Consider the following 142,634-nt stretch of genomic DNA (forward strand, 5'->3'; position numbering starts at 1 on the left):
GTTAGGTATTTGGTTTTGTTTGTAGTTATGTACAGTGGTCGTTTTCCATTTTATCATGATGTAGTTTTGAGGTTTTTTTGTTCTCTTGGTGTACAGTACAGATACAGGATCCTCTTTGCTTTCACAGTCAGTTTATTCCGTATTTTATATGATTTTATCACATTTTTGTTTCTGTTTATTTGAACAGTTTCTTGATCTTTAGATTATTACCTTGTTATTTTACCTAGCTGGTAGTTTTTGTTTGGTCACAGAATAGACAGAATCTCACTGTCAGCAACCTGTCAGTGTAAAAATATAACAAACCTTTTTCTCCTTTTTAGCTGGTCTTTCAGTCTCCTTGCACAATCAAAGACGTTATTCATAACTATACGCAACAACACCGGTGACGCTGGCTTTCTAAACAGAACTCTGTAAATCTCTTAAGACGTTTATTTTGCAAGTGTTTTCATCTACGGCAGTTTTCTTCTAAACAGGTTTAATCCAATCACCACACTGGTCATGAAGCAGTTAAAAAAACCACACAAAAAACAAGGCTAAAATGCTCTCATTAACAGCTATAACACAGATACTATATGCTGAGCTTCTTCCTGCCCTTCTTTGGGAAGAACAGAGTCAAAAAATCTGAGTTTAATAACAAAGTGCCTCTTTGTATAGCTCCAAGCATGAAATCACACACAGAAAACCACTGTCTGTTCTCCATTAAAAAACGTATATAGCGTTGTCTATGCTCTAATAATAATAATAATAATTATATAATAATAATAATAACAATAATAATGAACAATACTTGTACAGTATTTAAACATTAGCCTCTTTATTGCAAACAATCACTGCCTAAAATTATTAATCACCTGCATAAATTTACCGCCATTTGTCTGTGAGCAAAATTTTGACGACTACCAGCAATAAATACAGTTCAGTCTGAAAAAAAAAATAAACAAAACATAAAAAATGACCCAGGCTTTGCCTTGTATCATTTAAGGACCATGAGTAAGGGTGGTCCCCTGAAATCACCAAAATAAAGCCTCTTTTGTATTAAAATAGTGTCCAAAGTGCCCCTGACCCTAAAATCATGCTAAAAAATTGTTTTTTGTAATTTCCCTGTGATATTTTTTAATCTAATCAGTGTATTTTATAAAATCACATGGCCTTCTATTTAAAAAAAATCTGCATTTAAACCAGTTTAGCTGTCCAATGATATAGTTCTATAGATATAAATTTATATATATTTTTTTCTTTTATTTATTTTTTATTTCAAGGCACTGATGGTTGTCTTCTGTGAGGAAATGTGACCGCTTTGACTTTTTTCAGATCTTTTGAATGAATGTTGAGTGAGCTTTTTTTTGAGCAGTGTGTACAGGAAGACACGTTATTAACAGAGCATTATGGGATGGATGTCACTAATGAACTGTCCTGGCATACTATATTCTACAGTACTATTTTCCATTTTACAACACAGAGTAAAAGGGTATTTTAGCAGTGAAAGTGCATGGAGTTAATATTAATGTATTTATTTTGGAGGTTTCAGTCTTAGCCGAGTCCTAAAAGACGTCAGATAATTCGTTTGCTCTCTTTTCTTTCACAGTGACAGTACCAGACTATACTCTCAGTTCATTAATATGCTATTCTACCACAAATCCAAAGACAAGAAGAAAAAAAAAAAACACACTCTATTTATGGCATTATTAAAAACACATATTCAACAGTTTATGCAGATTTTAGAAGGAGAGATTTGTTAAGATAACTACAGAAATTCTTTACACACAGAAATATTTATGAAACACGAATGCAGATACAGATTATTCTTCACTTTCATGCAAGGGGAGTGTGTTTATTCCAACCCAGAGCAGTGCAGTAGGACTTCATGAATGCGTACATACAATTGTGTGCAAAAGTTTGAGCGCCCCCAGGTAAATGGCATGCTTTGTTCATTGAAATCTTCTACAGAGCTGCATTTAGCATAAACAACGTGGGCAGTGCCACGGTTATTGCTCAATGTAGTATTTTAAGCTAGTTTTGTTGGTAAATGGATAAAAAAATATTGTTCTATTTTGACCTGGAGAGTCCAAACCTCTGCACACAACTGCAAGAAAACAGTCAAGCCTCAGAACCTTTGCAGTAGTGTTGGTGGAAGACGGCCCTATGTGTTGATTATTTAATACGAAACTGGCTCAATAGGAGGATTTGGATTTCGAGAATCGTCCTCGATCAGCAGCAGGGATAACTCGTGCCATTTGCTGAAGCACAGAGTGGAAAGATCTGTGTATTTTTGAGGCTTGTAAAGTAGTTTTGAGTGTGAGGATGACAGATGGCTGTCCTTGTGCTCGCTATTGCTGCGAGTGGAGGTGAAGCCATGCTTTCTCCCACCCTCTCCACCCTCTTGTGCGTTTCTCATCTCTCCCACAGTCGGTTTACCTTAGCGAAAAAGAAAGAAATTCATTGTTCTGTTCTGTGCTTTTCAGTGCTGTCTTTATTTTTTTTTTGTTGATGTTTATCCTGATGCTTCTCTTTATTAAGGCTAAAATATTGTGGTTTAACATCATGCCATCTGCTAAACGGAACGAAGAAAGGTCCCTTTCATTAGAACAATGACAGTTATGTTTATTGGCCTCTTATGTCGAATAATTTAATCAAGATCTTTTTATGAGTGTGTGTGTACGTGTAGTTTGTCCACAGTGCCTGACCCAAAGAAGTAGGCAATTTCCTTAGTTAACTACGATGCCACTCCACTGATGGAACAAAATCAAATCATTCAAATTCAGTGCAACAGACCAGCTCCGTTTCCTATTATTCACAGCACGAGCACACAAAAAAGTGTGAGGAAATCAAAGTGCTATGACAATTGATGTGACACACATGAGCCAGTGACAAATAGATGAATAAGTGTCGATGCCTGGAGTGTCAGAAAGAAAATCATGGACAAAATATAAATATTTTTTTACGAGATGCTACTAAAAGACAGAGACAATGGTGCTGGTATGGCTTTTCGTAAAGCATGCTACAGATTGGGTTAGAAAACACTGCTTCTCATTATGTTATGATGATGATGATAAAGGCAGTCTGGTCTTTGTTGTTCAGCAGATTAACTGTAGATGTCTGAGCAGTGCAGAATGCACATTGGCGTCAGGCAAATCATTTTGACTGAGTTTTTTTTTTAATCCCAGAAGGGCAGCTTCTAGATACCAGTGCCTCTTAGAACCCAACCTTTAGGCTCTAGCCCAACATGTACAAACACACACACCAGTCTCTTTTGCGATCGAAAAAATTGTGTCATTCTCTTGACCACACGCACAATAATTTGATCTGCCCATTACTTCCACCACATCTTGGGTTTTCTGTGTTAATAGAAGTGTAGAGGCCATTCGTTATGGTGTAACTTTACTCAAAAAGAGAATAAGACATGACCTGAAGTTTACTTCAATACCATGTCGCTTCCTTCCATTTATACTGTTGCTGTCAGAACAAAAACTTTAAAAAAAAAAAGATTCTTTAAAGGAGAAGAAGAAAAAAATATATATCCCTCCAGTGTAACGTAGTGTAAAAACCTTTGATTCGCTGTCATTTCTGGTCCTTTTGACCCAATGAAAATGTCACAGCCACTTCTAAAATGTTCAGATGTGAGTTGACAGAGAGGATTTACTCCTTCATAGTATTCTGCATAATTCACATTACACAGTTTATGTAAAATTAGACGTAACTGCTGTTTTGAATATCCCCCTATTTACAGTTCTTATAGCTAGCCATTGTTCTTCAATATTAAGATGATTTTTGATGTCACGCTGGTACCAAACATCTGTAATTACCCTGTACATGATGGAAGTATTACTATTATTACAGTCACTGCAAATTTTGAAATGTCCTTGTATCTCTTTAGAAGTGTTTAGATGGTTATTCGGGGCGTCAGTATTGTAAATCTATAGTTGGTGGTGGTGGTTTTAAAGCAGCCATGTTGGTTTGTATACAGGGTTAGTTGTATTAGCTTTAGTTTTGATATCCTAACTTTGCCTTGCAAAAATTATTAAGACGAGCACTGCGAAAGACACATGGTCCCCCTCCCCCCACATTCCCACATTATAAAGATTGGTGTTTCTCTTTTCCTGTATTTGCAGGAGTGTTCATTTTTGGTAATAATGAGGTTAAAGTCAAGCAAAATCAGCATTGACATATTAGTACGCATTCCACTCTGAAATAAAATGTTAGGTCTTTTTATATATGTATAAAAAAACACATCCTACTGCTGCATTTGTTAAACTGAATATATAAATATGTATTTTTCCAAATTATTTTTCAGTATTCTGACCTGCTCTCCCAAGAACCATGCTTGGGCTGTTAATGTCGTGCAAAATATATCAGATTCCAGGTAGAATATGATGCTGAAATCACCCATTTTGGCAAAAGGTAAATAACATCATTCATGTGGCAAGTGGTTATGAAACTGCAATCAAAGACACCATTTCAGAAATCATCTGGAAAGTCTTTCACTACCCTTTAATATTCTTCCATGGCTTCTAAAAAGCATCTCAACTTCACATCTACTTAGATTCAGACTTAGATTTCTTTGCCTTTCTTTTCCCACAACGATTTGCTTTGTGTTTGATCACGCTCTGTTAGTGTGCACAACTTTACACAATATGCAGTTACATGAGATTTGGTCCAGTGAGTGGTGCCATCACACAACGAGTGTCGTGAGTCGCCGATTGAATCCCAAAGGTGACCAAATGCCAGCCAAGCTTTTAATGTAGCAATGCTGAGAAACCCATGACAATAGATTGCCTTTAGGTCTTTTGAGAAGGCCGTTCCAAGCCTCTCACTTGTCCTCCAAATAACATCTATGTCTACAGTCAGACAGAATAATGTTCACTGTGCGATCCTTTTGGGAGACTTTTGTTTCGTGTGCTCGGTTTTTCAGGATCGGTTCTTTTGCTCGTACATGTGCGCTGTACCCGCTAACTCGGCTAATCTACGCTAGTCATGCTAGCGCTGGGTTAAGGCTTCCGAGCTCTTTGAGTGTGTTTGGACGTGCTGAGCTTCCATTTCGGGCACATCTCGTGCTTTTGTGTTTTTGCAGAGGCATTTGGAAACGTTCTTAGTTTTCGTATCAGCGGCTTGGAGGGACAGAGTTCTGAACGTCTTGGAAACATTATTGTACACCAAAGAACATTAATATCTCCATTTTCCAATTGCAAACAGATGTAGAGTCATCTTTTGTGAGGTGAAAACAAAAAGTAATGAATTGTGAAACGTATTTTGGCTGAAATTTGGTTTTGGAAATCAGTATCGAGTATCACACTACACGTACAACTTTAAACCATACGTTAGAAAATGTAGACCAAAATTGTGCTTTTATCTGACTCAACATTTATAAAAGTAGAGGTGCAGCTCATGTGTAATATGTGTAATTGTTGCAGTACGATAGTTTTTAAATGTGAAATGTTTCTTAAACTTGCCACCCCAAATCCCTTTTTAATGCACGTTTTGTCGTACCTGCTCAGTTTTATTCCTTATATATATCGGTATCTGTTAATTTCTCAAAGAATTAACTAAATAAAATGCACTGGACTGGTGGCAGATAGTAAATGAATTCATTTGCCATGTGCAATTTGATTATTTTCCCTGAATGTTATTGTTAAAAGTTTCAAAATAAGGCTCCTGTCTGTCACTAGTGGTGGAAAGGATTTGTAGTTTTTTTTTTCTCTGTGATAATCAAAATGGACCAAGTTGTTTATTTGTTGTGTTTTGCACATGGTAGTTTTTGAGATTTCCTGGCATGTGTTGATGCCATGAGTAAAATGAAGAGGTAGACTAGTGGCTCCCCATCGTACTGTGACGAGCAAAAGAGAAAGAACCAGTTTTTTAATTGAAAAAAAAAGAAAAATCAGCAAATGCCATGAAATAACACCTTCGTAACAAATTCTAGTGCCTGTTAGACATGTACTTCATTCTTCCAGCAGAGAATTCACTCAGTCTTATAGAGGGAACCGTGTAAAATCACACAGCAAACATTGAGCATTTACTTGTGAATGGATTTGTGTCATCATTTCAACCTAAAGGACCAAATTCCCTATTTTTGTGGCGTGGTACACGATCATTTAACAATAACTATTATTATATAGTGTAAATATTTGGATGGAAACCTTCATATCAGAGTAGAATGTAACCCCTTGGTAATTAGAAAGGCAATATTATGGTGAAGCATGAGCTCATTTAGGATTAATTTAGCTTACTTGGGTTAGGTATTTGTCAGCATATATACATAAACTATATATTTCTATACAGTTGCAGGACATCTAAACCTACTGTGGGTCAGTTAGGATCATCGTCATCATCACTTCCCTGTTCTATGATGTACATTTTAGTACTGTAAAACTGGAGACCTATGTATGTCCACTTTCAAGATTAGGCTAGTTCATGTAAAAACAAACAAAAAAACATATATAACTAAAAAAAAAACAAAAATCATAATAAAAAAATCATGCTTTTTTCTTTCATTATGCTGTTTATAGCCATATCTTACACATTCTTGTAGGCAAACACCTTCTTAAACACATATAAAGCACTTATACATAATTTATTTTCACGTTTTTCATAATCGCCCTGATCAAGTTGATAATAAAGGTTTATATTACGATATACAATAACTGTAGAAAACTGGGCAGAAGTGGAGCTGTTGTAGTAAAGGTATATTTGACATCTTTCAGTAACTAAGCAACCCTAAATTATATGCTGCAGTAAATTTTTCTTTTTGTACGGTATTTCTTTAGTGCTCTAAGTTGGTTTGTCTTTTTTATTACTGTTCAAGAAAAGAGTTTGTTTGCTTTGTGATGACTGCTGTTTTGAAGTAAGGTATATAAGGGTTTTTTTTTTTTTTAACGTGTGTGTACAAGGCCGTTTTATACTTTGACTTGTCAAACACTGGACTAAAGTGAGTCTTCGTATATATATATATATATATATATATATATATATATATATATATATTCCTTGGTGAGACACGAACAAGCAGCACAGTACACAGCATTTTGGGTAACACTGTTTTGATGTACACGTTTGGAAAACATCCCCTATGAAATTCCTTCGTCGTAAACAAATAATATGGTAATGTATATAAAAAGGGAAACCACTTTACTAATGATTAAGAAAACCACTACGTATAAAGCTGTCTCACACCACCAGCCAGATACCGTGGTTTTATACTTTTTCACGACCCTATTTGACGTTAAAATTAACATTAACTACCACTTTTCAAACTAGAAAAGAGATTTGCACTAAAACAATTTTCGGTCTTCTTTAGGCGTACTTTTCCTCCAGACAGTGTGGTACAGTTACAAATCCAAATGCAGAGATGTTCACGCTCGTGTGCATCATTTAAAGAGAAGAAACAGCAACAAGTGCATGTCTTTGTGCAGTAACAGCTTTCACCTGAGCTGCCCAGTATTATATTTCTCAATTAGCCTTATAGGAAAGATTTGAATTAACTCAGTGAGAAAATTAGGTTGTAGAATTTTATATCAAAGACCAATTTGAGAAACTGCAGTTCTCCCAGTGGGACGGGGCTTAGAGTTGTGATGACACACATTTGTAACTGTACTGCAGCGCCTAGCGGAAAAAACACCATTGGAAAAAACAGCAATAGAATATGATGCGGAACAACCTGACAAATAAATTCAAAAACAAAAGTGTAACGAACTGTAAAAGCTGTGTGTGCACAATAGCTATTGCACGATGCTGTGTTTATAAAGAGAGTGAGATATTCGAGGAGGGTTTCTTCATTATTTGTGTATAAAGGTACAGAATGGAAGATGCGCAACATCCTCGAGGATGGAGGCGTACAGGCATGCTGACGTAAGCGGAAAACGTCCGAGTTAGAGGCGCATGAAAAAAATTGTACTTCCTGTTTCCTCGCGTGATCGTTTTGGACGAATTGGACGAATTGCTCTCACAAGCCCCGCCTCCTGGAGAGGGGCTGGGGGAACAAAGGAGTGGAGTAAGGTCCCAGAAACACGGAGCCACAGTGCCATGATTTTTCGCAAATTGATAAACCATTCCGAAGTTTATGCAGGCTCACTATCTGTACGCTGAAATAGGTGGAGTTTTCCCTTCTTGCTTTGAGTTTTAAATCTGTCGTCGTTGCTGGTGTTGTTGCTGCTTCTGTCGTCACATTTTCCGAAATTTCAACAGGTGCGCAGTCGTGAAAGTGGCGACGTGTTTCTGGGACGTGGAGAACAAGATACAAAATTTTTGCCGTACGTCACACGGCAAGCGTGACTTTATTGGTGTGTGATGCCTACCAATAGGAAATGCGCTTTTCCTTGCAGTGTGTGACGCCAGTTAAACGTAAAGAATCACAGTCCACACGTATATACGCGTATTATCCGTAGTTATCCGTGGAGGAAAAGCGAGGGTGGGATCAGAAGTGATGTACGTGAAAAACTGGTTTCCTTCACGGCTAACTAACGAGATTGACAATAAGCAAATGATAGCAATCATAATTAGTGACGATTTTTGAGTTTTTGGAAATAGTGGCTTTCCTGTTATAACCGCTTCGTGGTGTTATTGAAAGGTGTTGCAGTATGTCTAAAATTGTTGCGTGTTAGAGGAAGCATAAGTATGTGCCTTCATGTTATCTTCTTGGTGAGCTTGTTATTATTGAGAAGCTGAAGCTGAAGCCAGCAAATTGTGTTTGCACTAAAAACCAAAATTGCTTTTGTGATGTAGGTTATTTAAGCGAGCTTGTTGCGTCACTTTAAACGTGTGCATGAGGGTGATACTTTGGTAAGTCCTAGGGCTAGAGCTCTCATATGCTGATCTGTAAAAAAAAAAATAAAAACAACTAGTGCAGCTTAGGAAATCCCAAGAGAAAAAAAAAGAAATATCTCCGCTTTGTTCTGTGTCGTATTTGGTTGGACCCATCCCATTCCTTCACCATGTCTTGCAGTGACATATTCCACACTGAATATATATCTATGTATACACACGATGCATATATATTCTAAAAAGATTTTAAAAAAGAACGAAAGATAAATATTTCACCATGCCACAATAGAGTATTTTTTACATTGTCTGTGGAAGAGTCACGCATTTCTCTGAATCAATGGGGTTGCATGAATTCATGAGGTCGCCTCGAGACTTTTGGTCATTATATTTGGGTTGTTTTTACTAAGTTTGTGTTTTCTTTTGTAAATTATTATTATTAATTATTATTATTATTGTTTCTTGAAATCTAAAAAAAAGGCCTACATGCTTTGAGTCTTACAAATGCACCTTATTATTGCCTGACTGAGACGAACAGACAGGCCTTGTAATATCTCTAATTTAGCACCTTACTACACAGCATGATTTCACTTTATGCCAGTTTTGCTATACTTCCATTGCATATGATTTGAAATGATAATAAAAACGACAAAATAAACCTTATATATTTTGTGAAAATGTTCAAAGGGATGTGCCAAAGTTTGGAGGCGATCTCCCTAGTTTTTATGCTTATTACTCTTTTATTTCTCTTCTCCTTCAGTTATTACGATGGTATGTCATGTAACCTTTCCTATAAATGTGTTTAAGAAAAAAAATAACAAAAAAAATTTATTTCAGCAACAGTATCATTACCTGCCATTTTACAGTAAGCCCTGTATTTCACGTATATTTACCAGTGATGTGTATTTGTTATTATACAGAAAATAGCCGTAAAAGCTTCATTATGTTACATAATATTGTGACTTTTTTCGAAAAACTGTGAAGACTTATCTTGCATATACTTTATACAGAAGTATTAAGCCTTAATACAAAAGACTAAAAAAAGGAGTGGAAGAATAACTGATTGTTGCAAAGTAAGGATGATTTTTTGTAAATGTTACCAGCACTTTTTTTGTAATTTTCACTCTCTGAGGTATTGTACAAGTTCACGCTGTTTGTGAAGTTTGAATATGAAGGAATAAAAACTAGTACTTTCCTGTACTTCACAGAAGAGGATGATGTGTGTTTTCATTCCTTCGGAGGACAGCGCACCCCTCTGGGCCTGTTGATGAAAACAGAAATTTTAAAAAGAAAGAATGAAAAATAGCACAGCTTCAAACATTTATCCAGCACATCCTTCATACATCCCCCAGACGCATTATACCTCACGAACCGCGCCTCCCTCAAACGAGACGTCCCGCACCATTTTTTATTATTTCATTCTCCTTCCAATTCACTCAGTTGTCATGGCCACTGTTTCCACCAATCGAAGGCAGTCCTCACCCTCTTTCGCGGCGGGATGCGAAAGTGTTCTTTATCTTTCTGATAAGAAATCCTAAAGCCTTTTTTCTTAAGACACTAATTAATTCAAGTTCAGCTCTGTGTTACATTACTAATTACGATTCCCCACTGAATCTGCTTTTGGTGAAGAACTACAGGCTTAAGCACTGAGACCAGCTGGACACTTACAGTGAGTGTGAACTAATTATATCCATTACATCCATCACGTGTCAAAACCCAGCCTTTGTGGATGAGTTTATCCCTCTCAAAAAACATCACAATGTTAAAATCACCTTAAAGAGCTCACATCTCACGTTTTTCATAAATCTGAAGACAGCTGAGAAATATGGCAAAATAAAAATATCATAATACTTGAACACAGTTTAAAAATACACAGTAGTAAATGTATTATTTGACTATTCTGACCTTAGTGATGTTTATATTCTACACAAAACCCCTATTAAAATAAGCTGAGGACATTTTTACCTTGATATAAGCCTTTTAAATGTCCCTGTTCTTTTAGTTACCCTTGAATTACCTTGATTTGAATGTGCACATAATTTTCCACGTTAATAAAATATATTACATCAACACAGATGTTAGTGCTGTATTGTATTGCAGTGGCAATGATATACACATCTGAATCCATTCAATTCAATGCATCCCTTTGTAGGTAATGACCTTCCCCCTGTGCATTAGACAACAAGGCCTGGTTTGTTACTGTAAAAAAAAAAAAGAGTGTATTAAACATTAACCATTAGCCATTAAACACTACACCTAAAGCCAAGAAGAGCGCATGAACAGGCTCAGTGTTATTGTGTGGAAATAATCTCTGTAATCTCAGCCGTCTCAGCCACACAGAAATCCATTGTTACATTGGCTTCACAGTAAATAACAGCAGTAGTCATTACATGTGTTGCAAATTCAGTTTGCACAGATGCTCAGCCTACATTGCTACTTACGGTGGATATAAGGTATTCACGCTGTTAAAACCGTCCAAAGTACAATGCAGCATTATTTTATTTCCTGCAAGTGCAAGAAGAAAAACATTACGTCGCAGAAAAAGCTAGAAGATTGAAAAGATATTACAGATTACTGTAGCACTCATAACCTCTGCTCTGTACGTGAGGGTATTTTAGGATACACTCTACTGCACATACATCAAGAAATTAAAGCACTTATCTCAGCAGTAAGTGTGTTTATGAATATAACATTATCTAACCTTGGGAGATCTGCGGGGTTTGCTCAATATCTTAAGTCAAACCCAAGTCAAACTGGTCCAAAACTGAACAGAATATTCATGGGCTTAAGTTATCTGGCTAACAAGGAAATCCTGCTTAGTGGATTACGCCCCCTGGTGTTGCCACCAGATAAAAACAGGGTACTCCACTCCACTTAAGATCTGAACACGTGCCCAAGAGCTTATGGCCACCTGTCCTCTGTGAGAAGACGACTCAGCACTGTGGGTCTGAAAGGATGCGGCGCTCTCAAGGAAGTCTGTAGTGAGAAGAGGAAAATCAAACCAAGAAACTGCTGGTGTTTCTCAGTTCAATGAACTGAATGTGATTGGGTGAGAAGGAGGAAATGTCAAAACAACTTCTATAACTACAATTTTGAAGGTGTGGAAGGATGTACAGGGTGTACACCATAAAAAAATGAAAATCTGATTTTATATTTCATTTCCTGCTTTTTTTCCATTCAAGATGCTGAAAAATCTGCTTAAAGGCCATTAACTAGAAGTTAGATAGGTGAAGTGGCGTCTCTGATTTTTACACAGTGCTTCTTTTACACAGACTTCTCTGGAAAGAGTTGAGCTAATAGCACATTGTACTTAGGCTTCTCATCACAACAGAAGGTTATACCGAGGTGTTTTTTTTTTTTCTCATCACTCATTAAAAGTTTATTCAAACACAATGCACAGTAGAGAACAATTTGAAACCCACAGAATTACACTTTTCCCAGTTGCTCTGAGCAGACACACACTCCTCTGATATCTCATTTCCATTGTTAGGCATCTGCGACCTGCTCTCCTGAACAGATGGCAGGAGAAGAGAGGAGGAGGAAAGAGGAGAGAAGCAGGTACGTTAAACCTGTGCACTCAGGTTGCACATGCATTTATTATCTTCTGTTATTCAGTCCTTCAGCTAGTTAGGAATCTAAATAAGTTGTGTCCAGCGAAACGAGAAACTTACAGTAGTTTGAAAGAACAAAGTGGGCCCTCGCTTATTAATAAGGCAACAGCGCGAATGAATAATATTTTAGGGATTGATTTAAGTCAAGTGAATGGGTTCATTACCAACAACCTGAGAATGAACTCACCTTAAAGGGGAAATGTGGGTTCTTTTTAAGGGAACGGATCCCTTGGGAGTCTTCCAGGCGCAGCTTACTGAAGAAAAGCAAGGCAGTGGTAAATCTCATTTGGAAACTTATTAAACATTCAGAATTGGTGTCCTTGAAAACGAGTAAAACATTAAAGGCTTTTGCGAAAACAAACTATATATTAAGACCCATGCTCTAGGGTCCAGACGTCTCACGCAATGGAGTCCTGAATAATAATATTTAGCTCTATACCTGTGGTGAGGAAATTTGAAAAGCAGGATTGAATGGACGTGGTGAATAAAAAGAGTAAAGGTCTAATGAAAGATGTTTACTGTCTTTTATGGAATATGTAGCGCCAAGAAACATAATGCAGTAGGGTGTGATGTAACACTGGCTGGTGTGATGAGTTCACAAACATTACACTGCATATGTAAGTCTTAAAGATAGAGGAATGTCATCTAAGGTATATAATTAGGTTTGCTGGTAAGGTCTAAGTAGTTCAGGGATTTACTCTGCAATTAAATTCACTTCAGATTTCTTCTAATTGCAATTTTTCATTTCTGAAAAATGTTTGCCTCCTTTCACAATTAGTCTGCATAATTCCCCCATTAACCTCTCGCAGCTCAACAGGGCTTTTTAACACCCACACACAACAACAAGCATAACGTTCACAAACTAGAGCACCTGTTGTCTGTGGCAATCCTGAGTCACGTGTATCTCAACATTATACACTCTATGTCCAAGTATTTATGGATAATTATTTTAATGAGTGAATTCAGCTCGTGCTCGCCTAAGAAACCAGGAGTTCACAGTGGCCAACACCCACCATGGGCTAGAGGGCAGTTATAAAGCTCCCCCCCCAACAGTGGAACTGTGTTCTCTGGAAGGGTGAAGCTCCATCCAATGCATTTGGGAGGATTTGGAGTGGTGTCTGTGATCAAGAACAAATCATCCAACCTCAGCTGCTGTGCCTGCATGCCGTTGGATCCTCTTTACAACAACGCTCCTGTAAATGTAGCAAAGGAGGACAAACTCCTGATTAATAACCTTAATATTACAAATAATATACAAGGAAGAGCTGACCAGAATCCTCAGGTCATTTACAGGAAAAAATATAACTTTATAATAAAGTCATATATGTGCACTTTTTATTACCACAATTACATACAAATGTCTATCTGCTGCTCCACTTACCTTCACCCTGTCCTTTCATGGTCAGGACCCCCAGATGACTACCAAAGTGTAAGTAGCAAATGGGTGGTGGACACTGCCCACAGGACACAGTTGGCTGGATATTTTTAGTTGGTGGGGTTTTCTTAGTCCAACAGTGACACAGAGTGGTTTAAAAGCTAAAGCAGCACTGCTGTGTCAGATCCTCTTGTTTCAGAGAAAAAGATAGCAACATGGAGGACATTTTGGGCATTTACACACACTCGTGTAAAATATGACCAAATGCACTCGCTCTGTGGAGCTTCTGTCGTCTGCTCTCTCTTTACAAACCAATAACTTAAATGTCATTCGAAACATAAATATGATGTCCTAGATATCATTCTTGTGTATTTATAAATTGTTAACAGTGCTCAGTTATTCTCACCTTGAAAACTACCTTTATCTCAATGGTCTTTCAGCAACGCCGTTAAATTTTAATTTCCGGCTGTTAACCGTTAAAAACAGCTGGTCTTATCATGGGTGTTATTGGGCTCAAAGCAAACAGGCAAATATGTGTTTATTCCAGATAAATAACGATAACACGCAGGAGCATGCAAGTTGTTGCTTTTATGAATAACCGATCAACATCAAATATGAAAACATACACGTTTAATTCAGCAAATAGAAATGTTTCTTAATATTTTTGAAAATAAAAAATATATATATATTCCTCCGCCAAGAAAAGCAGATCTCTAGCGTAGCCCCGTTTAGCACAGAAAAAAATCATTAATGAATTAAGTCATATGAGCAATTTAAACTTACAATAAATATTATTACTATAATGATTATTATAACAGTTCATGTAACTGCCGTAAAAAAATAAATAAATAAATATATATATATATATAATGACTAACTTGATAAATAAGATATAAGATTTATTAATTATTCTGTACTTAAAAAACATGTTAATAGGAATTATTATCATTAACATTCAAATAAATGTCCAATATATATTATTTATAATCGATTTATATTACTATCCGTGTACAGCACTTTGGGGTAAAATGTGCTTTATAAATAAACACTTAAAAGTAAATAAGTACGTTTTTAAAAGTACAGAAAGTAAATTATATTATTATTATTATCATTATTATTATTATTATTATTATTATTATTATTATTATTATTACTACTACTAATACTACTACTACTTTTAAAACTACTACAGAAAAGCGACTTCTTTTTCTCCTTGGAAATCCTCGAAGCTTATTGGCCGAGAGAGGAACTACGCAAGCGTGTGCGCCTCACGCAATGGCGCCGCCGGAGCTGTGAGGAATATACAGACTAAACATCTGTCGAGGAGCCGTTTTTAAGACAAATAAACTCTGTTTTTGTTTATTAACCGCGGGGCGTATGTTGAGACGGTGTTGACCCCAGAGCTAAACCCGTGTGCTGTGGTAGAAGAGCGGGGAAAGGAACTTATTTGCTGTTTTGTCGCAGGACACGTGGAGAACTGCACACAGCCAGTAAATTCAGCACAGACAAGGAGCCGACATGAAAAGGTGTTTTTGTGGGGGATGACCTCTTCTGTTTTATTTTAAATATGTTTTATTAACACTTTACACACAGAACTCGTCTGCCTTTGCGGTCGCTGCATATTAGATAAGATTTACGTCATAAAGTCGTAAACATGGTGTGTTTGTTTAGTTAGTCCATTTAAATGCATGTTTATGGAGTAACAGCCTCGCTTAAATACATTTAAAAATGTGGAAAACGTAAACCATACTGAACAGACCTTGGATCTGTCATTAATTATCTTAAAAAATGATTTCCACTTTGTTTTAAAATGATCTGCATTAACAGTTAAGATGTAAACACATTCCAAATTTCATAGTAATACAGTGACAATTAAAAAAGCATGTTTCATTTCCTGGCACAGAGGTGCATTTGTCCCCAAAATACATAAATTTTTTTATTTTGGGGATAAAAGGCACAAAACACAGCTGTGAATCATAACAGTGCTCATTTAAATTTTAAAAACTTAAAGGCACAGAAGCAAAAACAGCTTTGTTAATACTAAGATATATAGTAAAATAGGAAAATGTTCATTTGGGCAGTGCAAGGAAATAACATTTGGCTTCTGGATATGGCTGAATTATCTCATTTGAAAAGTGGGGCAGATCCTGTGTGTGATGAATCAGTGTGTGTGTGTGTGTGTGTAATCTGGTTAAATTTAAAGGCAGTAGAGTGTTGAATGACAGGGGGTGGATATCTTGTTTATATACAAATCTAAACAACAAAACACTCTCCTAACTCTTATATTCCGTTCCTCCCACAGAAAAGGTGTTAAAGCTGCTCCAGCAGTGATGGCTGGTGATGATAATGAAGAGGAGTTGTCTCTGGATGATGAAGAAATCCTCAGCGCCAGTGAGGAGGAGGAGGTAAGAAAAAAAACACAATCAGCAAAGACGCTGACCACACAGTAGCCACTTGTTTTTTCACTTAGGGCTGGGTGAGATCCTTAAATCTGTTATTTATTCTATTGTTTAAATTCTTTTTGGAAGTCTTTATGAAGACGGGAGTAGAAAAGACAAAAGATCTGTATGGATAAATAATGAGTCACCAAGCTAATGACACATGTAGAATGAGTGTGTGTGTGTGTGTGTGTGTAAGAGAGAGAGCTTTCACTAACACACCCCTACACTCTCACAACACTCTTGTATCACATTTAACCCAATAATTAGTCATCTCCAATTCCAGCGCATTAGCTGTCAGCTGAACTCCCGCTATCTCTCACAATGCCACCAGCACTGGGAGAGTGAGGACAGGCACATGCTTCCACCACTACCACCCCACATTTTGTAATGCGGCATTAATATCACATCAGTGAAAGTAGCCCATTGTTAATCTTTTGTATAAAGAATGTTTAACACGTACAACATTAGTCCTCTAAAAAACACAATACATTGAACAGATATTTTAGTAATAACTGAGTAGAACCCTTTCAGAATTAAGGGAAAGGTCTAAGATTGTGGGGAAACACAGCTGTAAGCCCAGCATCTTTTCAGGTGGAACGGTGTGTGAGGCGGATAATAACTGTTGTTTGGACGCGTCTGAAGTGTAAATTGTCTGTAAGTGTTTATTCACTGTTTGAATTCCCACAGAAACTCATGTGTAACTGGAGGTGTTTAGTTTTGTAGCACTGTCGCTAATGCAGTTAGCCGTCTCCTGAGTTCGGAGGCATTTCCACCTTAAGTAATGTAACTGTAACAGCAGAAATAAGTCAGTGTTACCCCCTGTGGAGCAGGAATAGAGCAACATCCTCATCTCGGTTGGTGCTTTTCAGCCTTTGGAGTTCTCTCGGTTGTATACAAAAACTCCAGATGCCTTTGTGAGAGGGAGAGTGAGTGAGGGGCACACCGGACGGAGCTGGTTTGTTATTTCATTCATATACAGACACTGGGGCTTCGTAAACGCATTAGACCCGTTTCAAGTACAGAAGCAGACTTGAGACGCAGCAAATGATGAGGGAAACCTCTTCTGAGTTTCATAAAAAGTGTTTCTGTTTACAGTCATGAACTACACCTTTAATAACTGAATAATAAGCATAGGATTACATCACTCTTTTTGTTGGTAATGTTCCATTAGTGTTATGTATTGCTGTAGTTTGTTCATGTTGTGTGTGTGTGTGTGTGTGTGTGTGTGTGTGTGTGCGCATGCAGGATGCCAGTGATGATGAGAGGAGACACACTAAACTCCTGGAGGCCATCAGCTCTCTGGGAGGGAGGAGAAGGTGAATTGAGTCATGCTTTACCCACCACACACACACACACACACACACACATCTATCTTCTGTTATCTACCGTCTGCCTTTAACACTTTGTGTAGAAATATAGTAGCTACTGAATTATTTGTTGTAATTTCTGAAAAATCCTTGGTGTAATCAACAGTACCCCAATAGAATCAGATCAAATCTTCTTACGTTAACTTACAATGAAAGTTATTTTTGTTGTTTATCCTTCTGCTCCAACAATCTCAGAGAAACATGCCGTAACAAGAAACAAGCCTCTGATTTTTCTGGACAGTCGAGGCTCAATCTATTTTGAAGGGCACCCTCTAAGTATGCGCTTTATATCCTCACGTTTCCAGGATGAAGCAGAAGGAGCGGTCTGAGGCCAGCTTGCAGGTTTCTGAGTTCTCAGTAAGCGCTGATGGAGCCGGGGAGAAAGTTGACCTCTCCGACCTGCTGGGAGACATGGAGAAAACACCCGGAGCTACAAAGAAAACTAAGAAACAGTTGAAGAACCTGCAGAACCGCAAAGAGACGCTGGAACTGCCACTCAGCAAACAGCAGACAGAGAAGGTCCGTGGCCATAGTATCTTCTGAAAAATTAATGGAAATTACTAAATTATTCCTCATTATTAGCACATATTAGATAATTTTAACAGGTACCTTCAGGTCTGAGAATGCATCCTCCACAGGGAACACTGTGGTGTTTGCCCGTTTTAATACACAGTAACTCGGTTTAAGTTTTTGGTAAATGGTTCAAACAAAATGTGATTTTTGACAAACTGAGGAGATGTTTAGGGGTGGTTTCCCAGACACAGAATTTTGAATGGTGATTTTTTTTTTCATTGAAAGCTGGATATAGTCCAGGCCTAGGCTTAATCCCTGTCTGGGAACCCACCCCTTAAAGTTTTACTTAAATATTTAAGTGCTTTTAAACACATTTTAGTAAAATTACCGCTAATATGATTTATTACATTTGAATATTATTTACTTGCTTTTACTTAAAAATTCAACAAAACTAGAGTTTATAATAAAGTTATATAGAATAGTTATAATTTACTATATTAGAATTAGTAAAATTAATCACAAGTCTGTATTGTGTGTGTGTGTGTGTGTGCAGATTCACAGAGGTGTGGCATTTGAGAAGAGCAGTAAGGAGGTGTCCCGGTGGGAGAGTGTTATCACTCAGAACCAAAAGGCTGAGCAGCTGGTCTTCCCACTCCGACAGGAGCCAACAGGACATAAACGTGTCGACCAAGTGGTGGCTGGCTGGAAGGTAGGGGTGTGTGTGTGTGTGTGTGATATGTACGTTTTCGGCCACTACAACATCAGAGTCATTTAAATAATAATAAATGTGATTTAAATAAAATCACTTTTTGAGTCGCCAATCCACCTACCAACGTGTGTTTTTGGAGTGTGGGAGGAAACCGGAGCACCCGGAGGAAACCCACGCAGACACGGGGAGAACACACCACACTCCTCACAGACAGTCACCCAGAGGAAACCCACGCGGACACGGGGAGAACACACCACACTCCTCACAGACAGTCACCCGGAGGAAACCCACACAGACACAGGGAGAACACACCACACTCCTCACAGACAGCCACCCGGAGGAAACCCACACAGACACAGGGAGAACACACCACACTCCTCACAGACAGCCACCCGGAGGAAACCCACACAGACACAGGGAGAACACACCACACTCCTCACAGACAGTCATCCGGAGGAAACCCACGCAGACACAGGGAGAACACACCACACTCCTCACAGACAGTCACCCGGAGGAAACCTACGCAGACACGGGGAGAACACACCACACTCCTCATAGGCAGTCACCCGGAGGAAACCTACGCAGACACGGGGAGAACACACCACACTCCTCACAGGCAGTCACCCGGAGGAAACCTACGCAGACACGGGGAGAACACACCACACTCCTCACAGGCAGTCACCCGGAGGAAACCCACGCAGACACTGGGAGAACACACCACACTCCTCACAGACAGTCACCCGGAGGAAACCCACGCAGACACTGGGAGAACACACCACACTCCTCACAGACAGTCACCCGGAGTAAACCCACGCAGACACTGGGAGAACACACCACACTCCTCACAGACAGTCACCCGGAGGAAACCCACGCAGACACTGGGAGAACACACCACGCTCCTCACAAACAGTCACCCGGAGGAAACCTACGCATACACAGAGAGAACACACCACACTCCTCACAGACAGTCACCCGGAGGAAACCTGCGCAGACACGGGGAGAACACACCACACTCCTCACAGATAGTCACCCGGAGCAGGAGTTGAACCCACAACCTCCAGGCCCCTGGAGCTGTGTGACTGCGACACCACCTGCTGCGACACCATGCCGCCCTTTAAATAATAAATAAACCAATAAATAATAAATAAGACCCAGTTGAGCGGTATTATCCCAGTATTAAACTTAGTAAATCGTCTCACACATGCCACTGTGTGGAGTGCTTCAATACTCTAATAAAACTCATTTTGTGGTTTCTGACACTGTATCACACACTGTAACCTCTAAACCAGTGGTCGCCAAATTGTTGATGGAGATAAATCACGGCTGCTTCAGGATCACGTTTAAGTTACGATAGATGTGTCATTCTGTGTCCGCCGTGGTTCACAAGCTAGTGCTAGTTAAGCAGGGACTTATAACGCCGCAGTCACACAGGGTTTGTGTGATTTACAAATACAAATATTTCATGCGGATTACAAATCACAATAACGAGAGAGTCACACTGCACCCACACTGTTCTTTCGACTTGTGCTGGACTTTTTTAGTGGACTTTTATACGTACAGCCGCCTTAAAACAGTAGGTAATGTATTTTAATAAGTTAAATGAAGCATGTCGAAAAATGCTCCCGACTATAAGCAGGAGATATGCACAGCCCAAATCCCTATATGAGGTCAAAGATAAGGTAATTACTTTAATAATAAATTCAGCATGTATTTCTGGAATGCTGAAACAAATAACAGTAAGAGACTGTAAAATGCACCAGAGGGAAAATGTTTGCCACGAAAAACAATAAAAACAGAATTGTGGGGATGAGCATGCACAGATTGTCAGAACACCTCTTTAGAACTGTAAAACACTTTAGACAGTGTTCAGCCTCAAGCAGTGAGTACCACCACAGCCAGCACTCAGCTGTGAATTAATGAAATACACAGTTTCATTTTGTTATTGGGGTCTATGGAAGACATACAGCAATTTTTTTATTTGTTTATTTATTTTTGTTTTAAAGCCTAAACCTGGTATTTATGGTAGATCTTTCTTTTGTTCAGATTTCAAAAGGTGATCTCAGACATAAAAAGGTTGATGACCACGGCTCTAAACTTTACACAGCAGGTCTTTTGGAGAGTTTAAGACACTTTCTGATTTCACTAATAATGTTAATGCTGCTTAAATAATGCTTTCTCCTCTCCTTTAGGCTAAAACTCCCTTGGAGCAGGAAATCTTCAGCCTCCTTCATAGCAACAACCAACCTGTCCTTGACCCTGTCCTCACAGAGGTGGAGGAAGCCTCCATCAAAGCCATGAGTCTGGAGGAGGTGAGGTTAACACAGCTTTATCTATATGCTCCCCACACATTGGGTTTTGGCTAGAGCAGCACATGTACTCCCCCAGTCTCTCACTCACACAGCTCTGGACAGTTTCACTCAGCCACGTCATCTACCAATGTGTGTTTGGACTGTGGGAGGAAAGCGGATCACCCGGAGGACACCCACACAGACACGGGGAGAACACACCACACCATCCCCTGTCGTCCTGGATGTGTAGCAGAGTGCTCTGTGTAAAGATGTGGTTTGTTGTGTCTCTTTCAGGCTAAGATGCGCCGCGCCGAGCTCCAAAAAGCCAGAGCTCTCCAGTCGTACTACGAGTCCAAAGCCCGGAGAGAGAGAAAAATCAAAAGCAAGAAGTGAGTTTGGTAAACACAGGCACAACTAGAGACAAAAACAAACATGCTGTGTCCGAAATGGCTCCCTATTCTTTGTTCCCTATGTTATTCACTACTTAGTGCACTGTTATAGGAACTATAGGAGTTCAGGAGAGTAGTGAATGATTTCAGACACTAGCTCGTGTGGGTTTTTACCAAACAACGCAGTGGATTGTGGGTAATTTGATATCTGCTAGTGTACATGGGTTGTACACTACTTTTTGCAGTGCATTGTGGGATTGTTTGAATGCACTGAAAATTGTCCGCTATGTTTTCAGACACGGCTACAAAATGGCGGAACCCCATTATAGTGCACTATGTAGTGAATAGGGCACAGTCTCGGACACAGTGAAAGTCTTTTTTAATTGTATTTCCTAAACATGGTCTCAGCATCTGGTTGTTCATTGTGGTTTCGGTTTAAGATGTAATGCTGTAAAACTTTAGGGAAACTTCTCAAACCTTAGATCGGTTTTGCTTCTTTTGAGGGATGTTTAAACTGTACTTTTTGATTAAGACAAATGATGTGAATCTTACTATCTCTCTCTCTCTCTCTCTCTCTCTCTCTCTCTCTCTCTACCACTGTGCTCTTACATTCTGTATTTCTCTCCTCTGTTCTCTCTCTCTATATATATCTTTCTACCACTGTGTTCTTACATTCTGTATTTCTCTGCTTTTTGTTTTCTCTCTCTCTCTCTCTCTCTCTCTCTCTCTCTCTCTCTCTCTCTCTCTCTCTCTCTCTCTCAGATACCATAAGGTCCAGAAGAAGTCAAAGAGGAAGGAGTTTCTGAAGCAGTTTGATGAGCTGATGAAGACGGATCCTGACGGAGCTCTGGAGGAGTTGAAGAAGATGGAGCTCTCCCGGATGGAGGTGTGTGGTGGAGGGCAGGAATAAAGAAATGTAAGGAACATTTGAGAAGTGAAGGGTCTGACCATTTTTCATTCTTTCCCGTGCAGGAGAGGATGTCCCTGAAGCATCAGAACAGCGGCAAATGGGCCAAGTCCAAAGCCATCATGGCCAAATACGACGACTCTGTAAGGACACGGAAACAAATTCATTATGCACTCTGTGTGTCGCGTGTGGAGCAGTGGAACTGCGTTCACCGGAGCGACAGAGTTTTAAAAACTAACATTATAAACACTTCATATAAAGAGCCTGTCTTGTGATGCTCTCCTCACTGCTTTGTTTTCAGGCTCGTAAAGCAATGCAGGAGCAGCTAGAGAAGAACAAAGAGCTCACTATGAAGCTTGTGTTACCTTCGTCTGATGAGGAGGAGGAGGAGAAAAACGATGAAGACGATGCTCTACCGGACTTTGTTAATGATCCTGAACCCATCGCAGGCTCCGTTAACCCCTGGATGAGGGGCAAACTCACCAAGGAGCCAGAGCCGAGTACCGCGGGCACGGAAACATCTCCCCTGGCCACAAAGGATGGACAGAGCGACCCCAGAGTGGAGGAAGAAGAAGAGGAGGAGGAGGAGATGGAGACGGAGGAAGAGAAGCTGCTGAGAGAGTTTGAGAGCAAACGGAAGCTGAGGCAGGATGAAGACGACGATTTGGTTCCAGTTCCACGGGAAGAGAAACAGAGTAAGGGTTTAGCAGCTTTATTTATGGAAGTCACAGCAATATTTAAGGGTTTTATGATATTTGTTTTTTTTTAGTTAATTATTTAATATTATTTACATCAAATATTTTATTTATAAAAATGCAACTATTTTTAATGCAAACTAAATTTAAAAAAAGTTTGAAATGAAGAAATTAAACATAATAAAATTTGAAAGAAAAAAAGCAAAAAACACAAATGTATCTGTCTTAATTATAATGAAAATAATAAAAGTAGCATTGAAAATAAATTATACAGTATTTAAATCATTACTTAAACAGCTATAAAATTTTAAATAAAAAAATAATGTATATAAATATATACAAAGTGAAAAGCTATATAATAATAATAATTGGGAGCAGCCAATCAGAGTGAGGGGGTGGGGTTTATACTATGGACGCACACACGCACACGCTCATTGAGGTTTGGATTAAGTTAGCCAGTTAACTGAGAAGTGTGTGTGCGTCTGAATTACTCCACGTTTTACACACCTAATCCAGCTCATTGAGATCACAGATGGCTCGATAATGAACTCATGAGACGTGACTCAGATGCTCTGGCATGTCTCGACTCCACTCACAAAGAGCTTGATAATTAATTGATAATGCAGTTTAATAAAGTATTAAATCAGTGACCGGTTCCGAGCTGCACTTCACACAAAACGTTCTCATTTTATTCTGTTTAGTCCAAGCTCTTTAACCGGGGCCTAAATATCCCTTGGAAAACAATGGAATTAATAAAAAAATGTGCTTGTGGGATTTATTCTATGTAACAAAAGGCAATGAATTCTACCTAAAGTTAAATAAATCTGCTTGGGTTGAGACTTAGCTTGAGGACAAGACATCATGGGTAAGGGATACTGTGCACTCTTTTTCTATTAAACATCTCTTCTGCTTACAGGCCTCCATCAACTATGGGGGCCTATAACTATGGGGGCCTATAACACAAACAACATTGGGGCCTATATTCACAACAATAGATGGCTATAAACACGATGGTTATAATAATAATAATATATATATATATATATATATATAACTTTGCAACAACCTGAAGCCTAAACTTACAAATGCTATCTTCGGGCTGATTAATATTTTTTTATTTTCTAAAGCAAATTAACTGTTGTCTGAGTGTGTCGCCCTGTGAAGGTCTGGCGCCCCCTCCAGGGTGTGTTCCCACCTTGCACCCAGTGATTCTGGTTAGGCTCCTGTCCCACAACCTCCCTGAACTGTATAAGGGTTACAAACAATGAATGAACGAAAATGAATTGTTCATTCACATTAAAATGGCTGCGCTTCACTGAAACTCTCGCTTTCTCCAATTAGATTCACCTGTGGAAGCAGGGGGACAGGTGTCCAAGGGTGAAGAAAAAGTGACAGATGAAGGTGTGACACCTTTCACAGTCATCGTAATTTCTGAAGAGGAGGAGGAGGAAGAGCAGGAGGAGGAGGAAGAAGAGGAAGAGGAGGTGGTCTCAGAGTTTAACAGCCTCTTTAACAGACTAATGAACCGTGATGGAACCAAGGGGGCGGAGCAGAGTGGGACAAAAGAGGCGGAGTCTGTTGCAGAGGAGGAGGAGGAGCTCCTGGAAGAGGGTCTGGTCCGTGTTCAAACAATGGACGACATTGAGGCTCTGGAGCAGGATGCTGTCAACGTCACGGGAAATAAGAGACCACCGGCTGCTTCAGCAGCAAAGCCTCCTACCTCCGAACCTCCGAACAAGAAAAAGAAGAAAGAAATAGACCTCAGTGAAGTTCTGACCAAAGACACAAAAGTTGTTAAAGTGGCTTTAGCGCCCACCATGTTGGAGGAGGAGGAGGAGGTTAGTGGAACCTTAAAATACACACACACACACACACACACAAAGCCCCTCATAGAGCTTTCATTCTTAAGCCCAATGTATACTCCACAGGCTACACAAGAGCCCTATGCCGTTGTGAGCGTTTTATACTTCTGCGTTGGTGTCTGCATCGCTCTGCAGCTACACCAACACACCACTAGGGGCTGAAACATCTTCCTTTACACTCTGTTGTACACAATGTAGTGGAGTAAATACAACATCGGCACGTTTTACCCACGTGTTCCCACTTTTCAATGAAGTTTTTTTTTCCCCGAGACGTCTTTTTATTTTTTCTTTGTTCAACATTTTTATTCATCCTTGACATCCACGCCATGTCTGAGGTAATCTCTCGCTATCTATTTGCTGCTTTCTGCAATGACCAATTACAGTGCAGACAGCAGCATAGGTGCGTGACAGGCCACGGTGTAGGGTCTGCATTGACGCGCCGCCTACGGCATTGGTTTGACGCAGAATTATAAATTGAGCTTAACTCATGTTGAGTAGGTTAAAAACTGCACAAGGGGGCACTGTCAGTACTAGAACAACTTCTCTGCCTCTCATCTAAGACACCGTGTCCTTATGTTTCACCATATATGTATTTTTAGGAAAGGTTTCGTAGAGAGTTTTCAGCTCTAGCCCAAATACAGCGACCCAGACACATTAGGGCTTTTTAGTTTACACTGGATCTACAAAGGCATTAAAGGTTTTTCTATTTTTTCCTCTGTTAAGGCCAGTATTCAGGCATCGCACACTGTTGAGTGGTTTTGGACTAAATTGCTTGCCATAGGTGCAAGCAAGTGTTTGTGCTCTTCAGTGTAGCTATGTTTTGTAGCTAAGTATTGTGTGATTAAATCTTAACCCCAGGGATGGCATGATGCCGACCAGTCTTTGAACACCAGCTGTTCCTTTTTTGTTAACGAGGAAAGATATTTCTTACAACATTTGTTTCATGTATCAAAAAACTACGGAACTGGGGGCCTAGGCTAACTTTGCGAACTGATTCAATTGAGAATGTGCTGTTGGGACGGAGCTTGTTCGTTTTGTAGATGATTAAATATCAGTAAAAATAGAATTCATACTGGTGGAGAATGTGAATGAATCACACCTAAACTCCACAGCTGTACTGTGTTTCTCTTTCAGGTGCACACAGAGCAGACGGCCATCATTAAGGAGGCGTTCGCAGGTGACGATGTTATTTCAGACTTCCTGAAGGAAAAGAGGAAGCAGGAGGAGGCGGGGCGAGAGAAGGTGGTGGACCTGACGCTGCCGGGCTGGGGGGAGTGGGGGGGTGTCGGCCTCAAACCCTCCAGATACAAACGCAGGAAGTGAGTGATGATAATAATAAATCTCTCTCAAACTCTGAGTAAACCTCTTGATTGGGGGCTGAGAGCTGTACGTATGGTTGGTCGTAATATTGATAGTACCATATCTCGCAATATTACATGGTATCTTAAAATGAAGGTGGTATTTATGACGTGTATGGTATGCCAAATTTCTGCTCTGTGTCTTTAAGTACCATAAAGTTATGTGCAATTATGAGAGCCACAGGGAGGGGGCACTGAAAGCAGGTTGGGGGGAAAACACAAGCCCAGTAGCCCACCACAGTGTGAGGTTATAGCTGTGAGCACAATGTTGAGCGAAGGCTCTTCTGAGTATTTTGTTCTCTTTTCAGCTTCATCCCTCTCACTTTTAACCCAAAATCGCTGAACTTTATTTCTAAATGTGTGCGATTTGAGCCTCAGTTCGCTGTGGTGTGCTAAACCACAAGTGTCTGTTAGCGCCATCTGTGCTTGTAAACAGTGTAGAACCCCGTCTTATTTCACTTATATTACAGCTTTTCTCTTCCTTCAGCACCAGTCGCTTAAATTTGCTCACTCAGAAACAAATTTTTATTGTCAACAAGTGTCTGTGAGCACTTTCGAGCTGTGATGAGCCGAACTGCACAGCGCCGAAAACCCTTCACTTGACACAGACCCTCAGATATGAGGCTCACCTTCCACGGTAATAGCGTATACTGTGTTAATATTTTAAACAGGTATGAGGGTTTTAACTATGTGAATACCACCAATTCTTACCTGCGTGTATTACCGCTACAATTCATCATTTGTCCACAGACACTCCTCTTGAGCTCAGATTAGTTAGAATGAGTGCAGCACACAGTGAAAAACACTCTGATTGAAAGGCTTGTTCTCATGCTGAAGCCATCTGACACTATTGGCAAAGTAAAATATCACCAGCAGCTTTCCTTCTCCTCTAGATTTCGTCTGAAAGCTCCTCCTGCTCCTCCAAGAAAAGACCAGAAACGTCCTGATGTGATTATCTCAGAAAAGAGGAACGTCTCCGTCGCCGCACATCAGGTCAGCAGACGGTTCCTCGCATCAGTCAACCTTCGTCTGTCTTCATTATTACCTCTGTGTATCAGTCTCTCTCTGTTTCTCCTTCCGTCTCTTATCTGTCCCTCCTCCTGAACAGTAACGTAATGCGATATGTTCTTGTCCTCTTGCCCGTGCAGGTGAGTGTGTTGCCGTTCCCGTTCCAGAACAGCTCTCAGTTCGAGAGCTGTATCCGGTCCCCCGTGGGTCAGACCTGGAACACACAGATCGCCTTCAAGAAGCTCACAGCCCCCAGAGTGGTCACTCAGCTTGGGGCCATCATCGACCCCATGAGCCGAGAGGATCTGCTCCAGGAGAACCACGACAAAACCCAGAGAACTGAGAGAACCGGCAACATTGCTCTTTCAGAGAAAAGGGGGAACAAGGGGAAAGGAGAAGGGAGGAAAACATCCCTGCTGAAGAAGAAGAAAAAGAAGAGCCAGCAGTAAAGGGAAAGAAAGAAAGGGAGGGGTGGCAGCTGGAGCAGGTGAATAAGAAGAGCAGAAAAGAGAGGGCTAGAGTGTGGATGGACGAAGCTGTTGGAATACAGCTGTTTTGGCATCAGATTTAATTTCTCTAACTCTATGAAATCCACTGAAAAAGAAGAATGAAAAGATATTGATAAAATCTCTCCTGTTCTTTAATAAAGGACAGATTTAAAGCAGTAGATGATGGTAGAATGAACTCTGCCAGGGTTCAGGTGTCTCCTGTAAAAATCTGAGTGTGTATATAATGGCTTTCCTTGCCCTCCATCATGTGTCCTCTATCATCTCTTCATCTTCTGGTTCGTAATTAAATTGTTATTGCTCATTCCCATCATTTTTTCCTCTCTCTGTTGCCAACTGTGCTGTATTTTTCTCTCTCTCTCTCTCTCTCTCTCTCTCTGCCAACAGTGCCATGGGAAAAAATTGATGCTAATATTTTTATCATCCTTTTCTTGGACTATTTCTGCCCATTAACGTTAACCAATTACTCTTATCACTTTTGAGAGGAGAGAGCAATTTAATGAGATAAGAAAGAAGTAATTCGCTCAGCTATAAGAACACACACTTAATAATTTTTATGTATTAAACAATATTGACAAATCTCCTGGAAAATTAGCTGCTGATTAATTTTGAAATATTGAGCAGTATTTCTTTGTCTCGTTTAAAGAGAAATGCCACAAAATGTATAAAAGTTCAGCGGAATTAAATGGGGATAATGTAAACAGGGTGATGGAGAGTGTGCTGGAGTTGATTTGATGTTAAATGCTACATTAAAGAGGGTCAGAATTGCAGACAGTGGTAGTGAATGGAGACAGACGGCCCCCTCAAAAAGTACTATTCACACAGCTGAAAAAAAAACAAGAACTCAGTAGGTCATGCAAATGTTGTCAACCATAAAGAATGCACTCATTCTGACGATGGAAATACCAGGTGTTAATAATGAGGAGGAGGGGTTTTCTGTGCAAAATTTATTATTATTGACATTCTCTCTGTAAACAAGCTGCTTACAAAATTATAATCGCAGTAAAAATTAAAGGTTGTTTTATGCTCTAAAACGTAGCGTCATGTTGTGAGCGAGTGAACAACAAAGTGTGTTTCCAGATGTTCTCCTGATCATATGGATTTGTTAATTATGTTAAATGAAGTGTGCTGTAGATTTAACTATTTATTAACCTCTTATTTATTAACTAGGGACTGGACAACAACCTCCTGGACTGTCACCAGGAGAGACGTGGAAACGGTTAAACACATTCACACAATATCTCACTAGAAATATTCATTCATTATCTGTAATTACTTATCCAGTTCAGGATTGCGCTGTGTCCAGAGCCTCCCTGGAATCATTGGGCGCAAGGTGGGAAGACATCCTGGAGGGGGCGCCAGTCCTTCACAGAGCGACAATCCACCTAAAAAACCTGTGGTTTTTTTTTTTTTTTTTTTTTTGACTGTGAGAGGAGCACCCGGAGGAAACCCACGCAGACACAGGGAGAACACTCCACATTCCTCACAGACAGTCACCCGGAGGAAACCCACGCAGACACAGGGAGAACACACCACACTCCTCACAGACAGTCATCCGGAGGAAACCCACGCAGACACAGGGAAAACACACCACACTCCTCACAGACAGTCATCCGGAGGAAACCCACTCAGACACAGGGAGAACTCACCACACTCCTTACAGACAGTCACCCGGAGGAAACCCACACAGACACAGGGAGAACACACCACACTCCTCACAGACAGTCACCTGCTGCGCCACCGTGCCGCCCAAACTCTCAGCTGTATCACATGACTTCTCTAGACGCACCCACAATTGGACTAGGCAGTCTAGGCCATAGAGCGACCTCTATTATGAGAGTTATTCATTTTTATTTTTAATAAATAAACCCTTACTGCTCAGATATATATCTTTTTAAATCTCATTTTCTCAGGGACCTAAAAGCTTTACACAGTGCTGTACGTTTGGACACGTAGCGTACAGTCAGAAGGTCAGCAGCTGTCCAGACTGGCCCACTCTCGCAGAGAGACGTACGATGCTCTGCTGATGGTTCCACTCCGTTTGATGCTGGCTTCACCCTGTGGGATGCTGGTGATGTTTGTTGTAACCGCTCTGGGATGCTGATGATGTCTGGTGTAACCAGATGAGGCAGAAGAGCAGACAGAGGGGCGGGGCTAAGGCCTAAAGTGATCTGATACTGCCTGTGATTAACAACTGTGATACGACCCGCTACATTTCCCACAAATGCAGTGACACATGATACACATTATACGTCCAGGAGTGTGTGGCCACTACTAAAGTGAGTGTGGGTGCACACACTGCTGACACACAGCTTGTATAACCTTCCCAGAAAAGTACTGACCTCAAGCTGCACCTGAGCCCAAGGTCACTGTACCCAATGCCAATAGCCTGCCAGAAGAGTGTGAATCCCTGCCAGGGATCAGTGTGGAAGTTTCCACAGAGGGGTGTGTGTGTTTATGTGTGTTGTGTTCCACAGAATGTGTGACTGGGTGTGTGTAAAATTGTCCACAGTTCTTGTGTGTGTGTGTGTGTGAGAGAGAGTGACTGGGTGAGTGTGAACTTGTCCACAGGTGTGTGTGTAAGTGATTGGGTGAGAGAGAGAGTGTGACTGGGTGAGTGTGAAGTTTTCCACAGGGGTGTGTGTGTGTGTGTGTGTGTGTGAGTGAGAGAGAGTGAATGGGTGAGTGTGAAGTTGTCCACAGGAGTGTGTGTGTGTGTGTGTGTGTAAGAGAGAAAGAGAGAGTGTGACTGGGTGGGTGTGAAGTTGTCCACAGGTGTGTGTGTGTGTGTGTGTGTGTTTGAGAGAGAGAGAGAGAGAGAGAGTGTGACTGGGTGAGTGTGAAGTTGTCCACAGGTGTGTGTGTGTGTGACAGAGAGAGAGAGAGAGAGACTGGGTGAGTGTGAAGTTGTCCACAGCGGTGTGTGTGTGTGTGTGTGTGTGTGTGTGTGTGTGTGTGTGAGAGAGAGAGTGAGAGAGCGTGAATGGGTGAGTGTGAAGTTGTCCACAGGAGTGTGTGTAAGTGATTGGGTGAGAGAGAGAGAGAGAGTGTGACTGGGTGAGTGTGAAGTTTTCCACAGGGGTTTGTGTGTGTGTGTGTGTGAGTGAGAGAGAGTGAATGGGTGAGTGTGAAGTTGTCCACAGGAGTGTGTGTGTGTGTGTGTGTGTGTGTAAGAGAGAAAGAGAGAGTGTGACTGGGTGAGTGTGAAGTTGTCCACAAGGGTGTGTGTGTGTGTGAGAGAGAGAGAGAGAGAGTGTGACTGGGTGAGTGTGAAGTTGTCCACAGGTGTGTGTGACAGAGAGAGAGAGAGAGAGAGAGAGAGAGACTGGGTGAGTGTGAAGTTGTCCACAGGTGTGTGTGTGTGTGTGTGTGTGAGAGAGAGAGAGAGAGAGAGAGAGAGAGAGAGAGAGAGAGAGAGAGAGAGAGTGTGTGTGACTGGGTGAGTGTGAATTATCCACAGGGGTAGGAGTGTGTGTGTGTGAGAGTGAGAGAGAGTGACTGGGTGAGTGTGAAGTTGTCCACAGGTGTGTGTGTGTGTGTGTGTGTGTGAGAGAGAGAGAGAGAGAGAGAGAGAGAGAGAGAGAGAAAGAAAATGACTGGGTGAGTGTGAAGTTGTCCACAGGGGTAGGAGTGTATGTGTGAGTGAGAGAGAGTGACTGGGTGAGTGTGAAGTTGTCCACACGGGTGTATGTATGTGTGTGTGTGTGTGTGTGTGAGAGAGAGGGAGAGAGTGTGACTGGTTGAGTGTGAAATCTCTACCTTGTACCCAGTGATTCTGGGGGGACTCTGGACCCCCGTGACCCTGATCCAGATGAAGTGTTTACAGAAGTTGAATGAATGAATGATGTGTTTATCCCAATAAAAATAAGAGGCTCCAGTTACAACCGAACTCGAGACGTGATGATACACTATACGCCTCTTTTCTAAGGTTCAGGGCGTGGCCCGGTTGGTCTCCTGTGTCCTGTGTAAGTGTACACACTGCACAAAGAGAAGTGTGAACCCCTTGAGGACTGTGATATGGAAAAGATTAAGGAACAAACAGGCCTCATGAAGAATAATAAAAATATTTTCAGTCGATTCTCACGGCATCAAATGGCCTTTGTGTGTTTTTTATTGAAGGTGCAGGGAGCAGGCTGTCAAATTTCTGGGAATCTGGAGGTTCACCTGAGACACTCATGAATACAGCATGAAGGGAGGGAGGGATGGAGGGGAGGCGGGCCCTAATGCAAGACTCCTAATGTGACTCAGCACAAATTCCCTAAAAACCCCGGTGCCAGTGGACCGCCCGCACTGACCCGCTGGAGGACGATGTCTGTTTGTATTTACTCCCTGATGAAGCCAGCACTTTTCTGTGTGCTTCTGCTCCAGGCCGCGGCCCCTGCGATGGGCTACGCCGAGGGAGCACCGTCCGAAGTGTGTGAGAGCATGAAGCCTGGACATCAGGGAGTTTCTCCTCAGGCCATCACTTCTCCGTACACCATCAAGACCAGCAACAGCACCTTCAAGACAGGACAGAATGTTACAGGTGAGGGTTATAAAGTGTTAACACTGCCTTAAAGGTGAAATATTAGACAAATCTCTGCATAATCCACAGGTAATGATTGGTTTAATAAAATTATTCAGAGTGTTTCAATGTGAAATGATTCACTGTAGAGAATGAAGTCGTGTTGATTAAGGGGGAAACTCTGTAAATAGTGTTTGTTCTCAGGTTCCACTGCAAATCCTCACACATTTTAAGGTAAAACCTTCTTAAATCTATCAGCTCTGGTATTAGGCGGTGCACACGGAGTGATCTCATTTCACACAACACCTTTGTTTTCAGACATTTTCAGAGGTGGACGTCTGGTTCCATTCACCACCTCTGTCAACAGTTCTGTTTCCGAGTCTCTCGAGAATTGAGCATTCCACACAAAACCAAGCCCACGTTCCTTCATTCAATTTCTCAAGCACTAAATTATGAGTGCACTTCTTAAAATACGTGGAGTTCCACTTTAAGATTAAAGAACGCTCTTGTTCTTACCTCCTGCTTTCATCATCCAGACAATCTGTTCCCCCCGTAGCCCACCTGCTCGTCCTCAGGAATGAAGGGGATTAATGGAGAGTTTGTTGCTGCAGCAACCGTCTCTGCTCTTCGGGGAAGGCGTGGCATTAGTTGGTGGAACATTGTTGTGAGGATTTAATGGCGTTCAGACACGCAAACATCAGTGAGGTCAGGTTAATCTTGGATTAGTTCTGGATCACAAACGCCTCTCCGACTCATCCCAGAGGCACTTGAAGGAAGTACTTCACACCAATGAACACAGTTCCACTGTTCCACAGGCCAGTCCTGGGTGGGTGGAGAAGGGGGTGGGCTTCCTCCTGACCCCAGTATAGACCACGTTTGTTTAAGTATGTTGTTAAGTACTGGTGTATCAAACCTGGAAAAATAAAACACAACATGCAAAAATACGCAAGCGTTGTCTCCCTCTTGCGGACATTAGCTGGTATTGCAGTTTGTAGAATATGTGTGTGTGCACCAGTGATGCCTGTTGTACCCCGACCAGGATGAAGCTTCTACAGAAGATGAGTGAATGAATGAATGTATGAATGAATGAACAGTGAAGTGTGTGTGTGTGTGTAGCCCCAATATGAAAACCTTACTGATTTTAGTTCTATTTAAATCAAACTTTTCAGAATTATACGAAATAAAAATAAAATGATGACGTTGAAAAACACATGACTATTGCTTTAACTCTGTGGTCACTGTTAAACAGCGACATTAATCATGTATCTATGTGTACTTTGCTGTGTTCAGTGATAATTGATGGCGAAGGTTACGGTGGAGTGCTGCTTCAGGCTCGTTCAGGGTCCAGCACCAAGTCTCTGGGAACCTGGGGAACACCGCCATCAAACACCAAACACTTAGAGGTAAAACACATGCCTGCTTTATTGAGCACAGATTCATCAGAGACTCTGAAATAGTTTCTGTATTGTGTTAAACCCGGTCGTGGCCATGTCAGGGACCCGCCCTGTGGAGCAGAAATGGGTTCAGTCAGGAACTACAAAGCAATTTGATTCGTCCTCTGACTGAGTCACACTGCATCATCAAATAAATTTCAAAATAATGAATAATTTAGAAGATTGCATGTGATACTTTGGCAATAAACAGTTTAAATTCTACATTTCGCCGCTGTCCAATCAAAAGCATGTATCTCCAACATGTAGCTTTACAGGAGAAAGAAAAATCCCTACATTTCAGTGGAAGTCAATGTAAAAAGATTTATTTCCAAGCAATTCTGGAGCATTTCTATTGGTCCATTCATCATCAGTGTTTTACAAAGTGTGACGGACAGCTGCTGTGTTCAAATGTAAATGACAGAAATGGAGATACAGGGTTTTTGATTTGTTTTGTGCCTCACAGTTATAGATAATAATTTTCGAATTCCTCCGTCATCATTTTAACATTCCGACTTCAGCTGATCGCCTTTAAGTCAAAGGTGACGTAAATATGGAAATGAGCTCAGTTCTGTACGTCTGTGGCTCACTTAAAACCAGTCCAGCTTGAAACACTCCTTTTAACTCACAGCAGAGTTAATGAGGGGAACTGAACTGCTGTGGGCTGCGTAGGAGGGTGGATGTGTAAAAACGTTTCAGTGGCACCATGTTTCTATGGTAAAGACTTTATTTTATTTAAAAAAAAAAAACATGCACAATTTGTCTTTGTGTGAAATTAAAAATAAAAGCTCTCTCTCAAGGTTAATCCTCAATTTTTGACATAATTAGCGACGCACATTTGATATTTAGTGTTATTACGAGTTATTAAGTATGAGCACTCTTACGCTACACTGGGATTAGTGGCTAATGGGGAGCCCTGGGGGGTCCCGCAGGGGGTCTTTTGTTGGGGTTTTAGGGTTTGTGGATCATTACAGATGCTGGATTAGGGCTCTGCCAACTGATGGCATAGGAAGCCACTCCAGGAGAATATAAAAATACATAAATATATATAATGAATAATCCAAATTAATAAATAAATAAATAAACAACATGAAACGATGATGGTTTTCTGCTCTGGGCTTTTTGGAAAGAGCCAAATAAAGCTGCAGATTAATACAGCGCCACAGAAACAGCGGTTAATCACTGTCACAATGATTATTTTACAGCTTGGAGAACTGACAGTTTAGTCACCTGATGTTAAAGGGACAGCAGCTTATTTCAAACTAATCTGTATTTGGTGAATGAATATGTTACGGTCGATTACCACCGGCAATAAATTCCGTGCGATTCCCTGGAGCCAGAAAAGGGAAGACGAGGCGCTGAGGAGATATTCGCTCCTAACAGACTTTCATTATAAACATGTTTAGAGTCTAAAAGCTGTTGTGACGTAGTGAGATTTATCCCCTCTGAGATGTCCCCTCACTGTTCGCCTTTTCCCTCCATTAACCCCTCCTTTACTCAGTGCTCGGGAAACAAACAAGGTGCCATCACACACTCCAACATCAACATGAAGAACAACCTCACGGTTTACACGTGGATGCCCCCATCAACCACCGACAGCTTCTACTTCATGTGAGTGGAGTCCTGTGGCTGACTGCCATCAAAACCACACAGAAATGTTCATATTTGTGTATATGATCAATAGATTAGGAACACCTTCCTTGTATCTACATTCATTGCACCGTTTATCAGCTCCACTGACCACACAGCAGCACTTTGTACTTCTATAATTACAGAGTGTAGTCCAGCTGTTGCCCTGCATACTTTGTTACCCCCTTTCCTTTCCCCTGTTCTTTAGGGCTCAGGACCCCCACAGAGCAGGTGTGATGTGGTGGTGGATCATCCTGGTGTGTTAGTGTGTGTTAGCGCAGCAGATTAACTGCAGAACCACAAAGTGCCGCTGTGATCAGTGTAGATACAAGGAGGTGGCTTTTATGTTATGATTTTTTGGTGTCTCTTCCCAATATCTTCAGTGATTTTAATGATTTTTATGATCTTTCAGAGCCACCGTAGCCAAAGAAAAATCCATATACTGGTTAACTGTCAAGTCCAAGGCTCTGACCAGAGGTGAGACACTTTAAAACTCTAATGACACTTTTAGTCACCAGGAGACACTTCATTAACCGAACACGTGAATACAGCACACTGTGGTGATCAGAGTCTTTTCTGTTGTGACCTCTAACCTGTGTTTATTTCCCAGAAGCGGGTTCTGGTGCGGACCCTCAGAAGATCTCTTCTCCTCTGCTTCTGTGTGTTCTCTTCCTCTCCACTCTCGCCTCTGTGATGTTTCAGAGCTAGAACAAACACACAGCTTCAGATTACACACACACACACACACACACACACACACACACATGCGCGCGCACACAAAACAATGGCAGATCAATAAGAGAGCAATAGGAAACACACAGTATATATTATATATTACAAGTTATGTTATACATTTAAAACAAAAGGATTTAGTCTTAAAATATAATTTAAAAAACCAACAATTTTTGGACTTTTATTATAAAAAATTGAGAGAAAAATATGAACACCTAAAAAAGGATGAACGTATTTATTTAATTCTAAAGGGTGATTTATAGGAATTTAGGGGTTTTATTTTAATGCCATTCAGGGTCGTGGTGGGTCCGGCGCCTACCCGGAATCACAGGGCGCAAGGCAGGAACACACCCTGGAGTCCTTCACAGGGCGACACACACTCACACATTCACTCACACCTACGAGGAGTCACCCGGAGGAAACCCACGCAGACACAGGGAGAACACACCACACTCCTCACAGTCACCTGGAGGAAACCCACACAGACACGGGGAGAACACACCACACTCCTCACAGTGACCTGGAGGAAACCCACGCAGACACGGGGAGAACACACCACACTCCTCACAGTCACCCGGAGGAAACCCACGCAGACAAAGGGAGAACACACCACACTCCTCAGTCACCTGGAGGAAACCCACACGGACACAGGGAGAACACACCACACTCCTTACAGTCACCCGGAGGAAACCCACGCAGACAAAGGGAGAACACACCACACTCCTCACAGACAGTCACCTGGAGGAAACCCACACGGACACAGGGAGAACACACCACACTCCTCACAGTCACCTGGAGGAAACCCACGCAGACAAAGGGAGAACACACCACACTCCTCACAGACAGTCACGAACCCACAACCTCCAGGACCCTGAAGCTCTTTTCTCTTCTTCATGAGTGTGTAGTTCTGAGTGAGTGTCTAATATGGAGTCTGCAAATGAATGGGGTCGAAGGGGTGGTGTTTTTTATTTCTAGCAAATTATTCAAGGCATTGATATAAAACTGGCTACATATACAACACTGCATATAAATCACCGAATGACTTTCAAAAACATTTAAAAAAGTGTACTTACCCTTTAAGAAGCTGGTGTTCCTGTTTTTTATTGTTAAAGGATGCTTTTTTAAAATAGTGTGTTATTTACATGAATTTCAAATGTCACAGATGTCTGATGTGAATAAATATAAAAAAGTAGTGATTCATTCCGCTTAAACTCAGTGTGCGTTTGTGAACTCTAACTTTTAGTGATTAGAATCTCATTAGCATAAATTAGTGCTGTGTGATTGCTTAATTAAGGCAGCGAAGCTGATTCCAAACGCCTTAAAACGTGACGGAAAAACCTGGTGAAGTGATAAAAGGAATATTTTTGGGAGATTTTTTTCTTTGTTTCAAAGTTTGAAGAATAAATTAACATGCAACACTTGCCAAAAAGGGGGGTAATTTCAAAAGGTTTTACTCTGTGTGTGTGTGTGTGAGAGAGAGAGAGAGAGAGAGAGAGAGAGAGAGAGAGAGACACACACAAACTGGTACATTAAAGGACCCTTAGGTAGGATTTGGTATTTTGGATCCTGGGCTCCCCCTACAGTTGCAGACTGTAATTCAATTTCCCATCACTGTCCAGAAGGGCCAAGGGGGGAGGAGGGACAGAGTGGGGGTGGTTTTGCCTCCTCCAAAAGTTACATAGTGCAGCTTCTTCTGTGCTGAGCCCGGCATAGCAACGACAGAGGCTCTGTTCTCTCTGTTACATCTCAGAGGAGCATCACAATGATTTTAAAGCTGTAATTAATTCTAAGGTAAAAATACTACATAGTGTTGGTTTAAAGGTTGCGATGTTTTAAGGTTAGGGTCAAGGGTTCGACACAATGTAATATTCTTACCATAAAATTACAGCTTCAAAATCTTCGTGATATTTCACTGACCCTTAATGTATATAACTTTTTGTAGCAGGGTAGGACACCACATCCTCTCCCTCCTACACCCCATTGATTTCAGCATTGTGCTGTGAATAATGAATTACACTAGGGGGGCCCCAGGAGCAAAAAAAACCCAAATGTTACCTATTGTTCCTTTAAAATAAATGTTCACAAAATGAATGCAACTCAGTTAAATTCCCACAATTCATGGAAATAAATGTGCGTGTTTGTATGTGTATGCACTTGAGTGTGTGTGTGTGTGTGTGGACAAGTGTAAGAGAGAGAATGTGTGTGTGTGTGTCTGAGATCATGTGTCTCACACTCTTGGACTCAGAGATACGAGGCCTCTGCGGAATCTCTCACCACCTAAATATTAGTGCAGGAACATGCCAACAGATCAGTGCCACAGTCTCCACTTACACACACCTGGAATCAGCCACTAAACATTCACTACGTGGCCAAAAGAATGTGGACAACTGCTCATCCAGTTTTTTCTCAAAAATGAAGCGTCTTTAAATCAGGATTACGTTCCTCTGTAATCTCCAACAGTCCCTATTCCTCTGGGAAGCCTTTACACTTGATGTTGGAACATTGCTATGAGGATTTGATGGCAACCTTCTAAATATTAGCAGGCTCAAGTAATATAGGGTCTAAAAAAATCTTAAAAATAAAGAAAGGACTAAATAAAATCTTCTAAAATGCTCCCCTAAAAAAGTCTGACGCTTCTGTAAAAGGTTATTACTTAATAAAGTAGGACTCAGTTGCTGTTTGCTCAGCACAGGGCAGAAATGCCCCCCACACAACTTCAAATAATGTCCCAGAACATCAGAGGAAGGTTAGGGCTCAGAGTGAGTCCTAGGCTGAGGTGTGCATCCTGCAGCTGCAGCTGCCAGAGGTATTAGAGTCACAGAGTGAGAGCGTGCAGACAGAGGCAGATTTACAGGGACTTCTCCAGACGACTGTGTCATGGGGTCTAAGCAGGAGATAAGGAGGAGTAAATATAGCAGCGGTAAGTTGAGCGTAATCCATTTCATGTCTTTGATAAATCCCTCAATGGACGTCGTCACTCGACATGCAACAGAAACCAGTGTCAACCAGTGGACCGCTGTCCCTGCAAATAATTAGACACCGGCCAATCAAAACATTAAAACGACTAATGATTTTATCAGCTCCACTGATCATAGACTGTAGTGCTTCTATTGCTCTGCATACTTTGTAGCCCACTTTCACCCTGTTCCTTAAAGGTCAGGACACCCACAGAGAAGGTAACCTATTACTATTCAATGACACTGACATGCTGGTGCGAGTAGATCAGACACAGCAGTGATGCTGGAGTTTTTAAACCCCTCAGTGTCTGGACTAAGAACAGTGCACCGACCAAAAACATCCAACCGACAGCGTCCTGTGTCACTGATGAAGGACTAGAGGACGAGCAACACACATTGTGCAGCAACAGATGAGCTACTGTCTCTGACTTTACATCTACAAGGTGGACCAACGCAGAGGAATGTCTCAGAGAGTGGACACAGGTTAACACTTTTCATTGTTCATTCCACCCCTAAAGCCTCCATTTCGCTGGATTCATTAACAATTATAATATAATTTATATTTACATAGTCACTGTGTCTCTTCAATCTATTAGAAATGAACATGCTACGTCTCAACTGACATGTCACATCAGAAAAAGCAGGCCTGTAACTTTAAGACATAAGAAATTAAAATAAACAGCAAGAAATTGTAAAACTTCACTAACAGGCTGTTGTTTTCAAAAGGCAGCTTCCATTTCATACATCTCAAAAACAGCAAAAGATATTATTTTTCCCGTTAACGTCAGCCGCACACCAGACTCCTCCTCGAGCGATGTCAATTTTCAACATTGGATTAAATTTACGAAAGACTTCTAGAATCGTGGGGCCCGCCCATCATTCTCTGGGTTGTTTGGTGTGTGGTGGTCAGGAGCGCAGTGTTAATCCAGTCTTTGACAGTCAGATAAAATCAGGGGGTTGATATTTTCTTAAGTGTTTAGTCTTGGGTGCAAATAGTGAGCGGGCAAGATGTGCAGTTTTTGGAAAATCTGTGAATAAAGACTCTTTAGGGGCATCCATCTTCTCAAAGCCTTGTAGTGTGTGGCTAGAATTAGTTAAAACAGTTTAAATGCTACGGAAAAGGTGCATTGTATTGTCAAAGGAAAATTAATTCACAGCTTTGCAGCAAATAAATCAAACCTCAGATGTTTGCGGTGAAGCATTTTCACATTTTCAGTAGTTTAAAAGAAACCTTGACGCAGCAGTAAAATCGTATTAGAACTCAATGGCGCTCCTTAAACAAGAGGAATTCAGAAGCTCAGCCAACACAGTTGTACTACCGCTCGCTTCATGTCCTTGCTAAAGTCACATGGCCTGGGCACACCACCACAGACGTAGTAGCGTTGGCCTCTGAGGGACTTGGATGAGCTTTAAATGACCTCGGCTGTTCCTTCAAGTTCTGTTTCCACAGTTCATAGAGGGCAGCGTTTAAAAACGTCACACACTTACTTCAGTTTTAAAAGCAGCCAAATGTCACCCACACTAAGAAAATATGGAGGATGCCTCCTATATCTCCAAACTATTACAAATTATTTGTTAAACATGAGCACTATCATTTTAGCAAGGGCATCAGCACAAGTGCATTCTGGGCCTGAAAAAAAACAAAAACCTTCTTTCGTATCAGGGCAGCTGTCCCAGTCGAGGTTTTCCTGATTGAACGCTGGAGGTTAATTTGGCCAAGCGCTGGTGCATTGGTCATGGTTGAGGGTGCAGGACATCTGCCGAGAACTGCTTCTTGTAGCTTTAAGGGCAACAGATTTTTGTACAAGCTGATTAAACAAGTCAGTTTAAAAAGCAGTATCCCATTACATTCCGGAAATTTCAATACAACTCACTTAGCAAAATATAAACACAAATTCAGTTCACTTTAGATATTTACACCTTCTCTTAAGGAGCCATGCAACTTTTAAAAAACATTCACAACGACAGGCAGAGGAACCAGATGAATTTGAGAAATTCTTACAATTGTTGTTTAACCTACCATTGTAATTCTATAAGGACCCATATGTATGATCTATGAGTGTAACAACTTAATCAAAGCTAAACCAAAAGCTATCATCTTCACTGTTGACACGCTGAACCCTGAGGGGCACATGTGTATTCAGGATTATCCAGTGAGCCAAATCATTTCCACCCACCGTTCAAGAGTGAGAACAGTGCTTACTTTGGCTTAAATTAGCTGGCTAACTTCACAATACATACCACAGGCTCCTACTGCCACATCAAGACCATATTACACATTTATTTTTCTTCAGTAGGTTGAATTTATTCAAGTCATGATTAAAAAACAGCGCCGGCTGCAACAACAGATCGAAACGTGTTCTGGGTTTTCAAACTTGAACAGGAATGATGTTGGTATTGAGTGTTGGGAGAAAAGTTCAGGACAAGAAGAGAATTGGGCACAGATTTTTGTTTTTTAAATATATACCATCTCTCCATTTCTGACTAGTGCTGCGATACCAGTCAAGCCCCACAAATAAGGCAGAAGAGTCCAGCCAAATAATGATAATAATAGTCATAATACATTATGGTACAGGTTTTAACATCAGCTTTTCCCCCCTATTTTCTATTTTTTTGCTTGAATGTGTGTTATTAAAAAAAAAATAGAAACAGAAAAAACAAAACAAAAAAACAAACAAAAAACACAAAAAAAGTGTTGTTTAGATATATTTCTTCAGCTCGTCGTATATGACAAGCACGAAGGCGCCACCCATGCCTCGCAGGACGTTGGACCAGGCGCCCTTGAAGAAGGCCTTACCACCTTCATCCCGAGCAATCTTCTTCCAGCAGTCAATGGTTCCACTGTACATGATGTCGGCTGTAAACACAGAGTAGGAAGTGAGTCACCGAGGTACATCGGGGAGTATAGACATCATTCAGGGCGTGGTTTCATCTCATCTCTAAAATACTACACAGTATGACTTAACTTTGATACCCTTATAAAAATGACAAGTTTAATAATAAACATATACATAAATCTAATGTGAGGTTTATGTAACAAAAACGCTCATAATTCGTTTTACACGCCCATTTCCCCCCCCAAACGCTCCTCATTGCCTTTATTCTGCCTCATTCAAAAAGCAGTTTGTCCGGAAACACTTTATTACATCAGCACAAACTGTCAAGACTATAATCCGCTTGAGGGCTGAGGAGGACGCTACGTAAAAGTGTTAAACAGGCTGTTCTCGCAGCTCCATTTACACAGAGACTGTGCGGATGTGAATCGTTCTGAAAGTTTAACAGCCTGTGCAAACTAAAACGAACTCCTGTGTAGTGAAGTTTTCGCTGAGCTTTACCTCCTTTGCGGCCAGACTGCATCATCATGCGACGCCGGACAGTGTCAAAGGGGTACGATGTGAGACCAGCAACAGCAGTCACAGTCTGAGCGATCATCCAGCTCACGATGATGTGGGTGTTCTTGGGGTCAGGCAGCATACCTGCAAATTCACATAAAGTTTGGATAAATATAAAGAGAGATCTGAACAAAAATCCATCTCCGAATTAGTAACTTCAGGAGAAGCCAAAATCCACATGTTCCATAATTGGCACACTTCAGATTTTAATGCATGTAACACAGGCTAATATTAACACTCCACGCAGTTCAGTGAAGGTGAGATGAAATAATCAGCTTCAAGTCCCACTTCCTTTCTCCTCACCTGCAGTGATCCTGCACTAAGACCCTGCAGACTTCCTAAAGGAGGAGGTTAATAGGATGAAGGGGACAGGATAAAAAGTCAGTGAGATGTGGCCCTGTTGAACCCGGCTTAGACTCACCTTTAGCGGTGTCATAGATGCCGAAGTAGGCCGCTCTGTAGATGATGATTCCCTGCACGGACACGTTGAAGCCCTGGTAGAGTCCCTTCAGCCCATCAGACCTGAAGATCTTCACCAGGCAGTTCCCCAGGCCACTGAACTCCCTCTCAGCGCCGGCTTTGCCCACATCCGCCGCCAGACGCGTTCGGGCGAAGTCAAGAGGGTAAACGAAGCACAGGGACGTGGCACCTGCAGCGCCACCAGATGCCAAGTTACCAGCGAAGTACCGCCAGAACTGGGTGCGCTTGTCCACTCCGTCGAGGAAGACCTTCTTGTACTTGTCCTTGAAGGCGAAGTTGAGCGCCTGTGTGGGGAAGTACCTGATGACATTGGCCAGATTACCTCTCCAGAATGACAGGAAGCCCTGCTCCTTCGGGATTCGGACCACACAGTCCATGATGCCCTTGTACTGCTTGTCCACTGTGATCTGCTTGCTGGCATGCTGGACCTGTGGACAACAAATAGGAAAAATCAAAACCCATTAGTCAGATAGAACGTGTGTTTTTTGTTCCCATGTTTAGGAAATACTGTACTGAGACTGTGGCTATAACTCAGAACAGTTTGGGAGGGGGGCAACAATGTAAAGGTGATTTGTATGAATAATATTTCAATTAAATGTTACATTTTTCTTCTATAAATGAAGGTTCAAATGTCATTTTTTTGGTTGTGATGTCACAGACAAGTGTTTGGGGGCTTCTCACCCATAAATCATGTAGTGTTTTGTAATAGTCCCTACATTTTAAAATGTAGTTATTAAATTTAAATTGGATAGAGGTTAAAATATAAACTACAGCTCCTGCAAATCATCCCTACTTCACATGAATCTTAAATAAATTCACTTCTTATAAAATGCACAGAAAGACTTTCAAATGTCACTTAAGTAAAGTGACAATATAAGAAAACATTTACTTCCAGATTATCGTATTTCTAGTGTCAAGACATCAAAACGGCCTATAAACTACTTCATCTGACCTTGGGAAACTTCCCAAAACTTCTCTAAATGACCCACTGCCACTTCACCTTTCCACAGCCGGAGTTATCAGGGCCTAGCTTTAGTAGAGGTCTCCCCTTCTTATGACCTTGGTTCAAAAATAACCTTCCAATTTTCTTGATTTATAATCTTCTTTAAGTGCTTATTTCAGCTTTTAAAATCTCACAGGAGGATGGCATGCTTTGTCAAAGGGACAAGACGTACAGGCTTTGAATACCAAGATGGAAACAGCATTACATAACCACCCTCTCATTCAAATTAACCCTCACTGAAAACAACTAAAGCATCAATGAGTCTGATTTGAAGGCCCTGAGGAGGACTTTTAAATCTCCTGGATAATCAATGAAGTGCTGATAGTAAATGTTAAGCAAGCTAAGCTTACTCCAATGTCATGTCAATGACTACCACAGCAAGGCGGCTACCTAGCTTTAGCAAATGAAGGACAATGTTAAGCAAAGCATACACTTACATACTGCACTATACTTTATTTCCCAATTTTACCCATTAACTGAGGTTATAAAACATGACAAACTGTACATACTGTATATTTGTGTTTATACAGCTTTAGTTAATCATTAAATATTTTTTTCTAAGTGAATGTCTCGTTGCTGTGGTTAAACTACAACTCAGCAAACGTACACGACGTTTATTCACTCTTATTTCTCAATTTTCCGTTCCACCTTAAATGACTCATCTCCCATTTTGGGGCGCAGCGCTTACGTAGTGATAGCCTCTGGCATTTAAGGCGGTACTACAAATTCCACGTAACACTTATTGACGCGTTTTGTCATATTAGATCATATAACCATAAAATGAAGTTAAATAAAACAAGAGCAAATGTATCTACGGGGAATGTTACAAGTTTAATTAAGTTTAATTGTTTAATTTAGCTTAAATGGACAATTAACTAATCCAGTCTAATAAGGGAATAAAAACGATCCAAGACGTCAAAATTTGACTAATTGGAAACTAATTTAAGCCTCTCCTTCGATATACTTGTTATAAAGGCACTTAAAAAGGAATAAAACACTGATATCAATGAGTAAAAGCATCAACGGAAAGCGCAGAGCCGGTGAAATGTCGGCCGCGGATGCAGGACGTTCGGTTACCTGAAGGAGGAGCTTCACTCTCTCAATGGGCGCGACGGCGGTCTTGGAGATGGCGGCGGCGATTCCTCCGGCCATGAAGTCCTTAGCGAAGGAGATGGCGGTCTCATTCATGATGCTGTTTGGTCTGTTCGCTTCACCCAGAAAGTGTTACCCGTTCTCCGGCCTGCACTATAACCCGCTCCGCTCCGTTCAGTCGAAATGGCCGAATATATACGCGCAGGGGATCTTCTTAAGAACGCGGCTCGCGAGATACCACGGGATCTCCGAGGCTCCACTCTGATTGGTCCGTCTGTTCTTCAGAATCTCGGAAATGTTATTGTGATTGGTTCATTGTGATTGGTTCTTCTGCACTTTAGAATCCCAGCTATGTCTTTGTGATTGGTCCATTATAGTATTGTGATTGGTTCTTCTACATTTTAGAATCCCAGGTATTGGCCCATTGTCTCATTGTGATTGGTTCTTCTGCACATTTTAGAATCCCAGCTATGCCTTTGTGATTGGTCCATTATATTATTGTGATTGGTTATTCTACATTTTAGAATCATTCTTTACTTTAGAATTTCAGAGTTAAACATTTCTGATTGGTCCAAACCTTGCTTTGTTCCACAACGGAAGTGCCCTTGAGAAGCACCTAACCCCCAGCTGTTGCCCAAGGACTGCAGCCATGTGTGTGTGTGTGTGTGTTTGTTCACTGCAAATGCTGAGTCTTTATTTCAGCAAGGGATCAAAGTATCACTTCTTCTTCTTCAGAATCTGTTATCTATGATTGGTCCATTATCTCACTGTGATTGGTCCATTATCTCACTGTGATTGGTCCATTATTTTTAGATCCTCGGATATCTCCTTGTGATTGGTCAATCATCTCATTGTGGTTGTTTTGTTTATTTATTACACTCTTAAATTTCTCATTTTGATTGGTCCTAAAGATTTATAAGAGAATGGTTTATGAGATTAATTATTTTGATTGGTCCATGTGCTTTATAAAAAGAACTCATCAGTGTTATATCACAGTCTCAACCCCTCCCTTGATTCACAGAACAGTGTGTGGTACACAGTGAGTGAACAGACTGTACAGGATTGATCCAAAATCATGTGAGTTATTACATGATACTTAATGTACCAGGCAATTACAGTTAATTCAGAGCTTTCCCAGGCAGTGAATACACAATAACACCATGACCTCAGTTTACCAGAGAGAAATCTTCCCAGAACTGAGCCATGGAAATCACAAACAGCTGAACGCTCAGTTCCCTAATGATTATAAAGTGTAATTAAAAGGAAAAGCGATGTAACACAACACAATTGTAAACTTCCTGCTCTCCCCTTTTATTGTAGTGTGTGTGGAATCAAATTCTGAATGTCTTTATATTTACAAAATATTATCCAGTTAGTGAGTGAAAATACCCAAATTATTTTATTTGTGCTTCTGTCAGTTAAATAAAAAAAAGTCCTGGAGGTTGTGAGTTGGAGTCTCGCTCCGGGTCACTGTCTGTGAGGAGTGTGGTGTGTTCTCTCTGTGTCTGCGTGGGTTTCCTCCGGGTGACTGTCTGTGAGGAGTGTTGTGTGTTTTCCCTGGGTCTGCGTGGGTTTCCTCCGGGTGACTGTCTGTGAGGAGTGTGGTGTTTTCTCTCTGTGTCTGCACGGGTTTCCTCCGATAGACTGTCTGTGAGGAGTGTGGTGTGTTCTCCCTGTGTCTGTGTGGGTTTCCTCTGGGTGACTGTCATTGAGGAGTGTGGTGTGTTCTCCCTGTGTCTGCGTGGGTTTCCTCTGGGTGACTGTCATTGAGGAGTGTGGTGTGTTCTCCCTGTGTCTGCGTGGGTTTCCTCCGGGTGCTCCGGTTTCCTCCCACGCTCCAAAAACACATGTTGGTAGGTGGATTGGAAACTTAAAAGTGTCCGTAGGTGTGAGTGTTTGTGTGAACGTGTAAGTCTGTGTTGCTCTGTGAAGGACCTCCAGGGTGTGCCCCTGCCTTGCGCCCAGTGATTCTCGGTAGACTTTGGTCCCACCACCGCCCTGAACAGGATAAGGGTTACAGACAATGAATGAATGAATGAATGAATGAATGAATGAATAAATAAATGAGGAATAAATGTATGTAAAAAATCTGATGTAATTTGAGATATTTTTTATGATGAATGTATATCCACAGCAGGCCAGCCTACAAATACATAGATATAGCAGAAAGTTTATATCTCTGTCTTACGAACAAAGTGATCACATGACTATAATTAGCCCTGTGTCCATGTAGTGTACTGCCAGGTCCAGTGTAAATATAGTCCTGCAGGAAGACCGTGAACAGTGTGGACATTCTCAGCTGACACTGGAGCACAAAGTCAGCCAGGAATAGAGTTCAGCACAAGGGCTTTGTCCTGTGTCCTTTACGCTGCCATAACTGAGGCCTGTAGGTGTCATTTCCAGGGAAATGTGTGGGGTCACATGGGGGGTTTGACTTTACCTCTTGCCTAGTGACCATGGTTTTGAGATTTAACAATTTCCCCACTACAATAATAAATAATACATTATCAAAAAATACTGATTAATGATTAAACTATATTATTCTTATATTATATTTTATAAATGTATTAATTTGTTTGATTTTAATTTTGTTTTAAGCATTGGTCTATAGGTCAAAATGAAATGTATTATTATTATTATATTATTAATAATATTTTGTGTACTATTTTTACTATCTTTCCTGCTGTTTTAGTGTATAACTGCTCAATGCTCAACCCCGCCCTCTTGTCGAGGTCTGCTGGTGTCAGGGCAAAACCCCAAATCTCAGTTAAGCCTCCAGATCTGAAACAGTTAAAGTGTCTCCAGGTAAAGGACAGAGTGGACTGACTCTGTGACTCAGACTCAATGCTCGAGTGCAGAGTGTTTTGTACACAAACGTCTGCTCCTGATCCAGCTGGTTTAACACTAACCCAAGAGAGATTCCTCTGACATCTCCGACTCTGATAAGTGATCTGACCCTGACCTCGGGCCTCGAGGAATCCACTCAGGAACAGGATTGTTTTACAGAGTGGAAACCTCTCCGCTACAGAAATGAAGCAGAGAGTTAGCACTGTGCAACAGGGCACGTGGAAGAGCCTGGACTTACAAGAGACTTCCAGCCATTTTGCAAAATTTCACACTTCTTGAAAGCAGACCTTTACACTATGCAATATATTTCATGAAATATGGACCAGCAGAAATGATCCAAGATGAAATTTATAATATTATCCTAACATAAAGGGGAACTTTATTATTTTTTCCCAATTTCACAATATTAATGTGTTTGCCCCAAACTACTGGGAATATAAGTAAACTTATTACATACACCTAAATTCATTAATTCATTCATTGTCTGTAACCAGTTCAGGGTGGTGGTGGGTCTGGAGTCTACCCAGAATCACTGGGCAACACACCCTGGAGGAGGCGCTAGTCCTTCGCAAGATGACACACACTCACACATTCACTTACACCTACGGACACTTTTGAGTCGTCAATCCACCTACCAACGTGTGTTTTGGGAGTGTGGGAGGAAAGCAGAGCACCCGGAGGAAACCCACGCAGACACAGGGAGAACACACCACACTCCTCACAGACAGTCACCCGGAGGAAACCCACACAGACACAGGGAGAACACACCACACTCCTCACAGACAGTCACCCGGAGGAAACCCACGCAGACACAGGGAGAACATACCACACTCCTCACAGACAGTCACCCGGAGGAAACCCACGCAGACACAGGGAAAACACACCACACTCCTCACAGACAGTCACCCGGAGGAAACCCACGCAGACACAGGGAGAACACACCACACTCCTCACAAACAGTAATTCGGAGGAAACCCACACAGACACAAGGAGAACACACCACACTCCTCACAGACAGTCACCCGGAGGAAACCCACGCAGACACAGGGAGAACACACCACACTCCTCACAGACAGTCACCCGGAGGAAACCCACACAGACACAGGGAGAACACACCACACTCCTCACAGACAGTCACCCGGAGGAAACCCACGCAGACACAGGGAGAACACACCACACTCCTCACAGACAGTCACCCGGAGGAAACCCACGCAGACACAGGGAGAACATACCACACTCCTCACAGACAGTCACCCGGAGGAAACCCACGCAGACACAGGGAGAACACACCACACTCCTCACAGACAGTCAGCCAGAGGAAACCCACACAGACACAGGGAAAACACACCACACTCCTCACAGACAGTCACCCGGAGGAAACCCACGCAGACACAGGGAGAACACACCACACTCCTCACAGACGGTCAGCCAGAGGAAACCCACACAGACACAGGGAGAACACACTACAATCCTCACAGACAGTCACCCGGAGGAAACCCACGCAGACACAGGGAGAACACACCACACTCCTCACAGACAGTCAGCCAGAGGAAACCCACACAGACACAGGGAGAACACACCACACTCCTCACAGACAGTCACCCGGAGCGGGACTCGAACCCACAACCTCCAGGACCCTGGAGCTGTGACAGAGACACTACCTGCTGCTCCACCGTGTATACACCATTATACGCTTAAAGGATTATAAAGACTTTAAGTTTGTGTGAACAGACAAAAATGGACAAAAACAATATTTTAAGTAATTTTTACTGTGCATCTTTAAATAACTTATCACTGATACATTTGGTCCTTCAGCATGAATGTGTGTGCTGTCCCTTGTGATATTTGTGTGTTATAGTGTATACATATGCTTCAGAAATAAATGAAGGTATGAAATTTAGTGCATTAGTACAGTTTTAAGGAAACAATGAAATGCTACAAGGCTGTGGTGTTAGGGCTGTACAAACCTAGTGCATCACAATAATGAAACACACACAAATATATTAAGCCTATTTTTGGAGATTTGAAACACATGGGGTGGTGTTCTAGGGTAAAAGTCCTCAGATAATGAGTCTATTCAGCCTTTTCTAGGATTAAAGGAATACAAACAAACAGCCAATAGATCATAACTACATATTATACATAATATAATGCTACATCAAGGTTTTTCTTAAAAAGCCATCATAAAATAGCATCACAGTCATATCAAAACACTTTAGAGTATTGGATAACAAGAGCTGCCCTTTATACTGTGAACCTTTCATGATGGATAAACCAATAGAAATGCTCAAAAATGATTCATTACATGAGCTTAGAATTAAAGACTAACGTCACTGATTTTTCCGGAGCTGTCGTGATTGTAAGAGGTTTGGTGTTCACAGTAGTGGTGATGTCAGATATCACAAATAAAATATAAGGAATGTGTAAAGATGACATGCTACAAATATCTGCATTTAATCTAGAATGTCCAAAAATGTTCACACAAATCAGTTTTAGATTAGTGCTAACATACCATTGGAAACCCAATATGTGCGCTAGCAGAAACAAGCCTTATCATGAAGATGCTTCCTTCACTTTGTCTGAGATTTGGTTTTTATGCCTGAACTGAAGGCCTAGCTCTCATATTCACTGACTGCTACTGAACAATAATGAACAATAATGGAATTATCTATAAGTTTAATGCAAACTGCATGATCAAAATAATCTCTAATAGACTTGATTTTGTGGTTTCTTACAGTGGATTAAGTGCTGCCATCTATAAGCCCAGACAAACACTGCTTTCATCCCTAGAAATAATAATAGGTGCCAATCTGAAATCTGAATTCTGGATGTCCTTGTGTCCATTTACCCTTTAGAGTTCATCAGAAATAAATAAGCTGTAAAAAAAATATATTATGTTGTGTAGGATTAATGTCTGTATAAAACAGATGCTGCAATATTTAGGGTCACAGACCAAGATTGGGAAGACTCTGACAAAACTAGAATGCCCAAGAAAATCTAAAACAGCTCTATATTAAAAAATTGCTTTAGAATTAGAGTAATATTCCAAGCGCTCCCGGCGTGAACTTATCTGTACTGACATCCACAAACCCTCACTGCTTATTCTACACATATTAAAATACATTTCTACCTATTTACCTCACTGTAAAACATATAAACCTTTTGAAGTCACTGTAATCACTGGTAACAACACACTGGTATCCTGTAGCTCACTAAAACAAGCCGAGAAAACTGTGTGGAAACATTTAACAGATTCGAAACTTTGAGCCCATATCATGTTTGTACTTTCAGAAGAGCCTTGTGTTATTACTGTGGAGCTACACTCACTCATTCATTCTGTTTTACTGTGATTGAATCTCTAACCCCTTCCTGTTGGTGTTTATTCTTTGTGCTGTTGATCGTCCCCTTGTCCCCCAGTGTCCTCTGCCACTCTGTCCTCTTTACTGCGTTTGTTTTTTTTGTGTTTGTGTCTGCGATGGCTCTCTCCTTCCTCCTCATGCTGTTTTCTGCAGAGAGAGAGAGAGAGAGAGAGAGACTCAGAGAGTATCTGGTACTTGACAGAGTGTGGATCATAACAATAATGGGCATTAATCAACAACATCAAACCACTCTCCCTCTTCCGTCTGTAACGTCTCTGACACGACGGGGCTCAGCGTGGCTCTGTAATGCTCTAGAGCAAGGGTAATTAATTAAAATTCATTAAGGTCCAGTTAGAGAACAAGCCAAGGTCCAGAACATAATGTATAACCTGCATGTGATCAGTGCCACATCCTGTACATTAAAACTGCCTTATACATATAGCATCATTTTATGTAGTTTACAACTGAATGTCAAATCAAATTACACTTTCAATTACATTTCAATATACAAGATTTATAAATATTATAAATAACAATTTCTCTAAATAAAATGTCCTTCTCTCATTTTAAGTAAAGTTTACAAACAAGTAATTAAAAAAAAAAATTAAATGAAGTCGCTAATGTCTTGTAGTTGCAGTTAAAAATATCCTGCAATCTGATTGGCCCTTTTTGCTGGAGGGCGGGACTTCATCCGTTAACAGAAAGCTGATTGGATCCTTATGATGAAGGATGGGAATCCATGTTCAGCCTTATGAGAATTTCAACTCGTAATCGTTCTCTTGTTTTTAAAGTTTCTAGTTTTACTCAAACATCACTATCATCCCGAAAGTGTCCCAAAAGAGCTTTTATCATATCCCTTGGGCTGTTTTTACTGGCCCCAGGACAGCAGCGTCTGGACCCTGCCCTGTGTGTGTCACTCAGTGGAGTCCCAGCGTTCATAATAATGCACAGATCTGATTGGCTGAGGAGCCTCACGTGTGATATGCAGAAACACACGTGATTGGTCTGTGAGTTTCCTGGAGCGCTAAACCTGAACCGTAACAACTAGAAGAGTTACACCACTTCAAACACACACTCTGTTCAAAACGAAACCGCTCTTAATAGTTTATCAGTTACAGGTCCAGGTCTGGATCGGACAGAGTCTGGGTCCGTACTCTGACCGCGGCCGCCTATTTGTGACCCCTGCTCTAGAGGTCAGCTCGCCAGGAAATAGCTAGTGGCAAAATCATGCCCTTGTCTTTCGCCGTTGCTTTAAAGTGATATACCCAACACACTTAAAAATGATGGTTCCACAGGGGTTCTTTAGTTTAAGAAATGGTTCTATATACCTGAACACTTCTGGGTGATTAAAGGTTCTTTACATTGTGAAGGCTTCTTTGGGTTAATGGAGAATATGCTGTAGATGGTTCTATACAGTACCTTTTATATGCCGTATAGAACCTTAAAGGGTACCAAAAACAGTACCTCTACTGTTACGATTTGTAAAAGGTGCTATAAAGAACCATCTATAGCACATTCTCCAACGCAAAACGTTATTCAAGTTATTCAACGGTAACACTGCTGCAAACAACTCATTTCTATGTAAATATTTAGTGGAACTAAGGCATCCTGAGCAGAGAATGATGTCATACACCACTGTGTGTGTGTGTGGGTTGTTCTCTGCTCTTTGTTTCATAGCAGGGCTGACCACGTCTGCATCTTAGTCCCGCTCTGTGGAAACCCTGGCCCTACCAAAGGACAAGGTAGTGACACAGCATTGGATATGCAAGATGGTAGCGTGTAATAGGAAACATTCAAGTGAAAACAAATCCAATTATTACTCCACTGAAAAAAACTAAAATATCTTCCCCATTGTGCTTGTATGTGTTTATCAGCGTCTTTCTCTGGACACTGCGCTCAAATCATGTACAGGAGGTGTGGCTGAAGGGAAGGGTGTGTCTGAATACGAAGCATTTGTTTTGGGTGGAGATGCTGGTGCTGACATCTAGTGACAGAATTGTATATATTTTATTGTTAAATTAGGGCATGAATTTTCACAGTCTGTAAAAGCTTGTCTTTCCTGTTGATTTTAACAGTGATTTCAATCCCGTTTCTGGAAATGAGCTCTCTCCATTAAAAGGGATACGAGCCTGGTCTAAACCAGGCTTTAAGTCCAAGACTGAACACAGAATGGACAGTGTTGTGATTGGTCCACGGCTGCTCCCTGCTTAGTGGTTAGATAGTGAGATTGGGCAGAAGGGACCCTTCTGCCTATAGGAACACTAAGGGTGGGGCAAGTGAAAAAATAGCACTGTTTTCTCCCTCAATATCCACGTCTGTGTTGCCCTTGAGCTTGGCACTGCTCCCTCAGATGGCTGCCTGCTCTTCTGTGTGTGTGTGCTACCTGCTCCTAGTACACTAGTATGTGTTTGTGTGTGTTCACTGTCACAAATGAGTTTAATGTGGAGGCAAACTTTTCTTGCAGTGTTTTCCTGCAGTGGTTCTTACCGCTTGGAAGACTTGTGTTTACTGCTCTCGTCCTTCTCTCTGTGTCGTCTCTCTCTCCCAGAATGCTCCTCTCTCCCAGAATGCTCGTCTCTGCTGGAACGAGAGTGGTGGAAGCGCTCGTACTCTCGCTCGCTCTCACGGCCATAGTAGTGATAGCGCTCGTCCTCGCTGTGTGATATAAACCAACAGAGATTTGTGCGAAAGTCACTCTCTTTCTCTCTCGCTACAGCTGTTATTTGGAATCCAGCTGTGTTCTGGCAAATCACTCACATGTACTCGCTCATGGTGGGTGTTCTCTCTCGTCTTTCTGCCTCTCTTTCTCTGTCCATCTCCCTTTCCCGCTCTCGTTCTCGTTCTCTTTCTCTCTCTCTTTCTCTTTCTCTTCTGGAGTGCTCCCAGTGTCCTCCTCCCCCCCCTCCTCCTCCTCCTCCTCCTCCTGGATTTTTCTCCATCACTCCGCTCCACGGTAAGTGTGAGGAGGAGGGGGCCGGGGGATAGCTAATGAAGTTCGGATCTGAAAGAGAAAACAATGTGGCCAGGGTCATCTTTAGACATTTGAAGGGTCCCACCATCTCACCATACCTCCCCCCCTCAGGCCTATACATTATAAACTGCACTAATAACATAGTAACGGCAGTATTAATACACACTACACGGACAACAAGTGTAGCCCTGTTTTAATCCAGAGTTTGTTCCCTCTTTTGCTACAGGAGCAGCTTCTAATCTTGGAATGCTGTGAGGATTTGATGGCAGTGAGATGTACATCACTGATGTTGGATGTTAATTCTTGATCATAAACAGCACTATAGGTACACATGATTTTACCTGGACTGTTGTATCCAAAAGGAGGCGGAGCTCTGTTAGAGAAGCCCGAGGATGGACATCTACAGACCAGAGAATTTAAAGCAGTCAGAGGTTATTTAAATAAAAAGAAAAGTGCTACATGAAAAGAGATTACGATGATTATTATTATTATTATTATTATTATATAAACAGTCACTGACCTGTTGACAGGTGGCAACATTAGGTTCGGTGGAGGGACGAGAGGAGGCGGGAATATACCTGGAGACATATATGCATATTAAATTTCTTATATGGAACAGACCTCTATGTTGTGATCTTTTATTATTCCTTGCTTCACTTTAGTTGCTTTAAAAGAGGTACAAAATGGGCCTAATGTCTGCACTTGTTCACAGCAACAACATGATTGACTTAACATTCACACATATAATGACAATAATAATAATAATACAGAAATATCTGACTCTCTCTGGAGTTAAAATCAATCCTCTTGCTCTAGTCAGTCAGTTGCTTTAACGATTATTAAGACGATGTTGTAGCCTAGATTTTCAGTATTTTTTTCTGGAATCTTACCTGGAAGAGCAGGTGGAGGAATACCTGTGAAAATGACATCATCATCATCATCATTTTGATGCAGAGTATGCCGATATATAACAGAAAATGCTAATGTAAATATTTTTGACCCACGCAGACACAGAGAGAACACACCATACTCCTCACAGACAGTCACCCGGAGGAAACCCACGCAGACACAGAGAGAACACACCACACTCCTCACAGACAGTCACCCGGAGGAAACCCATGAAGACACAGAGAGAACACACCACACTCCTCACATACAATCCCCCGGAGGAAACCCACGCAGACACAGGGAGAACAAACCACACTCCTCACAGACAGTCACCCGGAGGAAACCCACGCAGACACAGAGAGAACACACCACACTCCTCACAGACAGTCACCCGGAGGAAACCCACGCAGACACAGGGAGAACACACCGCACTCCTCACAGACAATCACCCGGAGGAAACCCACGCAGACACAGGGAGAACAAACCACACTCCTCACAGACAGTCACCCGGAGGAAACCCACGCAGACACAGAGAGAACACACCACACTCCTCACAGACAGTCACCCGGAGGAAACCCACGCAGACACAGGGAGAACACACCACACTCCTCACAGACAGTCACCCGGAGCGGGATTTGAACCCACAACCTCCAGGACCCTGGAGCTATGTGACTGTGACACCTACCTGCTGCGACACCGCGTCGCCTTTATTCATGTTATTGTTATTATCAATAAATAATCAGCCCAGAAATTACAATTTATTCCACATTTTCACTAATGTAGTTTAATGATGAATATGAATATAAAATAAAAATAAGAATATATAAATATAAATACATTAAAGATCATCTCACCTGGAGGCTGCAGGGGTGGGGGCAGGCCGGAGACAGGAGGGGGACGGTGTAGAAAGTGAGGAGGAGGAATCCCAATTGGAGGAGGGAGTGGGGGTGGAGCAGTGGGCGGAGCAGCAGGTGGAGTCAAAGGCTGCGTCTTGTTGCCATGGTCACCGAGAACCTTCACAAATGTTCAGGATGATCCCAAGGAAATACGGATTAAACACAGATTAAAGGTTTTATATAGATATATTTCAGCATTTCACAGTATATACACACACAGCTAACAAACTGTAGCACTGTGTGGCCTCTGATGACCTCTGGTGGCTAGGTTTGTGAACTACAATAACACAGGTATACACTGCGGTGAAATTTCCTGGGGCACATTAAAATATTTGTATAACTTTATTTAAAAGTTATTTCCCTGACGTCATTAAGCCCTGACACTCACCTGGATGGGATTCTGTTCTGGCATCTCTCTCCGACGTCCCTCCACTCTGCGGATGGCTCCAGTATTTCCTCCAATCACATCGATCGTCCCGCCCATTTTCCTGCAGAAGATAAAGTGAGGTGGTCAGAAGGAAACCGGACATTTATTATTGATCTTCATTGTTTGGCCTGCAGTGTTTGATGCAGTCAGTAAACTCCTGTATCTGAGAGAGGCTTGTGTTTTGCTTCGTCCTGCTGTAGTAGCATGTGATTATTTTGAGTGGAGAGAGTGTTGGACCTGTTGGGTGGAGGCCCAGCTTTGAGTCGGGTCGACGCTGTGAGGACCTGTGTAGAAAAGTCGGTTTTAAAATCGAGTTTAACAGCTGTGTTTTCGGTGTCCTTCTCCACGCTGACTGTTCTCCCCTGTTGGACCTGAAACACACACACACACACAAACACACACACAAATATTTTTAATATATTCGTTTCACAGTATTTTACTTACATTATACTTTTAATAGCATCATGATCTGTATTGTAAACGCACTGTGATTTTGTTGTCGAAGCTGGGAGGATGGCAGGGGTCCAGACCGAGCTGTAGTCTTCTCTGTTTCTCACAGTATGCTTTCCAAGTCTCCTCATTAAAACCATAGTTAAAATAATCTGATAGATCAGCACCTACACACACACACACACACAACAACAACAACAACAACAACAACAACATTAGTTGACCAAGCATGAGTGAAAAGACTCTCTATTTGTTTAACAGAGAAAAGCCAGACATATGCAGCCTCTTCCGCAGGCCCCCTAGTGGTCATGCTGTGGCTGGATGGAAATCTTCTACTACCACAATTATTAGCTTTCTCTCTGGGTGTAACTCTGCTGACAGGGGAGTCCCAGAATGTGCACGTTCATGCTGTCACATACTGAAATAAATCAGAGCAGAATCAGAGCTCTCTGTGCGCTCCATGTCTCTTATCACTGTAGAAGTGATACAAAAGGGATTCACTCCTGTTGGAGGCGCCGTGTTTGTTTTGGAGTTAGCCTAGTAGCTTACTCAGAGCAGAGCAGAGCTGACCCCTGTTGTGTTTAAACAGAGATATATGATAAACACAGTTGATATACTCATTATATTCCTGTTCGTGTGCCCTAACCCCAACAGCATAAACATCTAGGAATGTCAGGCTTTGTTTGACCGCAGTCATTACACATCAAAAACACACAAACACATCAGCCATGCATTTCACTGTTAACAGAGGACTATGTGTTTATTATTTTAACCTTTCATTTATCCACATAAATCATTAAAAACATAGTCTAATATACAACGGCAGCCTGACAGGAGCAAAGCTGAAGCGACAGAAATGACTGCCACTTGTTACGCTGCAGAAAGGGGTTAATTTTCCTGTACAGGACCTGTCCCAGGATTTGCATTTGTCTATCGGCACATAACAAACACCATAAAGCAGAGGAGAAAAGAAATAAAGCTCATCTGTGCAGCAATTACAGTAGAAATAATCATTTGTTTTACCTGGTTTCCTCCAGGGTTTGTCTTCGTACAAATCCGCCTCTGCCTCGACCGTGTGGAGGCCGTTAAAAGAACTCAGAGCCTCCACGTCCACAGCTTTCCCCTGGAGTTTATCTGTTCAACACAGAGAAGAAAGAGAGAATTAGGAGTTTATAGAGTTAAAATCAGGTTAATCAGTTTAGGAGAGAACTGAGATTCGCTTACTTGTTGCTGCCACTCCGTATCCACGCACTGGTTTTATACTGAGGTTCATTCCTGTGCCCCTGTATATAATAATAATAATAATAATAATAATAATATATTAAATATTATGAATTATTGAATTGATCATATTGGGGCAGCAGTGGCATAAAAACTGCTCCCCAGGCACCAAGGATGGTTCCCCACTGCTCTCTCTGTGTGTGTGTGTGTGTGTGTGTGTGTTCATTGCCACAGATGGGTTAAATGCAAAGGTCAAATTCTGCTGTACAATTGTACAATGATCATAAAGCACATCAGTTTCTGATCACTGAAACAGAGCAGAGACAGGGAACATCATCTTTATTAATGCTCTAGGACGTGAAACCTGAAGCGCACATGTACGCGGGAGCGCCTGTCTTAATGTTCCCGATGGTGACCTTGACGTCATCTTCATCATCGCTGTCGCTCTCATCCTCTTCCTCATCCTCTGCACTTTTAGCGGCCTGAGCAACAAAAACAAGATCTTACTGTGAGTAAACCATTCCCCTAAATCTTCCTAACAACACATTAGCAACCACCTGAGATACCATGGCAACTAACTAGCAACATATTAGCAACAACATGGGAGACCATAGCAACCACCTAGCAACAACTTAATGACCTTGGATATCATACCAAACAACTGGGATGGCATAGAAACCACATAGCAAAACCTTAGCAACCACATGGGATACCACATTAAGTGCATAGCATCACTTTAGCAACCACATATTAACACATTAACAACAACCTGGGATACTATATCAATCACCTAGCAACAGCTTAGTAACTACATGCAACACCACAGCAACCAGCTTGCATACCACTGTAAGTAACCACATAGCAATATCTAGGCAACCACCTGAGGTACCATAGCAACAGCCTATCAAAAGGTTGCTCTGACTTTTAGCTTTTAAATTCTCTACTTATTTTAGAAAAAACAAAGATCCTGAGAAAAAAAGATCCTTCTTGGTACCTGTTCTGTGTCGTTCTTCTCCGCCAGGCCGGTGCTGCTATCTAGAACCGGTTCTTTTTCCCTGGATAACAGTAAACGTACTGGAATTAGTTTCAGACTCATTGGCCTTTAGTCAGAAATGGACAGCCCACTCCCTTCAATTATATTCAATTCTATCACAGACCTTTCACTTAACTAAGCTCTTAACTATACTGGCATATTTAAGGTTACTAAATTAATGTTAAAAGACGTTAAATTAATGTTAAAAGATTATTCATTTCTATGAAAAACAAATGAACTGTGAATGAAAACAGATGAAGACCTTCCTTACCTGGTTTCATCATCTACAGCCTGATTCTTGTTGTTTTCATCTGGTGTGAACAAAGAAAGGGTTATTTGTCCTGCTATAACACATCAACACCTAATCAGTAACCTAATAACTGAATGCAGACAGGCAGTGTGGCACTGTGGGGAGCAGTGGAACTGTGTTCTCTAGAGTGATGGAGCTCCAACCGGTTCCTCTGGGATGTGTGGAGCTGTGTTTGTGATGCCGAACTTATCATCCAGCATCAACATCTGACCTCACTAAGGTTAATGTGAAGACTGAAGGCCATCAGATCCTCACAGCAATGTTCCAGCATCTTTGTACAGCCTTCCCAGAAGAGTATGGGGTGTTGCTGCAGTAAATGGGGGGGGGGGGCAGACTCCTGGTTGAGATGTTGGAGGAGGTGTCCACAAGCTCTTTGGCCATTAAATGTATATAAGTCGCCTGGACGTACCGTTAAGGACGCAGTATTTAAGGTGGAATGGAAAATTCCAGTGCAACACTGATTAAACGAGTACTCTTATGATGTTCTCATTAATATACTGTTATAAGCGAAGGCTACGCTTTGTTAGAGATGTTGTTGTGTTATATTTTGAGTTTTATTTGTGTAAATCCTTCTTTTACCCCCATAGAGCCAGTGCTCCTCATCCTCCACCTGCTCAGACTCCTCTGCTGCGGAGGACATGTTGTTTCAGGAAGATAATAAACTGGAAAGCAGCTGAAATTAGGCTTTAAACAACGGGACCCTCCGATTTTCTCTCTCCTCCATAACCCCGATAATAATAAAGCCTCCCTTTGCTCCTCCCGGGTCCTACCGCCCCTAGAAATATCGTCACCATAGGAGCTCATTCATTGAGACGCTGTAGTGGCGCCCTCTTGAGGGCACTGTTAGCAAATGGACCTTTAAAGGGCCCATACCAGAAAAAAACCTAATACACAAGCTAATATTTTAAACATCTTAAAGCAACTCTAGGTAAGAGTTAATATTGTTACTCCCAGGTTCCCATTGCAAAGTGTAATTAACTTTGATAAAACTGTCCTGAAATCAAGGGGAGGGAGTGCTTTTCTACCGTCCTCCAAAAGTTACATAGTGCAGTTTCTGCAGTGCTGAGCCTGAAGTAGCAATGACAGAGGCTCCATTCTCTCTGTTACAGCTCAGTGGAACGTCACAATGATCTTAAAGCTGTATATTTAAGCTAAAAAAAACTGCCTAGTGTGGCTTTATGTTTTCAGTGTCAGTAACATTTTTGAACATGTAGAACCCTATAATACCATCTTAAAAATTAAACAACACCCTCAAACATTAATGTAAGCACAAACATTTTTGGAAGCCTTAAAACAGCATGTTTATATATATATATATTTGTGTGGTTATTGGTGCATTATCATAACACGACATTTCAAAGTTATCAAGATAAGTCTGTGTATTATTACCATTAAAATGTATTAACTGTTGCACATTCGATGCACAATCAGCACGGTCTAATGGTCGAAGGACCAAGGATCTGCACCGAAACAGCCCCTGTGCCCTGTTTGACTGAGATGCGTAAGTATGAGTAGCCATTAACTGCTTAATTGAATACTATGTATTATTTCTATTTTAAAGTTGCAGCTTCAAAATCACTGAGATGCTTCACGGACATATAATAGGGAGAATATAGCCTCAGTCATTGCTACTCTGAGCTCAGCACTGCAGAAACTGCTCTGTGTAACTTTTGAAGGGGAGTAGGAAACCACCCCTCTCCCTCCACCCTCCTCAATCGGCAGTAAATATGAATTACACTAAGAGGTGCCCCAGGAGAAAAAAAAAATATATTACCTAGTGTTCCTTTAAAGCAGCAGGTAGTGTCGCAGTCACACATCTCCAAGGACCTGTGTTGGTTAAGAGTTGGGATGTTCTCTCTGTGTTTGCATGGGTTTCCTCCGGGTGACTCTCTGTGAGGAGTGTGGTGTGTTCTCCCTGTGTCTATGTGGGTTTCCTCGCACGTTTCAAAAACACACGTTGGTAGGTGGATTGGAGACTCAAAAGTGTTTGTAGGTGTGAGTGAATGTGTGAGTGTGTATCGCCCTTTGAAGGACTGGCGCCCCCTCCAGGGTGTGTTCCTGCCTTGCGCTCAGTGATTCCGGGTAGGCTCCGGACCCACCACCGCCCTGAACTGGGTAACGGTTACAGACAGTGAATGGATGAAGTTACAGCTTTTTTTTTTTTTTACATTTTGCAACTACAGGGGGCGCCCAGGAGCAAAAAATACCAAATATTACCTTGTGTTACATTAAGTCAGACTCAGTAATCATCAGCAACATCATCCAAACTTTTATTAGTGTTCAGCATCTTAATATCTGTCACAAGTCATAAGAACAGGCTTTGACATTATAGCATTGCTATTGCTGGGGTGTGGTTTTCTGGTTTTTGAAAATGTGTGCAATGATAATGAATTAAATCTGTTACCTCAATAAAATGTTTACGTTGTCATATTTATTCACGCACTTTCTGCATCCAATTAATCCTAACCAGGGTCGCTGTGTGTCATTGAGCACAACCCTCCTGTCGTCACACCACAAAGTGCTTGGGAGTTTAGTTACTAACGAGTCAGAATCGGACACAAGTAAAGACTGGCTATAATCAGGGATAAATATAATAATAAAAACACATTGTCTATCTTTTTATGTTTAGTACAAGTGCACTATTAAAGCCTGTTTTGAGGTACAACGTGTGGCATTGTATTAACACAGTTGAATATACACTTTTTGTGGAATAACAAATAGACCAAAAAAAAAAAACCTCACTCACTGGCCACTTTATCAGAAACACCCCACCCCCCTGTACTGACACTCACTGGCCACTTTATCAGAAACACCCCACCCCCTTTACTGACACCCACTGGCCACTTTATCAGAAACACCCCCCTCTACTGACACCCACTGGCCACTTTATCAGAAACACCCCCCTCTACTGACACCCACTGGCCACTTTATCAGAAACCCACCCCCTTTACTGAGTGGGCCAGTGAGTGTCAGGAGAGGGGGAGTGTTTCTGATAAAGTGGCCAGTGCATGTGAAATCATGTGGAAACACTTTGGCTGGTCGGCTGTGTGGACGGTTCTTGGTTGATCACCAGGCACAGGACAGCTCAGAGGCAGCGTCACTGTTTCGTCTCGTACGGACTGGGCTCCAGCCAAATTCTGACTGGGCGTCGTTGACCATGTGGCCACGACCCCAGCGGCCAGAGCTACGGAAGCTCTGCTGTTTCCCTTTCCATGTACGAGGCTTAGCGTTCATCTGCGGAAACACAAAAACAAAGGCTGAGAAATAAAATGATATGTTATTGTCAGTCATACGTTATGTCTGCAGTAGAGCTGTGATTTTCTGAGTGAAAATATGTGAACACATTCACTACAGAAAACACACTCCTGCAGGTTTTAATGCACAGTTCCTGTTTCACTTTCTTGAGACATATTGATTGATGGTTTTCCTGGTTTATTAATAGTTTAAATTTTTAACATTTATTGTACATATGTTTGTAAATATTTCAGTGCTGTATTTTGTCTCTACAAACTCCTAAACCTTCAGTGAGGACGATCTAACAGCTCATCTTAATTTTCCGTACCTGAACAAAGACAGACGTGTTCATCTGCAGTGTTTCCACGCGCTCAGTGATCTGACTCAGCCAGTCCACGTGTTCAGAGATGGACTGCCTCAGATCTCCACTGTTCTGGAGCGGAAAAATCATCATCACCCTTTAGTTAATCAATGAACTGACGAAGTTTAAAAGAGCCCATATCAGTAAAAAGGTAATTGATAGATAGTGACCAAACCCTCAGTTACTGTGTCTCACCCCTGAGAGGTTTTCTTTGAGATCTGTAGCTGTGAGACGAATGTGTTCGAGTTTATCTATCTGTTCTTTCAGTCGACCCTCCAGCTCCTGCATCATCATCAGACCCTCATTCATCCTCGCTCCCTTCTTCCCAACCATTCTGTGTAAAAAAAAAAAAATAAATAAAATAAAATAAATAAATAAATATATATATATTATTAACTTTTTTTTAACTATTTGCAGATGTTATATTACACCTAAGGGCGGCACAGTGGTGCAGCAGGTAGTGTCGCAGTCACACAGCTCCAGAACCTTCGATTCCCGCTCCGGGTGACTGTGAGGAGTTGGTGTGTTCTCCCTGTGTCCGTGTGGGTTTCCTCCGGGTGCTCCGGTTTCCTCCCACAGTCCAAAAACACACGTTGCAGGTGAATTGGCGACTCAAAAGTGTCCGTAGGTGTGAGTGTGTGAGTGAATGTGTGTGTGTCTGTGTTGCCCTGTGAAGGACTGGCGTCCCCTCCAGGGTGTATTCCTGCCTTGCGCCCAATGATTCCAGGTAGGCTCTGGACCCCCGCGACCCTAAATTGGATAAGCGGTTACAGATAATGGATGGATGGATGGATATTACACCTAGAGGCCTGTAGGACAGACTATGTCTTAAACATGTGGTGGACCCTCTCTGTGGAGCGTTGGTTCATTCCCAGATTTCAAAGCAATATGATTTATTTTTTTTAATCCAACGTTAACTGCAATTTATAGAAAAAGAAATATTGAAAAAAATGAATAAATAATCACAATCTTGTTTAAAAAATATATTTAAAAAAATAATAATAAAATAAATAAATAAATAAATAAATAAATAAATAAACATGCAATGCAAACAATGGGAAGAAAATTGAAGTAGACTCTAACTTACAAATAAATGTCTTTAGTAATAATGAGAATAAAGATATTTTCTAGTTTTTTAAACCGAAAAGATGATGATTTTATAAGGGAATTTTAAAAGTAAAAAAGTCGTTAAGGTAATATTACCTCACTAACCGAAAAAGGATTTTTATGTCCACTTGAGTTTTTCCGAACTTTCCGTTCCACCTTAAACAGAGCGTATGTTCCATTGAAACCGCGGCGCCTTTTAAGGTGGAACGGAAAAGTCTAAATATTTAGCAGCAAACAACTTCACAAAACAGCGATTTAAACCAAAACGCTCTAAATGAACCCCTTCTATATCCAGCAGGAAGTTTATAAAGATACAGATAATGCTTTAAGCACTTACTTTTAAGCAGGTAAAAGGTAGTAAATCAATATCTGAACTCTGCAGCCTCCGGGAAAACACTGGGAAGAAATGTTCGGTATGCTGACGTCACCGCAGGAGGACAGGCTTTTCTTTCTTTATTTAAGAACAAAGTCAACACACCTGGCTCTGAACATGACATTGTACAATAAAATTAATGCATGTAAGTGCTTAGAAACATAAACTGTTAATCAGCTAATCGTTTACGTTTGTTAAAACTTTCTAAATACATCTTAAAACACGTTATAAGTATTTAAGGTGCACCGCTCCGCCCTTTCACACAGAAGTTATAAGAGGTGTTTCATCCTGGCCTGCTTTTTAAGTTAAGGGGAACCAATAAGGGCAGAAGTCATACCAGTCCTGGGGGCTGTTCCAAAAAGCAGGATGTATACATTAATTTGATAAGTAAGGAATAATTAAAGCTGAGGACAGTAGAAATGTCCCACGGCCCTTTTCTGATCGGATTGTCTGGTTTTGGGTTTAGGATATCTGGCTAAACTGTTAAATCCTGGTCAATGGCATAATGTGGAGTCATAGTAACAAATCCAGCCTGTATAAATATACAGTGTGTAATATCTGCAACTAACAGGGAGGTTGCAGACTGTAGCCAACCAAGTGCTCCCCCCCCATCCCGCACGCCTCCTTCTCCAGTTCTGGACAACACCGCAGCCTGGGCTCCATAAAGAGCTAATGCTAACCCAACTGTTCATACCTGACATAAAGAATTTACAGAAATAACATGTTTTTGGGTGCTATATGTCTATATTTCATCTGTGCTAATACATACATCCACTCAATCTTACATATTGCACCATTTAATGGTAGGGATTGAGGCAAGTCATTATTTTTGGTAAATAAATACCTTCCTACACACAAACCCCACCCCATACACACACTATATATCCATATATGGACTTTACATTAATAATAGCGTAGAGGATATGTAGCATAAGACAAGTTTTAGAATGAATGAGATTGAAGGTGTTTGTTGGAAAAAGCAGTCTGCTTTATTTATTTATTTTTCTCTCAATGAGATCATTTCATTTAACAAAAAGAAAAAAAAAATCACATTTCTGAAAAGATAATGAAATAAATGACACTGAAGGATAAATAGGCCAAAGGGTCAGTGGTGAACCCTTCCACAAAATTAAATACAGAAAAGAAATACAGGAAAAATAGTAAAATATTGACCACTTTTGACCCCACTCCACACATTCCCTCTCCTTTAAATACAAGTCTACAAAGAAAAGCGAATAATGCGTCTGTACAGTTATTACTGCGAAGAACAAGACCATCTGAAGTTCAAGTGTTCAAAAGCAGTGCTGAATGTACACCAAATTAACAAATAAAGACGTCCAAAATAAAAGAAACGAGCGCTCTTCTGGAGAAACCGATCCAATGAAGAGAGGTCAGTCCACTTCTTTATTTCTATTTTCCTAGCGCAGATGAGAACACACACAGACGGCTACAATCCTGTACAGCTGTGGCATGTGGAGCCAAAAAAAGAAAAAGAAACAGAAAAAACAGCCAAAATAGGCCACAAAGGTCTGTTCTTTTTTGTTATCTCGGTTGAGACGAGCTGTGGCTTGAGATGTAGAGCTTCTCATGTTTGAGTGTGTGTGTGTGTGTGTATTGGAGAGAAAGAGAGAATCCAGTGACTCTGCAGCTTTTAGAAAACCCAAGAAAATTAAAACTAAAACAAAAAAATACACCCAAGAAATAAATCACATCATAAAACAAAAGTGAACAGGCTGTGAAAGGCCCTACAGCCTTGATCTGAATCTCTAACAGCAAGTCAACACAATATAATCCATGCTACACTCCGTTAAAATTGTGTACAAAAGTTTGGATGCTGCCCCATGTGACATTTTCTGTGAGTGTAAGTTACACTTTAACATCGCATAATCCTAGTGCACTTTCTATTACATCTGTGTATGTAATAGAAAGTTTATCATTTTATCATTAAGAAATAAATAGTAAACTAAATATAAGGCCACAATTAGGCTTTCTTCTTTCCCCTGTGAGTGAGCAGTAACGCTCATTACACTGTTCATGTGTGTGTTCTCAATAGTGAAGGAGCCAATTTATTATTTTACTAAGATAAATCAACAAACGGTGCATAAACATTTAATTTTTCTGGAAAAACATAAGGCAGCCAGATAAACTACATAATTTATCATCAATTCGTATATTTAATATAACTAGGTTATTTTTCTACAGAGTGAAAACACATTTGAAACCTGGAAACAAAAGTTTAAACTCAGTGCAGCTGTACGCAGAGCCTCCACACTGTCCCCTTAATAAGTGACTGCAAAGTTAAAGCTGTTCAGCAACAAATCAAAGCCAAATTAAGAGAAAGGACAAGAAAAATGTGAGTAAAAATAGCACCGAGTGAGAAAAGCATTCATCCAGAGAACTGCTTTAAAAGGAAGAATGAGGGAGAAGAGGCTGCAAACAAAAATGGAGATTTCATAGAGACGCTTTAAAAAGGTGTGGAACACAATGCCGTTCCGAAGTCTGGAACCTTTGAGAAAACACCAACTGTTTTATTGGAGGCTCATTTGTTCAGAGATGTTTACGTAATTAAATACATTCTATAGGTTTTAAATTATTTTTGGATTGCTGTAACATTATTTAAATTTGATTATTTAACCTCATTAAACACTCAAAATCATCTCAAACGGCTCCGATCCCAATACAAAAACTTCACAATAATTTCGATTTAACTTACAATTTTTAAAAAGAACTGGTTTTAACTCATTTAAATCTACACTGTACACCAGGTGACGGGTCACGGTATTAATACGACTTTGGAATGGCACTGTGTTTTCAAGCAATAATTAAAAAAAAAAAAATTGTGGAGGAAAATCTACAGCTGACAAACTCGAGACAGAAAAAAAGAGCGAGAGAGAGACCTTTGTGATTAGTGTTAGAATTAGCAACACCACAAAAAGTAAAAATGTTCACACTTCACAGCTCCGTTTGTCAAATGTACACATTTACTGCCCTCAGATTATTATTAAACACCCTCAACTTGCCCTTTAAAAACAAGCTTTTAAACAGATGTTTTCAGGGTCTTTTACAAATTAAAAGGGCCCATATCCTACAATTTCTAACTCCCCCCCCCTCCGATGTCCACTCCATTACATTCCACTAACCTCTCTTCCCTCCAAGTTGTGGTTAGTAGCCATTTAAAAATAATGTGTGTGTTAAGGAGAGCTTCAGGGGGCCGCTCATTAAGGGGATGAGCCGAAACTGGTCGACTTAAGCTCACAAAAAGTGACTATAAAACAGTCTGGTTTAGCAGCACAGTTTTTATACATAGGCCATGAACTGACATTTTAACAATGTTTACATACTCCTATTCAACATCAAAAAAAAAAAAAAAAAAAAAAAAAAAAAATGTGAGGCAAGTCTGGTTTTTCCATGACATGGGCCCTTTAAGCTCTTAAAAGCAGTAACTGTCGGCTGTTTAGCGAAAAACCAGGGAAATGTCCTCAGATTCGGGGTTTGAAGTTGGTGTTTTTTATTGAGTAAAATGTGCCCTTTAATAATAGAGCAAATAGGCGTCAATTATGATTTATATATTTATTTAAAAAAGAAAAAACGGAAAAAAAATAACAAACCCAAAGAAAAAAATAATAATAAAATTTAAAAGCTCCATGGAACCCGGTAAAAATGACAAAACAGTGCCACACTTCTGTTTGTTTGGTTATTTTACACTCGCGTCGTTCAAAGTAATTGAACACTACAGTCCAAACAAAGTGGAGTTGAGTTTGGCAACTGGGCAGAGAAATGCAAACCAAAATAAGCTGAAGGAGGATGAGGAGGTGATGGTGGTGATGATGCGTCCTTTTATTTTTTTGTTTTCCTCTTTTCAAACTCACTGACGCAGAGAGACAGAGAGAAAAAAAAAATCTTTTGTTTTTAACCATAATTTCTCTTGAAATGGAAACCAAACATTAATAAATAAAGATGATCCTGACGAGAGTCTGCTTAGAAGAGTCCCAAGCTATCGTGTCTATGTATATATAATATAATAGTATACATTTTTTATATAGATATATATTTATATATCTCTATATGTTGTGTTAGAACAGTGTGTGTGTCCGATTGTGGTGCTCCTGTGGTTTCAGTTTGTCGTCCTTGGAGAAGGGTGAGATGGATGTAAAAGAGGAAGAGGGAGAGGAAATCATAATCATAATAATAATAAAACAAAAAAAGAATTTAAGAACTGAAATGAAAGCAGGAGAATGGAGAGAGGTCCTACAACGCTGGCGTTTTTATTTTCTGTTTTTCCTTCTAGGCTTTGCTCTCCTCCACTTTAATGGACTGGGGCTTGATGGCTCCTGTTCGGTTCTGTTTCACTGGAACAAGAGACTCCTGCAGCTTGCTTGAAATCACTGACGAAGGAGACGAAGCAGCAGCAGAGGTCTTCAGATCAACAGGACGAGCCTCTCGGAGGGCCTTCGCCTGCACACACAAGAGCTCGGAAGATTAACGATGTCAGACATTTCTAACAGATGTTAAAATGTTACTTTTAGAAAGTGTGAATGCTTAAAGGAATAATAATAATAATATTAAATACATTTTCCTTCAGAAGAAAAAGGGCTTTTAGATGTTAATGTTGATGCAGAACTTGCCAAAAAAAACAAAAAAACAATTAAAATTAATTTACAACTTCAAAGTTATTTTCCCTCTTGTTTATAAAGTGTGGAGAAGATTATTGTAGAAGAGCTGTAGGGAGGGGCTGCACACTCTGACGGATCACTGCTCGTGGTATTTGCTCTTCCAATACTTAAAGAACCTGCAGCTGAACTCCTGACCAATCCCAGTGGCTGTCTTTTTAGAAGTAACACGTTTATCAATCCCCTTTGGGGAAATTGCCTCTCTGCATTTGACCCACCCGTGGCAGAGAACACACACTAGTGAGCAATTCTTCACTCACACACACAGAGACAGAGGGATAGAGAAGGAGCCTGTGACTACCTCAGCACCCAGGGAGCAGTTTGGGGATTAGGGACCTTGCTCAAGGGCACTTCAACCGTGAATTAATTCTCTCTTGCCTGTCCTGGGAATTGAAGAATTGTCCCGGCCTCAAGCTTGCTTCTTTAACCTTAGTCTAATCCAAGTCTGAGGAACAGATTTAATTGTATGGAGTTTAAGGACTTTGCTGTCTTACAGAGAGCCAATAAAAATGACGGGGTTTTTCTCACTAAAGTCAATATAAACACAAACAAGGGGGTTAAAACAGAAAGAGTTGAGGGAATCCTTTCTTAAGCCCTATTCGGACGGGATTAGTTTTACCTGTGGACGTGTGGGTACAGTCACTATTACCCAAGAATCTTAGTAGTTTTAATCCCGCCCAAATAGACCATTTCAGTAATTTTTTTAAAAGGGAACCAAAAGTGGTTCTTCCACTGTAACAAACATGTCATCGCAACAATGGAGGAACTGTTTTTGGTGCCGTGTGGAACCCTTCTCTAAAAAGGTGCCGTATAGAACCCTCTACAGCACATTCTCCATCAGTCTGAGGAACCCCTTCATGACGCAAAGAACACGTTAATCATGCAAAAAAGGTTCTTCAAGTGTTCAGGGTTCTATATAGAACCATTTCCTTTAATAAAGAACCCATAGAGAACCATAATTTAAGTGAGAGAGCAAGGCACACAACAATAATAAAAGAGGTAGCAGAAACAATCTAGACACCAAACAATTTGAATATTAATAGAAATCTAGTCACAAGTAATAAGAATATTTACATTTAAAAGTAGCACATACTTTATAAACTATATAATACACACAAACTATATAATACACATAAATAGGAAAGAAAACTGCACACTGTTATAAAAGGACATAAGAAATAAACTTGCACTAACTGAATTAAAGCCGTGCTTTAATAATAATAATAATAAACCCTCAAAAGAAAGAAAGCTCATCTTAATGACATCATTGATGCTCTGAATATTTTAATTCCAATTATAACAAGGACTTGACAGAAAAGAGAGGAAATGGATTAAATGTAAATTACCTATATTTACAGTGGGTGGCTCACCTTCGTGCCCTCGTCTTTGTTTGGGATGTCAGAGCTTGGTGGGGGGTTGGAGTGGGGGGGCTCTCTGCTGGAGCTGGGGTACGGGGGAGAGCGGATGATGACGGTTTTGTTGACCTGCATCACAGGCCTCTGGATAGGATTGGGAAAGGGGCCGGCGGTGGGGGGCCGCATGTGCATCACCATACTGCCCTGAGGAGGGGGGACCTGGACGCAGGGACAAACGGAGAGAACTGAAGACGACTCATCCACAGTCCTGTAATAACTGGCCATAGGGGCTGCACCTTTTTTTAAGCCTAAAAAAGTCTAACATAATACCTGTTGAGTGTAATGTCCAGGGAGGGGTCCCACGGCTTGGGGTCCACCAGGACCAGAGGGTTTTCCACTGGGGCTTGCAGAACCAGGCCTAAAAAAAGTAAAATAGGTCAAATCAATAATACACTACACAGAGCACAACTGCCCCAATACATAAGCAGGGGACTGGATCATTACCATCTCAGTTCTGTCGTACCTGTAAGAGCCGGCAGGTATTCCAGGTGAGTGGCTAGCTTTGTCAGAAAACTGGAATCCTTTCATCTCCATCTGAGACGCCTGTTGGAGAGGGTGCACTTACTATTAAAGCAAACCAAGTCACTGTAAGCTATTCTAAGACATTTGATAACTATGGTGAGAAGTCCCAACTGCTACAGAAACAGAGCTGAGAAAGACTACACAGACAACAGTCAAGTATTCAGAATCCACTTCTGGTGCTTACTCTACCGGACTCTACTCTGTTTATTCCTTGGTACCTGGTTTGTTGGCCCTGGAAATGCATCCAAGGGTGTCTCAAAACCCTGTCTCTAACAGGAACGGCAGGCTTTAGAAACCACAACGGTGGCGGTAACGTTAAGCTGTGTTTACTCATGGTGTATTGGCGTGTTTTTTGGGACTGAACACAGCTCCATCATCAGTTCAGACAGATCAGTAGAGTTTGTTCCTTCCTTGTTGCAGCACCCAGCTCTCGCTGGATTCTTTCGTCGGCCACCGATCCAAGGAGCGCTTGAACCTCTTCAACAGACCACGGTGTAATTTTACGAGCTGCCATTGTGAGTCGGATAAAAACAAACATGATCTCTGCTGCAGCTGGAGATTTTACAGATGGAGAGTTGGTGCTGGACGCCTGCGTTGCGTGGCGTAGAGCGATGACTCTCTCTGGACAATCAGCGCTCTGCAAGGTTTACACGCCACGGTTTAGTCCCTACTCGACTCGCTCTAAACCACGAGAGAACAGCCACTAAACAAGAACCCGCTTCCAGAACCAGGACCTGATTTACCTGGTGGACATGCAAAGAAGCCGAGTCGAGTAGAGTATAGACCATGAAGTGGAAAAGTACCATTAGACTAATGTTCTGGAACTTCTGAGAGTGAAGTGTGGACAGACACACGCCCTCAGAGCTTAAAGCTGAAACCCTGAAAGCTTGAGCTGCTCTAAATCACAGCTTTATATAAACATCCCCTAAGACATCTGAGACTTCTGAGCTGACCTCTCTGCTGGTGGGCATGACCGGCGGCTGAGACCCGGGAGGCATCATGCGGCGAGGGGCGTTTACGGAGAGGTTCTGACCCTGTTGCAGCTGGATGGATTGAGGAAGGATCAGATGCTGCTGAGCTGAACCATAGCGGAGCTGAGAACCGGGCAGGGGCATAGTCACCTATACAGCACACAAACATTCACATTTAGCAAGGGTTTCATGAATTCAGAAAAGGTTTGCTTTTGTTTACTCTCTTCAAAACATGGCACCTGTATGAGTTGGGAATCCATCAGCTGCGAGGTGCCGATACCCGGGCCCTGGTTCATGGGGCTGTCGTACACCAGCGGCTGGCTGCCGTTCATGGGCTGATAGTGAGAGCCTGACTGAGGCTTCACCATCTCAGAGGGCTGCATTCCTGGGAAGGGAGAGTACGGCCCTTTCAAAGGCGCTCCACCCGACAGAACCATGGGACTCGCCTGGGAAAGGTTCGGGTGCATGTACACTTGAGATCTGGAGGAAAGAGAGCGTAATTAATCCTGTTGAAATGGATGTTCAAAGGAATTATTGAAGAGTATGTGGTGTGAAGGGTTTTTAAAAATGAATAAAAAAAACAGAAATGAAAGTTGAGTAAGAGAATAAAACCATAAAATCAAGTTAAAGTGTACCTGAATGGGGGGATGGAGTTGAACATCTCCTGGGACTGAGAAACCGGGAGTCCTCCTCTGAGTCCAAGCTGAGCCTGAGCCTGCAGAGATGTGTGCAGCGATATGGGAATCTGTTGAGCTGCAGCCTAAAATTCACAAAACGCAGGAAAAATACATTAATAAAGACCTGACGCACAACGAACACTGTTTACTGATTCTTTTGGTGAGCACAAAAACACAAATTCTACACCCAATTTTAACAAGGAAACACTGTCATTAAGGCAAAGATAGTCCCTTGTTACACATTTTGTAAAACGCCCCTTGGAATTGCGCTTTGTTACTAAAAATGTCTTCCAAAATTTCTGTAACTTTAGAAGAAAAAGAAGAAAATTATGAACCTAAACCCAAACGTTGTATAAAAGTGATCCAACATTTAACCACTAGATGTCACACAAGAACACGAGCATCTCAGCCCAAAACAAATGCTTCACATTCTGCCACGCACCCCCCCAATTCATGTTCAGCATGTTGTCCAGAGAAAGCAGCTGCTAAACAGATGAGCTCAAGGAAGCAGTTCTATTTGTTTGTCAGAGGCGTTTTAGCTGACAAACGTTTTTTTTTCAGTGGAGAAATATTTGGGAAAACTGCATTGCTGCCTACAATGCTCTCTTGTCTCTTTGGAAAAGCCAAACAAAATGTTAAATAGACAATATTTTGACCTGCCAGGACTAATACACAGCCAGCCAGCCTGGCAACAAATACAAAAAGCAGAGAACAACACACACAGAGGGTGTGTAATTCATTCTCTGCTTAGGATGCCTTTACATCTCAAAAATTTACAAAAACGAATTAGTCTGCTGCTGTAATGTTTAAAAAAGGTTGGATATAGCACCTTTACTACAATCCATTTAATTTTAGGATTCATTAGTTTTACTCTTCATGTTTAAAACTGAACCTGGACAAAGAACAGATCCAAAAACTCTTACCTGTTGGTAGCTCTGCTGCTGAGTCATGGTCGGAGGTACCAGTCGGGGTTGACTTGAGAAAACATGACCATCGAGGTACAGAGGGGCAATATGGTTACCTGCAGAAAGTGTTCAGGATATTTCAGAATAATTATAAAACAAACTCCCAAAATGAACAGGAAAGACTCACAAGAGGAGTTTAAACCTGAAATGTTATGTCAATTAATGCCTAATGTAGCGAGCAGCTCACCTTGCATGGAGACAGATGGAGCAACGGAAGCCACAGGCATCGGAGGCATAGAGACTCCTCCAAAGGAGCTGTAACTGACTCCACTGGAAGACCCAACGCTGCACGGGGGCTGAGAACCGGACCCCGCTCCACCGGGAGAACCCTGCTCTGGGAGAGACTGGGAGTTCTCCCACGCTTTACGAGCAGACTCCATCTGTAGGAAAAACATGGAAACAAACCACACTGAAAACATATCGCCAGGATTAGTCTTAAGTCTAAACATAAGGTTTCGTGACTAGCTTTTATTTTAAAATTTTAATGCTGTGGCCTCATTACATAAAAACAATATATTTGTACATCATTTATACTATTCCTGCTTGCTTGATGGGTAAGAGGTCTGTGTGTGGTTCACCTTGAGTGTGAGGTCTGTAGTGGGGAAGGATATGGGGTTGAGGTTGATTCCCGCCTGGAGGTGATCTCTGCGCAGCATTGGAATACCCTGAGCGAGACCAGCCTAAAACACACACACTTCTAATTTTAATTTAAAATAATCTAAAAATGATGTATTAAATGTGCTATGTTTACCACCTCAAACACTGAAACCCCCATCTGTAAATTGTTTAACCCAAACTCACACATATTTTGGATACAATATTATCCTCAAGAACAGAACAAATCCACCAGTCTTCTGTAGCTTTTTCCTAATGGAGCTCATAACGGATGCAGCGCCCAATAAACTCTTCACTTTTCACACTGCTTCATGTTTAGGTTATTTTTTTGTTGAATAAAATACTACACAGAAGTTACCATACAATGAAGAAAGAGCAGAGAAATGTTTGCATTTTTAATGACTATTATATCATTACATGAAAATGCTTTTCAACATTTATACACCTAAACCTAGGAGCAGAATGCAAAAATCCTTCCCAGAATTTGGTTCCAAGTGCTCCGACTCGTTAGTGTGTGGTTCGAGATGAGAAAAGCCAAGCAGTGGGAACAAAATTGTGGAGAGGATTTTTACCTTAACTCTTGCCACCCTTGGTTGATACATTCAGGTAGTTTGACAACGCCATACAAGAAACTGTCAACCTCCTCTAGAAAAACTGCCAGACAACATGAAGCACTTGTAATTTGACTGTAAACGCACGTTTCCTGCGAGAGCATCCTGCAGTTTGGTGACTGGGTTGGAGACGGCCACAGGAGTCGAGCCGGGAGGAAGGCTGAAGTCCGAGTCCTTTGCGCTGACGCCAAACTCGATCGGTGGAACTGGGATGACATTTTCCACGTGAATGTCCACTCCATTCACAGGAGTGATGGGACCCTCCAAACGCTCCACACCTTCAGAACCTTTCCGGTTCTTTAGCGAACGCTCATTCCCGATGGGGCCAGGTTTGTGCTCCTTACTCTGCTCTGGCCCTGCGTCAGAATCCTGGAGGAGGATGTGTCAAAAGGCGGTTTCAAAATCAGATATTTTTTTTTAATGGTGTGTGTTTCCACAGCACACAGCCAACACTAATTTTCAGAGTCCTAGACTTGTTTACTGACACAGGTTTCACAATATGGTAAATAAAATCTAGTCAAAGGCATATTAGTGATATCACACTGTGCTAAAACTGTTACAAAATTTATGAAATTCAATCACAATATAATCAAGAAAAATGACTTAAAAAGGTTCTACCTCTGAATTCGGTTCACTCCCAGTGTATGGCACCTGCTTTGTCCAAGAGTCTCCACCAGACGACTGAACTGTAAGAGCTAAGAGGACGAGAAACCAAAGTTAATATCGAATATTAAGGAAAATGACTATTCTGAAGGCATGAAAATCCTTCTCAGATGGCAGGACCTGTTGTACCTGAGCTGTTGGTCTCCCAGATCTCAGTGCCCAGGTTACTGGTTGAGAGACTCTCCTCTGGCTGCTCCAAGGACATGTTCTGCTTCTTAGCGAAGCGCGGAGGCATTTTTGAAGTGATTGGCCTGTTCTTCACAGCAACCTAGAAGCACACAATCAATAACCTGTAACCTTCCCCATAAAATGAATGTGTTTCAGCTCATTTATACCCACATACCTAAAGTAGGGATGGGCGGTATCCACATTTTGCATACTGTCATACAATCTCAAAATATTAACATGGTGGGGTGGGGGTCGAGTGAAGGGTTTTTCGGCGCTGTGCAGTTCAGCACAGCTCAACAGTGCACAATGACACACGTGTTGATGTTAAAAACCCATTTTTGAGAGCAACTTTCTGTTCCTCCAGCACCAGTCACTGAAAAGTTTGAAAATAAGTCAAATAATATCTACACTGCTTGCAGCTGGCCAGCTAACAGGCACTTGTGGCTTTTCCAGTGAACTGAGGCTCAAATCACACATTTAGAGATCAAGCCTCATACCTGTGAGCACAAAGTCGAGAGAAGGGTGTTGCGGTGGGCTGTGGGTTTGGGTTTTTCCCCCACCCTTTTTCAGACTGTAATGTCACCAGTCAGTAAGCTCCCACAGCACCCCCTCCCTGTGGCTCTCGTAAATGCACATAAATGAACTCTTGTCTTTGCTTTGTCAAATTTATGGTGTTCCAAGTAAAACTCTCAGCCCTCATTTAGAGATACTGTCCACATCTTTCAATACCGCTGTAAAAAATATTCTATATTGTAATTCTAATTATCGTTATACCGTGCAAACCTAGTGTAAAATCCTTTTTGAAATGATGTAACACACCTGTGCAGTTTGCTCCTTCCTCCTTCTGTCGTCTTCCTGTGGACGCCGCTGTTTCTTGGAAAGTGTGTCCTGGAATCCCTCTGGACTTGGAATGGAAGCACCTGAATCGCTTTCAACTGACAGAAAGATGAGAAAATTAGGAAAAAAGAAAGGCACCAAATAAAATGTTTTCCCATCCTTCTCCCTTATTAGTCTGGTGTCATTTTACAGGAAGCGTGTTTTTGCACAAGCACAGGAACAGAAATATTTCTGAAGGATGTGACTTACTTGAGTAACTTTTCAGTTCGTACTGAGAGAGGGGCTCTGCTCTGGGTTTCAGCTCCTTCTCCAGTTTCTTCCCTGAAGATTCAGTAGTGCTGGTGGAGAGGTTTTCTTCAGGCTGCTCCACACCATACACAGACCCCGTGTTTAAACCTGGACCTGCGTCTTCTGGACTCCTGCACATTAACAACGCACTTTCATTAATCATGGCACATGCTAAGTTGGATTTATTTCCACTGTCATGCTCTGGTGAGCAATGAGGGAGTTTCTGAAATAACAATATCAGTACAATGAAAAATGGGGGCTGTACTACTCTCTACTTCATGCATTATAACAAATCCTATACTGGTTTTTACCTTCTGCAGTTAGGCGAAACTCCGTTCTGCCAGCCATCATTTCGGTTTGATGAGCTGCCGCTAGATGGTGTGTCTGTGGAGCGGTTCATTTTGCTGCTTTCCAAACAGATGTCACTCTTGCGATTCTGGCGTTCCACTAGGGGACGCTGGCTGGAAAAGCTTCTCTTAGACAGCTCTCGCTTTTCAGAGCCAGGTTCGCTGTGGCCTGAATCTGCTGCTGTCTCTCCATGCTGAGCTCCTCCACGCTTCTCTCTCCAGTCGTTGAAGTCGCTGTTTTCTGAGCCAGTTTCCCAGTCTTCCCCCTGTTGGCTGAAGTCCTGCTGCTGCCTGCCTCCGGAGTACTGACCCGGCCAGTGGTCTTCACCTTTCGAATGACTGTGCCAGGGGCTGGAGAAATCTCCGTTGATGTACTCGTCGCTGTTCCACTGGCCTCCAGGATCTCTCTCCTGGCGCAGCCTTCTGAAGCGTGGAGGTTTGTCTTGGCGAGGAGGACGTCTTCTCCTCAGCGGTCGGTTATCAGGATTATCGTTATCTAGGCAATAATCCCCTTCTCTGTCCTCCACACCGTTCTCCACAAAAGAGTTGGAGAACTTGGGTGGATACTTGAGGGCATCTCCTTCCACTGGTTTCCTTGAATAAGAGTCACTCACAAAGTTGTAACCGTTTTCATGCAAAGAGCCACCAGAATATTGGCTTCCTCTACCTCTCCACGTCGAAATGTCCCTCGATACGAATCCGCGATTGTATCCGGTGTTGAGGCGTGGTGGAAGAGATCGCCCGAAGCCTCTAGCTTTGGACTTTTCCCTTGCTTCTCCGGTGCTCTGGTCGTTGTTATACACTTTGTTGGACCTCCACGAGTCCCTCTCAGCCCTTTTCGAGTCTCCACCCGAGGAATAAGCCGCTTCTCCGTTTTCAGAGCCTTTCTGTCGGCGACGTTTGGGCAACTCCTCATACTCTGATGCTTCGCTCAGAGTCTCACTCACGTTCCTTCTGCGCGGTTTTCCTCGTTGCAGATCTTCGGTTTTGATGTACTCCCGTGTTCCACGCCCTCTAGCTGCACGATGGCTGTTCCCGGAGTTGTAGGTTCCCCTGGAGTTGTCCGTTCGTCCTCCTCGAGTACCTCCTCTCGAGTTAAACTCTCTGAAGCTTCGTCCACGGCCTCGTCCTGCTCCTCTCACTCCAGCAAATGCCTGCTCTTCGTCGATGAATATCCAATTGCTTCGACGTGAAGCAGCAGGGGGCTCTCTATTTTCAGAGTTTTCTTTAGCCTGGGGTTTATTGCTTTCCCAGCTGCTTTCTTTATTGGATTCCTCACTTACTTTTTCAACTTTAGGAAGTGCTGGCTGCTTATCTTCAAGGGATGGCATTATTGGTGCTGGTGCTGAGGATGGATGCCTATTGGTTAAAGGCTGGATGTCCTTTTTCAGGTCATACACATTGGTTAGTACCTCTTTCTCTAGTCTATATGGAACAGGCTTCTCTTCTGGTTCTGCTTTGGGCTTCTCATTCTCCTTATCTTCAACCTTCAAAGCTTTAAGCACTGGTTTCTTGATGGGTCCAGTCCTCCTCAATGTTCTTCCGCTAGATTCAGATGGCTGACCAATGCTGCTGGATCCAGGTTCAGACCACTGACCTAGTCCACTGCTCTCTTTCTTCTGGGAACCCCCTTTTTTCCAGAAATCCGTGTCGTAGCTCTTTTCTTTGCCTTCACAAGCATCTTCACGGAGATCTGTGCTCTCTCTCTGGGGTCTAATAGCAGAGCTCTCTTTCTGGTGCTCAGTTTTGGAGTAATCACTCTCTCCTGTGTTTGAGTGGCTGTGTGCTGACGGTTGGTGACCATCTTCGTGGCCGGAGTCTCGCTGAGATGACAAAGAGACGTCAGAACCGCGACACTGGCGATAAGACTGGTGGTGAAGGTCTTCCGCAGGACTGTCCACTCGATCCTCGTAAGAGTCCTGCTGAGAGCAGGATCGATCACTCCTATACGGAGGAGAAAAAGGAAGACCACTTCAGAACATTTTTCAGCGTGATTTAAGAACCAGATTTGTCTGTTTTTAATGAACAAGTATCGGATGCTTGAAAAGAGCAACAGTACACAAACACAAATAAATGAAATGCACTAGCAGTGACCACCTATCGTCTGTGTGACGGTCATTATTGTCGTGTTGTCTCTGGTATGGAGGAGTGAAACTGCGAGTAGGAGCGAATCCATCTTGGCTCCAGACAGGGAAAGGCTCAGCAGAGGGCGCTCTCCTTTCCTGGTGCATGCTCGGGTGGCTCCCCTCGTCCGAGGCAGAGCCAGGACTGTTGAGGCGATCCTGCTGCAGGACTGGCTTCATCATTCCTGCACAGACATCAAATAAAGTAAGAAAACCCAAAACTAGACCTACAGAAGATTGCACTACAACTCTGATTGAACAAATGCACACAGGGAGTTCTTTAGAAGCTCTACAATTGGCTGAGAAGTGACATTTTGTAAAGTACTTTATATTTTACTAGAATTTTAGTTCCACATTCTTGAAAAAAACCAAACACTGAAATAAGACCAATTTTAATTTGGGCTGAACTTCATTCTTACTCTGAATCTGGGAAGTACTAAAGAACCAGGAACAGTAAATGAAATGTCAGCTGGAAAAAAAAAACCAAAAAAACAATGGAACGGAAGGGATATCTGGTACACAAATATATATGTACATAAATAAATATGATGATCCAGTGATGGCAACCTAAGCAAAGCGGACTGCAGGGAGAACCCGACAGCAGTGAGTATGCCGCAATGTTTGGACTGTCCTTGAACAAGGTGAATTTTTTGTCACTCAAAGTGTATTCCCCTTCCGGGAAACGTCTTCACTGTTTGTTGCCTGATGCGTTTTTTCCTCAAATAAAATTATTTTCTCTGCTCACAAATTCTGAGTTGGATCCGACACCATAGATTACGCCATATGTGTGTGTGTACACACACACACACACACACACACACGTGTAAATATATAATCTCCCAATGGCAAATTCAAATTATTGGTGGTGTAATCAAGGAAAATGCTAAATAAAAGATGGACAGTTCCAGAAATGAATAAATATTTTTTTAATTAAACAACAATGATTTAATTAATAACTACACTATTACACAATGCTTGTTTTCAAGTATCAGTATCTGCATATACAAAAATACTCATGCTTGTACTTGGTTGGGCAAAACACAGTATTTATGGAACCCTAAGCTCAGTAATTGAATCAGGTTTGCTGGGAGCAGGGCAATATGCAGGGCAGTGGCCCACCAAGACCAGGACTGAGAAGAACTGTGATAATCTCACCAGAGGAGTGGATGCTGGGAGGGTAGTAATCGATGGTGGAGCGGCCTTGGGTCACTCTGGGGTCCATATAGGGAGGCATCATCATCCAGCGTGGGTCGAATCCCAGTACATGAGGAGGATAAAAGCCTCGTTGTGTGTGTCCTGATCCAGACTGTTGCCACTGCTGCATCTTATAAGCTTGCTCCTGTAAATAACAGCAATGTGAACATAAGACATTATCCAACAGAATTAAAAGGTATTTAAAAATCAGTAAGGACTGTCCAGAGAGATTCCATTTCAGAAATGAGGAAATGCCTTAAAAGTAGGGATGTCTCAATTCTGATCTCAAAGATTGGTATTGGGGCAGATCACAGCATTATTTTACTGATCTGTATTGGCTTAACGGTGCTCGATCTTAAGTCTGACTCTGTTTCCTCTTGAAAGCAAACTCTCACTCCCTCCCCATCCTCCTCAAGCTGGTCATGACTGATGTGAATATTCCCCCCAGCACCGGTGTTTCTGAAAACTAGCACGCTTTGTTATTGAAATGTTGTTGTGATCCGACTCTGCTGGCCACTGCAATCAGACGTCATCACTTCCTGCAGCCGTCGTTTCAAATTAAAAGTCCTATGCAGATTTTTATTTTTTTTTAATATAAAAGTCTGAAGCGACAGCAGTAACTCTGCGGGACTGAACCAAACTGTTTTTTATTGGTTGTGAGTGGGTATTAAGCTACTCTAACATTTCACAGTGGTATTGGGATTATATTACTCGTTTTGATATGTTCTATTTTTACTGCTGCACTGGGTGGAATAATGAGCTCTTTGTGAAGACACCATTTGTTTAAAAAAGAAAAAAAACAAACAAACAAAAAAAAAAAAACACGGCAGCTTGGGTGCAGGGAATTTCTTTATGTGAGAGATTTAGTGTAAAGCTGACTTTAATAATTATAATGTACTTGAAGTGTGCACTGTTTAACAGAACTACCTAGGAAAAGTATCGATCGGGACTCTATTTGCAGACATTCAATATTACAAAGGGCAAAAAAAACTTGATCTGGACATCACTACTTAATTATTCACAGAAACACAAGGGTCTCATATTTAATCACTATAGTTACAGCCATTTGCCACCAAGACTGCTATATGCAAATGAGTTAGAGTCCTCTAATTCGCACTGAATTCACAGCATGCAGCTATCTGATAACTACTCCCAGTCCCGGTCAAACGTCTGCAGTTGACATCACTTGAACTCAGACAGATTTTCACCAGACCACATTTGGGACAGGACCAAAATATTAGGCTTTGATCAAAGCTCCGTCTCCAAACCCACTGCATGATCTTTCCATGCATCACAACAGTAGCCACGCCCACTCATCTTTGAACTCTGCTAAGGCCGTCCTCTCTCATCCTGACTCTGATCCCAGAGAATTACAGGCTCTACATCCAGGGCTCGAGGCCTTTGAAGAGTGCAGCTGTCTCTCACCTGCTGCTGCTGCTGCTGCTTTTGGAATCGAGGAGGAACGGCTTTCTGGTGCCGGCCAAAGTCTGGGAGTGGAGAAGTGGGCTCCGCAGAATCGTCCTCGCTTCTGTAGCTGAAACCATTATCTCTGAAATCCTGACTGGACGACTGGTCAGAGGACTGCTCCGCCACCTCTGTGAAAGTGGGAGAAGGAGTGAAGCAATATGAGAGAGGAATGAGGAGCAAACATATGACAGAGGTTTCTTAGAGAGTAAGAATACCCTAAATTATAGAGTTATAAGCACATCCAGACTCTGCATCGTTGTAGCGTGTTAATAAACTGATGAACATCGCTCAAATGGCAGATTATTCTGTGCACTGCTTTTTCAATTGTAGTGCTTTCAAACACATTGTTTTCAGTGTAGGAGAACTAGTCTCCATCTCTATCCCTGGCTTTGAAGCAGCTATCTGCATCTCGCAACAGCCCACTGGACTCCGGCTCTGACTGTAACAAGTAGCTGAGGTCAGTGGGTAAAGTCAGGCGTCGTTTACTTGTCACATATTCCCTTGTTTTTTGGACTGAACACTGCTCCACCCCTGGTTTTCACAGATCAGTTTTCCTTGTTACACATTTGGCTTACGCTGGAGGAGATTTGTGTAGGCCACCAACCCAAGGAGCGTTTGAACCTTTTCAAAAACCCTTCAGGGGAATGTTACAAGCTGCCGATCCAAGCTGAGATGTGTAGGTTCCATGCAGTGGCACTGGAAATTCTCAGAGCAGCTCTCTAGGCTTAGGCACGTTTCACTCAGCTGTCTGTTTACAATAAGGCTAATAAGCGTGTTGGGTGACATTAACATCCCGTCCGCGCACACACCTGCATTCCACACCCTAACATGCATTTTTTTAAACAGTCAGAGGTGGGAGACAAAAGTTTTATATACACTTAAACACATAAATATATGTAAACATTTCTAGACAGAACCAGATAATGGTCAAAGAAACTTAATCCTTTCAAAGCTTCACATGAAAAACCTTTTCACCTGGTCTATATCTCTGACATTAAACTGACTGAAAGAGAAACTGAACTGAATCAAAGTTCGAAGTTATAAACTGTACCAGCGTTTACCTTTAATGCTGTACTGCCAGCTGTCCTGGTGAGTTTTGGGCAGATCTCTGCCTGGAGACTGAGACAGATCTTTATTTTCTGTCCCCTGTGATTCTCTCTGTGCCTCTCGAGCGGGTCTCTCAGTTTTGCCAAATTTCTCGTCCAGTTTCTTGAGTTTCTCAGCACATGCTGCGAGTCTCTCCTCTCGCGCTCGTCTCTCTTCCTCCTCTCTCCGGCGCCGAGCTCTCTCCACAGCCTCCGACAGCTCGGCAGAGACAAACTTCCCCCGAGGAGGAGCCGAACGCTGGTGATCTTCCAGATCTTCCAGACACTCGCTGCTCTTGTGCTGTGGCTAGCAGAGAAATTTGAATAAAATGTAGCAAATTGAACAACATACTGAGCTATTCAAAACTACTTAACCAACAAAAAAAAAAAAAAAAAAAAAAAAAAAAAAAAAAACACGAGGGAACGACAGGGTGGGAACATCTTTAACGATACTTGCACTCTGCCAACGTTTACCACTTATTCTACAGGAAGGCTCCTCTGATGCAAACTCTGAAGTTAGCGAGAATCCTCCCAATGTAAGATAAAACCCAGTTCTTACCTGTGTGTCTGCAGAGATGTATCTGCCATTGGTTTTCCTGGAAGGAAGAGGATCGTGCTGGTGATAAGAGTCTTCCTCAGGCTCCTGCGGATACTGACCTTCTCCTGAACTCATGGAGCACTGACGTTCACGGCGAGACTCCCACTCAGCCCTAAGGATATAAAAAAAAAAATAATATAAAAAAAAAAACAAAAAAAAAAAAAACACAAACACTCACCTTACCTTCAATGTTCTCTCAAAACACTTATTTTATCTGAATGTCTGTGTCAGGGCTGCACAACAGACCCACAGTCCCAGGGCTTGGGACAGGCACTAGGACCAGACAGACAAGCAGGAGAAAACCTACAAAATCCACTCAGCTTTGAATAATTTTGACTTTATATATCTTTCTAATACACAACTAATATTTAACCAAGACAAATGATTAATTAACCAACGGATTTTTAAAATATTGGAAGGCATAAAGAATTATCACACACTGAAAAACACACCAGATCTTATTCTTGTCTCCAGGGCAATGATCGTCTTCATCATCACTGAACTTGAGCTTCTCGCTGTAATCCACCTCCTCGTGGAGTCCTAGGAAGGTAAACATCAGCTTATTAAAACGCCCAACTCTCCTCTTTCTCTAGCAGCATATAACTGCTGCTTTATTCCAACTTATTTGGAGATGTGTTGAACAACTTTGATGCTACAAAAGAGGGGAAGTGTATTACATAACACTTTCTTTACTAACAAAAATATCTGTATTACACTTACATAGCGCCTTTCTAGAAACCCAAGGATGCTTTATAAGCAACAACTTTCTCAATCCAACTCAACTTTCAATCCAGACACAAACACAAACACACAAGAAGCGGCAGCCAAACGCACTCAGCATACTCTCAACCATAACCAAACAGTTCACCTGGAGGACTGCATCGGGCACTAGGGTTTCACTCAGGAGTCCACATCTGTGCGTGCGTGCGCACACACAAACTCCTTTATTAACACATCAGGACGGTTATTACAGAAGCCAATTCACCTAACCTCTGTTTTTTGGACAGTGGGAAGAACATGGAAACTCCACCCAGATGGGACTTGAACCCAATGTGCTAACCACTATGCCACCCTCTGTCTTATAACGCCAATTTTTTTTAAATAAAAACTGGCCCTCAGGTACACTGCTTACTCTGGAATATTTCATTAGGATCAAATATAAACATCTCTTCTGTTCCAGTAAAAATAGCAACAACCAAAAGAAATAGAACGAAAGGGACAACACACAATATCTTAAATGTATTTAACCATTCAATCCACCTCAGACTGGTTGTATTTGAACCGTAAAATCTTTGCTAACGGCTGATTGTGTAGCTTTTTTCCTCATTGTTTTACATACAAATGCCAGAATATTCGTATATGTATATAAAACTAAATTCCTGAAGAGTGACCTTACCTGCCCATCCATCCTCACAGTCGTTATCCAGGTCGTCCAGGTCCTTCAGGTCGTCTGGGTTAATGATAGCAGGACGAGGAGCACGGTCTCCCTGGCGATGGACAGGCCGCTGCGAGGGGCGCGGGGGCATCCGGGCAAAGCGGTTTTCCCTCCTCACATCTCCACTACAGACACAAAGAAATCAGCATTCAGAGACATGTACTGACATTACCCCCAGTCCTGCATTCTTACAGAAAAGGCACCTTGATGGGCTAACCCCAACTGCTGTCAGAAGAACCGGGTGAACAGCGAGCGGCTCGTTATCATTTAAGGAAACAGGCGCTGAAAGCAGGCGTTCTGAACAGAGCTGTTTACAAAGGGGGAGAACGCTGCTGTGGGGTTCGTACCAAAGAAAGTCACAAAAATTTCATCAAGGACCAGAACTGTGTTCCCTTGAGGAAAATTGGAACAGGACATCATCTTTAAAGCCTAAATAAACTGCATAACTACACAAACCCCCAACACAATCCAAAGCTTCGACAGCTGTGTCTTCTGGCAAGTCTCTAGTAGGTCCTACCTGCTTCCTCCCCTCTAAACTCTCCACAGTGAGAACACAGACCCAAATACACCCAAAGGACTGCATGTACAGAATGACAGTACTGAATGTAAGACCTTGAATTCACTTCTATGGGCACAGACACAGCCCATAGAAGGCGACAAGGTTTTGACGATCCTTTACGCACACATAGCATGGGTCATCACAAACCAACTCGATAACAACCCTTGGGTTTGTGTGCGGGAATGCTATATATAAATCCACATTTTGCTAACAGAATAAAAGTGAAACGGATAAAGGTCTCGAGGACCACGTTTGAAAAAAATCTCTCAAAGATAAATACAGAGTACAGAGAAATCTTCCTAGAACATTTTCAAAAAGTTTATGAACGTTTCCTTCTAAAACTGGGGTCTAGATTTGTACTCCAGTCTCATTTACCAAATCGCTTTCTAAAGAACATTTCATGGATGATTCTACACACAGATTTATACATGAGCCATAGTTCATTAAAGAAATGTGAACATTTATCTCTTCCACATCTGGAAACCCCATATAAATAAATACCATACAGGTAATAAACACTCTGTGCATTTATGAGTTACTACACTTAAGACTACTACACCCCCCCCCCCCCCCCCCGGATAAACGGATCAATCCCCAGGACTGGCGGGAACATCCATGGGTGAAGTGCCCTTGAGCAAGGCACTGAACCCCCAAATGCTCCCCGGGCGCCAGGGGATAGTTGCCCATGGCTCTGGGTGTGTGATCACAACCCCTAGTGCACTAGTGTGTGCGTGTTTACTGCCACAGATGGGTTAAATGCAGATGACACGTTCTGTGTCACAGTGATAAGTAATTGCACATTTTAACCATGATGGGGAAAGTCATGATGTGGAAGGGATAACAGTACAAAAGGAACTGAGAGTTGGTATCTACTTGACAGGCTCAGGCGGAGCAGTGAAAGATGGTTTAAAGATGGGTCTGGAGTCGAAGCGCATGGGGGCGACCACAGCAGCGGAGCCATGCTCAGAGGAGCCAGGGCCATCTCGAGTCTCTTTAGGGCACATCTGTGGAAACGTAAACAGACAAACACAAATGCGTTGTTTTTTTTTTTAAACTGCAGCTAGATCACTTAAGCCTACACAATAGTGTTTCTGGTTTATTTTGTGTACACATTCAATGCTTACGAAAGCAGGCAGCATGTCGTGGTATGTGGTGGTGGAGCTGTGGTGGAACTGGTACTGCAGGGCAGAGGGAGCTGGTCTGCGCAGTGGGCGGAGAGACGGCTCTTTTGGGTCAGGACACGGAGCTGCATTGGCATTAGAGGAAGTGGATGAGGACGAGGAGGAGGAAGAGGAGCCAGAGGAAGTGTTAGAGGGAGGCGGAGGTGGAAGAGCAGGAGGAGGAAGAGTAGCTGAGGGTTCAGCCGATACGCTGCTCTTTGCCTCCGTCTCGGAGGAGAGGGCGGGCGACAGAGAGAGGGGCTGAAGATTCCTCCCTCCCCCCTCCCTCCAACTCGTTACATCTGAGGAGGGAAAGGAAAAAAAAGACCTCATTAGAAACCAGAGGCAGATACAAAGAGTATCACAGTTTGTAGTATGTGTAGTTATCCGCTGTATCAACTCTGGTGTGAGATTTGGCATAAAGGCACTCACTCTGAGGGCGGAGGCTTGGTCCGGGCCCATACGACGGATCGAAGGCGCTTTTTTCCTTGCCAGCCTTGTCCTGTTCTCCTGCTGCTTTCAGCGTCGGAAATTCCTCGTGAGAGAAGGGCTGCAGTCGGCTTGAGGCCCTTAAACCTGTGACACCGACAACAGAGGGTGAGATGTGGGACTTAATTTGTGGTTAAATCTTCACAAACCCCACATTTCAAAATGTTTAGATAACCCAGAAATCTTACTAACTGTAAATACACTGTGATTAATAGCCAAGACACATTTGATCCATACACCAGATAATAGTAAGCGGCTGAGGTCAAGTCATTAAGAAAATCTGAGGCTGAATGAAAGGTGTAATAGATTTTCCCTAAAAGATCTCATCAGTTACAACCATTTAATTTCAATACATTTATGTAGAGGCCTGGAGCCCACCAACCCACACACTGTGAAACAAGACCACAGTCAGTTTTCTGTGCGCTGCCGAAGTAAAAAACAACATGGGATGAAATGAGCCGTTCTGATACTGATCCCCTTCTGACGTCAAGTGCAGAGACGCTAGAATTACCCCGCCCCCTCGTCTGAGTCTGTCCAATCACAGCGCTAGATTTGCATTTATGTGATAGAGCAAAGATGAAGTTAAATGCAGCAAAAGAGGCAACGAGTGAAGAGAAATAAGAGCACTGAGGAAAACCAAGAAAACAAGAATGGAGAAGAAAGAACAGAGTGAAAATCAGAGCTTCTGCTCCTCGCTCCTCACTGCTGTGCGCTCGGGGTCTGGGTGAACAGCGAGCGGCTCGTTATCGTTTAAAGAAACAAGCGCTGAAAGCAGGCATTCTGAACAGAGCTGTTTACAAAGGGGGAGAATGCTGCTGTGGGTTTGGTACCAAAGAAAGTCACAAATTTCATCAAGAACCAGAAATGTGTTCCCTTGAGGAAAATTGGAACAGGACATCATCTTTAAAGCCTAAATAAACTGCATAACTACACAAACCCCCAACACAATCCAAAGCTTCGACAGCTGTGTCTTCTGGCAAGTCTCTAGTAGGTCCTACCTGCTTCCTCCCCTCTAAACTCTCCACAGTGAAAACACAGACCCAAATACACCCAAAAGACTGCATGTACAGAATGACAGTACTGAATGTAAGACCTTGAATTCACTTCTATGGGCACAGACACAGCCCATAGAAGGCGACAAGGTTTTGACGATCCTTTACGCACACATAGCATGGGTCATCACAAACCAACTCGATAACAACCCTTGGGTTTGTGTGCGGGAATGCTATATATAAATCCACATGTTGCTAACAGAATAAAATTGAAACGGATAATATTATAGACGTTACCATCTGGATCTACTGCCTTTCCGTTTAGTTGTGCCCATTGCTTTGGTCCACCTGTGCTTGTGCTCTGTGAAAAGGTAGAAAAACAAGAGAAAGGATGAATAAATTGGATTAAATACGCTAGTATAAATTGGGGTTTAAATCTATTTAACAGACCAACAAAAGTCACAATTTACCCTAATTTGAAGCAACTACCTCAGCACAATTTAGCGTTATTTACAGCATGTATATACCTTTAAATTCAACCAAGTAATGAAGTTTATTCTGAAATATGTAATAATATATACGTATAGGTAACAAACACTGTGGCATTGATGTGTCTAAATTTAAACAGTGACTATGATGATGCATTTTATACTTCATAGAAATTGTTCACATGTTGTGAAAGCCCCCGGGGCTGTTCCTCACCTCCTGGCTGGCTGCCGGGGTTTGTTTCTGAAGATTTGAGACAGATTTCTGCAAAGGCAGCTGCGGCTGCGACTCCGGCAGCGGTGCTGTCGATGCAATGGAACTGAGGGAACAAAATGAAAATACATGTTTTAAATGAATAGCAATGTATTTATTATTTTTATACAGTCCACCACTGATCGCACAGAGGAGGAGACTAGTCTATCGATATTAATTTTATCAATATGCTTAACTAATCACAGACCAGGAGAATGATATATCAATAACAACAGGCTATCACTAAATCACACAGAGTACAAAAATGTAAATTGAGAGCATAAGTTAAAAAGGATTAAACAAGTAAATGAAGCTTAGAAGACACAGGTTGTGGAATCTAATTAAATGATGTTCTAAGTATTTTCAATGCTTAATTTAACAGAAAAAACTGACTGAAAATCCTCTGCATGAATAATCCAAAAAGAAAGCAAATTTTACACTCACAGAAAATAAAAGAAAAAACAGAGCCTTGTTTTAGACGGTCTTTTTCGTATTCATTCTCACTCTCACACTTTCCAATAGTCTTGTACTTAGCAACACAGCAGCATAATGTTCTCCACCCACCCACACCCCCACACACAGTTACCTTTGGAAAAGAACATCTCTGTCCTTCACTCACACTTTCCTTTCACTAAACTCTCCCTACCTCCTGGTCTTTTGTCTTGGGGAAGAATCATGCTGACGCACCTCAGATTCTAACCAAGGACAAAATAAAATTATATAAAAATCTACAACTAAAGACACTGGAGGAACACTGCATTTCTTAAATATCTTTTTACTACTTCCTTCTCCATTCAGAGACAGAAAGGGCCCCCCCCCCCTCCTCCTCCCCTACGAGCATACATATAGAGAGTTATATGGAGTTCAATCCTTCTCTGTAACACTTATCCAGTTCAGGGTAGCGGTGGGTCACTGGGCGCAAGGCAGGAACACACCTTGGAGGGGGCGACAGTCCTTCACAAAGCGACACAAACTCACACATTCACTCACACCTACGGACACATTTGAGTCTCTGGGTATCCACCGACCAACGTGTGTATTTAGAGTGTGGGAAGAAACCGAACTACCCAGAGGAAACCCGACACAGGGAGAACACAGCACACTCCTCAGACAGTCACCCAGAGGAAACCCACACAGACACAGAGAGAACACACAACACTCCTCACAGACAGTCACCCGGAGGAAACCCATGCAGACACAGGAAGAACACACCACACTCCTCACAGACAGTCACCCGAAGAAAACCCACACAGACACAGAGAGAACACACAACACTCCTCACAGACAGTCACCCGGAGGAAATCCATGCAGACACAGGAAGAACACACCACACTCCTCACAGACAGTCACCCGGAGCGGGACTCGAACCCATAACCTCCAGGACCCTGGGGCCATGTGATAGTGAGACCAACTTCAGTGCCACTATTTAAGTAATCAGCCTTTTTATGTTTCCTTACAGATGTCTGTCCTTAATGACATCTCAAGCAAATACTTCCACTCTCACAAGACCAGGCTCTTACCTCTGCAAATGGAGACACCTTTAAAACAAAATGAAAATGCCATCCTAAACTTCTGTCATTTGTTTGGCTCAAATAACTCCCAGAACATCCCACATGTTTCATCTCTGCTTCCTGCCCATCTCTCTGTATCCCTCCTGAGTAACAGGGGTTTGTCCTGCATGCTGATTGGCTGTTTCGAATGAAGGCTCCTCAAACAGACACCATGTTTATTGCTATGAGATTCCCATTCATCTCAAAACTAGTTGCAGGACTCCTTCCTTATGAATGTCTTTCATTTTGGCTGCTGGGTGATCTATAACCATTTCTTGGGTTTGACGGCTGAGGTGCCATCTCAGGCTCGATTACCACACAACTAAATATCTGCCTGGTGCCCCAGTGTCACACACCTCTTTTGATCGGACTGTTCCTGCTTGTTCGCCCATCCTGTTCCGTCTTTGGGCACAATAATCACGTTTGGATCGTTTCCTTTGTTCTCGGACTTCAGGCTCGGCAGGTGAGCGGGTGGGGGCATGCGCCGGGCTGTGGCCACTTTACCAAGACTCTGCAAGCCATGTCGGGGAACTACTGAGGAGGCGAGGGGAATACAGGTCAACATTAATGAGCCTTACATAAGGCAATGTTTCATTTAATGGTAACCGTTGCATAGCATTAAAAATTTTATTCACAAAATAAAGAAATACGTATGTGTATACATTCACTGTGTTTACAATGGCTGACATAAAAAAACGCTACAAAACCTTTAAATCGTCTAAACACAAACTCATACTTTGAGATATAATATTATGCCCCCGATTTTTAACAGAAGGAATCCTAAAGGTTCATTTATAAATAATGTGAATATCAATGTCTTACCTGTAGTTTTCTGAGTTTCTATTGACTTTCCCTTGTACTTATCAAACAGGCTGAGCGAGGAATACTTGCTTTTCCCATCCTTGGACTTGGTTATTTGTCCCAAACGATCGGACATTGCGATGTAATGTCATCGAGTATGGAAATTTTTCTTTGCGCCTCTTCCTCTATGCCTTCGGTTTCTGTTGAAGCACACACACACAAAAAACACCAAAAATAATGAATCTTAAATCATACGCTCTTCCCATTTGGATACACTTTACAGAATTTGGACACAACACATACATTCAGTTTTTGGAAAGTGGTACAATTTCAGAGGTTTTCTGTCAATGGTGTAAAACAAGCCCCTAAAGACAAGGGTTCAACAATAAACAACAAAACAACAGGCCAAATACTGAGCATTTATTCATTCATCTTCTGTAAGTGCTTCAAGTGTGGTGGGCTCCGTGTCTACCTAGAAACACTGGGTGCCAACAGGAACACACACTGGACACAGCATCAGTTCATTACAAGGCAACACTCACCCAGTTACTCACTCACACACACCCTTTGGACAGTTTTGAACAGCCAATGCATCTATCAAAATGTTTGTGTGTTTGAACTGTGGGAAAAAAACAGAGCACCCAGAAGAAACCCACGCAGACACAGAACACTCCACACTCCTCACAGACAGTGACCTGAGAAGAGGACCCTGGCCAGGACCCAGAGACCCTGCAGCTGTGTTCAGGGACATCACCTTCAGTGCCTTTGCTCACTCTAAATTTAAGCATGCCCAGCTTTAACACACATGTTTATGTTCAACTTGGAGGATAATATTGCTCAGAAATACACACCCCCAATTCAATTAAAGCACGCATATTATGATAAAAGCCCTTGTTCTGTGCAAGTGCACATTAATCTGTGCAATCTGCAGTCCACCAACCCACACACTGTGAAACAAGACCACCTAGTCAGTTTTCAGTGATCTGCCCAAGTCTGAAAACATGGGATAAAACAAGGTGACCAGATTCCGCTCCTCTTCTGTCGTCAAGTGCAAAGGCTTTAGAATTGTCCCTCCTTGTCGGTCAAATCACAGCGTTGGACACACGTTTATGTGAGAGTGCAAAGATGAGGTTAAATGCAACAAAACAGATGGAGAAAAACAGAGAAAACAGGAACGGAGAAGGCAGACAGCCAAGTAAAAATGGTAAAGTTTATTCTTTCATTGTCTGTACACGCTTATCCAGTTCAGGATCGCAGTGGGTCAGAAGCCTGCTCAGAATCACTGGGCATAGGGTGGGAACACACCCTGGAGTCAGTCCTTTGCAGGGCGACACATACTCTCAAATATGGACATCTATCCACCAATCAACATGTTTTTGGATGGTGGGAGGAAACCCACACAGGCACAGAGAGAACACACCAAACTCATTGTAGACCGCCATCTGGAGCGGGCTCAAAACCACCACCCCAGGGCCTGGAGCAGTTTGAGACACTACCTGCTTTGCCACTGTGCCGCCCACATAAAAGACATGGGTAGAAAAGAAAAATGTGGAGAACACAATAAACCACATCAAAATGCCTTCTCCAACACAGGGCTTAATAAAAATATAATTTAATAAAGAGCAAATACTTTAAGTTTTAATCATTATACTCTGGATCATGACAGAGACTAACTATCACAATTCACCCAGTCATTCACACACTCACTCAGTCACTCTCACATACCTGTGAACAATGTTATAAAGCCAGTACACCTACCAACATCTGTGTTTGGAATATGAGAGGAAACCCACACAGACAAGGAGAGAACACACCTCACTCCTCAGACAGTGACCTGAGGAGAGGCTCTAACCCAGGACCCCGAGAGTACCAGAGGCACCACCCCACAGCCACAAAACACAAGACAGGATAGAATTCATATTACCCAGGAATTGTGCTGAAGTAAAACATTTTATAATTGTCCAAATTAAATAAGTAATAAAGGTCTATTTTCGTTGAGTTTACTACATGTACAAGGTTCTACCCCAGATCTGTTCATAAAAATGTCTAACACCGAGCTGAAATTGCTGTATTTGTGCATCCTTTACATTTCTAAAACAGAAAAGCTTGGATTTGTCAGTTTCCACCTCAGTTGGTTTTAAGACATGACATTAATACATATCTGAAGCTTGGATAATACCTGCTGAAATGTAGAGAAATGAAAAGGGCTGCATCACAAAAACTTGACTTAAATCTAAGACGTTACACAGAAATATTCAGAGAAAAAAACATCAGACTGACAACAGCCCACACCAATAAAGGTGTTTACCTCGCTAAATAAGAGGTTAGGCTGCTTTTAGCAGTTGTTTCCGAGTCCAATTTTCCGTTCCACCTTAAATGGTATATCATTTATATGGAAATTTAAGGTGGACTGGAAAATTCCGATAAGTAGCTAGTAAATAGGAAGCCAATTTCAGTCTTACCTTTATTTTAGGGATATTTGGGCCAGCAAAACACGATTTTTGCTGCTGAAAACTTCATAAACACAACAAACAGCAAACAATAATCTTAAAAAAACGTTATAAACTACAATGACAACGATTATTTTCCCTAGATACACAGCCAGAACTGGGCAAAACTGAACAGACCTTGTTCTAGACGCAAATAAAAACACACATATTAACGTTTTAACGCTCTGTCCGCGGATAGCGCGAATGTTACCGGTTTAAACCGTCATCCTGCGGTGGAAAACGGCTTGTTATTTGTCGCCTCTCGTTTCCAGGGGCATAAAGAAGGGAAGATTAAAAATGGCTGCAGCGCCAGAACAAAGCGGCAGTGAGTCAAGGGGGGGGGCAGCGCAGCTTCAGATTAAAAATAAAGGCAGAAATTTCAACCAAACGATGGCAAAAACTCACCGATTCAACGCTTTACTGTCCGTAGGATTCAGATGAGGTGGAATAAGTCCTCCTGGGGGCTAAGTCTGAGAGGATGGATAAAGATTCTCCGACAGATTCTCTGTTTTTTTTTTTATATCTGTTTGCCGTTTACTTGTGTTGCCACACGGCCTGCTGTCGGATGTGACGTGTGTGTCAAACAGTGACCTCTACTGGCACAGCTCAGATATCACATACACACCCGCTATCAATAATAATAATAATAATAATAATAATATAAACAAAAAATATATAAGCAAAATAATAAGTTATTATCATTATTATTATATTAGTACTTCTGCTACTTATATATATATAAGTAGCAGTATATATATATATAACTTTTTATTTAAAAATTGCATATAATAAATAATATATTAATAAATTTAACAGTAATAGTAAAACTACAAATTATGCTAATGCTGAAAACAGCAATGCTAATAATAATAATAATAATAATAATAGTAATATAAACAAAATAATTATTATAAAAAATTAAAGATATAATAAATACTATAGTAATAATGAAAGAAATTATGCTGATGCTGAAAACACTAATGCTACTAGTAATAATAAACATTATAATAATAGCTAAATAAAAATATCAGCAAAAGAATAATCGTTATTATTATCATACTACTACTTCGAACTGCTAAGGAAGAAAACCCAGAAAGAATATTGCGAGTTGCATGTGACGTCACAGCACAGCGTAGACGCCATACTGGGCGGCCACTCGTTACTTAAACACACAACTCAAATAAAACCGTGATATTAAAATGGTTTTATTGTTTCTGTCGACAGTTTTAGTTCTCATTTATGTGTTAAAATTAAATAAATGTAAGTATTGGTCCCTGACCCTTTTACCCACGTCATGTTTATAAACAGAGCTCTGTTCGTCTGTGGAGGAGCTCGGGTCGCGTCCCAATGTAGCGCCATACGGACTACATAGAGCACATCACAGATAATAAACACAGACAGTAATTAGACGCCCATTCGACAGGAAAAGTCGAAACTGAAAAGAGCTCACTGAAAAATATTCGCGCCATACAACGCACTACTACTTTATGACGGGCACTGTGCCCTACGGAGGGTGTAGGGAGACACCCTGGGATTCGCCCTCGGCCTCTCTGCATGTAAACATCTCTTACTGGTCACGTACATGTTCAGACGTGGGGAACTATTTTATTAAACTTTAACCCAAACCAGAGGAATACTTTAGGCGAGAAAGTTTATTGTCGCGATAAAACATTATCCTCCAAGTATCTGTTCACTCTCAGAGCGCAGGGACAGTGGGGTCATATTATTTACCTGTAAACGGGCAAAAGACTGAGACAATGTGTCTGTAGTCACTTACACACTACAACAGGAGAGAAATAAGACGATTACTGAAGCTTGTATATGATCTGATTATTTATAATTCACTCATACTCAGAAGAGCAGAGAAATGCATTAGATACTGACGTGCTAACAGTTTTTCATTAGATCCTATGATGATCTAATGCTAATGTGGCTAACCGTTTTAAGTCCTTTTCTACTTAGTATCTACACAGTACGGTCCTTTACCTCTCTGAAAGAAAGAGGGGGTGGGTTTCTGTGTTTCTGGGTGTTGTAAATCTCTCTCCACCGCCGGGAGAGGAGCTGTGTATGAGATAAATATATCCGTCTTTCCCATCTGTTTACATTAGTGCTGCGTTCTGAAATCAGACACCAAGTCCCCTATATGGCACTCATGCCAAAACATTTACGTCACTGCAACCAATGAATAATAAAATATACAATAGAAATAGTAAACTATGCTGATGCTAAAAGTAGCAATGCTACCAGTAGTAATACTAAAACTACTAGGTAGTGTCTCTGTCACAAAGCCCCAGGGACCTGGAGGTTATGGGTTCTAGTCCTGCTCCGGGTGACTGTGAGGAGTTTGGTGTTTTCCCGTGTCCGCATGAGTTTCCTTCCACAGTCCACACTTGGTAGGTGGATTGGTAACTCAAAAGTGTACAAAAGTGTGAGTGAATGTGTGAGCGTGTGTCGCCCTGTGAAGGATTGGTGCCCGCTCCAGGGTGTGTTCTTGTGTTCCAGTGATTATTAGTGGGCTCTGGACCCACCGTGAACCTGAACTGGATAAGAGTTACAGATAATGAATGAATGAATTATTATTACTATATTAGTACTACTAACTACCACTAGGGAAATATAATATATAATAATACATTACTGACCCCGAAAAATGTATTATATTTTATTTAAATTCACATTAACATTTACATTTATGCATTTGGCAGACGCTTTTATCCAAAGCGACTTACAAAAGAGGATCTAACATTTGAACTACAGCACAAATTATACAAAATACCTTACATTAAGTGCAATGTGCCAGGAAGTAATAAGTGCATTAAAGAAAGACGGGAAGAGTTGGGTTTTCAATGATTTCTTGAATGCGCAGAGGGTTTCTGTTGCTCTGATAGTGCTTGGAAGCTCGTTCCACCAGCGTGGTACCAGAGATGAGAATAGCCTCAACTGACCTGTACGGGGGTTGGTCGTGTTAGTTGGCGCTCCTTTGAGGAACGGAGAGGGCAGGCGCTAACGTATGGTTTTAAGGCAGTAAGGCAGGCTAACGTATGGTTTGCAGATAATGAATACAATGGTAATATTGACACTACAAATTATGCTGATATTGTAAACAGCAATGATATACTATTATTACTAGTAATAATAATAATGTTTAGGTTATGGTGGTGCAGCAGGTAGTGTCTCTTTCACAGCTCCAGGGTCCTGGAGGTTGTGGGTTCGAGTCCCGCTCCGGGAGACTGTCTGTGAGGAGTGTGGTGTGTTCTCTCTGTGTCTGTGTGGGTTTCCTCTGGGTGACTGTCTGTGAGGAGTGTAGTGTGTGCTCTCTGCGTCTGTGTGGGTTTCTTCCGGGTGACTGTCTGTGAGGAGTGTGGTGTGTTCTCTCTGAGTCTGCGTGGGTTTCCTCCGGGTGACTGTCTGTGAGGAGTGTGGTGTGTTCTCCCTGTGTCTGCGTAGGTTTCCTCTGGGTGACTGTCTGTGAGGAGTGTGATGTGTTCTCTCTGTGTCTGCGTGGGTTTCCTCCAGGTAACTGTCTGTGAGGAGTGTGGTGTGTATTCCCTGTGTCTGCATGGGTTTCTTCCGGCTGACTGTCTGTGAGGAGTGTGGTGTGTTTTCCCTGTGTCTGCGTGGGTTTCCTCCGGGTGACTGTCTGTGAGGAGTGTGGTGAGTTCTCCCTGTGTCTGCGTAGGTTTCCTCCGGGTGACTGTCTGTGAGGAGTGTGGTGTGTTCTCCCTGTGTCTGCGTGGGTTTCCTTCGGGTGCTCCGGTTTCCTCCCATGCTCCAAAAACATACGTTGGTAGGTGGATTGGCGACTCAAAAGTGTCCGTAGGTGTGAGTGTGTGTGTGTGTGTGTGTGTCGCCCTGTGAAGGACTGGCATGCCCTCCAGGGTGTGTTCCCACCTTGTGCCCAATGATTGCAGGTAGGCTCTGGACCCACCGTGACCCTGAACTGGATAAGGGCTACAGATAATGAATGAATGTTTAGGTTACTTGTTAAGTTTGAATGTATGTGTGTGTGTGTGTGTGTGTGTGTGTGTGTGTGTGTGTATGTTGACTTGTTAGCGTGTGTGTGGTGGTCCAAACATAGTCATACAGATTCAGACATTCCGTGTTCCATACCTCATGCACCTAATGAACCAATCCAGACAACCTACAGGGGTGGGTCTTTTGAAATGCTGGTGAGCAGCAGAAGGAGCCGTGGACTAATTTTACATACATAGATCCGCATGAACAGAACGAGGGTGTTAGTGGATCTTTATCTCAAAAATAACTTCTGTTTCTGTAACTCTGATGAACAGAAAAGAGAGAGTTGTTCATGGGGAAGGTTGTGGCCCCTGTCTTCCCCAAGCAGCATGGGATCTGATTAAGCACAGACATTTACTAAAGACCTCCATAATCTATACAGCCTCCAGTCTACCTGCAGTTTTAAATGAGAAATCTATTGTTTATAATGTGTTTGACCAGAAGAGGATGGGTCCCCTATGAGTCTTCTTTGTGAGCTCCTTCCAGTGTTTCTTCCTCCAGAATCAAGGGAGTTTTTCCTTGCCACTGTCGCCTTTGGCTTGTTTACCTTTTTGTTTTAATTCTCAGTACCTTTAAAGCTACTCTGTGACAGATCAGGTTGTACAAAAGCGCTATGCAAATACATTTGACTTCATTTCTAGCGCTGGATACTCACAGACCTGTAATATCTGTGTTGTCCGGAGTGCCCCAGCAGGTGGCGCAACTGTCCCACAAATAATACACAATCTAAACATGCTTAGCTTCAAATTGGGATCTGTTCACAGTAACGTTACAGAGAGGTCCAGTTTAAACCATTACACACACACACACACACACACACACACACACACTATATATATATATATAAACCGTGACTGTAAATGAACTCCAGCTCAATGTCAACCTACATGGCCACTTTATCAGAAACACCTTTCTTATAGCTTTAGTGTTGGTGTATATCTACTTTCCGGAGTGCGTCCCCCACTGGCCATTTTAGTTTAAACACTCCCCTTAGTCGCTACACAATGAAGTGGTAAATGTATGGTGTATTAAATGTTGAGTTGAAATGATCTAAACATATTTAGGACCACGTATTTGTTATTTACTAACAATAATGAATCCCTGCCCAAAACATGTGTTTGGCCCATTTTTAAAAAACAACCCAGTGTTGAAGACAAGGTCTACATCTTATTTCCTAGAGTCCAGCTGAGCCTCTTTTCTTTCTCTGTCAGAAACAGCCTGCCCTCCACTCCTCCACCACTACATCCCTCCATCCACTTAACTTTAACCCTTCAATATCCTTCCATTCACAGGATCCACAGCAGACAGGATGAAGTGGACAATCCTGAGAGCGCTGTCTCTCTCCACGTCCCCTACATATCCAGTTTGTAGACAATCTCTATTATGATCAATGCATTTCTGACAGTATAATGGGACACTGGAGCAGCTGCACATGAGTCCAAAAGCACCCCAACATTGGGCTGTAGAGCAGCAGTGTTCTCCAGATGGTACGTCCAATACCTTTGTCATGGGTTGGAGAAGCATATGAGATCCAGGACTTACGATTGTTCTCAAGGCTGCTATCAGAACCTCACAGCAATGTTCTAGACTAGTGTAAAGCCTTTCTGAAAGAGCAGAGGCTGCTACTGTAACAAAAGGAATGTCAAGCTATCAATAGAAAAACATCCATTTTGGAAGAAATAATAAGAGCATGTGTCCACATACTTTAGTGTGTGTGTGTGGTCATGTTTTAGAGATTAAAATGAACGTGTCATTTACAGTAGTGTGGACAGTGCTGATACTGTAATCTAACCCACAGCAAGAGCCTGGTTAATCTGCAGAAAACACACACACACACACACACACACACACACGTGTTGTTGACTTTAAACAAACCCAGCCCATTTCAGCTTGAGTGCCATAAAGTTAACAAAAATTACACAGTAATCAGTTCAGTTTTGGATTTACGCTGTGAATATGCAAATATTATGTTCATATTCGGCACTTTATCTTTTCATTTAACTTTAAAAGATGCCTCTATGTATCCGTATTTCCTTTCTCTTATTTCTGACCGTCTGCTGTTGTGTTGCTACCGTAGCACTGCAATGTCCTTAGGAGTCAACAAAGTCTAATCTTATCACAAATAAACCACAATCAATAAATAATTCAGTGCTGTCACAACACCCTTCACAATCGATTCAGCGCCATCTGTAAACACCAGCTGCTCTTCACATGATGTAAACAAGGCCTCAGGTGCTGATCCTCAAAGCAGGCTTTAGCAGTTAGCGAGATAACTCAAGCCCGGAGTTCAGGCCTGTCCAAGAGGAATGTCCCACAGCTCTTCTCCTATTGGACACACTACACTTCTGGCTAAACTTTATGGCATGACCCCAGCAGTGTTTTCATAACCATCTCTTATAAAAACTCTCTTATATTTTACAGGCTTTAGACGTCTGGTTCCATTCAACACCACTGTGAACGATTCTGACGGAACTGGACATTTCACTGTGAAACAAACGCACTTTCGCTCCTTCAGTTTTAATTCTTATTTAAGATAGAAAAAAGTCACAAACAGTAAATCCAGCAAATTGTGCTTTAGTGCGACAGTAAATGCATAAAAAATTTAATTATGCAAATAAATGTTTGACACAAAAACAGAATATTCAGTGTAATAGTGTGTTTAAAAGGGTTATGAAAATAAACAGAGGTAAATATAATATATAAGTAAACAATAAAACATGCATATTCATAAGTAAAAGACTCATGCATTTCCAAATGACTCCCTCCCCTCAAAACTGTTGCATAGTTTAATAAATGTTTGCTTCACCCTTAAAGGGCCCATACCCTACATTAAGCAGGTCTTTTTGGACTCTGTGCCTTTAAGACAGATATATACAGCACCCGTCAAAAGTTTGGACACACTCACTCAGGGGTGGGGGTACATTTGTTTTGAGCCAATTTCCACATGTTGTGAACGTACAGCACCAGTCAAAAGTTTGGACATCTTCTCATTCAATGGTTTTTCTGTTTTATTTGATTATTTTCTACGTTGTAAATGAATGTGGAAGTCATTAAAACTATGAAGGAACACATGTGGAATTATGTAGTAAACACAAATGTGTTAAACAATCCACAGTATGTTTTATACTTTTGACTTTTCACAGTAGCCCCCTGTTGCTTTGATGACAGCTTCACACACTCTCTCCATTCTCTCAGTCAGCTTCATGAGGCCGTCACCTGGAACGGTTTTCAGTGAACAGCTGTGGCCTCGTCGAGAGTTAATCTGTAGAACTGCTCCCTTCTGAATGTGTCTGAGAGCATAACTGGGGTTGTGCAGAGGTAGGGGCTGGGGAACAGTTCATACAGTGACTAGCTCTACTCCACCAATCACTGATGAGATGATGACTGGTACTGTATATGTAAATGAGCATTTACATAAATTGGGTTTCTGTTCTGCATCTCCCTTAAAAAGCAATCCAGGCTGGAAAACAGAAACAACTTCAGCATGAATGAATGGGGTTACACTGTAGATTTTTGTGACATTACATACACAGTTGGAAAGGAGGCTGACGTTGCAATTTAGTTGCTGGAATGGGGAGGGAGGGGTGTGTTTTTTAAATTTATCAGTGTTTACAGACCACATCAAACTGAAGGGAAACACATTTTTCTTAATGTGATATGGGCCCTTTAAAGCAGAGTACCAGTCATGTGTGTGTGTGTGTGTGTGTGTGTGTGTATGTGTGTGCTCAAGCAGCATCAGGTCCTTCAAGAAAAGCTTAACACATTTACACTTTACATCACTCATCTGACATAAAACATCATTAAACACCATTAACACACCGGCAGCAGCACAGAAACACTCAGAATACCTAGATCCACAGAATCACTTGTTCACTGCAGCAGACACAAACACCCTGGCTTTCTACGATACATTTACGACGATTCAAACATCGTTTTTAGATGTGAAGCACCTAATTGTGCTGGCTTATAACTCACTCACTCACATACTCAGTCACTTTAGAAATTGCACCAGCAGTGGGTGCTGTTGAGTCCTTTACAACAAAGCACACTCCAGGGCCGAACTGTTCGGTGTAGATCGGTTACAGACCGTACTCAGTCAGGAACTGTTCCGGTGGATGGGCTTAATGATGATGGAGGGATTCCCGGGTTGGTTCCTCATTTACGGATGGAAACGGTAACTGCAGGTGGATTCATGAGTCCGGAACAGCTGAGGAGGTAGCGACGTGGACGTGGTGACTGCGGCGGAAAAGAGGCGACTGAGTCCATATTTAGCACAAGTTTAAGACGTCAGCTCCTCGTAGCACAGTGTCAAAGTAGAGAGAAATTAATCAATGAAAGGTGGTCTCTGATATTGCACAAGGATATATGTGTCACAGATGAAATAAATAATAAAAAAAACACAAACACTCTCCAGTAAAACATCTGGCTGTGAAGCAGCAATGAGAGTTTAAAAGCCCAACGCTCACAAAATGAACCAAACTGCTCTGTAGTCCCTGAATGCACCAGTGTATGTTCCACGGAGAGGGTCACCCACATGGGGTCTGTCATATTTAAAATCTCTAAAAACATCCAGGCCACTAGGTGTCAGTGTAACAGATGTTTCATAGCGTAAAGGATCGTCACTGGAGAAAATGAAAAAGGACTGATCGCTCCTTTAAACCGTGAAGGCCTAAAGAGTTATGCTTTAAAGGAACTCCAGCTGAGTTCCTGCAGGGATGAGTTTTTAAAGGAACGGGCTCCAGCTGAGAGTTCCTATAGAGATGAGAGTTTGGCAGGCGTTGGAAGAAAGCCACACGGTCTCCACGAGGCTGAAGTGGAACAAACCCAATGCAAAACCACACGCCATGTCTGTCACGTGATGCCGGCCCAGGAGAACCCTAGAGAAACCCACCAGAAAAGCCCACAGGACCAGGAGAACCCTCAGAGGAACTGCCAGGACCAGGTGAGAGAGCAGGAACTTGGACACCATCGCAGCTCGGCTGGCGTGAGCCGCAGGAAATGAGTAGACGTCCATTGCCATGTAATCGAGGAAACCAGGACTCATCTCCCACGGTCCTCTGCGCTTCACCAGCTTCTGAACCCCCGCCACCGTCAGGATGTCTAGAATCAGAGCTGAAACACAGGTAGCACAGTTCAGAGATTAACCCTGGGTCTTTCCTGCTCACACTTAGTGCTTTTTTCTACTGAATGGAACCTGCTCAACTCAACTCTTTTGCTTTTCCACAGGTCAAATCTAGACACTTTAGTTCCTGCTCGCTTATGGTTCCAACTGAGTCGAGTAGGTACTAAATGTGATATATAAACCCTGCAGAGCTCTGATTGGCCAGAAACCTGTCAATCACCAGGAAATGCAGAGCTCCAGCACAAACTCACCGCTTGTAAAATCTTTGAAGTTACAACAGCTTTCACATTTGTTTTTATTCGACTCTCAGCAGCAGCTTGTAACATTCCCCCGAGGGGTTTCTGAAGAGGTTCAAACGCTCCTTGGGTCGGTGTCTGAGGAAAATCTCCAGTGAAAGCCAAATGTGTGACAAGGAAAACTGATCTGTGAGGAACTGGGGGCGGAGCCATGTTCAGTCCAAACAACAACACGCCACACAACGAGTGAACAGCACCCGACTTAATCGCCTGCGTTTTTGTGGTTTCAAAGCCCACTGTTACCATTGGAGACAGGGTTTTGTGATGTCACTGGTTCAATTTCAATGGGGAGCTGTGCTGGTGGAAAAGTGACCAGCTAAAAGCGAGCCGAGTCGATCCTATGCAGAGGAAAAGCACCAACAGACTCTGGCCAGCCGAGGCCCACTGCCCCATAGACCCCCAGAGACGCTGAACATCCGATGGGCGGGACAAAGCCCAGCATTTATCCAATGACTCGTCTTGTTTCGCTGCACTTCGCTGCTTCGCTATTGAACTCTGTGGACGCTCAGCGTTTACACTGTTTAAATCACTGCGAAACTGTGGGAACGATTGAGAGAAAAGCCGCGTCTTTACCAGTGATAAGAACACAACAGTATATATTTGATCAATTATCTTTTTAAGTTTTAGGGGAAGCTGAGCTTCCCTTGCAGTCTTAGAGCAATCGCCACTGAGATATATATATATATATATATATATATATATATATATATATATATATATATTCATTCATTATCTGTAGTACGCAAGGAGGGAAAACACCCTGGAGGGGGCGCCAGTCCTTCACAGGGCATCACAGACACACACACACACCTACGGACACTTTTGAGTCGCCAATCCACCTGCCAACGTGTCTTTTTGGACTGTGGGAGGAAACTGGAGCACCCGCGCGGTGCTCGGGGAGAACACACCAACTCCTCACAGACAGTCACTTGGAGCGGGAATCGAACCCACAACCTCCAGGCCCCTGGATATATATATATATATATATATATATCAATGAGCTGTTCTACTGAGTTGTAACAGGGATATTATTCTGAATATATTAAATATTTGTTCGTTAAAAATGTAAATCATTTCACATTAGAACACAGTTAAAAGGCTTTGAATGTTTACAACTGAAATTTTAAAAACTTCTAAAGCATTCACAAAGTGTTTGCTTTTGTGGCGTTTTTACCCAGCAGCAGATTGACCAGCACTTCCTGTCCAGCGAGCGTGTTGCTCCTGGTGAGACAGAGCAGCGTGCCGCAGATCCAGGTGATGCCGTGTCCGGTGAGAGCCAGGAGCGTGAACACCGGCCGGACACTGCCCCAGGACGAGGAGGAGTGGGCGCACACGCCAAGCCGTTTGGACAGGTGGATATCGATGGCCAGGAGGGAGTTCATGGCGATGCCTTTAAAGGAGGGGTTCAGCTGCATGCAGTCCTCCTCAGGCAGCCTGGGTGGTTCTTTACGCTCTTTAGAACCTTCTGCTGGTTCTTGCTGGTGCTCCGTCTGTTGGTTCAGGTTGTACTTGCCATGTCCGGCTCTTCTGGGCACCCCCCGGTGGCTCTCGTTTCCGCTGTTTCTTGGGGGCTGATGTAGGGATAAAAACTCCAGTCTCCCAAGGACATTCCCCCGCTCTCTGGCTCTTGCTCGGCTTTGGTTGTATGGCATTTCCGTGATCCTAAAGGACCCTTTTCTGGCTCAGGTTGAGGGTACAACACAAATACCTTGAGTGTCTCCAGGCCCTTGGTGTGAATGGAGGCCGTGCTTTCTCTCAGATGATCTATATTTAGCCTCGAGAGAATGTGCACGTGTTTTTGGTCGAGGAGCAGGGAAGACAGTTCTGTAACAGACAGAAACAAAGACAGAAATAGATGTCAAAAATATTTGTGTCTCGGTCTGAAACTGGACCTCACTTGCTAACACAAGCAGATTAAATTTTTGACCATTGTGAAAACAAAACTTCACATGCACAAATTGGAAAGCACCATGATATTGGATCATTTCTTATTTTAAAAAAATGAAGTGAAGAGAGAAATATATTCATTCACTGTCAGTAACCCTTATCCAGTTCAGGGCGGTGGTTGGTCCGGAACCAGCCTACACGGAATCACTGGGCGCAAGGCAGGAACACACCCTGGAGAGGGCGCCAGTCCTTCACAGGGTGACACACACTCACTCACACCTGCGGACACTTTTGAGTCTCCAATCCACCTACCAACGTGTGTTTTTGGAGCGTGGGAGGAAACCCACACAGACACGGAGAACACACCACACTCCTCACAGACAGTCATCCGGAGGAAACCCACGCAGACACAGGGAGAACACACCACACTCCTCACAGACAGTCACCCGGAGGAAACCCACACAAGCACAGAGAACACACCACACTCCTCACAGACAGTCACCCGGAGGAAACCCACACAGACACGGAGAACACACCACACTCCTCACAGACAGTCATCCGGAGGAAACCCACGCAGACACAGAGAGAACACACCACACTCCTCACAGACAGTCACCCGGAGGAAACCCACGCAGACGCAGGGAGAACACACCACACTCCTCACAGACAGTCACCCGGAGGAAACCCACACAGACACAGAGAGAACACACCACACTCCTCACAGACAGTCACCCGGAGGAAACCCACGCAGACACAGGGAGAACACACCACACTCCTCACAGACAGTCACCCGGAGGAAACCCACGCAGACACAGGGAGAACACACCACACTCCTCACAGACAGTCACCCGGAGGAAACCCACACAGACACAGAGAGAACACACCACACTCCTCACAGACAGTCACCCGGAGGAAACCCACGCAGACACAGGGAGAACACACCACACTCCTCACAGACAGTCACCTGGAGGAAACCCACGCAGACGCAGGGAGAACACACCACACTCCTCACAGACAGTCACCCGGAGGAAACCCACGCAGACACAGGGAGGACACACCACACTCCTCACAGACAGTCACCTGGAGGAAACCCACGCAGACACAGGGAGGACACACCACACTCCTAACAGACAGTCACCCGGAGGAAACCCACGCAGACACAGGGAGGACACACCACACTCCTCACAGACAGTCACCCGGAGGAAACCCACGCAGACACAGGGAGAACACACCACACTCCTCACAGACAGTCACCCGGAGGAAACCCACACAGACACAGAGAGAACACACCACACTCCTCACAGACAGTCACCAGGAGGAAACCCACGCAGACACAGGGAGAACACACCACACTCCTCACAGACAGTCACCCGGAGGAAACCCACGCAGACACAGGGAGAACACACCACACTCCTAACAGACAGTCACCCGGAGGAAACCCACGCAGACACAGGGAGGACACACCACACTTCTCACAGACAGTCACCCGGAGGAAACCCACGCAGACACAGGGAGGACACACCACAATTCTCACAGACAGTCACCCGGAGCAGGACACTTGAGCTGTGACAGAGACACTACCTGCTGCACCACTGTTCCGCCCGAGAAATATATTGCTCTGTTATTTAAATTTTATTGTTCTCAGGAAGAGCGAGTTTAAAGTAGACTGTATTACAGTGCTAATATAACTTTCAATCCTTTGCATTTACAAATACATGCTGCAGTCCTCTGTAATGAAAATCAGAACTGATTTCTGTGAGTAGACATTAAAGTGAATGTCTGGTTCCATTCACCAGTGCTGTCAATAATTCCTAGTTTGTGAGTTTCTCTAGAACAGTGCATGTCTCACCAAACAATCTAAGTGACTCTTGTTTGGATTTAATCCCTTTAATAAAAAAGAACATTTGAAAAGTGGGTGGAGTTCCCCTTTAATACAATGTAAATAGACTGGATATCCAATGAAAGGGTAGGTTTAGATAAGAGAGATAACACACAAAATTAGGATAAAAGATTAGAATGAACTGATACAACAGGGTTAAAAGAGACTCTTTAAACAATTTAAAAACACAGGAAAGGTGAATATTAAGAGCTGTACCGCGCGTTTAGTCCATCACCATGTTGTTGTTTCTCCCTCTCTCTTTCTCTGATTTCTCGGCGGTATTTCACTAGTCCTCTGTTTAAACTGTGTATTTTAATCACACAGTCTCTCCGTGACCTCGCAGCAGCTCGTTTTAGCGTTAAACAGAATCACGGCGGTGGATTTCTTAGGTTTTACAGCGGCCTGGGTCCTAGACGCATCCAAATCTCCGCTCCTCTATTCCCACACACACACTGCGCTAACTGCACGCATGCGCAGTGGTGGGTTCTGGTGCTAAATTCAGCTGATTGTCAATTCTGATCTATCAATGTCAGGCACTCATCAGCCATAATATTACAACCACCGGCTTTGTCCACTCCCAGCTCCCCCCGAACACACAAGAGCACTATGTAGTTCCACAATCACAGCCTGTAGTCCACCTGTTGCTCTGCATACGTTGTTACCCCTTTGACCCTGTTCTTTAATCCTCATGACCCCCAGAGGACCACCACAGAGCTGGTAGCCTATGATTTGGGTGGTGGATCATTCTCAGCGCTGCAGTGACACTGACGTAGTGGTGGTGTGTTAGCGTGTGTTGCTCTGGTGCGAGTGGATCAGACACAGCAGTGACAGCTGGAGTTTTTAAAAACAGTGTCTCAGTGTCACCCCTGGACTGAAAATAGTCCACTGACCAAAAATATCCAGCCTACAGCGTCCTGTGGTGACCACTGCAGAACCTTAAATAGAACCTAGATTTCCCCTGTGGCACTTGTAGAACTATTAGCACACACGGAGAACCTGAGTTACTTTACACATTATGTGTGGGAATAAGGTGTATGTTTTTAGTGTGTGGGAATGGCTTAATGAGGCGCGTGACCGAGATGTTTAATGTGTGAAAACGACTAGTCTAATAAGGTGTGGGAACGAGATATTAAATATCTTTCCCACGCTTTAATTTCCCCCGTAGTTTTACACTTGCTTCTGCTCTCCTTTGTGTTACAAAACTTACCTATGTCATTTAGCATCTAAGACTACATTACCCACAAGTCCACGGCAGCTCGGTGGGCGTGGCCTCCAGCTCTGTTTAAAATAAAGGGACCGGAGCTGGTGCAGCGGAGACGCGGAGCTCGAGGACGCGGAGAGGAGGATGGGGCTCGTGCACCGCGGGGTGCCAAGGCTTGCGGTCAGCGCGAGACGACGGGACAAGGTCGTGTCTGTGACGGAGGACCGCGCGCGAGCTGCAAGCCCGTGACATTTTCGCGTTTTTGCACCGAGGGAAAGTTGACCCACGCGCCTTTGGGGATGCTGCAGCGGTGCCGATGCACGAGGACACTTTTAGTAACGTTCATCTGAATCCATATATTTTCAGAAACACATGCACTTTTTTCTGCAAGAGGAGCACGCGCCAATGTTGAGGAAGATCAAAGAAATATCTTTTGCATTTTTCTTTTTATAATCCTCCGATTCACACCGGGACTCCTGCACGGTTGTTACGTTTCCCCGGTTTGATAACGCACGCGCTGATAATGTAAGGCTCGTTGTCAGCGAGGACGAGCACGAGCACTTTTAGTCCTGCCACATGCACGCGTGCTCCGGGGGTGCACGCGCAGTTCTCTTTAGCTTCTCACTGGAGTTGTTTTTGTTTATTAGTTTGTTTATTTGCTTGTTGGTTTTCATGTGTTGCGGATGCAAGAGAACTTTCCTGGACCCCGGATGTCTGCAATGATGTTTGTGACGATGACGACGATGAAGATGATGGTGATGATGAATTGAACGTCACAAGGGCGCACGCGAGCGGACTGGAGATGCACCACGGTGCTTACCGGTGACCGCTGGAGAAGTTGGTAGGAGAGAGCGAGGGGGACACAGGGATAGAGAGACCGGGGAGAGGTGTGGGGGGAGGATTGAGGAGAGAGAGAAAGAGAGAGAGAGAGAGAGAGAGAGAGAGAAAGAGAGAGAGAAAGTGTGGGGAAGCAAGAGTGAAAAGGAAAGAGGAAGAAAGACAAGGAGAGTGAGACTATCAGAGAGAGGGGAGGAAGCGAGATAAAGAAGAGAGTAAAAGAGAGAGAAAGGAGGCGCGAGTGGCAGAGCAACAAGAGCAAGAAATAGAAAAGGGTGAGGAGGAGCGCACACGAGAAGAGAAAGAGATTAAAGGAGAGGGGACAGAAACCAATGAGATAAAAGATAGAGGTAAAAGGAGGAAGAGATAGGAGTGAAAGAAAGAGAGAGAAGAAAGAGAGAAAGATGGAGCGAGTAACCGGATGCACATGCTCAGAGGAGCTGCTCTGAAACCCAAGCCAAATTAAAAAAGAAGAAAAGAGAAGCAGAAGAGGAGTGGAGTGGAGGATGGAGTTATTCTCTGTTTCTCTGCGTGACCCCTCCCTCTGAGAGGAGCGGGCCTCAGCTGCTGCAGGTTCTGGGGTTCTTCTGGAGGTTCTCCACGTGTGCTGCACGTTCTTCAGGTCTGACTCAAGGCGTGTCCTGCAGGTTCCCCGGGTGTGCTGCTGCTGCTGATCCAGCAGCTGCTGCAGACGCATGCAATGGGCTGCGTGCAGAGTCTGCGGCGCTGTAAGGCGAAGGGTCTGCGCGAGGGTGTGTGTGTGCTGGAGGTGAATGCCAGCATCGACCCAGACCCCACCAGCGTGGACGAGTCTTCCTCTGTGGTGCTGCGCTACCGGACGCCTCACTTCCGCGCCTCTGCTCGACTCTCCGTTCCCCCCATCACCTCCACGGAGACCTGGACGGTGGGCTGGATACAGGCCTGTAACCACATGGAGTTCCACAACACGTACGGAGCCAAAGGGATGTAAGTCACTCCACAGAGGGGGGATCAGAGGGGCTGTGATATATAATGATGATGATGAAGGTGGTCGTGACCTATGTCTGTAGGTAATTTGCTGTATACAGCACAATGTCTTGATTCACATCAACACTGTCCAATGAAAGACATGTATCTCCAAAATAGAAACTTTACAGGACAAGGAAAAGCCCTTCTTAACTTTTAGCGGGAGTCAAAGTAAAAAGATTGTATTCTCAGGAATTTTGGAGCATTTTTATTGGCCCATTCATCATGAAATGTTCACAAAGTGTGAAGGGCAGTGTGTTCATGGAGATACTTATTTGTCTGTGGACAGTAAAGATTAAATTCCTGGCCTTTAACCACAGGGAGTAGGTAGGGTGATGATGATGATGATGAAATACAGCACCAGGTCTTCATTAATTTTACTTCCACTCAAAATATCCTTTAAACACAAGCCTGCAGTTACATGGTATTCCACAGCAACTACAGAGCCGAATGGGTGTGTGTGTGTGTGTGTGTTTGGGGGGGCGCAATGCAGACGACCAGCACCAACTCTCCATCTGTAAAATCTCCAGCTGCAGCAGAGATCACGTTTGTTTTTATCCGACTCACGACGGCAGCTCGTAAAATTACGCCGTGGTCTTTTGAAGAGGTTCAAATGCTCCTTGGATCGGTGGCCGACGAAAGAATCCAGCGAGAGCTGGACGCTGCAACAAGGAAGGAACAAACTCTACTGATCTGTCTGAACTGATGACGGAGCTGTGTTCAGTCCCAAAAAACATGCCAATACACCACGAGTAAACACCGCTTAACGTTATCACCGCCGTTGTTGTGGTTTCCAAAGCCCACTGTTTCCGTTAGAGATGGGGTTTTGAGGCGACACCGGCTACATTTTGGGGGAGAGCTGTGGCACTGGGAGTCCAGTAGAGTCGGTACCACGTAGTGGAAAAGTACTGTAATATAAAATGATTACAAGGATGAAGGTGATATTTACATAAATCCAGAGTTTATTCACCATGAATATAGTTTATTTTATTCCAAACAGCCTTTGAATATGAGCATCCTTCCCCTTTCTTGTGTCTAATTCCCTTTCTCGGTGCATGCTTCACATCTTTTCACACCCATAATGCTGAGCTGAAAATCACTTTAATTTCAGTCATAGGGAAATGCAGCTTAGACCCAGAACTCCTTATATGGGCACGACCGAGAGAGAGACTACATACTGAGGACAAGATCTCATTGTGGCTTTGTGTAGTTGTGTCGTGATGAATGAGGACGATAGCGGAGGTGATGATGGTTATGGCTGTGTTTAATCATCATAATGGTGATGGCCTTGAAATAGATGGTGATGCTGAAAGTAGATGTAGGGCTAATGCGGATGCTAATGATAATAAACACTGAGTGAATGAATGCCGTACGTGTGGAGCTGGAGTTGTTCATGTTTTTTCAGCTCCTGTTTCAACTGCACCTGCTTGAAAAAGCTTATTTCTGCTTTTCAATTTGTGCTAAAAGGGAAAGGAAACACAGTGAGTGGAGTCCTGCGGCACTAAACAAACCTGAAACTCTACAATTGACCTGAGAATTAAAGTTAAACATTGCATTTTACTGTCTCTCTCTCAAGGCCATTACTCTGAGTGATTAATCTGAGAGATTCTGATGTTTTGTAGGTTTTATTGTCTGTGTTGCCAGCCTTATGATACCCAGCTCCTCCATATTTTACTGTTCTACTATTATTGTGTGACTACTAAAAATAATTAATTGTCTTCTATGAATTATTTAGTATGTGTCAGTTGGCATATATTACATTTCCCACACATTTAAATATATCATTATTTATTAGATGAAACAATAGAAAATGCTATATTTAAATAAAATTTACATAATTTTCCAGAGACCTCAGATGCAGATAAAAATGTGCTTCTTTAGTTTAGCACTAATGAGGCTAACGTTGCTAATAAACACTAGAAGTAAGTAGTTATCCAAAGAGCCTTTGTAAATACAATCACAGAAAACATGCCCTCAACATCCAGGGCTTAACTAAGGCAGAATAGACCAGTCTGTGTTTTATATTATTCTGTGCAAGGTGACTATAGTGAATTCATGGTGCAGATGCAACATAGTGATGCATGAATAGTTTTGATATTGGACAGAGCTCCATTACTCCACTTCTCCACCAGATGCTACAGGGGCTTTATATTCTTCTAACCCCAGATGTGCCAGGGCATCCCATTTTATTTCATGATTTTCTATAGAGATTATACACACAGTGTTCACAATAGGTGCAGCTTAAACAGCTGGATTCAGTCATAAAGTGTGTCTAAAGAACATATGTGTAAGTCTGTTAGAGATTAATATACTATAATAAGTATAATAATTATATAATAAACATAAGAGTCGTTGAGGATTAGGGCATGCAGTTAGCGAGATGCTAATTGGTGTTTGTTTGGTTCTTGTTAGTAACATTAGCCTCCTAGCTCCTGGGCAAAACTAAAGAATGAGACTTCAGACACCAACCATATCCAGATTGACCTATTAAAAAAGGAGTTTATTCCTTTAAAACAGTGATTTAAGTAATTCAGAAAGTCCAGAACAGATTTAGCTAACTAGCATCTTTGCTATGTCCTGTGGAGAGAGTTGATGTTAAGTTGTTTAGTGCAGATCTGTCTTTGAATTGTAATAATAATAACTTATCAAGTAATGGCCCTGAGTTAAGGTCTATTTTGCACACCTCTCTTTAAAAGCTCAGCTTCTGCACATGCCTTGTTTTTATAATGTCCTCGCTAGCATCGGCTAGCACTAGCATTAAATGTTGAAATGTGTTCTCTGTGATTCTTTCTAAGTTGAGTTTTCTTTGTTTTCCTGAGGCATAGCCTTCAAGGCCAATTTAACAGAGTTGTGTCTTTGGATGATGTTTCTATTCTTGAACATTAAGAGCGATGAACACCGGGAAATATACAGTGCAGTATCATTGTCCACACTTTGATCACTATTGAAACGTGTTTCGCTTTATGTATTGTGCTCTCTTTTATGGAGTTTTAAGCTTGTCCCAGATTTTATTCCTGTTTGAAGTAACTGTAAGGGACTGTGGGTGGTTTTTACAGGCAATGCTGAATTTTATTTAAGCTGGAAGTCAACGTTTCTCAGAGAAAACCCAAACAAGTCAAGGTTACGGAGTCCCAGAGACACACAAACACTTAAAACAATCTGGGTTTAAGCTGTTTAAAGTAAATCAATGGAATAAAATATTAATTTCTCTCACTCTCTCTCTCCCCCTCTCCCTCATTCTTGCACACACACCCTTAGTTAATGACTGTTGGTAAAGTAGTATTATTTTTATTCCTACAGTGTCCAGATGCAGGTATTTTCTGCATTATTTTAATATGTTTTATTAGGGACTGGTCAGTATCTTCTAAAATGTGTCCCTGGTCTCCAGTAGTAGCCTATTGTTTGGACAGTGGAGGTGGGGGCCTCTCTGGGGTTCAAATGGAGATGCTTTCCTGCTTTAAAGGATCAGTTGAGTGTAAACTGAGGAGGTTTTCTGCTGAAGCAGAAGACGTTGCTTGTGCTTCTGTGTGTGGTTTCATTTCCCTGTAACTGAATAAAGAAGCTCTCATCCTCTGTGACAGTAACTCTGTGACCTCAGACAGGAAGTGTACTTAAAAAGAAAAGCCCACGCGGTGTTTGAAGACCTGCTGCTGCTTTAATAACACAACAGCACAGCGGAAATCTACCGTACACGCTGCAAAGCCTGGTGCCAGCTAATTTCAGGTGTTTCTTATTACTCTGTAACTACTGTTGATGTGTTCAGTGATTAAAGAGGGGCTGCTTGTGTATTAGCTTCAATTTTTACTGTAATTACACCAGTGTACGTTGATTGCTAAGTGAGCACATTTGTAATAAGCTGAAAAGCTGATTTTCCATGAAGATATGTTGAAAATGTCCTTATATATATGTAGTTGAGGGTAACGTTGGGAGTGTTGCCCAAGGTCTCTTATTGATGTAGTGTGGTGTAGTTGCCTGGGCAGGGATTTAAACGAAACTTTTATGTACATAATAATAATAATAATAATAATAATATCATACAGTTATTAACTAAATGAGCTATTCAGGGGTCCTCTGGCTGAGGGATATTTATCGTAGGCCTAAAAACTTCACCTGTGAATAAATAAATAAATTGCCTGTGTTTTTAGTGTCATGTGTTTGGCCCTGATCTCGTGCTCGGGTTTAAAGTGCTCTGTATCCCTGCTGTCACAGATTCCACCTCCAGGCTTCAAAGTATGTGTTTGTGTGGGTTGTGAGGTCAGAATTTGGTCAGAAAAAGGTTGTCAGAAGCAGCTGCATGAAACGGAAGAGTGTTTTAACATCGGGTCGTGTGATCTGTAGACTCTTCCCTCGTCTCAGTGCTCTGTGAGGCCACTTTGGAAAAGATACAGAACTTGTCTACAAAGGCAGCTATGTTCCTCCAACAAAAGATGGCTGTAATGCCCCTCTTCTGCTCCGAAAGGCCCGGTCGTGAAATACGCAGAACAAGCACCATGCTATCTTTAACCTTACCCTAAGTGGCTGAATATAAAAAAAGCATCTCTAGCCTTTGGCCACTTCTGCTCCACTGGGTCTGCTTTGGCTGATGTGTGGGGATCTGTAACTCGCTGAACTTCACAGAGCTACTTTACACTGACGTCTCCTTCTTCTTAACACACATCACACGGCCTGGATCCCACAGTCATCAACATAATTATTATGGATGCGATGATCTAGGAATCTGAGCTGATATCTGATATTTTTAGCTGCGATTCACTTTGTGGAACCCGCTTTAACACACTCGATAATTCATTCACATACTCACTCACTTAAAGGTGAGGTTTCCACAAGGGGGTGCTATTGGGCTTTGAATTGTCCTTGTTTGTTTACATATCTATCAACACCAATATATAAAACACTGTAATGTCTGAGAATAAATACATGAACAGTGATTGACTGTAGCCCCCTTTCACCCTGTTCTTTAATGGTCAGGGACCCCACAGAGCTAGTATGAAAAAGGGAGAGGGGAGAAGGGCGTCCCTTTTTAAAAGTGACACCGTGCAAGCATTTCTTCAGCGTCTCCCCCAGTGTTAATCCTCTGTGTTTTTGTGCTGCAGGTCGAGCTGGGAGCTTCCTGAACTCCGTGATGGAAAGATCCAGGCCATTAGCGACTCAGACGGAGTGAACTATCCATGGTACGGCAACACCACAGAGACCTGCATCATCGTGGGCCCCACCAGGAAAGAGAGCAAGTTCACAGTAAGCATGAACGACAACTTTTACCCCAGCGTGACCTGGGGGATCCCAGTGGGCCGCAGCGACGAGCATCTGCTTAGCAGCGTGAGACGGGACCAGAGTTTCACCACGTGGCTGGTCGCTATCAACCAGGCGTCTGGGGAGACCCTGGTGCTGAGGACGGTCCGCTGGAGGATGAGGCTCCACATCGAGGTGGACCCTCAGAAAACACTGGGACAAAGGACCAGGCTCTGCGAACCCATCGCTCAGGAGCAGCCCCTCATCCTCAGCAAGAACCTTCCCATCCCCACAAACGCCATGGTCAAGCCCAATGCCAACGATGCACAGGTCCTCATGTGGAGGCCCAGGACCGGAGAGCCAGTGGTGGTCATCCCACCCAAGTACTGCGCCGATATTTAAGAGGTTGTGAGCAATTTTTAAATAGTTCTGATTTGGATCATTTTTGAGAAATTGAGGTGAATTTGGTGAGATTTTATGGAATTTCAGGAAATTCTCAGAGACTGTGAAATTTAGATTTTTTTTAAAACTTTTTTTTTGTTTGTTTTTGTACGAAAACAAAAGCGCAACTGGATTTTTCGCTCCCTGGAAATGTGAAAATGGAGCTTTAAAAATAAAATGAAGATGAGCAACCTTTCTACCTTCAGAAATGGGTCGGGAATCACTGTGCTAAATCACTGCAAAAAGAGAGCGTACCCTGGAGTTTTTGTGTGTGTTGTTGGGTTGTTTTTTGACAGACAGTTGTGCAAGTGAGGTTTATTTTTTTTTTACATAACATTGCAGCCATAAATGCGAATGATACTATAACTGTGTGTATTGGAAATGCCAGTATTGTATTTATTTATTTGGATGATTTGGGGAGCGTTATGTTTTGATAAAAGCACATTTTGTGCTGCTGAGTGCGGCGTGACTGACTTGTTTTTAGAATTTTATAAAACCATGCGAGACATGATCCATTGCTGCCTTAAGTTTACATCGCTTTTCACAAACGCAAACTCTTAGCCTTAAAAACTACGTGCAATGCAGTACCCCACGGAGGTCTGTTCCCCACTGGTGGAGGAGAGAAAATAAAATCACCTGCTCGCACACACACACGGGCCCTTTAAACAGGTTTAGCTCACAGGGTAAACACTGGCCCCTCGTACAGATGCCCTCAGGTCAGTGGTGAGACGAGGGAGGGTTAAACACTGGGCCTGGGTTGTATACAGCACACTATGGACCCATGTGGGCACTGTATAGACCGAGTTACAGAGTTAATCCCACCTGGGTCCCACTAACAGTCCACTGAGCAACCCACTCCCAGCCCACGCCCACCTCAAACCCAGCTAGCCCACGTTCTAGAGATAATGACTTGGTACACTGGACTATTTCAAGGTTAAGTACTGAATTTTAAGTCAATATCTTAAAAACATTGGTTACAAATGGCCCAGTTTTCCAAAATAAAAGCAGGGGATGTTTTTCCTCCTCTGTCCATCAGTAATATACCTCCCCAGTGAAGGCAGCACGCTCCTCTTTAAAGCCTCTTCCCCAGTTCCTCAGTTTTTAAGGTGGAATTATAAGACCTGTGGGTGTATAACCGGATAAGTGGGTGAAAGATGTTGGGAAGAAACGTTATCAGCTTCGTTTGTGGATTAAAAACACAAACGAATAAACGCCCTAAAGGTTTTTGCTGCTCTGGACACAGAGCTTTCCTTTAGAAAGTTTTGTTTGCTCTGTGAATGAGATCAAGCCAAAACCCTTGGGACGCCTGGAGCTCAAGTCTTACTCCTCTTCATCGTCACTGCTAAGGATTCCAGCTTCTGTTTGGATGTAGAGTGTGTTTACATACACACGATAACGTGATCATCTGTGCCTGCTGCTGTAATCTGATTCTGAATCATTTTATTGGGCCTTTTTTCAAATCTGGAGTGAAGTAGTAATAATTTGGCTTGAGAATGACTGAGAGTCTACATGAGTCACACAGTCATCAGATTTCTTTCAGAATACATGAACACCACCAGTCATTAGCGGCTTACCATCAAACACACCACAGCCCTTCACACCTCCCAGAGCTTATTTACATAAGATACCATAAGGTGCATAAAGTGGTAAATATATACATAGTTTATATGGCTCTCCAAAACCTCTAAATATCGAGTTAAAATCTTTAAATCTAGTAACAGCAGTGGGCTTCTCCAGTCCATGTGACCGTTTCAGGAACTGCGGGAGTCTGCTAGCGACTGCATTATTGTCGTGGATGTAAACACACTCAAAACGGGTCTCTAAAGCGACCGCAACAAAACACAACAGCTGACGAACTCTGGACACTTCTCACACATCTCAGCTGACCGCCGTCGACCCGGTAACGAGGCAGCGTCTGATCTGCTGTGTTTTTCAAACCTGGAAATGTTCAGCAATGTTACAAAAAAAGAGTCTATTTTCAAACACATTTTGTCTGTCTTCCTTTTTTTTGAACACACTGTCACCATGCCCAATGCCAAGAGTCCGCCAGAGGGGTGTAGAGTTGTCTCTGATGTGTGTGTGTGTGTGTGTGTGTGTGCGCGCTCTACTGTACTGTCACATCAGTGTGGAGCAGAGTTGTGCTCATGGTTAGACAGTGGTGGTGTTATAAAAATATCCTCTCTCTCTCTCACTCACACACACACACACACACACAAATAATCACAACAACAAAAGCCCATGTCATAATCTGAAATAATCGCTGGGGCTGTGTTTGAATGTGTGTGTGTGTGTGTGTGTGTGTGTGTGTGTGTGTGTGTGTGTGTGTGAGGGAGTGGGGTGGTGGGGGTTAGTATTAGGCTTTTTATCTTTTTTTTTTTTTTAAATCTCATGAATAAAAAGCAGCTGCTGCTGAAAATACAACAGTGTGCAAAAGTCAGAGACCACCCTGAGTACACCGCTCAGGTTCAGCATAGTGATGAGTTCTTGTTTTAACACTCTTTGTCCATCTGTGCACGTTGTACCTCCCAGCGTTGCTCTGCATACTTTGTTTGCCCTCTTTCACGCTCTTCTTCAATGGTCAGGACCCCCAGGGAGCCCCCACAGAGCAGGTAGCAGGAAGCCTATTATCCGTGTGGAGGATCATCCCCAGCACTGCAGTGTCACTGACGTGGTGGTGTGTTAGTGTGTGTTAGCGTGTGTTGTGCTAATATGCCATCACCATTTCAAACAGTAGCCTGCCCTCTCTGTGGGTGTCCTGACCACGGAAGCATGAGGAGAAAGGAGCTAAGGAAGTATACAGAGCAACAGATGGACAGTGGACTTGATCAAATAGACAAGGAGCGTAAAAACAAGGAGGTGGCTTTAATGTTTTGGCTGCACCAGAGGATTAGGTGTTCCCCCGTTCGTTAACCAATTGATGACCAGTGTCATTAGCTTAATTCACTAAATCAAGCATGGGTTGAGGTCAGCGTGGTACAGAGCAGGCACTGAACCCCCACAGCTCTGGCTTTAAGATGCAAAGGGACAAGAGGAAGTGAAAGAAGTGACACGTGCAGAAAAAAACGAGTGAAAACGCCCAGCCAAGCAGATGCACAAGAAGAAAGGAGGAAGTGAAAGAGGGCAAGAAAGGATGTGAGCGTTATCTGCGGCTGGGCGAGATCACACAAGCGAGAAAAAGGGTGAGAGGGGCGGAAAAATGTGCTGAGAGAGAGAGAGGGAGAGAGAAAGAGAGAGGGAGAGAGAAAAGAGAGAGAGAGGGGGAGGGAGAGAAAGAGAGTGAGGGAGGGAGAGGGAGAGAAGGAGAGGGAGAGGTGGTGGTGGATTATTAATGATCTCGGATGGAGAGGCTTGCACTTCTCAGACCCTGGGGACTCATAAATCAATACACACTCTCTGAGGAACACAGTTTTCTGCTTCACAGATAATGATTAGACTCAGCACTCGCATGTGGCCAGAAGTTTTTGGACTTTTAAAGGGTATTAATCTGAAATTTACTCAACTTTACTGCCTCTGAGGACATTTTTATTGCTCATGGGTTGCTCTGTAATTCCTTAGGAGAAAAAAGAGAAGGAGAGATAAAGGAGAGAGAAGGTACTTTACTGAGATCTCCACTGAAACCCAACGTGAGACACGTGTGAGATGCCTGAGGTCTTTATCTGAGGAGACACAATTGAGCAGCAGGAGACTTACGTCTCCTTTCTTTCTCCATCTGATCTCGTTGGTGAAATTTTAGGAAATTAAGGAGATCTACTTTTTTTAATTGAGCTCTTGTGGGAAGACATGTTGGAACATTTCTGTGATGATTTGATTGTATTCAACGATAACAACACTTGTGAGGTTTTGGGTGTTTAGTTCCGGCACTTCACCTCATCCCAGAGGAGCTCCATCACGGCAGAGAATGCAGTTCCACTGCTCCACAGTTGGTACAACCCTCTAGCCTACATTTGGCATTGGGCAGAGTGAGCTTTACAGTCATGTGCAGCTGCTCCAGTGTCACTTTCTATTGAGACAGAACGCTCTTTAAAGGAGGTGGTATAGCTGTAGTACGTCATGGCGGTGGTTTGTTGCTCACTCACTCGCTCATGTTTAGCAACTGTATCCTCAAGGGGTTCATGTGGAAAAGTGGGTTTATAACGTCACAGACACTGCAACCGAGACAAAAATGCAGTAGCTTAGACACTCAACGCCAATCTCCAGTAGCTGAGAAGCTCCAGTAACAAACTCTGCTGCTGAAGGCCCACAGATGAAAGAGATTTATTCATGTCTCTGCTGCGAGTCCAGGGCAGATGATGCCGAGAGCTGAAAAAGAGAAAGAGGGAGAGAAAAAAAGAGGGAAGATGGTGGGTAAGCGGCTGGCGAGCTGCAGCTTTGGTCCACATTACTTTGCAAATACCGTTGGACCTTGATTGTGGAGTAATTTATATTTCATACACACCGCTCGGAGATAAATAAAGTCTGCGACTTTGAACCTCGGGATCCAGCGGCTGCATCGCTGGCTGTGAGCAGAATATTAAATCTGCCGGAGCACTGTAAACAAGTCGAGGGGAGACGTTTTGGGATGTGAAATGAGCCAAAGCCTTTGACAACGACGGAAGGGAAACAGCTCTTTTTCCTGCCGTCCCCCACCTCCCCAACTATAGGCTCCTTATGAAGGCCCCTGTATTTAATCATTCTTTGCCACCAGTGAACCTCAGTTTGAGCAGAGAATCACAATCTGATGACCACCTTACGTCAATCAAACGCATCCCACGGCTCCCTCAGGTGACGTAAGTTTCGGCTGGATGCAGTGGTAAATCAGGGCGGTTAGAGCCAGGCGTTCAGTGTCAGGGCAATAAATGTCAAAAGACAGGGAAAGCGAGGAATAAAACACCTCTACAACAACTCTGACATCTGCTACCACACCTGTGGGGTTCTAGTGCTATGTTAGTGTCAATGTATGCACAATTCAATGCAATAAGCCCCAATTTTTAGCCTGAACTGTGGGCAAAAAGGACTTCTTTTACAAGATGAATTTCTGGTAGCACACCTATGGGATTGCAGTGATATGGTGATGTTAATTTAACCACAATTCACTGAAATAAGATCAATTTTTTTGTCCAAAACATGGGGAAAACATCTCTGTTATGAGGCAAATTTCCACTAGCACACCTGTGGGATTCTAGAGTCAATTTATCAAAAAATCAATGCTAAATCCGTGCATTCTTGGGATGCCTAGCCTGAGAGACCCCTGGATAATATTAGCATGCGCTAATATTAGTGGAGACGCACTGTGTTAGCTGTAGCGCAGACACATTGTGAACGCTTGGCGTCCAGTTACACACAGACAGGTGTGAGTTTAGCGTAAATTTAGCTGTGGATGTGTGGCCAGGGAATTCAGGGGCAGGTCCTGGCCATCTGCGTCTCGCCGTAAACTCGCTGAGACGAGCTGATAGAGAAAACGAGCCCCGAGACAGATATGGTGCTGGTGCAGTGTTTTTTGTCCCACATGACAGCCTTCATAAAGCACTGCTCAACCTGAAATGCACTGAATAGAGGGAGAGCATTTTTATAGCGACACGCCAAGGTTATGGCCATCTGCTTTAAATGCCAAGCGATGTGTGGTACAGCTAGAGGCTACTGCAACAAAGAGCCAATCAAAATGACAAGGCTGGAACATTTTGCTCATCCAGCATTTCTTGTTAAAGTAACACTAGGTAATATTTTTACCTTAAAATTACACCTTTCAATATCACCGTGATGCTCCACTGAGCTGTAACAGGGAGAACTGAGCCTCTGTCATTGCTCAGCACTGCAGAAACTGCACTATGGAATTTTAGGCGCAGTGTAGAGAACCCTACCCCACTCCTTGATTTCAGGACAGTGCTGAAAAAGTGAATTACACTCTGCAACTCTAGGGGGAGCCCAGGAGCAAAAATATAAAACATTTTCTAGTGGAGAGGGGGGTCAAGGTAGAGATGCAGTAATAGCCTCTACTTTTCCATTTGTTTCTGCATACATCACACTAGATATCAGCCATAACATTAAAACCACCTACCTCACATTCTGTCCAGCTTGAGCCACAAGGTCATCTCTGACCCCTCGAGGCATGGACTCAGCACAAGCTCCACAGAAGATCTCTGGCTCCAAGGCATTAGCAGCAGTCCTGTAAGCTGGGAGCCTGAGGTGGGACCTCCATGAATCTTGTTTTCGCAGCACGTCTCACAGCTGCTAGATCTGATCGAATCCTTGGGAAACTGGAGGCTGTAGCCGACCCCTTGTTCCTCAAACCGTTCCTGAACAATTTTACAGTGCGGCAGGGAGCATTTCCCTGCTGTTAAGGGTCACCAGTGATGGACTTGGCCTGTGTAACGTGTAGAGTGAAGGAGGTACGGGTGAAAACAACTGCCACATGAACATCAGGAGCCGGGGGGAACATGACAAAAGATAAGGAAAATAATGATTAGAGGAGCAGAGACATGAGAAGAAGTTGAGGGAAGAGGATAAAGAAGTAGGGAGGAGTGTAGTAGAGAAGACAGAGGGGAAGAAAATATGAGAACAGAGTAGAAGAGAAGCTGAGAGAAATGCAGAGAGCAGAAATGAATTGAAAGAAGTGAAGAGCAGGGAGCTGAGTGGAGATTAGATGAAAAGAAAAGAAGAATGGAGACGAGGGGTAATGTAGAGGAGAGAGCCAGAGGAGTTGTATGAAGGATAAATAAGGTTATGGTCCTGTTCTGGGGCGGCAGACTGGACCCTGTCCTCCAGAAGACTGATGAGCCCGAATTTCATTAGAGCAGAGATCCAGGCTGCGGCCCAAATCTGCGGAGTTAAAGCTAAATCCAGACCGCGCACCACAGGGATCCGGGTTTTCAGGAGAGACACTTTCTTAAAGAGGACTCGATTAAAGCCGAGGAGACTCGAGGAGCTCTCTGAACATTTGGAAACTTGGAGGTCATAGATATCAGTGTGTGGAGTGATAGATGGAAGGGTATTTTAGGATTAAAGATGTGCGGAGTAGGGGACTACAAGTTTACGAGGGTTTCTTTGCTGTGTTGAGGATTAAAAAAAAATAAATAAATAAAAAAAAACTCAGGGGGTGTCCAAAACGTCCTCAGTGCTGTGTACAAACTCGGTCTGAGGGAGAAAGACGGAGCCTGAATCAAATGTCTGGATTAAATGCTGCCCACTGGGGTTCCTCCGTTTGGCAGAGTTCTGAATGAAGTTTAGATGTATCCTTCACTGCTGTACATTCCCTGAAATCCTCTGTGTCACAAACAGCCCAGGCATCACCGATTTCTATCTCTGCCACCTCTGATTATTTTTTTATGGCTCTTATCTTTCTGTGTTTGTAAAGACACTGCCAAGCTCAAGGTCTGGCTGGTCTTGAGAAATCTGACCAAACTCCCCCCGCCCCAAAAAACAAAAACAAAAAAACCCCCCCAGAAAAACCAAAATGGCTGACAAGAAAGAGACAATGCATTCATCGTTTAAAATGTTTGTAACAGAATTTTTAAAATGTATAAATTTACTTAATTTTTGCAGTGAGTTCCAGGCTTTGGCTGCAGCTAATTTAAATGCCGTTATAATTTTAGCACTAAAGAGCACCCCCTGATGGATTATTCTTAACTGTGAGTGAGTATGTGAGTGAGTGAGTTAAAACAAGTTTTATAAGGTACAACCAACAGTTTGAAATAAACTAAAACTAAAATGCATTTGAAAATTCATAAAAAACAGAACAAATTTATATATATTTAAATATATAGTAATCTAGGATCAACTGAAATTGAATATATTTCATTCATTTATTGTCTGTAAGTGGGAACACACCCTGGAGGGGGCGATAGTCCTTTGCAGGGCAATACACACTCACACCTACGGACACGTTTGAGCCGCCAGTCCACCTACCAGTGCGCTTTTGGACCATGGGACGAAACCGAAGCAGCCGGCGGACACCCACACCGACACAGGGAGAACACAGCAAACTCCTCCCGGAACGGGGCTTGACCCCACAACCCCAGAACCCTGGAGCCGTGTGACAGAGACACCACCTGCAGTGCCACCGCTTCATTAACACCTGTTGTAATCTGACGGGTTTTCTATTGTTTGTTAAGTTCAGAGAAACACAGTGAAATTATGGTCTGTGCTGATCAACCACGCTCTATAGAAGCAGCAGAGGCCAGGCTGAAAGTATGTGAAGTTCTCATTTAAGTCCATCTTAAGTCCAATGAGTGTGGGAGTATAAAGCCATGGAAATGACATCAGATTGAATCCAATTACTCACAGAGCACAGTGTGCAGTGCACTGCTCATCCTCCCGCAGTCTGCACTCCACCATGCACGAGCCTGGCGATGGAGAGTGGTTTTATTTCTCCTTGAAACATGCTTTGACACAGAAAAATCTCTGGATGTGTGCAGTAACCTAAATCAGCAAAATGATCCACATCAAAGCCCAGATAAGGCTTATTTCTACAGCCTTAACTTCCCAAACGAGACCCTAGGAGGCTTCAGAGTGCAGCTTAATGATTTCTCAAAGCTGAGGAAATACTCATGTCATTTCAAGTTAATTTCTGTTTCACTGAATCACTTCTACTTGTGATTTAAATGTGCTGTGAGAGTAACTCTTACTAAGAATGACACGGTGGAGCAGCAGATAGTGTCTCTGTCACAGCTCCAGGGACCTGGAGGGTGTGGTGTGTTCTCCCTGTGTCTGCGTGGGTTTCCTCCGGGTGACTGTCTGTGAGGAGTGTGGTGTGTTCTCCCTGTGTCTGCGTGGGTTTCCTCCGGGTGACTGTCTGTGAGGAGTGTGCTGTGTTCTCTGTGTCTGCATGGGTTTCCTCCGGGTGACTGTCTGTGAGGAGTGTGGTGTGTTCTCCCTGTGTCTGCGTGGGTTTCCTCCGGGTGACTGTCTGTGAGGAGTGTGGTGTGTTCTCCCTGTGTCTGCGTGGGCTTCCTCCGGGTGACTGTCTGTGAGGAGTGTGGGGTGTTCTCCCTGTGTCTGCGTGGGTTTCCTCCCATGCTCCAAAAAATGATGAAGGTGATTGAAGACTCAAAAGTGTCCGTAGGTGTGCGTGTGAGTGAATGTGTGAAGGACTGGTGCCCCCTCCAGTGTGTGTTCCTGCCTTGCGCCCGGGTAGGCTCCAGACCCACCGCCGCCCTGAACTGGATAAGACAATGAATGAATGCTCTTACTACAAGGTTATGTTTTGGTTGGAAACGAAAAGATTAAACTCTTGAAACGCTTAGATGAAAATGGAGCAGTCAGAACACTTCTCTCTGTGGTGAATCCTCCTATTGGCTAGGGCTTCAGGAGCAGAACCAAAGGCCTTATATAGCATTAGGATCACTGGAAAAATAATGTGACAGCAGAGATATATCTCTGTATATATTCTATGAATGAATGTCCTAAAAAGACATTACATTTCCAGTGGTGTTTTCAGAGTTTGTTACAAAGTGATTGAAAGTGTCGTGATAGAAATATATTCAGGTTGGATTTCAAAACATTTATTTTGGATATTTCATTATTAACATGTTCAGAATTCTCTTTGACACAGATCGTCTTGGCTCAGAGCAGTAAGTGCCTCTCTGAATTTAATGTGGTCACACTCAAGTCACATTTTTCCTTTTGTGTGGGTCAAGATATTTCAGTGAAAAACAGAAGAGATGAACAAAATGCCTTCGTCCAACGCTGAAGGTCTTTTACTGCAAGTGGAAAAATGCAAGATAAAAGAACAAAGCTCAGAGTGATTCACCGCTTCGTTTAAGAGCTCAAACTTTATGAGATGCTTTCAGACGTTGGGGCCTGACAGAGAGGGGTCCACAAACTTCTGGCTGTATGGCTGACTGGTGTGGTCAGTCCAGCGCTGGCATCTGTGATCAGTGACTAGATACAATAAGCTGACTGGCTGGTTGTTGCTATGACAACACCAAAGAGAAAGATAATTGGTCATTGAGTTTTTGTCGTCGGGGGAGGTTGGCAGAAATCGAACATTGTGAGAATATTGAATAATGTTGCATTTTGAATCACGCTCGATGATCAGAAACCAGCCGCTTCACACGAGAGAAAAAACAACACAAATAAATCAGTCTGGTGTTTAACAGTCTTCTTTGAACACGTTTCCTATCAGAAATAAACTATTTCTTCATTCACTTTGATGTTTCTTGGTTTCAGTTAAGTTTCTTTTCATTTACTACGACAAAATACAACCAAAAACCTTTGGACAGAGCCATGGTCAGAAACATTAAAGACCAAAGCAAGAAAAAAGGCCACAGAGTGCGCTGTAGAAACAGTAGAGTGAGGGAGATAAGAAGCCCGTGCGTCAAAGTAGCTACTGGAAAACATTCCTGTTAACACTGTTCAAGGGGACAGAGAGAGAGAGAGAGAGAGAGAGACAAATGGAGAGAGAGGGGGAACAGAGGCAGAGAGAGAGTGAGAGTGCGAGTGCTGAGTGACAATGACATTCTCCATCTCTGCCACTTTACGGACATTCCTCACACCCTTACCACCCCCACCACACTAGCCCATAATACTCTCCCATACACATACAATATAGGAAACAAATATCACAACTCAAGAGACCTGGGGGTTATTCTGTAAAGTTCCTGTTTGGCAAGAAAACTTAAGCCCAAAGTCAAACTTATCCAATAAGAAAAGAACTGAGGGGAATCCCTGCAGGACAACCCTCCATTTTGGGCTTAATTTATCCGGTTAACTGAGAAACCCGGCTTTAATGAAGGGTACATTCTATAAATAACAGAACTTCTGATCAAATCTCTGGTCCGGTGTCTTCTCCAAACACAAAACAGATGATAATGCTTGATCTGCTCTAATTAACTGCATTAAATAAGAACTGCATCGTTTCGAATGAAAAGTGAAAAGACAGAAGAACGAGAGACTGATAGTAAGAGTTTATTTCCTTGTTTTTGAATGCAATTGTGAGAAAATAAAGACAGATCACTTATTACATTAAGCCGAGGCCGCTGCATTTCATCATGTTGGCCACAAAAACAACGAACACTTTTCTTATGTGGGACATATTTATGCTGCACTTAAATGCAGTGTGTTTTGGGACGTCACAGAAAAAGCTTTAAAAGAGAAACAACCCACAGAGGAAAGATGAACACAGCTTTTGCTCTTGAAGTAGAAACACGGCGAGCACTTTTATTAATTGTTAGCAAAATTAGATTTGTTTTTTTAACTGATGCTTTGATGCAAAAGTCTCTCTCTCACACACACACAGAAACACACACACACTGCATTCATTTCCTTCTCTTTAAGCCAGAGAAGTTAGAGAAAACTTGCAGGTTTCCCAACAACTAGCTTCTCCAACCACTGAAGGTTTGATTGGACGACCTGGAGAAAAACAGCACAAACAAAACAGTAAATTAATTACAAATGTATTAAATTAATATTAAATTTCACACCTTGGCTTAATTTTTCTTTAGTCTTTCTACTCTGGATGTTGTGTCCTTGGAGTTTGTTGATATATATTTTCTATGCTGAAAGTTAAAGGAGTGTTAGCTAGTTCTTAAAAAACATAACTGAAGAAACCCCACCCCCTCCCTGCAAACCTCTTTTCAAAGCCACTCCCCTAAAAACACATGATGGTGTACTGCCGGACTACAGCTGGAGGAGTCCCCAGGGTAGATCACACTTGACCATGACCTCTCAAACTAACACATATCATCCCTGGTGTTCACGGCTCTTCTCTCAGGTTTCGCCAACATGGAAAGACACACCGATGTTCACTCTGGTCTGACCTCCTACTTAATCCAAGCTATTTTTTTTTTACTTCTGTCTTTTCTTTCTTTGCATCACAGTGCAAGTAATGTTCTCTGCCGTTCTAGCTTCCAGCACATTGCCCGCTCCAGCTTTAAAGGAATTCATTGTCTGATGGATTTTCTCATGTTCTACAACACAATGTCTTTCTTTTATAGAAACTCTTGCTCCTTTAGGCAAAGTCCACAAAACCTTGCCCCAAAAAACAAAAAATCCCTCAGCAGAGTCACTACATTGTTGAGTTCCTACATTAAAATGCTACGCTAGCATTCTGGACAGTGCTGTTGTGGCTGATTCAAACTAAGCAGGTTGGAAACAGTACCCTGTGCTAATTGAATGACGAATAAGTCGGGTATTTGGATGTGGAAGTCAAATGGAATGAGTGCCCACATTTTATGAACCTTGTTCGAAGTAGCAACAGTAACACATTTGTGGACTTGACCAGTTTGAAGAACAGATAAAACCACTTGTAAGAACTCTGAGGGTGTAATGTGAGGGTGTAATTGTAAGAGGATGTGTTTGTTTCAGGACCTGGGCAAAGGCTCTTGTGTGTTGTATATACAATAAGTGGGACTTACTGATTCGTATTCGTATTCCCAAAGCCTCCGAAACCTTCAAGAAAAACAAAACATGAAAATTAATTTTAAAATGAAACACACATCTAAACGTAGAAGAACAAACACAAAACTGGTTGCAGCTCTTCCACAAACATGAACCAGAATAGATGTTAGAGACAGCTCTGTCAGGGCGGTGTGGAGTGGTGCGGTAATTAATTACAGCGTGTACAGTAAAATTACCAGTGTCCTCACTCTCCAAGACAACACTGACATATTCAGCAGCATCTCCAGCAGAACAAAAGCCAAACGCACACCATCCCCCAGTACAGTACCTGAGAGAGACCAGGGGACAGCTCTACAATTTACTCGGGGAGTCTGTAGTTCTGGAAGAGTCTAAAGTATTTAACATTAGAATACGGGTGTTTACTGATGGCTGGGGTTTTAATGGTGTTTGTGTAGAATGAAGTTTACTAGAATCTAGTTTGGTGGTGTTTAATGGCATGAGGTTTTTACTGATGTGTAGTGATGCTCACTGGTGTGTTTAGGTGTTACCTTGTTATTAAACACCTCATGCACCCCTACAAATCAGTAAACACCACTACACAACATTAATAACAAGGTAACACCTAAACACACCAGTGAACACCAATACAAATTAATGTTGTGTAGTGGTGTTTACTGGTGTGTTTAGGTGTTACCTGGGGTGTAGTGGTGTTCACTGGTGTGTTACCTGGTTATTAAACACCTCATGCACCACTACACATCAGTAAACACCACTACACAACATTAATAACTAGGTAACACCTAAACACCACTACATAACATTAATAACCAGGTAACACCTAAACACATCAGTAAACACCACTACACAACATTAATAACTAGGTAACACCTAAACACTCCAATGAACACCACGACACATCAGTAAACACCACTACACATCAGTAATGTTGTGTAGTGGTGTTTACTGGTGTGTAGTGGTGTTTAATGGCATGAGGTGTTAACTGGTGTGTAGTGGTGTTTACTAGGTCTCAGGACAATTTTGGTCTTTGGTGAACAAGGTTTATATTTGTGGACAAACTTGGTTTATTACTCAGCTCAACTGCAAAATGAGATGGTGAGGAGTTTTGTTTTGGAACTATGAGGTTTAATACTTTATTTCAGGCGTCTCTGCAAATTCCACTGTAAGAAAATGACAGAGAACGCAACAATGTACAAAATCCACAACGTGGAGAAAACAAGTTTACTGAGATAGACCAAGATTTTCAGGTTTGTTCTCCACACTTTGTTTAAAATTGGGCCACCAGCTGATTTATTCTGGGCTCTGAGCACAGGGCCGACACGAATGTGGGTTAATAAAGGAACCCAACACTTTACTGCACTTCAAACACATAATATGAGAGAGAGAAAGAGAGAGAGAGAGAGAGAGAGAGAGAGAGAGAGAGAGAGAGAGTGTGTTCTGTAATTCTTATTTATTTCAGGCTAACGGGAAAAGCACTAAAAGTCCTTGGGCTGTGGTTTCTGGAGGGTCCGGGCAGTTCTGTTTATTTGCCTTTGATTCGCTCATAATTACGCAGCACACAAAGAGGCGTGAAAGTGGAAAATTGAGGCAAAATAACCCTGAAAAATTGAGCTTATGTTCTTCAATATCTTCAATGCTTTTTGGTAAATTTGTTAAAATTAATGCTGTCCCTAATTCAACTGATCATCTCCATGAATCAACAGTGATTAGTGGGCAGCTTGAACGATGATTATATGCCTATTAAAATCTTCTGTGCTCACTTTTAGAGCTTCATGGCGCCCCTTGTATGTTCATTACACAGAAAGCAGCCCATAGTGATGTAGGAAAGGAATGAATACTTCGTGGATGTCCTGGTTAAAACACTGACATCTAAAGGTTTTAAATCTTTCAGAGTCATTACCAGCCGCTGAGAGAGAGCTGTAAAGTTTAAGGTGGCTGTTTTGTGTGAAAACAGAGCCATCTCTCAGCCAGGCGAGACGCAGTGGCGTGTGAGTGTGAAGCTCACCTCCAGATGAGCTGCCGAACGCCGAGAAGCCGGAGGTCGGAGCCCCGAACGTTGGAGTCTGTTGAGTCATAGCCCCGAAAGAGGGAGCGCTACTCTGGGAGGCCAGGCTACCAAAACTGGGGGCACTCTGAGGGGATGCAAACCTGGATTAAAAGTAAACACAATGACGTTACACAGATTTAATGGTGTATCAGTATGTATTAGGTCTGTACTGTCTCAGCTGACATGATAGAGGACATTCTGGACCATTCTTATTAGTCTATTTATTGTGAAACGTGCAGAGCTAAGTGACAAATAGAAACATTCTGTTACCAGGTTTTAATGTGATGGAGCACAATAGAGACAAGACCAAAGGAGGAGAGAGAGAGAGAATGAGAGAAAGAGAGAGAGGAGGGAGAAAGAGACAGAGGACAGAGAGAGAGAAAGATGGAATGAGAGAAAGATAAGGAGAGAGAAAAAGAGAGGGGGAGAAAGAGAGACTTAATTTTGAGGCCAAGCACAAGGAGGAAACAAAATACAGACTGAAAAGAAGGACAAGGAGAGAGAGAGACACAGAGAGAATGATAAAGAGACATCAGCCCCTCCCCTTTATCAGATGTAGGTGTCAGGCTGCAAGGCCGGACAAAAATACCGCTGACCTCTGACCCCAATAAGAGGAGTCGATATTTGGCGCGACCTCGCTGTGGACGAACAGGTCGAAGCAGACGACTGCTGGAGCTAAACAAGGACACACTCTAAATCCAGCCGCTGTCAGCCTCACACTTCTGCCTGATTTTCCTACCACCATCACTCCAATAGAAACATGTGCTTTAAGGCTCTGAAATATCCATTTAATATCAGCACGGGGCAGAGGCAAAGCTCTGAAGCAGTGGAACACAGTTCCGGTTCTTAATGAAACCAGACCTGCTTTGGTCCAAACCCCACGAGCCCCACAGCAGTGTTCTCCCCCTGTGTAAACAGCCCTGTTCAGAACACCCGCTTTCAGCACCTGTTCCTTTAAATGATAATGAGCCGCTCGCTGTTCACCCCGACCCCGAGCGCACAGCAGTGAGGAGCGAGGAGCAGAAGCTCTGGTTTTTAGCTGTTTTCACTCTGTTCTCTTTCTTCTCCGTTTTTACTCAGTGCTCTTATTACTTCGCGCTTGTGGTGTCTGTTTTGCTGTGTTTAGCCTCGTCTTCGTGCTCTCACATAAACACGGGTTCAGCGCTGTGATTGGACAGACTCAGACTGTCCAATCATAGGGGGCGGGGCCATGCTAAAATCTTTGCACTTCACGCCAGAAGCGGATCAGAATCAGAACGACTCGTTTCATCCCGTGTATTTAGACTTAGGCCGCTCCCAGAAAACTGACTGTGGCCTTGTTTCATAGTGTGTTTCATATACACACACACACATACATACACACACACAAAACATTTCCAGGATATGTACCCTTTAACAATTCCTGCCCTTTGTCTGAAGAGGCTGAGGGTTTGAGGTGTCTATTTTTGAGTTAAAGTGCAAGTTCACAACATCTCTCACAAAAACACAAGCCCCTGATGCTGCACCAAGCCAGAAACATGCTCTTAAGCCTCTGGGCCTGCTGCCACTTCACAGCCTTGTCACTAAATTAAAGCCGGAGGGTTGCCAGATTACAACAGGACAGATAAAAATGTGGCTGGGTTGTGTGCAATAAAACACACAGACGCCTGCAGAGACTTTATTTCCATGAGTTTGAGGTGTGTGTGTGTGTGTGAGTTTGAGCTGCACTCAGACCCCTGCAGCAGTCCAAAGCACATGACCCTGGGATTATTGCCCTGTAATCCACACACACACACACACACACTATCCTGAGCTTGGCATTGACCTGAACGGCTTCACGTGTCTCTCCAAAAAACAAGAATAAGAACAAGAAACAGGAGAATAATGTAATCTTCAATGATCCGAAGCCTTAGCTTCACTCTCACTACAGTGAGACTTCATCACCAAGTTTGTGGACACGTGTTCATCCAGGACTTCTTCTGGATTATGAAGGATGTGATGTTAGATATCTGTTCTGGTTCCCAAACTCTACCGACGTTCAGGCTCATGTGCAGCAGCTCCAGAGCCTTCAATTTTATTTGATGCTGCTCTACAAAATATCGAAACATCCAAATTCACAAAAATAGAAAATCTGTGTTTAAAAATAAAACACGTCTACAGAACACGTGCCTGGTTTTATTTCTGCTCAAACTGCTTCATGAAATGAAATGTGCAATTATTTGTCACAACAAAATGTCTTCCGCATTTACCGAGGCCTGTAGCTCACTATAGTCAAAAAACCCCCAAAACTTTCAAAGCTCAAATCAAACAATCAAGGTTTAATCCTTCACTCAGCACCAAGCTTTGCAGAGATGTATCCCCCCCATCCCCCGTGAATCACATGGATTCTGCTCACTCGTTGTAAGAGGATGAACCCCCTGCTAATACATTTGATCTACCTCACCATTTGGCAATGTTTGAAAAATGTAATAGGCTTAAACTCTCAGATTGTGATTTTTGTGAAGGAAACAAGGCCCAGACCAAGAGGACAGAGCTCTATTTGTAAACTAATATAAATTATTACTTATTTAAAGAGCTCATATTCTGTCCACGTATGACGTGTTTGTGTGTTTACATGTCCCTTTGTGTATCTCCTTAATCCTTTGAAGACTGGACTGAAACCATCCAAATTCAGCCTGAACAGGGTCGCGTTAAACTGCTGAAAGCTGGCGGCACAGATAAAAGAGACTGTAAATATCTTGGTTCTGTGACATCAGAAAGACAATGCATTGCATTTAAAGCAGTCCACATAATCTCTGCAATGTTTACACACTTCCTTTATTGAAAAGTGAGGAAAATTGAGTTTTCCATGTAACAGGACGTTTTATGGCATTCCCTTTTCACACGTTACACATTGGTTTTAAATTGTGTTCCCTAAAGGTACTTTACATTAACTTCTCCAGAAGGAAAATTAATATTTGTAAAAAGAAACAAAACCAAAATATAAGTCTTAATAATTATTCATATATAAATATAAATATATATATATATATATATATATATATATAAAAACACACACACACACTAAGACTGATCTGTAGACATTTCTGCCATTTATTAAAGCTCTCATTATCATAGGGCAATTTTTCATGCGGAGGCTAATAACAGAATCATGATTAATAATGTATTACTCAGCTCTGAACACAATATCAGCTGGGTGTAAATCTCAAGGAAGATTGCTATAAACATGGGTTATTAATCAGATTTCTTTTACACACACACACACACACACACACACACACACACACACACACACACACACACACACACACACACACCCCTTCATCTGTCAGTCTGGGTGTGAGCGTCTGCTAAATGCCATAAAGGTAAATCTGTTTCTTCCAGCAACCACAAGCACCATCTCAATAATGTATTTAATCCCTTAAAATCCCAGCTTTATTAAATCCTTAGACTTACTAAATGGTCTAGAATGCAAACCTGAAATCTGTAAGTGATACAGAAGAGTGTGGTGAAGATGTAGAGCTATCACTTCTTAAAGGGGACAGATTGTAAAGAAATTCCTTATTCAGTGTATATTCACATTAATGTTTGAATCTGGAGCCCACCAACCCACACACTGTGAAACAAGACCCCAATCAGTTTACTGTGCGCTGCCTGAGTCAGAAAACACAGGATAAAATGAGCCGTTCTGATTCTGCTCCGCTTCTGACTTCAAGTGCAGAGACTTTAGAATGGCCCCGCCCCCTCATGCGAGTCTCTCCAATCACAGAGCTGGACCCACATTTATGTGAGAGCGCAAAGATGAGGTTAAACACAGCAAAACTGACACAATGAGAGCGGAGAAATAAGAGCACTGAGTAAAAACAGAGTAAACGAGAAGATAACTGGGCGAAAACAGCTAAAAACCAGAGCTTCTGCTCCTCACTGCTGTGCGCTTGGGGTCAGGGTGAACAGCGAACGGCTCATTATCATTTAAAGGAACAGGTGCTGAGACAGTACGAAATAAAGTCTTTACTGTGGGTGTAATGGTACATAGCTGTTATTCTGGACAATACTGTTGTTAATAGTATAACTACTAGCAAACCTTTAGCTATACTATAAATATGCATGCACACTTATTACAAGACGTGTTTTAACTCTCACCCGAATCCTCCGACGTTGGCAGCTGCTGTTCCCTCTCCGAAAACTTTTCCAGGACTTGCTCCTATTGGGCTATTAAAAGAGGGGCTGGAACCGAATGCTGCAGAGCTCCCAAACGCAGGAGAACCCCCAAAGGCCGGGGGGCTGCCGAAAACTGGAGCGGCCCCAAAACCACCTGCAGAGGCAACAACAACAACAACAACAACATGAAAGAGGGGGAATTAATAAGGACCTGACCAATAATATGAAATGACATCAATCCCCTGCAGAGTCTTAGGTACTGGCCGATAATCAGTTGCGAAGACGCTCAACAAAGTGGGTCTGAAAGGACCTGTACCTGCCAAAAAGAAGTAGACACAAAAGAATAAAAACAAACAAAGACCCTGCTAATGTCTTAAAGAAACAATAGGTAAGATTACATATAATTTTTGCTCCTGGTGTTCACCCTAGCATATTTCATATTTACAACACTCAGGGCACTGACATAAATGCAGGGGAGGGGTTGTGGTGGTTTCCTACCCTCCTCCAAAAGATACACAGTGCAATTTCTGCAGTGCTGAGTCCAGTGTAGCAGCAACTGATGCTCTATTTTCCCTATTACAACTCAGTGGTGCTCACAATGACTTTGGAGCTGTAACCTGAAGGTAAAAATATCACGTAGTGTTCCTTTAATGGACTGCACACAGCCCCAGAGATCAGACCTCAACATCACTCTATGGGTTTGGGCATGATCTGGATTGGGGGGATCAGGTTCTGCAACCAACTACTAGGACTGAAATTTGAAGGTGTGGAGGAATGTCCATGACTCCTACAAATGAATTTTGAGCTGAGTCATGGAAGAGGAGTGTCCTTGCAGCGTGACTGGCCTTGGGCTCTCCGAAGCTTGAAAAAGGGAGCGAGAGAGTGAGAGAGCGCGAGACTGAAGAGATGCTCCAGTAGCTTTCACAGAAGGCTTTCCTGTCACTCTTTATTGATCTAACCCCATTCATGCTGCTCCCAGGAGGGAGGGGCGCTCAGAGTCGCTCTGAAATTACAGCCACACAGCCCAGTGAATAATTGATTGAGCTAATGTAATTGGACCGCTGCCATTAATGGACAGAAATGAGACTTTGAGAAGATCAGCTGGGACAGATGTGAGTTTATAACGGTTTCAGCACGTCTAAAATAGTTCTTGTTGAGGAATCATAAATAAGAGAGAATAATCAAACCAGTGTGTAGGACAATCAGGGAAAACTTCTTCCTTTTCCTTCTTTTCTGAAGAGAATAAAACTTCAGAGCTGATTACTATTAAAAATCATTTGCTTCTTCCCTTCCTATGACGGATATATATGTTTAACCCTGTAAGCGCTTTTTGCTGGTCAATTTGGAACCTCTACAATTATTAAAGCATTATACATAGCCTGTGTTATTTTTAGGGAAGCCTAGGTTTCATGGATGTCATACTATGATATGTAAACTTTAAAATATTAGATATTAAGATAGTTTGATGTTTGAGAACTGTTTTAGGATCAAAATGTATATAGCATTTCTATTTTTTCCACTTTTACTCTATTTTCTTCACTGGCAGTAGGCAGTTTTAATCAATTACTCTCAACAACAAAGGGGTCAGGTATTAAGGAGAAGAACATTTGAATGAACTTAAATAAAAAAACAGATTAAAAACAGACAATTATGCTGGAATTATACGGACTGTCTTGTATTATTTCCGTGGTGCTGCAGCTGAGCTTTAGATCTCTATCACTACTGGAGCAGTGTGTTCTCAGGGTCAGCTGAGGTTCTGCAGCTGCTGCTGGTTCCTGCACAGATGTTTAATCCACCATCACCTGATCTTTACCCATCACAGTCTCTCCCCTGCTGCTCATCTTCGCTGTAAATAAATCCCACAAGCCCTCACTACAAACTGCATTGCCAATATCATTCACAGATTTGCACTTAATTAAGGTTACAGTTCAACATCTGTCCTGCCCTAACTCAACTGGGTGAATATTGGTGCTTTTCCACTGCATGGGATTGACTTGACTCGCTTTTCCACCAGCACAGCTCCCCCACGAAACAGAGCAGGTGACATCACAAAAGCCTGTCTCTCACAGGAAACGCAAGCTTTGAAAACCACAACAACGCGGGCAGTTAAGTCAGGCCCTGTTTACGCGTTGTGTTGTGACGTGTTGTTGTTGTTTTTTGGACTGTACACGGATCCACCCGCAGTCCGCCCACATATCAGTTTTCTTTGTTACACATTCGGCTTTCGCTGGATGCATTTGTCAGACACCGACCCAAGGAGCATTTGAAGCAAAAACCCCTCGAGGGAATGTTATGAAGTGCTTTATGTGGAGTTAAGAATTCTGGTTTAGCAGATAAGTGATCTGATAGCTGATGTGCAAAACAAAAAGGCTACAAATGTGTCGAAGATCTTTTAGATCTCTCTCTTTGAATATGTGTTAAAAATGTTATCACTGTAACTCCAAGAACTAAACAAAAGGCTCTGTAGCATTCACTGATTAAAGAAAAATAATAATAATAAAATAAAATAAATAAATAAATAAAAAATTACAGGAAAGGATAGGCCTTCCATTTTCCTTAAAAACAAAAATAAATGATTTGCCACAGTTAACTTTGAATGACTTCTGAAGCAAATTATAAAGTAAAAGTCCACAGATTAATTGAAACGGGGCTCTGATATTTTATCAGGCAAAACCAGGCACAATTTGTGTAAAAGACTGTTTTAAAATAATGCTATGGGGCTGAAAGTCTGAAGCAGACAGGAAGCTCTAACCAACGTAAAAAATAGATTGAAAAGGCTGCTGGTGTTTGAATGGACTAGCCCAGAAACTACACACACACAGATGTGAACAGCAGTAATATCCCTGGAGCCCCTGTCTGTAACTGCGGCTCTGAGGGGGAAGCATACCTGTTTTCGAGGGAGTGGAGAATGAGCCGAAGCCCTGGGCCGCTACAGATCCTCCCCCTCCAGCGGTGAATGTTCCCGAAGGTTTCTGTTCTCCAAATGAGGATGTCCCGAAGCCAAAGTTCTTCGCTCCGCTGTTTCCAAACAGACTCGTGGAGCCTGTCAGAAAAAATTCTGACATTGCAGCGTCTGCTTTTATCTGAGCTTGCTCGTCTGAACGTTTAATTTAAGCCCCCTCACCTGTTTGATTGGCCTGTCCAAACGCTCCAGTCGTGGTGGCCCCAAATGGGTTTTTATTGGCAGCATCTTCACTGGGTTTTCCTCCTAAACCGCTGAAAAATCCACTGCCAGCTGAGGGTGCGTTAGCAGCTCCGGATCCAAAAAGAGATCCTCCGGCAGATGAGGACTGAGCACACATCAGAAAGAGCAGAGAAAATACAGAGATTTACAAGACGACACTAAGTCACTCAAAGACCCGTGCTGTATGTTGCAAATGTACTGCTCAAAATGCCTGACAGATTTCGTCATGATATCAGCATCAGTTCTAATGAGAAAGAAGTCTAATAACAGATAATATCCAGAATACAATTTCAAATATTTAACCATTAAACAATTTTACTGACTGATATGGAGCAAAATATTATACAAATACTGTAGCTTTTGGGTGGAGTTTCTTCTTCTTATTATTATTATGTTGTTATGTTATTATGTTCTTCTTAAGTCATATTATTATTATTTTTATTATTCTGCATTTCCTTGTCCGCTTAACTAGTTATTATTATTATTACTACACAGTTTAATAGAGAGGTGAAGAATGACAACTGCCCAGATCTGTCTCATAAGTTACCACACACCTGCACTGGGCACAAGAGAGGGATGGAGATGAAGAGGGAAAAAAAAACTCTCTAGGAATCTCAGCCTCTGAGGGCCCTGGGTGGAGCTTCTGAATTTTTTTCTTAAACACCACTTCTCTTTATATGAAGGGGGTCTTTTTTGCATCATTTAATATAAAACTTCACTTTATGATCATTTTCAATGCTTTATCGGAAGGACATTTTGTAGCACGATTCAAATATGGACACAATATTTAAACTCAGTGTTGTGAATGTAGTCTGTTTATTTTCTTGCGAGGGGCTGTAACTGTAAAGTCTGGAGGACAGTAGGACACAGTGGAGTAGAAGAAAATACGAGAGAGGGGAATGAAATATGGCATTTTCTGCTTCAGTGAAAACAGCAACAGACTTCACATCTCTAACCCAAAACAAGCCACAATCCCAGCAGGGGATTAGTCTGAGCAAAAACTGAGGCTCCTGGGTCAGTTTCTCTGAACTGCTGCAAATTATAGCAATTTTAGGCCAATGGTGAAGGACAGAACGACACACAGAGCAGAGATGATTGATACGGAGTTGAAAAAAGTCTCATTATTTTAAGCCTGATATTTCTATTCAGCTACATAAGGGTTAAAGTGACACTCCCATGGTAAACAATATTAGCCTTTATTAAAGCAATAAACAGAGTGAAATAATGCTTTACCTGACCGAACACACTGCCGCTGCTGGGTTGCTGACCAAACACAGAGGGTGAAGGGGTGCTGCCAAAAGCTGGGGAAAAAGAAAAAGAAAATATTGAAATATAATAATCAAAACTGATTTTCTGTTTTGGATTAAACAACTGGAAATAAGAATAAGGGTTTAAATAGACCTTGAAAATACAGCCCACCACACAATCCAGATTTAGGAAAGTTGTTTAATTTGCACACAACGATTAGGGGTTTAAAGTTTAATAGGTTTTACACTGACTCACCTCATTTAAGGAAACCTTTAAGGCTCAAAAATATTCTACAAACACATTTGGGGTAATGACCATGCCGCCCCGGGAAGGAGGACCCTGGAGGCAGGAGCATTTGGCTCTGTGTGTTTTTTCACACACAAAAACACAATAAAAACTAAACTAGCAATCAGCTTTCAACTAAAACACCAAGTGTCTGTGTCCCTCTCTTTTCTTCTCCTCCCTTCAACTCTCTCTGTCTGCCCCTTCATCAGATGTGTCCCTTTAGGACTGTGCTGACAGGACCCAGCGAACCAGAGCGAGTGTGTGGCCCCAGGGTTGGCTCCGCGAGTCTTTGTCCAGCCCCTGGGGCTCACTCACATCTTTATACACTCTAAAAAATGCTGGGTTATTTTTATAACCCAATTGCTGGGTTGAGCATGTTGGGTTATTTTGACTTAAATTGGGTTAATAACAAACAACCCAGCAGCGTTGGGTTGTGTATGCGGACCTGAAAGGGAACAGTCACGTCGTGCGTCGGAATAGGCGGGAAGCCGAGAAGCTCGAGCGAAAAGAAGAAACCGAAGCTGAACACCAGAGGAGAAGAGTTTCTTTTGGCCGTGAGCATAATTGTAAGTTTTTTTTCATTTACATAATTTTAATATATAGATTAAAACCGTTTTGTATTAATCAGGATCTTAGTTGAGTTCATATTTCTGGTCAGCGAGTAAATCCCAGTTTCCTGACTAACGGACATTATCATTCTGCCGAAGGAAATAAAGACCCAGGCTAACGTCACTAGCTACCTAAGTCAGGTTGATTTTTACTAAACCTATATTTATGATGTTTATCGCTGTATCTTCTAGTGTACCCAATTACTGCTTTTATTAACATTGGCGTTGCGTTGATGTTATTTCTTGCCTGCTAACGCTAGGTCAGTTATGCTAGCGATACCTCAGATAAATGTCCTGCTCTGCGCCTCCGTGAGGTAGCACTAGCTAGCGTTAGCTGAGTTAAATAAGCTTCTGCCGTTCTTGGACTGATATGGCCCGTGTGTGGTAGCCTTAGGGTATGTCATGCTTTATTCCTATTGGGATGTTCGCTTTTTAAATGAAAGCCAATAAGCTAAAAAAAATCTGTACAGCACTCCTTAACCAGTGCTTGTGATTCCTTTGAAATGAATACCTCCTTTGCTTTTTTTACTTATATGAAACGAGTGATAAAAATCACGATGTCAAATCAGAAAATAGCTTCCCATCGTCATATTGGAATTTTCATTTCCACCTTAACACTAGAAGCATCGCGCTTATTTGACCGACTGAGACCGGAGCAAAGAGAGCCACTGGTTTGACAGCTGTGACTAAAGTCTCCCTTCCGCACCAAAACCAACACAACACACGGAGTAAAGTCAGTCACAGGCTCAAATACACACCGGCTCTCTGTGCTCCTAGTGTTAAAATTGTCACTAGTCGAAGCTGATGTCGCCTTCCTTATTTATTTTTCCCCCTTCCACCTTAAATGCCATTTTCGGAAGACGTTTGCTTCTTATTCTCCATTTTTCGTATTCAAATGTTTATTTCTACCGTAAACCTGTCAGTATATGAGGCTAACATTGGCGTAATTCACTAGCTTCTTGTTTTAATTAGTAGTTCCATCTTAAAAAGGGTAACTGTGATGATTGTTAGCTTTTTAAAAAAGTCTCTATCCTCTTTTTCTTTGTTCAAAATGCATTAAACACCTTTTAATACCACTCGTTATATTCGTAAAAACACAAACCACAAATATTTTACCTTTTAATACCCTTTATTCCTCATGTACCTCTTATAAAACATGCACTACACTAACTTTAACTAGTTGTTAACAGGAGCTGTGTATGAGATAAATATATTCATTTTTCCTATTCATATTCATTAACGTTGCACCTTGAAACCAGACAATCGCACCCCAATATGGTGCCCACGCCAAAAAGATTGTCATTTCAACCCATGAACATGACGGGTACTCGGCAATGTGACTCAGCTGCAACCCATTCATAAATGCGTAATACTATGTCAACAATATTATGTCAACACAGTGGATCATCTTGACTTTCTAATTTTACACATGGTGTTTTTTTATTTGGTCTTGTACTATGAAGTATTGTACATGTCTTTCTAAAATGTTATGTTGATATCTGCAGTGACACATGGATGAATTTGTTCAAACGAAGACTGGAATCTTCAAACATTAATTCCTAAAATCGAAGGTATGTAAAGTTTTTGTGTGCATCCTCTCTCTCTCTCTCTCTTACTCAATTTTAGTTTTGCAACAATGTATATAATGTTTAAGGACAGTGAGTTTTCAGGTATAGACGTTTTGTCTATACACGAAAAAAAAAACAAGGTTTTGTCTCGGTTTTGGCCTCCCATCCCCACACAGGTCACTGAAAATTGAGATTTTGCAAAAATGCTCTCCCAAGGTGGAGACTTTTAAAAACATGGTTGTCACTGTGCTCACGCGGATGAGGAAAACTGAGACAGCACATCTGTCTTTGTCTGAAATACAAATAGCTTTTCACTTTCTCTATATTAAATTACATCAGTCATACACTACACTGTACACAAGCAGATAGCAATAGATTTCAGATTCACACATATTAATACATATAAATGATGTTGTATTAGGAATATATAATGCACTGTTAAGATTTAGATTCAGTAAGTTAATGACTTGCGTAGTGCAGTACATAGGGAGTATTGAGTGATTTGGGATTAAAACTCAGGCTTCATTGTGTTTTGATGTCCCGCTTAAAGGGAATGTCTACATTTGTTGGAAAACACAGTTCTCTCCGTTTTGTTTACGTTCGTAAGTTTTGCGTCTTTTAAGGTAAAACGCCATGATTGAGGGGGAGAAAACTAAGTTTTATTCTTTGTTTGAATTACCACAGAAACACATTTGTAACTCGAGTAGTTAAGTTTTGTAGCGCTTTCGGTAATTAAATTCTTTACTCTCCTTTTCAAAATAAATTTTTTTTTTCATTAAAAGACAAGTGTCGTTTTTAATACTACACAACAGTTACCTTAAAAATCAGTGATGACCTTTAAATGACAACTATTTGGTACACAACACTTTAAACTTTTGTACGCATATTGAGGTATGTAAAAAGCATGTATTTGTCCCCAGAGCACTGACCCGGAACGTTTTGTTTTATATTTAGGTTTAAAATCTTTTATTTTTTATATAAAAAAAAATATATAAATATATTTAAAAAATGTATTTTATTACCTCTACTCCTCAGCGTCTGCTGTGACTGTGGACAGGGCTATGCAAGAGTGGCTTAAGAACAACATTCATCCACCAAGCCAGGTTAGACAATACATGAAGGTGACTGCAATCCATAGAGCTAACGGATAAGGGAGAATCGGACCAAAACAGTTGTAGAAATACTACAAGAATATCCACGTCTGTTGGACACCGCATATGGAGAGAGATTAGTCTCAAAATACTTTACAAATGTGTAAATGTTAATCCACAAATTAAACACAAGTCATAAATTTGTTTCACTGTTCACAAATGAACAGATCCCAATCTGTGTCTCACAGTCTGCAGTTTGTACAAATACAGTTACATTCATAAACACACGTGTTTGTTTTTCATAGACATATCACAAT

At 42.3% G+C, this 142,634-nt stretch overlaps 8 protein-coding genes, 2 long non-coding RNA genes and 2 other non-coding genes across 20 annotated transcripts in view; 4 read left to right on the plus strand and 8 right to left on the minus strand.

The window, feature by feature from the left end:
• Nucleotides 1-9,945: 9,945 nt before the first annotated feature.
• LOC136674891 (uncharacterized) lies at nt 9,946-14,273 on the minus strand. Of its 4 annotated transcripts, none has more exons than XR_010796107.1 (7): nt 14,144-14,273; nt 13,376-13,555; nt 12,550-12,616; nt 12,174-12,260; nt 11,453-11,727; nt 11,193-11,256; nt 10,816-10,950 (listed from the first exon to the last, which is right to left on the minus strand). It is a non-coding gene; the product is annotated as an uncharacterized lncRNA (long non-coding RNA). The 4 variants fall into 4 exon arrangements; XR_010796106.1 differs by lacking the exon at nt 14,144-14,273 and adding an exon at nt 13,744-14,133; XR_010796109.1 differs by lacking the exons at nt 10,816-10,950; nt 11,453-11,727; nt 14,144-14,273 and adding exons at nt 9,946-10,012; nt 13,744-14,133.
• A 713-nt stretch (nt 14,274-14,986) lies between these two features.
• si:dkey-251i10.3 (uncharacterized protein LOC553498 homolog) lies at nt 14,987-28,788 on the plus strand. The gene is made up of 14 exons (XM_066662350.1): nt 14,987-15,263; nt 16,040-16,142; nt 17,424-17,494; nt 17,851-18,064; nt 18,612-18,767; nt 20,957-21,076; nt 21,350-21,444; nt 22,207-22,330; nt 22,417-22,494; nt 22,653-23,046; nt 24,388-24,884; nt 26,043-26,227; nt 27,160-27,259; nt 27,415-28,788. Exons 1-14 carry the CDS (start codon nt 15,256-15,258, stop codon nt 27,721-27,723), a joined length of 2,454 nt encoding a protein of 817 aa, XP_066518447.1. The 5' UTR covers nt 14,987-15,255; the 3' UTR covers nt 27,724-28,788.
• Nucleotides 28,789-32,112: 3,324 nt separating this feature from the next.
• Nucleotides 32,113-36,060, plus strand: si:dkey-251i10.2 (uncharacterized protein LOC562682 homolog). The gene is made up of 5 exons (XM_066652933.1): nt 32,113-32,305; nt 33,575-33,687; nt 35,216-35,325; nt 35,756-35,820; nt 35,954-36,060. The coding sequence occupies exons 1-5, from the start codon at nt 32,113-32,115 to the stop codon at nt 36,049-36,051; spliced, it is 579 nt and encodes a 192-aa protein (XP_066509030.1). The 3' UTR covers nt 36,052-36,060.
• A 5,239-nt stretch (nt 36,061-41,299) lies between these two features.
• Nucleotides 41,300-45,250, minus strand: si:dkey-251i10.1 (uncharacterized protein LOC100038774 homolog). The gene is made up of 4 exons (XM_066660286.1): nt 44,985-45,250; nt 42,846-43,332; nt 42,368-42,508; nt 41,300-41,889 (listed from the first exon to the last, which is right to left on the minus strand). Exons 1-4 carry the CDS (start codon nt 45,093-45,095, stop codon nt 41,732-41,734), a joined length of 897 nt encoding a protein of 298 aa, XP_066516383.1. The 5' UTR covers nt 45,096-45,250; the 3' UTR covers nt 41,300-41,731.
• A 4,373-nt stretch (nt 45,251-49,623) lies between these two features.
• On the minus strand, nt 49,624-60,139 carry LOC136686439 (pre-mRNA 3'-end-processing factor FIP1-like). Its single transcript, XM_066660218.1, has 16 exons — nt 59,981-60,139; nt 59,363-59,402; nt 59,053-59,113; nt 58,434-58,540; nt 58,062-58,120; nt 57,861-57,971; nt 56,874-57,004; nt 56,625-56,758; nt 56,349-56,448; nt 55,919-56,078; nt 55,067-55,090; nt 54,697-54,754; nt 54,518-54,576; nt 53,963-54,206; nt 53,693-53,860; nt 49,624-51,352 (listed from the first exon to the last, which is right to left on the minus strand). Exons 1-16 carry the CDS (start codon nt 60,039-60,041, stop codon nt 51,226-51,228), a joined length of 1,644 nt encoding a protein of 547 aa, XP_066516315.1. The 5' UTR covers nt 60,042-60,139; the 3' UTR covers nt 49,624-51,225.
• Nucleotides 60,140-65,451: 5,312 nt separating this feature from the next.
• prrc2b (proline-rich coiled-coil 2B) lies at nt 65,452-94,456 on the minus strand. 4 transcript variants are annotated; one of them, XM_066651221.1, is made up of 31 exons: nt 94,311-94,456; nt 91,438-91,616; nt 90,972-91,146; nt 89,030-89,132; nt 88,625-88,688; nt 87,279-87,422; nt 86,811-87,148; nt 86,560-86,690; nt 85,089-85,252; nt 84,145-84,232; nt 83,654-83,804; nt 83,071-83,401; nt 81,968-82,137; nt 80,504-80,687; nt 79,323-79,533; nt 77,190-79,169; nt 76,840-77,009; nt 76,573-76,688; nt 75,715-75,853; nt 75,541-75,617; nt 75,010-75,291; nt 74,275-74,376; nt 73,884-74,076; nt 73,655-73,752; nt 72,690-72,814; nt 72,294-72,534; nt 72,037-72,204; nt 71,025-71,104; nt 70,832-70,919; nt 70,517-70,720; nt 65,452-68,931 (listed from the first exon to the last, which is right to left on the minus strand). In XM_066651221.1, exons 2-31 carry the CDS (start codon nt 91,550-91,552, stop codon nt 68,761-68,763), a joined length of 6,603 nt encoding a protein of 2,200 aa, XP_066507318.1. In that variant the 5' UTR covers nt 91,553-91,616; nt 94,311-94,456; the 3' UTR covers nt 65,452-68,760. The 4 variants fall into 4 exon arrangements, with proteins under 4 accessions (XP_066507318.1, XP_066507306.1, XP_066507312.1 ...); XM_066651209.1 differs by having other exon boundaries at nt 90,972-91,149; XM_066651215.1 differs by lacking the exon at nt 94,311-94,456 and adding an exon at nt 93,879-94,166 and having other exon boundaries at nt 90,972-91,149.
• On the minus strand, nt 85,729-85,867 carry LOC136689035 (small nucleolar RNA SNORA68). The gene has a single exon (XR_010801713.1). It is a non-coding gene; the product is annotated as a small nucleolar RNA SNORA68 (small nucleolar RNA).
• On the minus strand, nt 88,418-88,556 carry LOC136689036 (small nucleolar RNA SNORA68). The gene has a single exon (XR_010801714.1). It is a non-coding gene; the product is annotated as a small nucleolar RNA SNORA68 (small nucleolar RNA).
• A 6,124-nt stretch (nt 94,457-100,580) lies between the features above and the next one.
• LOC136686569 (inactive phospholipid phosphatase 7) lies at nt 100,581-107,663 on the minus strand. The gene is made up of 3 exons (XM_066660442.1): nt 107,320-107,663; nt 104,512-105,161; nt 100,581-103,031 (listed from the first exon to the last, which is right to left on the minus strand). The coding sequence occupies exons 2-3, from the start codon at nt 104,987-104,989 to the stop codon at nt 102,643-102,645; spliced, it is 867 nt and encodes a 288-aa protein (XP_066516539.1). The 5' UTR covers nt 104,990-105,161; nt 107,320-107,663; the 3' UTR covers nt 100,581-102,642.
• Nucleotides 107,664-109,254: 1,591 nt separating this feature from the next.
• fam78ab (family with sequence similarity 78 member Ab) lies at nt 109,255-117,794 on the plus strand. The gene is made up of 2 exons (XM_066662023.1): nt 109,255-110,107; nt 115,240-117,794. Exons 1-2 carry the CDS (start codon nt 109,842-109,844, stop codon nt 115,775-115,777), a joined length of 804 nt encoding a protein of 267 aa, XP_066518120.1. The 5' UTR covers nt 109,255-109,841; the 3' UTR covers nt 115,778-117,794.
• An 8,893-nt stretch (nt 117,795-126,687) lies between these two features.
• nup214 (nucleoporin 214) overlaps nt 126,688-142,634 on the minus strand; it is a 52,134-nt gene continuing 36,187 nt past the window's right edge. For 2 of the 3 annotated variants that reach the window (XM_066658965.1, XM_066658964.1), the window contains exons 31-37: nt 138,751-138,818; nt 137,458-137,623; nt 137,221-137,376; nt 134,316-134,487; nt 130,152-130,294; nt 128,146-128,179; nt 126,688-127,141 (exon numbers count right to left, since the gene is read on the minus strand). In XM_066658965.1, coding sequence (XP_066515062.1) covers nt 127,105-127,141; nt 128,146-128,179; nt 130,152-130,294; nt 134,316-134,487; nt 137,221-137,376; nt 137,458-137,623; nt 138,751-138,818 — 776 coding nt within the window. In that variant the 3' untranslated portion in view covers nt 126,688-127,104. The remainder of the gene's footprint in view (nt 127,142-128,145; nt 128,180-130,151; nt 130,295-134,315; nt 134,488-137,220; nt 137,377-137,457; nt 137,624-138,750; nt 138,819-142,634) is intronic. The other variant, XM_066658966.1, reaches the window with a different exon arrangement.
• LOC136683070 (uncharacterized) overlaps nt 139,530-142,634 on the plus strand; it is a 3,834-nt gene continuing 729 nt past the window's right edge. The window contains exons 1-3 of the long non-coding RNA XR_010798747.1: nt 139,530-139,616; nt 141,164-141,229; nt 142,262-142,329. This is a non-coding gene — a long non-coding RNA (uncharacterized lncRNA). The remainder of the gene's footprint in view (nt 139,617-141,163; nt 141,230-142,261; nt 142,330-142,634) is intronic.

This window comes from Hoplias malabaricus, chromosome 2 (genome assembly GCF_029633855.1).
Source record: "Hoplias malabaricus isolate fHopMal1 chromosome 2, fHopMal1.hap1, whole genome shotgun sequence".
NCBI lineage: Eukaryota > Metazoa > Chordata > Actinopteri > Characiformes > Erythrinidae > Hoplias > Hoplias malabaricus.

Excerpts from the sequence above, each read along its gene's own strand:
- si:dkey-251i10.3 (XM_066662350.1), top strand. Across the intron at positions 22,495-22,652 it reads TGGCCAAATACGACGACTCT|GCTCGTAAAGCAATGCAGGA; the intron begins GTAAGGACACGG and ends CTTTGTTTTCAG. Across the intron at positions 23,047-24,387 it reads TCCACGGGAAGAGAAACAGA|ATTCACCTGTGGAAGCAGGG; the intron begins GTAAGGGTTTAG and ends TTCTCCAATTAG.
- si:dkey-251i10.2 (XM_066652933.1), top strand. The coding sequence starts at position 32,113 with ATGAAGCCAGCACTTTTCTGTGTGCTTCTGCTCCAGGCCGCGGCCCCT. Across the intron at positions 33,688-35,215 it reads CAAACACCAAACACTTAGAG|TGCTCGGGAAACAAACAAGG; the intron begins GTAAAACACATG and ends TCCTTTACTCAG. Across the intron at positions 35,326-35,755 it reads ACCGACAGCTTCTACTTCAT|AGCCACCGTAGCCAAAGAAA; the intron begins GTGAGTGGAGTC and ends ATGATCTTTCAG.
- si:dkey-251i10.1 (XM_066660286.1), bottom strand. The coding sequence starts at position 45,095 with ATGAATGAGACCGCCATCTCCTTCGCTAAGGACTTCATGGCCGGAGGA. Across the intron at positions 43,333-44,984 it reads GAGTGAAGCTCCTCCTTCAG|GTCCAGCATGCCAGCAAGCA; the intron begins GTAACCGAACGT and ends TGTTGTCCACAG. Across the intron at positions 41,890-42,367 it reads GCAGTCTGGCCGCAAAGGAG|CCGACATCATGTACAGTGGA; the intron begins GTAAAGCTCAGC and ends CTGTGTTTACAG.
- LOC136686439 (XM_066660218.1), bottom strand. The coding sequence starts at position 60,041 with ATGTCCTCCGCAGCAGAGGAGTCTGAGCAGGTGGAGGATGAGGAGCAC. Across the intron at positions 56,079-56,348 it reads CAGAACAGAATCCCATCCAG|GTTCTCGGTGACCATGGCAA; the intron begins GTGAGTGTCAGG and ends ACATTTGTGAAG. Across the intron at positions 55,091-55,918 it reads CCCACCCCTGCAGCCTCCAG|GTATTCCTCCACCTGCTCTT; the intron begins GTGAGATGATCT and ends TCATTTTCACAG.
- prrc2b (XM_066651209.1), bottom strand. The coding sequence starts at position 91,552 with ATGTCCGATCGTTTGGGACAAATAACCAAGTCCAAGGATGGGAAAAGC. Across the intron at positions 87,149-87,278 it reads ACCAAGCCTCCGCCCTCAGA|ATGTAACGAGTTGGAGGGAG; the intron begins GTGAGTGCCTTT and ends TTCCCTCCTCAG. Across the intron at positions 74,377-75,009 it reads AGGATGCTCTCGCAGGAAAC|GCTGGTCTCGCTCAGGGTAT; the intron begins GTGCGTTTACAG and ends TGTGTGTTTTAG.
- LOC136686569 (XM_066660442.1), bottom strand. The coding sequence starts at position 104,989 with ATGCCATACAACCAAAGCCGAGCAAGAGCCAGAGAGCGGGGGAATGTC. Across the intron at positions 103,032-104,511 it reads GCTGGTCAATCTGCTGCTGG|CTCTGATTCTAGACATCCTG; the intron begins GTAAAAACGCCA and ends CCTGTGTTTCAG.
- fam78ab (XM_066662023.1), top strand. The coding sequence starts at position 109,842 with ATGGGCTGCGTGCAGAGTCTGCGGCGCTGTAAGGCGAAGGGTCTGCGC. Across the intron at positions 110,108-115,239 it reads ACGTACGGAGCCAAAGGGAT|GTCGAGCTGGGAGCTTCCTG; the intron begins GTAAGTCACTCC and ends TTTGTGCTGCAG.